At 43.8% G+C, this 121,896-nt stretch overlaps 2 protein-coding genes, 1 long non-coding RNA gene and 1 pseudogene across 37 annotated transcripts in view; 1 reads left to right on the top strand and 3 right to left on the bottom strand.

The window, feature by feature from the left end:
- Positions 1-1,945: 1,945 nt before the first annotated feature.
- On the bottom strand, positions 1,946-74,507 carry ANKRD30A (ankyrin repeat domain 30A). Of its 2 annotated transcripts, XM_084766520.1 has the most exons (34): positions 74,066-74,507; positions 69,811-69,925; positions 69,479-69,652; positions 66,500-66,606; positions 63,921-63,982; positions 62,178-62,211; positions 59,101-59,173; positions 57,599-57,659; positions 57,339-57,490; positions 56,787-56,916; positions 56,457-56,518; positions 54,132-54,225; positions 49,759-49,857; positions 49,175-49,203; positions 49,019-49,091; positions 44,967-45,037; positions 43,104-43,258; positions 38,048-38,215; positions 35,526-35,559; positions 35,106-35,247; positions 33,408-33,621; positions 27,029-27,212; positions 26,218-26,355; positions 24,191-25,147; positions 23,131-23,283; positions 19,154-19,224; positions 18,741-18,834; positions 16,949-17,061; positions 13,908-14,037; positions 8,448-8,738; positions 7,661-7,875; positions 6,231-6,459; positions 5,713-5,758; positions 1,946-3,595 (listed from the first exon to the last, which is right to left on the bottom strand). In XM_084766520.1, the coding sequence occupies exons 1-34, from the start codon at positions 74,308-74,310 to the stop codon at positions 3,462-3,464; spliced, it is 5,049 nt and encodes a 1,682-aa protein (XP_084622646.1). In that variant the 5' UTR covers positions 74,311-74,507; the 3' UTR covers positions 1,946-3,461. The 2 variants fall into 2 exon arrangements, with proteins under 2 accessions (XP_084622646.1, XP_084622647.1); XM_084766521.1 differs by lacking the exon at positions 49,759-49,857.
- LOC311588747 (U4/U6.U5 small nuclear ribonucleoprotein 27 kDa protein-like) lies at positions 27,224-32,920 on the bottom strand (annotated as a pseudogene). The gene is made up of 2 exons: positions 32,862-32,920; positions 27,224-32,110 (listed from the first exon to the last, which is right to left on the bottom strand). The product of its transcript is annotated as a U4/U6.U5 small nuclear ribonucleoprotein 27 kDa protein-like (transcript).
- Positions 74,508-98,777: 24,270 nt separating the features above from the next.
- Positions 98,778-121,896, bottom strand: part of CACNA1C (calcium voltage-gated channel subunit alpha1 C) — a 557,751-nt gene continuing 534,632 nt past the window's right edge. For all 31 annotated transcript variants that reach the window (XM_084766402.1, XM_084766399.1, XM_084766397.1 and 28 more), the window contains 9 exons: positions 119,508-119,609; positions 117,692-117,819; positions 117,090-117,224; positions 115,297-115,649; positions 112,516-112,641; positions 109,996-110,102; positions 109,205-109,308; positions 107,172-107,507; positions 98,778-105,602 (listed from right to left, as the gene is read on the bottom strand). In XM_084766402.1, the coding sequence (XP_084622528.1) occupies positions 105,300-105,602; positions 107,172-107,507; positions 109,205-109,308; positions 109,996-110,102; positions 112,516-112,641; positions 115,297-115,649; positions 117,090-117,224; positions 117,692-117,819; positions 119,508-119,609 (1,694 nt within the window). In that variant the 3' untranslated portion in view covers positions 98,778-105,299. The remainder of the gene's footprint in view (positions 105,603-107,171; positions 107,508-109,204; positions 109,309-109,995; positions 110,103-112,515; positions 112,642-115,296; positions 115,650-117,089; positions 117,225-117,691; positions 117,820-119,507; positions 119,610-121,896) is intronic.
- On the top strand, positions 105,354-112,685 carry LOC311588603. Of its 3 annotated transcripts, none has more exons than XR_014776272.1 (5): positions 105,354-105,433; positions 106,420-106,522; positions 107,974-108,144; positions 109,280-109,448; positions 112,582-112,685. It is a non-coding gene; the product is annotated as an uncharacterized lncRNA (long non-coding RNA). The 3 variants fall into 3 exon arrangements; XR_014776273.1 differs by lacking the exon at positions 105,354-105,433 and adding an exon at positions 105,611-106,070; XR_014776274.1 differs by lacking the exon at positions 105,354-105,433 and adding an exon at positions 105,611-106,224.

Here is a 121,896-nt window from a genome sequence, read left to right as displayed (position 1 = left end):
ACATTTAAAATACTTGGAATTTCATCATATATATATATATATATGAGAAAAAAAGATAAATGCTGGTGTGTATATACGGAAAAGGGACATTTATTCCTGTTGTTGCTGGGAGTGCAAACTGCTAGTAGCCACTATGGAAATATCACTGAGTGTGGAGGTTGCTCAAAAAGTTGGAATACATGACATAGATTTAGCATTTGGAGACAACATGCAAAGGCCTCAATATCTTATTACAGAGATAATTGCTTATCCTTTTCCATTGCTGCTCCATTGATAGCCAGGATATGGTAAAAGCCTAGATGTTCATCAATGGATAACGAAACTGTGGCATATCTACACAATAGAATGTTACTCAGTTGTTAAAATGGAATTATGAAATCTGAAGGCTAAAGGATAAAGTTAAAAACAATCATTTTGAGAGAGGCAACTCCGACACTGAGAGACAAAAGTTGTGTTGTTTTTTTTCCTCTTCATTAGTAAATGTTAGCTTTGAATCTTCTGATATGTGTGTCCCATTTGAAATAGCCATAGAGGTTAAGAATTTAGTAAGGGGCCATTTGTGGGGAGGGACCTTCAAGGACTAAGAGCTAGAACGCAGTGTTAGAAGGGAGTAATAGAAAAGAAGGTGTTACATTAGGATGGGAGAAGAGAGTAGAGGCTGGAATACGGGGAGGGATAACACACTAAGGCCACATGGGAGCCCACTGCTGTAGGTGCTACCTAAAACAATGCTAGCAAATACTTTGTCTAGGACAAGGAAGGGTTATCTCTTTTTGAACTGTTGTCCAATGGGTCATGTAGGCCTTCAACCACTACAGGCTACTGCCAATTCTCTTTTGTCTGTCCTCCAGAACTGGACACTAAGACACTGTTGCTGAAGACACCATGTATTTGAAGCACTGACATTAAGGAAATCAAGTTGGTATTCACCCCTAATGACTACCTTTCAAGGTGCCAGAAATTGCCATGTACACTACAAGAAAAGTAACTACAATAAAGACTGGCCTGGCAAGATATGCTCACAGTGCAATATAACCAATCGCTTTCTGCTTAGATCTAAGGCCCACTTCATGTGACGGAACCCCATACCTGGAGCTATTCAAGAGCCAAGAACCTGCACTAGATGGGTCATGGGCCCTAGGGAAGACCCAATCTCTCAACCTTCACCGGAGAAGCTTCCTTCTGTGGTAGACAGCGATTAACACAGAAACCCTCAACTGGTCAGTGTGAGGTAATATTGGACTGTGGAGTGCTAAACCTAAGTGGGGCACTGATCTTCAGGGGGCAGAAAGACTAAGAGCCAGAGACGGTGAACACCACCAGGGAAGGTTTCCCCAACACAACAGGGCACTTGTGCCAGCACACTGCACGACCTTCATAATTACAAGCTCAAGCCAGACAAAATTCCCAGCATAGAAAGAAGGTGGGCACACAACCCATTTTGAATTCTCTGACTATAAGAAGAACACATTGAGATAATTTAAAATCGAAAAAAAAGTTTGGAGATTAGATATTGAACTTCCTGACTCATTATTCTGCTACAGGGACAAAATGACAACTCCTTGTTTTTATGTATGCATGTAGGAATAAATATGTGTCATGCCTGCAACTCATAAGGGAAAAGGTTTTTATATTCCTTTATTTGCATTTATTTTGAAACAGAAAGAGAAGAGGAAGAAAAATAAAAACAAATGTTTACATTTAGGGAATGAATGGTAATAAGCAAGATTTTTTGTACTATCCTTAAAATTTTTCTATAGTGGTCCAATTATCAAAATAGGACATTTACAAGCTCCCGAACACATGTATATAGGAATAATACTAAATGAACTCAGGAGAATGGGTGTGTGACACACACACACACACACACACACACACACACACACACACACGTTGAAGGGGAGAGAGAAAAGGGTAGAAATAATGTAAATACAGCACACGTGTATGAAATTATCAAGATTTAATATATTAAATTATAAAAATATTCTGTTATCAACAAATTATCTCATTAAATAAAACAAAGAACCATTAATCCACATGAATACTGGTAAAGGAATATGTTGTAAGTTTGATAAGAAACAGATATTTACAGTCACAATTTACCTCCCCATAAAACAACTATTCCAAAACAAAAGTAAATATATAGAGGAAAACCACAGTGGATAATTATTCTAGTGATCAATATCAACATAATAATAGAAAACAATCTGAATTATAAATCACATAATAGGATAGTATGAGAAAAATCATTTCTGTAATACTCTTGCCAAAAAACCCCTGCTGATTTAATCAATGAAACAAAAAACTCAGGGACATATGACATGAATTCTTCCCTGGAGATTTAAGGCCACGAGAAACAAGGAGAGACTGAGCAATGCTCCAAACTGGATGAGTCGAAGAAATGTTAAGTAACTGGACTCCAACAGTTTGAATAGGACCAGTTTCTGTTAAAGGATGCTGTAGGTAAGTGGCCAAACTGGAAAGGAATCTGAGGAGTTAATACCAGCATCTATTGGCGTCAGCCTTTTGATTGCAAAGGTGACACTACAGCTACGTAGGACACTGTTAAATACTAAAATAGTTGAGGATGATGGCAGATGGCAGCAAGGCTCTCTCAAATGGCTCAGAGTAAGGGGGCAGCAGAAGTCTTTGAACTTTTGTCTAATATTAACACTTAAAACAAAAACAAAAACCAAAGACGAATAAGCAAATGAATAAACAGAACAGGCAAAAAGCTTTAGGAAATTGTGCTCTTCTGCAGGATCAAGAACTACAGATCAGTGCTTAAAACTAAAATTAAGTTTATGGTGATGCTATGGCTATAATACACTAAAACACTAACAACAGCTACAGCAGCAGCATACTGAAGTAATGTCTGGCTAAATCTTTTGGCCCATATATAATGATAAAAATAGAAAAGCGTAAGTACAAATATGATATCTCATCCCACCAAATTATTCATGAGAACTTGGTTGTTTAAACAACTGGCTTTTGGGTGTTCTCTTATGTAAATCCTGGTCATACTGATTTAATAATACTTGCAAAATCTGCTTAAAATCACACACAAAAAAATCCCAGGTAAATATATTAGTTTTCTAATACATATGGCAAAACATTTTTATCACTTATGTTTTCATGTCATACATTTAACAGGAAACAATTAAAAATATAAATACAATGTTACATTTTAGATCATATATGTAAATGTATATTATTTGTACAAATAGTATAATTTTCTTTTTCTGTGTTAGACATGTAGCCCTGGCTGTCCCTGAACATGAAGATCTACCTGCTTCTGCTTCCCAAGTGTTGGTGTCAAAGACGTGTCACACGCAGCCCACTGAGACATTTAAGATACACAGAGTGCACGCCCCTTTATCTTCTCTGGCCCTCTTCTGCCTCGGTCCTTTTCCCAAACAGTCCCACGTCTACTCTCATAACTTCTCCTTTCCCTTTTTAATTCAGCAGATCATGTATTTTTTCTTTAAAATGTCTATATATTCTTGTGATGCTTCTGAGAGGAGATCTTGATCTGGTTTAGTAGCATATCCAAGGGGAGAAACTTGGCAGAACCCAGATTCCAGTTCAGCAGCAGCTGGAAAGAAAGGGTTACACATCTCAAAGACTTCACAGTTAACCAAGCACAAGTCAGGAGAGATGAAACTCCTGCATGGCAATGCGTATGTGCAGCTGCGGGCCCAGCTGTAACTAAAGGTAACTTACTGAACGGCAATGTGTATGTGCAGCTGTGGGCCCAGCTGTAACTAAATGTAACCTACTGAACGGCAATGCGTATGTGCAGCTGTGGTGCACAGCTGTAACTAAATGTAACTTACTGAACGGCAATGCCTATGTGCAGCTGCGGGCCCAGCTGTAACTAAATGTAACCTACTGAATGGCAATGTGTATGTGCAGCTGTGGTGCATAGCTATAACTAAATGTAACTTGCTCACAGGTTGCATACAATTGCCATTGTGAATATCAAAGTGCTATATATTCAACAATTACGTGCAAGCCATTATAACAAGCACAGGAATGACAAGACGAGATGGTACACTCCCAACAATCATGTGCAGGGTACATCACAGAGCCATAGTACTGAAAACAGCACGGTACCAGGACACCAATAGGCATGTGGGCCAGTGCAGCATATGGCCACTGGAACCAAGTCGTAAGGCCACATATTTATAGGTGCCTGATATATGACAAGACTCCAAAAATTATGCACTGGAGGAAAGAAAACACCTTTAACAAATGGTGCTGGGAAATGTCCACACGTGGAACACAGTTAGACTCTTCTCTATGATCCTGCACAACATCAAGTCCAAATGGGTAAAAGACTTCAATGAAAAACCTGAAACTGCCGTAAGAAACACAGGCTGTATCCCACAAAACACACACAGCCAGGAAGGGACTTGCTGTCAGAGGAGGCCTCATAAAGCTGGAAGGCTTCCATACAGCGAAGGAACCAACCAAATGAGGAGAAAACCTACAGACTGGGAGAGAATCTCAGTAGGCAGCTGAGAGTGGATTAATATTCAGAATATATGCATACTCAAGAATCAAGAAAACCAATAACCCAATTAAAATGGGTTATGGATCTAAGCCCAGCTCTTAAAAAAGGAACTAAAACCCAGAAAAGTATAAAAGGAGCACAGGTTGGAGTGGGGAGGGTGTGAGGAAGGAGGATGCAGGTCATATGAAGGAGGAAATGGCATGTTGGGGAGGGTCCTCAGCTGGGAGAAGGAAGAACACAATACTGAAGGAGAGGGACAAACACCAAGGGTGTCTGATATAGCCTCAAGGAACCATATTATTCTATGTGTACCAAAGTATTGGGTATGTGTGTGTGTGCATTTGTGTGTGCATGTGTGTGTGTGTGTGTGTGTGTGTGTGTGCATGTGTGCATGTGTGCGTGTGTGCATGTGTGTATGTGTGTGTAAAATCTTGAAGGAAGTGATGTCACTTAGCTGACAATGCTCCTCACAAGAACCATAGAATGACAGTAACAGACATGAAAAACCTTTTGAATGGTGTGTGTGTGTGTCTGTGTGTGTGTGTATGCGCGTGCCTGTGCAAGTGACCCTGAGATGTATAAGAAAGAAGGAGGAGCAAGCCAGGAGGATCAAGTCAGTAGGCAGCCTTCCTCCATGGCTTCTGCTTTGGCCTCCAGCTCCGGATTCCTGACTCGATCTCCCTTGGTGATGGACGTGTAGGAGGAAATAAATCCTCTCCTCCCAAGCTGCTTTTTGTCATGGTGTTTATCACAGGAACAGAAAGCCCACCTAAGACAACCCTATGCTGAGATGGAGAGCTACAGGCAGCCAGTGGCTGCTGAGAGAGGGGCAGCGGTCTTTTCCAAGAATGAGACCTCACTCCTGAGTGGCTAGTCCTAAGCACATGAAAACAAGGGCAACACTAACTGGGCCTACAGGCTGCGTATATGAGAGGAGGCCATGGATGTGAGGGGTGGGGAGGGAGGAGGCACAGGTGGGAATGATGCTAATACAGTGTACCTATACAGGACATTCTCAAGTGAAAGAAACATTTGCCAAATTAAACTCTGAAAAAACTTCACACCTTTAATTTTGTGTAAGACAATGGTTAATGTAAAATCTATTCATCAAACAAGAAAAAAGATGTCATTTAATATTTATAATTTACTTCGGAAATTAGCCAATCTAAACTTAAATCATAAATTTTGACACATACCTTCTTTAAGTTCTCTATTTATACTTTTTTCCAACTCCTGATGCATCTGAAATGAGTTGAATCATGTTTAAGAAAGCTGAATGTTTTTAACTTAGAAATTAATGTTATGCAATGTTACATATTTATTTATTTAATAAACAGTATCTGTACCAGATTCTTTCAAATTATAAATATATACATGTAGGCATTTAGATGTCAGCCATTCTCTTGTCATAGGATGCTACAGGAAAACTGTCATTAGAAGATGTGCCATAACATCTCAAGCCATATTTATTTTTCAAAACATAACCTAAGCACAGCTTTTAAAGAAATGTGCTGGTTTAACACATTACTGACCCAAGTAACAGTGAGCACCCACTGAAATGACAGCTCAGAACTTTAATGATTTTTCTCCATTAGCATTAATTACTATGACATTAGTATGCACAGGCCAACAAAACGACTCAGTGTCATGCGTCAAGTGAAAAGTGAGATTTTTATTAGAAATTTGAAACCCAAAAGAAGAAAAAGATACTGACCTTGGTCAGGTAGATTTCTACTCTTTTATTTGATGGCTGTGGGCTTGAGGTAGGAATCACTATGTTTTCTCTTGGAAGAAAAGTTCTGTTGAATACCAAACTATTATGAAGACTTCCAATGCAAGGACACTCTACAACAGGCCTTGCACTGAGAGTGCTCAGGAGAGATCTGTTCTGCTGTTCCTCCAGGAGGAGCTTGGTGCTGGCCTCCTCCAGCCTCTCATTAGTCCTGTGAAGACCACAAAAGGCAAACACTTAGTGTCTGCAGAGTCCCACTAAGTCCCGAGTCACTGCTGTTTAAGAAGCTGCCATGTGAATACATGGACTTTGCAACTCAACAGTGACTTAGCCTGGAGAACCTGTCAGAACTGCTATTAGCAGGGTTAGAATTATTCTTAAAAGTGCAGGTATTTCTACAGGGAATCTTTTGTTGCGGAGGGGGGAGCGGGGGGTTGAGACAGAGTTTCTCTGTGTAGCCCTGACTATCCTGGAACTTACTTTGCTGGCCATGCTGGCCTCAAACTCAGAGTTCATCCTGCCTCTGCCTCCCTAGAGCTAGGATTAAAAGAGCATGCCACCAGCACTGCCCACTCCAGCTTCTAGTGGGAATCTTAGCTAACGAGAACTTCCATCAGGGTAGGAGGGAGAGACATGGGTGTTGAGATGTACAGTTTAACCATTAACCATGTTGCCTTACAGAAGGGCTCTGCTCCCCAGCTTCCTGAGATGTCATCAGAAACACCTGCATTAAGTGCTAACTGGGAGATGTTTCCCGAAAGCATGTACAATTAACGAGTTTCATTCCCTGAAGCGATGTAAGTAGAATTTTCCATCATAGGGAGTTCTAAACATCCGCTCCCTCTACTCAGGATAAATTAAGAGGCTGACCTCAAGGAATAACTCAGAGCCACAGCCGGGATCATTAGCTGTGCTGAGGTTTCCATCTGACTTTAAAGTTTCCCTGTATTGCATGTGCATCGCATCTTTACACGGAAAACCTCTCGGTTGTAATTTGTTTATAGGGACCTCTAATAGAAATACTGAAGATGACAATCAAAGAAGATTAAAATACCAAATGCAGACAGTGCCCAGAGGATAATGTCAGCAGTACCTGACCCTTGTAGCTGAGATAACATTTTTCCAAAACAAAACAAAACATGATCAGACCTGTTTGTAGTTCTATTTAAGGGAAAGTGGATAAGCATTTTCATAACAATATAGTTATCTGAACTATAAAGCTAACAGACCATATTAACTAAGACAAAAAAGAATACAAACTATCCCACACTAACAGTCTGAGGGTCAGTCACAACATTATTCCCACACTTCTGCTGTCTGTTTAGCATTCACAGCCTCCTAGTCTCCCTGGAAACGATGCTGCAGAGAAATAGCAGTGAGTTTATTTCCTGAGATTCAATGTTAGGACTTACTTGTTCAGTTTACTTGACAATGATTTTCTAACTCTGAATTCTTCTTGGTAGAGTTGCTTATATTTTTCTAGTTCTATTTTATCAAGGTCTTCCTGAGTTTTCATTTTGGAGAGCTGGGATTCCAGGTCTTCGATCCTGAGCTCCAGCTGACTTCTCACTGAAGCGTTACTGCTCTCTCTCAACTGCTCCAAGTTTTCCTGAGATGCTGCCTGTGCCTACAGCAAATCGAGAGGAGACACTGTAGACGTAATTATAGCCCGGATCATAATTATTCATTTGTTCTGAATCAAGTATGTGAAGACTGATGCTGATGCTGGGATTTCGGATGTGAATTATAGAGCCTGAATCTTCTCCATCTTCTGCTGTTTATTTAGTCCTGGGAATCTACGCCAGCGCCTGGTGCACGCTAACTGAAGGTGTCCCCCCTGCAGCGTCCCCCCAACTCTGAATGCCTTTTATGCTAGCACACAAAAAACAGCTAACTCAGCTCAATATTTCAAGCTTGAACTAGATGACTAAAGAAAACTCAAGAGCTTGGTAGACTTTATATGCCAATGCTTTTTCTTCTGGCAATCGTATTTTAGGCAAACTAACTTTAAAAGTCATATGATTCTCTAATGAGAGATCAACGGAGCCATAATAATGAAGACCACTTGAACCCAGGAATAAACACGTCCTCTTCTCTCTAAAACTTTAGGAAACAACCTAGAGGAAACAGGCCACGCGCACAGCCGGAGCATCACTTGCAGTGAGATGAACTGCAGTGCACACAGACACAGAAGCTAACCTGCAAGAAGAGGTTGACCTGTTTCAGCTTCTCCACCAAGTCCTGCCTCGCGTGTTCCTCGGCCTCCCGCCTGTAGCGCTGCACCTCGCTGTGCTCCACCATGTTCGTTTCCATGTGACTTCTCAGCCTCACCACCTCCTGTTCCAACTTCTTTTTACTCTTCTCTAGTTTCCCACACTTCCTCTGTATAGTTTTCATCAGCAGTAATTCCTGCTGAAGAAACTGATTTTTTTTACCCAGATGTAGACATTTTGAAGATGCGGTTTCCAGCTTTGATGTGAGATCATCAATCTGCAGGAATAAAATATTACAGTTTGGTGATGAAGAAGGCTGAGAACAGTGCAGGATAAAAACCGATCAGAAATTGTACCTGAGCTCAGTTGCAATTCAGTATAACCTGCAATCACTCCGCCTCCCGCCGTTCCTCCCCTGCCTCTGTTTCTCTCTCTCTGAGACAGGCTTTCTCTGTGGAGCTCTAGCTGTCCTGGAAACTCACTCTGTAGACCAGGCTGTGCTCAAACTCAAGAGATCCGCCTGCTTCTGCCTCCTGAGTGCTGGGATTAACGGTGTGTGCCATCACACCCGGCTCATGATGAGGTTTCTAGTTACTCCAGGAAATTAAAGTCAAAAGGAGCAACTCTGAGTCATTTTGGAAAACCTGCACGGTGGCACACTCCTTTAATCCAGCATTCACTCAGGAGGCAGAGGTAGGCAATCTCTGAGTTCAAGGCCAGCCTAGGATAAGCGGGGCTATGTAGGGAAATCCTGTCTCAAAAAAAAAAATTAACCAAATAAATTTCTGTAACTATTTTCTTCATCTTCATGCTTCACAATTTCTAGAGAAGTTTTAGGGATACTGGTGACGTCAAGCGTCCTGCAGGCGCTATTTGACAAAGTTCCAGAGCTTGGATGAACTGGGCTGAGATTTCAACGCCCTTGGGGGAAATTTGCTACACAACTTTTGCTTGTTTAATATTTGCACTCCTTGCTGTTAAAGGCTCCTCACTGAAGGCTAAAGCTGGGATAATGTAACAGTTCTTATAAAGCTTGGTATTAATAAAGATGAAACTAATGGCGGTTCCCTGGGAGAGTCAGCCACACAGAACACTGAGTCTTCCATAGACCCCATTACTTAGAGAGACACATTTAGACTCCTCATAAGCGGTACTAGTGAGCCTAAGACACACGATCTGAGACAAAGATTAAAGAGGAAAGACTTAGGGACAGTCTAGGAGCTGACAACGTTCATGTTTTCTTCCTGTGCATGTCCGGCCTCAGAAACACAGGAGTATAACAGGGAGAGGTTTTGATTGTACAACTAATGACAAACCTTGGCACCTTCCTGAAGGCAAAGCAGGCAGTCTTAGGAGTCTTGATGTAATACAGATAGGGATCGTACTGAAACAAGGGCTCATGACAAAGACACAGAGGAAAAAATTTGGCTCAGTGAACTGCCTGGCTTTCTGAGCAGACTTGTCAGATCAGGGCTTTTCAGATATTGTAATAAAACAAAGAACAGTCTGCCTTTGCTTAAGCAACATTTGTGTGCTGCTAGAAAGGCTGCACAGTATTTTAAGAATCAAAGGAAAGGATGGTGGTCTTGTATCAAATATAAAGGAAGAATTAAACCAGGGACTGAGTGATTGGGCTTCCGTAGAAAGATAAGCTTGGTATAAGAAGTAGTAGGAAATACCTTCTGATCTATTAATTCTGTGTCAAACTTAAACAGAGTCAAGCTCAAAAAGTCCTCCTGAGTAGCATTTCTGTAATGGCAAGGCTTTGTGACACCAATCTTAAGGAGAAACACACCGAGTTAAATGAAAACTGATTTTATCATAATGTTAATTTTTGTTCTTACAAAATTTGTTGTTTTCTTGCTTTATTTTTTTAGTATGCTATGTAACTACAGAAGAATTTAGGAAAAATGTACCTTAAGAAGGTTTGTAATCAATATTAAAGTTCTTGAGAAAATGATTCTGTGAGAGACACGGGTTGTCAGAATAGGTTAAGACATAACGAGATGTGCTTCCTGTCTGTCATCTCTCGTAAAAACGAAACACCCCCTTCAGGCCTGTCCTCACCCGGGGCTGGACCCCGGTAGAATATACTGAGCTGTTCAGGCACTGGCAACTTCAGAGACTCCTGGTGAGGAGCAGTGACATATTGCAGTATAAACTTACTGACATGGACCACTCTTTTGTGGAACAAAAATGCAACACATACTAAACAAAAATTAGGTAGGCTTTCAGTGGAATTATTTACTTTAGTCACAACCCAGGCATTATTTAGGGAATCCACCTGTAGGTGGTACAGTTGACTCCCCTCACAAAGTTCCAAAGGCCAGCTTCAACTGGCAGCTGTGAGAACGACCTACCCTTAGTACTGGTCCCCAGCTTTCCGATATCCAGATGATGCCAAATAGCGGAGAAATGAACAGACTTAATGCGCCTTATCTAAACCAGACTATGAACCAAATATATGTTGGTGTAAGACACTAAATGTTGAAGTGGCTTATTATATTTCATTAAGTGGAATAGATAACAACACTAAATATCTTTTTTATACCCTTAAAGATTTGGGGATCCTTTAGATAAAGTATTAAGGAGAAGCAGAAGGGATGGAAAGGCTAGAAGGGATTGTTAAGGGAGCAGGTGCTCCTTATAGAGACTGACAAGGAGGGCTTCTGGAACCTGGACAACTACTGCTTTACAGCAAGTGATGAAACTGACAACACACACACACACACACACACACACACACACACACACACACACACACACACACACGCTATTTAACAAAGAAAAACTGAGATTGCTGAGTTCAAATGTCTTTTTCGCAATTACAGACTTTCTACCTGTCAAACTGCCAAGTGATGTTAAAATAAACTTCTGAGGTAAGAAATCCAGAGACTTGTTTAGAACACGTGGTCTAAATGAAGCCACGGCCATGGCTGTAAAACCATTAGTCAGGACTTTGGAATGATGTGCGGCAGAGCCTCAGGTTCCTTTACATGCACTGAGGGCACTGTCTCAGAAAAGCGCACCTCAAAGGCCTGCCAAAGTGGTTCTTCTAATGACAGGACTCCCAGCAGAATACACAGGAGCCTCAGAGCTCTCAGGAGAAACGCAGAAGCACAGTTTGCAAGTGTAGACAAAGACCAGGACAGTAAACTGAAAAGTGGCCCCTGGACCTTGAACAATCAATCTAAGAAGAGGACACAGCTGAAAACACAGGCTGTTTCATACAAAAAGAACAGCAAAGAGCCTGGCAGGTACAGCAGAGACAGAGAATTCTCTCATGTGCAGGACTCATTCCTAAAGAAGCAGCAGCAGCAGCAGCAGCAGCAGCAGCAGCAGCAGCAGCGCCCCCATCTTCCCTTCCTTTGGACAGGAGAGGGTTAGCTGGGGCTGTGGTACACACCTGTAGTCCCAGGGCTCAGGGACTGGAGGAGAAGGACCTTGAGTTCAAGGCTAGCCTGAGCTGCATGACAAGATCTTAAAGGAGAGAAGGAAGGAAGGGAGGAGGGAAGGAGAGAAGGAGGGAGGAGGAAGGGAGGGAGGGTGAGAAGATGGAAGGAGGGAGGGAAGGAAGGAAGGAGGGAGGGGGAGGAGGGAAGGAGAGAAGGAGAGAGGGAGGGAGGAGGGAAGGAGGGAGGGAGGAAATAAATAGAATTCAAGTCTGAACTCTACCATCAGCTCAGTTTCCAATGAGAAAAGCTGGAAGCTCATCCTTAACCTTCCTTTTAGTTGGCAAAGATCTGCAGACAATCTTAGAGATCTGACTGAATTAAATACGCTGCAGTGTATGTAAACACTCGGGGTCAGAAGATCCTGTGTCCAAGATTAGGGGCAAATGTAAGTGAAGAGAGAAGCGCTGGGAGAAAGCAGAAGTTTAGATAAAAGAGGTGAATGGACCCTTTCTTCACAAGTCTACCCTCGCATCAGCAAGGTAGAAAACGGCCACAGGCATCTTCTATGTGAAAAACAATGTTTCCAAAGGAGTGAAGTTAAAGGCCCTCTGCCATGCTGCCCTTCATTACTACCCAAGGCACAGAGTGACATGCAGCATGACTGGAAAGTTCTCCCTTGAGAACACAACTTGATTTGGTACTGGCCTAGAGACGGACATGTAGCCCCCTGCCTGGGAAGGGGAAAACTCGAAGTAAAGCCAAGGATTGCGGTGAACTGATGTCAACAAGTGCAATAAGGAACCAGGTGAAACCGTGTCTTTCTAACAAGAGTGGTGCTGGACAAGTGGAGCGTGCTATGGAAAACGAGCTCAAAGCGTAACAGCTGAACATAGTAAAACCATAAACTTCTCAGCAAAAAATAGGTTTAAGTCCTTGTGACTGGATTTGGCAAGTATTTTAGAGATGACATTAATGGAAAGAAATAGATTAAATGGACTGTATCAACATATCTGTTTGACACCCTCACAGAATCAGAAATGCAAGCTGCCAAGACAGCAGTATTTGGACATCTATAAGAGTCTGTATCTAAGATATATAAAGGATTCTTACAACAACAAAAACTTCAAAAAAATAATCCACGAGAGAGGCACTCAAACACGTTTCTCCAGAGAAGACACACATGGCTAATAATCACATGAAAACACATGTTCGATGCTACTCCAAGAAAATGCAAAGGAAAGCCATACCCAAGTGCTGCTTCATATCACTAGGTTAGAAACATTTTTTTTCCCAAGAAAAATTATGGAAAACAAGTGTTCCAAAGGCTGTGGAGAAACTGTCGGCCCAGCAGTGCTGGTTACATAGTGCAGCCACTTTGGCGAGGACACTGCAGTAGCAGCTGCTCAAGTCTAGCAGTTTCCACACAACTCTGTGGTTCCTAAGGACTCAAGGCAAAACGGATGCAAGCTATACTTGTCCACAGCAATACCTAACCAAAGTGAAGCCGTAAGTGATATAAACATAATGTACGCGCTACCATACAATAGGGCGCACTGAGCAACTAGAAAACACTGTGTACGGATGCTTGCTACAACACAGATGGACCACGAACACAGTGTTAAGTCAAAGAAGCCAGAACACATCCTTTGTGACCGCAGTGACACGGAATGTCAGAGCTGCAGGTGTAAGGACAAAGCCAATATGGTGGATCCTTAAGGCTGTGCAGGGGAGACATATAACAGATAAAATACATTATTTTAGGGTAGCAGAGATATTCTGAAGTGGAAGGCATCACACAATTCTAGGAATAGAATATGGGATATGCTAACTATAGCCCAACAAAACTGCTACCAACAAGTAAATAAAAAAAGACTTATTACTCATGATTTAGGATCATATAATAATAGATTGTAGCCTGGGTTCAAGACATAAGAATCAACAGTATGACCTTCTAATAGAAAATAATACAATTTTCATTGACATTAAGTCCATAAAACAGTATAAAAACTTCAATGCATCCAGAGACTTATATTACTTAGATGAAAAATTACCTTATTTATTAGCATATTAACTGGAACATCCATTTCAAGTTGACTGTTTTTCATATCTTGACGGAGATTAAGTTCTCTGTTTTCATGTTCACTTAACTCCTTTTTAGTCATCTTTAAGAGTTCCTTAAATCTGTACAAGTAAATGAAGAATTTAAAGAGTACATTTAATTATTGAAATAGATATTATAATTATTTAAACAGATAATAAGTCTATCATTATAAAAGGATACATTTTCTGAGCATGGTGGCATACATCTTTAATCCCAGCACTCAGGAGGCAGAAAAAGGCAGATCTCTGTGAGTTCAAGGCCAGCCTGGTCTACAGAGTGAGTTACAGGAGAGCCACAGCTACACAGAGAGACCTTGTCTTGAAAAAACAAAAACAAAAAAGATAAATTTGTAAATTATGAGCCTCTTTCATTTGTATACCTAATATCTGAAAGCACTATAATTCAGTTAAAATCTCAGATAAATAATATGAAGAAAAATGTGTGCTATGTATGGGAGGTAGAGCTGACAATGTAACCAAGTACAGAATACCTGTAACTATATCCATTTTAATATATTAACATAAAACACTTGCATGTCGGCTCTAACCCAGATATCAGTACCTAAGGAGAAGACATCTGAGCACTCTGTCGCCAGCTGGCCCTCTTCCACAAGGCCAAGCACACAGCCCTGAGGCTGTAGCAGAGAGTGAATGCTTAGCATCTGAGCCTGAAAAGTATCAAGGAGATTATCCAAAGCAGAAAGAGGGAAAGGAAAAAACAAGTCTTTGCAGTTTGAGTGGAGGGGGAACAAAACAAAACTTAGGAAAGGAAAACTTAGAGAGGAAAATAGTGTATGAAGACTTAAAGAGAGAAGAAGAAATCTAAAAGTCTTGATAGGAATATCTGCAAAATCCAAAAGACGCAAAACCGCATACAGAGCAAAGGCTTGCTGCACATGTAGCTCAGAACACAAGGTCCTGCGGTTCACCTCTAGCACGCCCCATTCTCCCGCAGTCATGATGGGGGCTGCAAGCATTGGAAAATATTCCACTTTAAAAGACTGGTTACAGAGAGACTGAAGCAGCAAACACAGGGCCTGCACCAAATCCTCTGCATAAGTGTTACAGCTTTCAGTTTGGTATTTTTATGGGTCTCTGAATCTTGTGCCTTCTCGAGCTTGTGTCCGAGGATGTGGCAGTCTTTGGTTTATCTTACTTGTTTTTTATCTTAGCTTATGTTTTGTTGCTATCTCTTAGACACTGTTCTTTTCTAATGAAGGACAAAAAGGGAGGGGAGGCGGACAGGAACTGGAAGGTGCAGAAGGAGGGGAAACTGTTATCAGGACATATTGTATTAGAAAGGAATCTGTTCTCAATAAGGGGACGGGGAGGCGGGAGACTGGTGACAGAAATACAACTGCTCATGTCACTGTATCTAAGTCATATGTATGTGCTTGTAAGCATGAGACAGACACAGTCAGCTCTTGGTACTTGTGGGTTCCATATCTAAGAATTCAACTAACTTTGCACTGAAAATAGTGAAGAAGAAGCAAAAAGTGCATTTACACAGAGCACATACAATTCCTTTTCCTTGCTATTATTCCCTAAACATTGTAGCCTAACAATTACTTAATTAACATTTACACTATGTTTGGAGTTTTGAGTAATTTAGAGAGGAGGGACAGTACATTGGGGTTGGGAAGAGGTTAAATATACATAGACACTATTTCATTAAGGGCCCGGGAGTCTATGGATTTTGCTATCTACAGGGTGCGCGAGATTCCACTCTTCTATAGATACCACGGCAGAGACTTAGAGTTAAGCCCCGCCTCCTCACTTAGGCCAGTGGGAAACTCAAGGCAGATACAAGTTTGTCCTTTATTCTTAATCCCTTTTCAGACCCTGCAATATGGATCGCATTCTTGCTCAAATCTGCAGACATGTTAGTCATTTACCTACATCTAGTTGGTCATCGTCCTTCTGTAACACTAAAGACACAAAGATATGAGTAACAAGATATTTTAAAGATGTTCACAGTCAAGATAATCAAAAGCCGGTCAAATGCCAACTTCTACAGTATGCTGCCCCAGGCCCCTGGTGGGGGGCCTGGAAATCTCCAGCCATTACTCCAAGCTTGAGGGACCTGAATTCGTCTTCCCTTTCAGACCTGACCATGTCTCTAACTCACCTTGTGACTTCTGATTCACTGAACCAGCCCTGGATTCTAGGACCAGCGGGCATTATCTACAGACACTGTGACAGCAGTTGAACCTATTTCTGTTTACTGGCAAGAGTCTCAAAGGCCTAAGGAAATGATTGACTGGATTCTAATCTGACGACATGCATATTTCTCTCCCATCCCCCAATTCTTCTGTAAATATTCGTGATGCTCTTGTCAGTACCTGGATTGCAGGATACCATAATTTTTTCCAGTATGAGTTTACTGAACAAATCCCTGCCCTCTGTTCATGGCTTTTTACCATTTGGTCAACAGGAGTGAGGACCCTTCAGACAGATTCTGGTACCAGGACCAAGGGATGACTATATACTCTGTGTGTGTGCTTATTTAAAAAATTTTAAATAGAAGTTCAATATCATGTAAACCTTACATACACATAGGAAATGCTATGGAACAACAGTTTATCTCCATGATAAAAATCTTGTAATTAAAGAGAGAAAGAAATGTTCTATAAGGATAATTTATGATATAGTTAAAGAGAACTACAAATAGGTTTTTTAAGATATCAAAATGCCTAAATGGCGAAGGAAAAGACACTACAAATGAACGAAAAAGATCAAAAGTGGTTCAAAAACTGTGCTTAAAAGCTGATGAAGAGTTCAGTTGACATCATATGCCAAAGGTATTGTTGTTGTCTTAAAAAGCATTAAGGAGTAAATATAGTTTAGCAATCAAAAATAGTCTAGTCTTATAAGTTTTTGAAGTAAATTTTAAAAAGTAATTTGATTATGAAAATGCAGATAGAAATGAATTTGTATTTAAGTTTTAGCAAAATTAAGAACAGCTGAGAAGACTGAAATATTAAAAACTTACTCTATGAGTTCTTTTTCTAACGTATCATTTTTCTTCTGTTCTTGATCCAAAGTATATTCCAGAGATTCTTTCAACTCAGTAAGTTTCCTCAGTTTTTCTTTATCCTCTTCAGACTTTGAAAATGATTTTTAAAGAAAATAATTTTTATTTTTACTTTATTAAAAAATTATTTCTCTTGTGACTCTTTGGGGTGCTTTGTGTGTGTGTGTGTGTGCCCACGTGCACGCCCGTGTATGAGGGTGTGCCTGTGTGTGTACATGTGCATGTGCATGCATGTATCAGAGGTCTGCTTTCAGGAGTTAGTGCTCTCCTTTTACCACAGATGTTCCAGGGATCAACTTAGGCCAGGCTTGGTGGCGGGAGCTCTGATCTGTCTGGTCCATCATGCCAGCACTTAGGCTTTGTTTGTTTGTTTCTGTTTTAAGTTTTTCAGAAAGATCAACTGTCACTCCAGGTTGGCTTGGAACTGACTACGCAGCCCAAGCGGCCCTGAACTTTCAGCAATCCTCTACCTTCAGTTTCCTAAATGCGGGGACTACAGGTATAAACCTTAGTGCCTGGCTCCTTATTAACCTTTTAATTCACAGAGAAGACTTCAAAATATTGCATATTCTTAATTCTTCTTATTTCCTTAGAATGCTACAGAAAATCTTTCATCATTTTGGAATAAGCTTAATAGGTTTGAAGCACTGCTAAAAAACATGCTCAGGGGCAGCGAGGTGGCCCAGTGGGTAAAGGTGCTTGCTAGTCTGACAAATTGAGTCTGATCCCTAGAACCCATATGAGGGAAGGAGACAACCACCTCCCCTAAGGTGTTTTCTGACCTCTAAACCCACAATGTGGCTCGTGCATGTCTCTCCTTCGATCAAAGAAAATATAGAAAATGTAAGCCAGGCACAGTGCACAGGCCTTTAATTTTAGTATTTGGGAGGCAGAAGTAGATGGATCCTTTTGAGTTCAAAGTAGTCTGGTTTACACAGTGAGTTCCAGGACAGCCAGAGCTACATAGTGAGATCCTGTCTCAATAAAACAAAACAAAACAAAACAAAAAAACCCAAACCAAACCACAAAATGTAAATGTAATTTTTTTTTTTAAATTATTTTTTCAAGACAGGGTTTCTCTCTGTAGACTTGGCTGTTCTGGGCTCGCTTTATAGACCAGGCTGGCCTGGAAATCAGAGATCCACCTGCCTCTGCCTCCCTGGGTGCTGGGATTACAGGTGTGTGCCACTGTGCCTGATTTACATCATTTGTCTTCTTAACACTTTCCTTTAATATTCCTATATAGCAGGACATCTTCCAACAGTTTCATTTACTAAAGATTCCTTATCAACATATTATCATGTTAGGAAAAATATGTTTATAAAATTGGATAGTTTATATAAAATCTAGATGAAAAACTACTGTTCAGTGGTTTGTGGGCCACAGGGAAGAATAATCACCATATGTATTCTCGACTGCCTGGTAATGTGCCCTTGGGATGGACCACAGTGAGCTTTGGTGCTTACCCAGTGAGAACAACTCTGACTGCACAAGCCCACCATCGGGTAGACCGTAAACAAGATGTGGTATGTACATGCATCAGATTATTGAAATGATAGCGCTTAAATCACTGACTTAGGAATGCAGCCAACTTCTCTACAGAGAGGACGTGTGCTATGAGGATCAAGTGGTGTGAAAAGAACACAATACTGAGACTTTGTGCACATCCCACTGTGTCCCCACAGTACAACTGTAGGGGAGACTCTCCCTCCCTCTCATCATGAAAGAATCCAGAAAGAGGTCCACTTACCAAATTCACACTTGACAGGTTTTCCTGAAGTTGCTCAATTTCTTCTGATTGCTTTTTTATTGTAACTTTGAACTCAGAATTTTCAAGTTCAAGGCTAAAATTATATTTTAAAATAATTATATTTACAGCGCAATTTTTAAAATATCACATCATTTCTGAAAATTAACCGAGTCACTCCATAAAATTTTAAAGGCCGATGATTTGGTAACTATAATGTCTCTAGCTGTGCTCTGTGGATCAGGAATCACACCCAGATTCTCCTGCACAGGCTACGCCCCTAACTGCATCCCTGCTCAAAGGTCTGAGCTTCAAGAAACACACAGGTCAAACTCTGCCCTGTTTCGGAGAGACTGCTATTGTAACTGACATATATTTGCTTTACAAACACTGGACTCCCATTATTTAAACTGTACCTTTGCAGGTGTTCTTGCATCTTCTCAGCATGCTGGACAGCCTCTCTGTGTTGATCCTGAGCTTCCTGCAGCTGGAATAAAGAATAAAACAAACCTTTACTAATAAGCTATTCTAAAAGCTGCACACCTGATTCTTGTTTCCCAGGAACACAAGGTGTCCCTGATCTGCTCGCATGTGCTTCTCCGCAGTGAAGGCAAATTTAACTGAGATGTTGCAACAGGGATGTTGTGCTCTCAGACACTAAAACATTACCTACCTCTTTACAGGAGCATTTGCTGACGCCTGCCCTGTGACTGACAGCCCCGTAAGTCACAGCCCGGCTAGCGCAGCCAACATGGAGGAAAGTCGTCAACTGTATCCTACCAGACATACAAGCTGACAACCCTGGTAAAACCAAGAAGAGAGGCTTTTCCTTCCTTCCTTCCTTCCTTCCTTCCTTCCTTCCTCTTTCCTTTTTTTCTTCTGAGACAGGGCCCTGGTTGTCATAGAACTTGCTCTGTAGACCAGTCTGGCCTTAAATTCAGAGATCCATCTGCCTCTGCCTCCCAAGGACTAGGATTAAAGGTATGTGCTACCACGGCCTGGCAGGAATTTCTTTTAGTAAGCATTTATATTTCTGTATTCCAACCATCATTTTGTCAACTGTGATTTTTAAAAAACTACTTAATGCACATGTGTTATGTATCTACATACCTATAAATTACCACAGCTCTGCCATGTATGATGAACATGATATTTTAATGACAGCTGGTTGTCTTACAAAACAGTTTCAGTGGAGGCATATCCACACAGAAGCCAGAATGCCTGGGTCCAAACCCCCTCGTCAACAGTCGCTACATGTACAGATTCTAAGCAAATAAACTTTCTGTATCTTAGTTTCTTCATCTGTGAAATGGAAATAATCCGACCTATATCAATGGACTACTGAGAAGATTAATTAGGGAATATAAATAATATACTTTGAAGCATTCATGACAGTGAGTGAGATTTTTGGTGGGTGCTATAGCAACCTCTATGCAAACTCTATCAACTAATGCAACTGAATGTGGCAGGAAATGGGGAGACTGAAGTCCGTACCATATCTCTACTACTTCCTGGGACTCCCTAGCCACCAGTAGCTCTGTCCATGTGAGTACTTGTCAGCCTCTTTCTTCTCCATACTGCTGTGCTGGCAAGGAGCATGCAGTGCAGCAAACAGCGTTTCTTGGAACAAGCAGGACATGGCCTGACAACCAGAGGCCGATGATATGGGTTTCTGTTGAGAACTTAAGGTTCCTAAATGGTACATGAGGGTTTTGCAGTACAGAATATCAAAAAAGTTATAGAAAGAGCTTCGCAGTTGGTCAACTTCTACATACTTAGATATCCTAACTCTGGGTACATAATGAAAGAAGATAAACACAGTGTTTTCTCACAGTGAGGAAATAAATGTTCGATAGAATATGTTTCCTCTTCTAGATTGTGTACTTGCACTTCACATGCAATTCCTTAAAATACGCTTAGAACAAGAGCCTTACTGTAGAGGCCGTGTATATACCTCAGCTGGTACAGTGCTCGCCTGGCACACATGAATCCCTGGGTTCAAGCCTCAGCAATACATAAACCAGGCATGTTAGCATTTGTCTGTAACTGTAGCATTTGGAAGGTAAAGGCAGGAGGATCAGAAGTTCAAAGCCATCCTAGAATACATGAGACCATTTTTTTTTTAAAGTCTTATCACCGTGAGGCCTGGAAAGAAGCAACTACTGGTATGGTACAAAGTATCTAATTTTATTCTAATGATTATTAAGCAAAACATTTTCAATCTATTTGAGTATATACATACCAAACATCATTTACTCTGTAAGTAAGTTTATATCCCAATAAAATTACTTTTCATACAAATGACAACCAAAGAAGTGAAAACCAATGCAAAGTAATGGAAAAATCAGGATATTGAGAGTGAAGTCAATTGAGTTAGAGAAGTTATGGAATGCTTCATAAAAAGGCAAACTGTTTTGAATAAATGAGGAAAAATAAATAAAAACCAAGAAGACTAAAATGCTTTACGAGCCAGGCAGTGGTGGTGCACGCCTTTAATCCAAGCATGCAGGAGGCAGAGGCAGGTGGATCTCTGTGAGTTCAAGGCCAGCCTGGTCTACAAAGCCAGTCCAGTAGCGCCAAGGCTACACAGAGAAACCCTGCCTTGAAAAACAAAACAAACCTTAAAAAAGTGGCATGCGTGAAGGCTTACTGGTGGCGCCGTGGGCCGAGGTAACTAAGGTGATAAACCCCACCTCAGGGAACTGGAAGCATAATAAATGGTCAATTACCCTGTAAATGAGTCCACAGCAGTATTAACAACAGCCAGGAAGTAAAGCCACCTAACACCTGCCCACTGGTGAAGGGAGTAAAGCAACAGCATAGTACAGCAACAGCATAGTACAGCAACAGGAAGATGCGAGAACTGGCACCGCCATGCTGAGAGAACACAGCCGTTCAATATTGGGTGATATAAAATGCTCGGACACAAACAGACTGGTACATCCAGGGGAGATGGGAGGACTACGGTGACAACCGTGAGACTCACAGCTGGCTGTGCTGATGACTGCGCTGTGACGCTCAGGTCTTACTCTGAATGGGAGCTGGAGCTCTGCAGTATGTTCACTATAGCTCAATAGCACTGTTACAGTTTGCAAGCCAGTGTACCGGGATATGCTTATAAACCCAGCACTTGAGAGGAAGAGGCACCACCACGCAGGGGGATGGCTACAAACTGGAGGACAGCTTGCTTTTCGCAGTCACTTCTAGACCGCTTGAGCTATAGAGATTCTAAAACACATACACACACACAGATGGCAGAATCTAGATACTGTTTTTCATTCTGTTTTAGATAGGAATGCTATAGATGACCTGAATATTTCCAGGCAGGTATATTTCTAAATCAAAGTAATGCCTCGCTTTGGAGACAGGTTTTAAATTACCCTGAAACATTTGGTTTTTGTTTGTTTCCAGAACAAGGGATTGAGCATAAGGACTCATACATTTAGAGCAAGCAATGTGCCTGAGCATATCCTAGGCCCTCTGAAAAGTTTTTCAGGCTGGCCTCTAACTCCTGCCTCAGGCTCCCAAGTAGCTGACATTACAGGTGTGCTACCACATCTGGATAACATCTGTATTTCTGGGCAACATACACAGCCTTTATGTACAAATTATCTTGAAAATCATTAAATAAGCTTCAAAGATGCTGTATCCACTCACAAAAGTGAGGGTAAGAAGTATCCCAACTTTCTGGAACTTTCCATAGACAGCATCTCTGGTTTAACCTAATTTGCCTCAACTGTAATAGAAATATCTCTGGGGAATGATATATAGTTCTCAATTTGCCCAAGGATAAATATTTTAGAGAAAGACATATGAAAGTATAACAAAAAAAAAGAAAGTTGGGTGGTGGTGGCGCACGCCTTTAATCCCAGCACTTGGGAGGCAGAGGCAGGGGCAGGTGGATCTTTGTGAGTTCGAGGCCAGCCTGGTCTACAAAGCAAATCCAGGACAGTCAAGGCTACGCAGAGAAACCCTGTCTTGAACAACAACAACAACAAAGAAAAGAAAAAAAGAAAGAAAAGAAGGAAAGAAAAGAAAGAAAAGAAAAAAAGAAGATGGCTTTTGGGGTCTGAAGGCAACTGTGGCCAAGCCTGATGAGGTGAGTTAGATCTCTATAGGTCACATGATAGAAAGAGAGGACAGACCCCCACAAGTTGGCCTCTGACCTCCACTGGAATGAAGCAGCATGGTTGGTATATCCCCTCACAAGAATAAATATATTTTTTAAAGTCAAAGAATAAAATGGTAGAATAAAACTGGAGTTTAAGAAGTCCATTATAAAGGTAATGGCAAATCGCAATAAAGATATAAAAAAAAGCAGTGTACTGAAATCATCTGAAAACTGTAATATTGACAAGCTGTGCCCGAGCTGTTGACGTCAGTGCATGCGTACCTGACTTCTGAGCTGACCTAGTTTCTTCTTTAACTCCCGTGCCTCGTCTTCTAGACTGGTGCGGTAGCGGGAGGAAACCTCCAGGGAGGCCTCCGACATGGCCTGCTTCTTTAGGGTGTCGGCCAGCTCTTGCTGGAGTTGCCTCAGAGCTACCTGATAAGAAATGTTACTGACTTTTATAAAGCATGTTACAACACATAAGAAAACCATTTAGCTCTTCCACACGCGCTGAAGAATACCACTGCATGAAGCAGTGTGTGTCAGTGAGGCTGGTGGGGATTAAATTCTACAATGAGAAACTTTGTTATACATTTTAACTTACCCATGTTCTAAAATTTCATCTTTTAACTGACATGTAAAAACATAAAACTGTACATATTAGCAAGGCACCACATAATGCTTTGATACATGTACACATTATCTATGGTTTAGATCAAGTTAGACACAGTTATGGCTTCAAACACTGATCATTTCTTTATGGTGAAATCCTTTCTAGATGTTTGAAATATACAGTACGTTATTGTTTGGTAGCTCCGGGTTTCCTGCTCTGAACTGTAACTGAGCACCCTGTGACCATGGCCTCCCAGACGCCTCCCTCTTCTCACTCTCATCTCTGGGAACGTTGGAGCTTTTAAGAAATGAGCTTTTAAAGATTCTCTACTACAAGTACGGTCATGGGGCCTTTGTGTTTCTGGGCCTGGTCTTCCGGTCATCAGCCTTTGACAAGCACCAGAGGACTCTACCCAGCTTTGGGCAGAGCCAATGCATTTTTATATTCAGCTAGGTTCAACACTTAGTACTAACGACCAGTATTTTGAACTTCCCTTTGGGATGTTTTAAAAATATTTCCCTTTCTTGGGGTTGGAGAGGTGGCTCAGGGGTTAAGAGCACTGGCAGCTTTTCCAGAGAACCTGGGTGTGAAGCCTGGCACCCACACGGCCGTTCATGACCATCTGTAACTCCCATGCCCAGGGGTCTGGTGCCCTCAGCCGACCTCAGCAAGCACATGGCACACAGACATCCATGTATGATAAGATACACTTTTCTTCTCCGTACTTACTTCTCTTTCTGCCTTCTCATTCTCGTGCTGAGACACCCTTTCTCTCAAATGACTGCACTCACTGATCAGCTCCTTGTTTCTGTCCTCTAGTGTCAGATTCTGCCTCCGACTCTCGGCTTGGAATCTGTTCAGCGTATCATGGAACTGGTCCTGGATGCTAACTATGGTCTTGTCTTTGCTCTCAGCTTTGTTGGAGGCATCGTCTAACTGCTGCCGAAGCAGCATGTTTTCACTCTGCAGCTGAGCCAGCCTCTCCTCTATGGACTCTTGCTTCCCCATGTACTTGGTCACCTTCCCTTGCTCGTCTTGGTACATGTGCTCCATCTCTTTCATCTGGCACTGTGTCTGGCTGAGGTCTCTCTGTACACGCTTCAACACCAAAGTCTTTTCTCTGAGCGCATCTTTTGTGTGGTGAAACTCAATTTCCAGGCTATTCAATTTCCTTTCAGTTTTAGAAAGTTGCTGGGAGAGAATCTCGTTGTTATCTCTGAGGTTGGACGCATCAAAATTCATCTTGTCTTTCAAACGAAACCACTCGTCTCTTGCTCTCTGGAAAGCAGCTTCCAGGTCTCTTTTGGATGTCTGGATCTCGGCGTGGTCGCGCGCAGCCGCAGCTAGTCTGGACCGCAGTGACTCCACGTCTGTCTCCAGTCGCTCCTTATCTTGTTTCTCACTCTCCAGCTTAGAACTGAGCGCTGCGTTCTCAGTCTGAAGAGCGTTAAGCTGCGCGTTGCACTGGGACACTGTTTTTGTAAATGTCTCTTCATTGAGCCTGATCATCCTCTGAAGCTTGTCATTCTTTTCATCTGCAGTCCTAATGTCCGCAAGGTACTGCTTTTCCTTCTCCTGGTTATGGTTCTTTATTGTGTCCATTTCCAGTTTTAACATGGCAACTTCATCCTGCAGCCTCTGATTTTTATGCAATAGGTCTTTTTCCTTTTCGTGACTAACAGAAACCTAAGTAAGGAAAGAGACGTTCAGCTAGCACTCCATGGAATGACACGGCACAGTTTCTTATGGAATATGGGAACGGCATGTGCAATTCTACAATCTAAGAGCTGAAATACATATATGCAACTGGAAAAAAAATCTAATTTTTGAGCATTTAGAGGTACAGATGTCCAAAAGTTTGTAAATGTAATTAAAGAACAATTGAGAGAAAAGAAATTGAGAGAAATACTTTCTAAGAAACAGCACTGGAAAAGCCTTTCTCTGAGTTACAAATGCCTAAGGCACAAAGTCCAAGATTACTAAATTTGTTCATATTTCACATTAGGAGAAAGCTTAGTGCAAGTGAGGACTAGAGTACAGTTCCCAGCATCCATGTAAGGGCTGGAGCATATGGCAGCCCACTGCAATCCTGGCACTTGGGAAGCAGAGATGGGAGAACTCTGGGGCAAGCTGACTAAGGGAACTAGCCAGGTAGGTTCAGAGAGAGTCCCTGCATCAATACCTGAAGTGGAGTAGCCAAAAAGACACCGTCAGCCCCCCCCCCTCTCTATATATATGCACACACAATGCTCCCAAGCAGATAAGAACATACACACACCACACACATTCATAAAAAGTTATGTTTACACTTTAATATCTAATGTAAATAGTTGGCCCATAATAAGAGCCTTAGTTCTTTCATTGGGACAGAAGAAATTTCCCAAAGTTCTTTTAATTCTTTTTTTCCAGAAAGTTTTTCTAACATTTTTTGTAGTCTGCCATAGGAACTACATTTATTGATAAATGTTAAAAAAAAAAAAAAGCACTATGCAAATAAGCATGTTTGTGCACATGAGTAACCCAGTCGCCACCATCCTGAAAGGAGATTAAAACTGTAACAAGACGCAGGATGCCCCAGGCCCCTACCCTGCGGCTAGTCTCCTGCACCAAAGCGTGCTTTCTTTTGCCTCCTACTCCTGCAACAGGTATATTATGTGCACACATACGGGTCAAAATTTTTCTACATCTTCTAAGATGACTATGGCTGGTTCTGAAGTATGTAAATAGACACATCTTTTGAAAACTAAAGAAAATACCTCCGAAGTCATTCTCTTCTGTGCCGCTTCTATCTCCTTTTGTTTGCAGAGGTGATGTGCAAGAATTCCATCTTGCCGCAGTCTGGCACTCTGTTCCCGGGACAGCTGCCGCTGGACCTCATCTCGTTCCTCTAAAACCTAGAGAACAGTCCCGAAGCCCTCAGTCTCATATGCTTGTGCCTGCTGCGGACAGGGTACCCCACCGCTTATTTAAGACGGAAACATTAAAAGCAAACTGGAAACAGCCGATGAGGACGTGAGGAGCTCTAGCCCACATACGACACTCAAACCTGTGCTGCACATTATAGCTAAATGGCTTAAAAAGCAAAACCGCTTCTTACAGGTGGGAAAGGCACTGTAAACTACAGTTTGTTATAAACATTTATAACTAGTTTTAACAGTTTCAAAGTCAATTAGCCTGTATTTTTAAAAGAGGGCTAAACTAACTTTATTTTCCAGATCAAATTTTTCTTCTTTTACTTCACTCAGAAAGGCTTTGTGAGACTCACCTGTTTTCAAGAGTCACAATAAATAATTTCAGCTACCCATGTTAAAATTTATTGTTAGCACGAGGTGCCATCAGTCAACAATGGACAGTATGTATCCTGGCAGCCCCACACAATAGCATCAACTAGGGATGAGGCCGCTGTCTGACTTGCTCAGGGCGTTTGCATAATAATAAAACTGACAGGTATCTTCATTAATGGATCATGGAGATATGTGCGTATAAATATGCACATATAATTAAAATGGCATTAAAAGTACAACAAATAAAGTAGCAATAAAAAATTTTCCCCAGAGGTTAATGTACCTGGTTCAGATGATTTCTTACTGTCTTCAACTCCACATCCAGGGTTCTGAGAGAGACTTCAAGCTGCTGCTTTGCTTCCACCTCACTCTGATACTGCTCATCTTTCCTTCTAAGCTGCTCCAGAGTTTTCTCAGAGAGCTGATCTGCACTTCTCCTCTTCTCTTCCTCTTGTTTCAGTGCAAACCTGAAGTTAAATGTGTTTATCTCGAAATTAACTTCTTAATAAAAGAAGTTACATACAGCTTGTGACCTGGACCTCAGGATGGTGATGTACTACCTAATAAAATCTCTCTGTTGTTAAATAATTTTTCCTTTTCATGACTTATGAGTTTAATTTCTCACTTTAATACCTTCTAAAGCCCATATGCTTTTGATGATAATAAGGATGAATAAAAATTTTAATTAGCAAGTCTCTAGAAGTTTGGTAAATATTGAAAAGGAATTCATTCAGTAAAATTACAAGTTGAAAAGGATATTTTGTAGGGATAGAGACACTGGGGAGAGAGATAGAGAAGTGTTAGAGTCCTGGCTCATCTTCCAGAGGACCCCAGTTCAGTTTTGAGCATCCATATGGTGGCTCACAACCATCTACAGCAACAGTTCTAGGAGATTTGATGCCCCTCTCTGGCCTCTGTGGGCACTGCACACATGCAGTGCATAGACATACATGTGAACAAAACTCTCATACTCATAAATAAATTTAAGCAGAATTTAAAAAAGGAAATTATATTTGTACACAGTTTTATTTACTCTCTAATCAAAATAGACAACTTAAAAGTTAGCTAACCACTTAAAAGATATTAGTTACAAAGTTTACACCATGCATCAGGAGTAGAATTTTATCTTTATGAAACATTTCAGGCCTCCTAAAGCACTTGCAGTTTAAGATGGCACCTTCCAATGATCTGTGTAACACATACATCAAAGCTTTAGCCAAGTTAACAGAAAGAGAAAAAAAAAACCCAAATTAATAAATTTAGAGACAAAATGGATACTTTACAACAGACACCAAAGAAATCCTGAGAGTCATAAGGATATATTTGCAAAATCTTTATTGCATCAATTGGAAAGTAAAAAAAGAAATGGATGAATTTCATAATGTATGTGATATACCAAAGTTAAAACAAAAAGAGATTTTAAAATGTAAACAGATCCACTGTATGCAATGAGAGTGAAACAGCAATAAAACTCAGGTCCAGATGAATCCACTGCAGAACTCTACAACAGCTTAAAAAACGAAAACTGACACTCCTCCACCAATTCCATAAAACAGAAAAGGAAAGATGCTTCTAAATTCTTTTTATAAGGCTAGCACTATACTGATACCTAAATCAGGTAAAGAAACAACAACAAAAAAGAAAACGTATACATCAATCTATCTGATGAATACAGATGCAAAATTCTCCTTAAGATAGGCAAATCAAATAAAAATCATATAAAAAAAGATCACCCCCCCACTAGTAAGTTGGCTTCATCCCAGAGATTTAGGGATGGTTCAACATATGCAAATCAGTAAGTGCAGCCCACCACAGGCTCATCTCTTTACCTGCAGAACTGGCCTTTGAAAAGGCTCTGACATCCTTTCATAATAAAAGTCCTGGGAATCTAGCAATAGAGAGGATATCATTACTCAGCATAAAAAGGCAATGCACACCAGGCCCACAACTAGCATGCCAAACAGAGAGAGAGAGCTGCAGCTTTTCCGCTAAAATAAGGAAGAAGGCAAAGATGTCCATCTTCCACACGGACACAATACAGAGCTTGAAGTCTCAGCTAAAACAACTAACTATGGAGGAAGATGGGGAAAGAATGGCAAAGGAAGAATTTACAGCTAACGTTCTCAACATAAGACTCTAAACACTGCACCAAGAAGCTCCTACAACTTATAAACATGTTCATCAAAGTAGCAAGATGCAAAATTAATACACAGAACCCAGCCCCTTTCTTATACAACAATGACAAACATGCCAAGAAAGAAGTCAGGGAAACAGTCCCATCCACAATAGTCTAAACAAAAACTCAGCCTAAATCTCACCACAAAAGCAGTGGATTTGCATAACGAAGACCTTGAAGGACAAAACTCAAAAGATACCAGACAGTGGAAAGACCACCTCTGCACAGGAATCGGTGGATTAATACTGGAAAATGGCCATCCTACCAGACACATCTAAAGACTCATTACAGCCTCTCCACGTTCCAGTGCAATTCACAGAAACTGAAAACACCTTACCACCCATGTGTTTTCATATCCCCTCAATGCACTCAATACTAAAAACAATCCTGGAGGTAGCACCTTTCTCGCTTTCAAGCCACACTACCCCGCAGTAGGCAGAGACACTGAACAGTGGCATAGAAACGAGGACCCAGAGACAAAGCCCATACTCCTACAAGCACATAACTCTTTACAGAAATGTCAAAAAGTCACAGTGGAGAAATAACTGCATCGTCAACAAATGCTGGGGGGGGGGGGTCCAAATTGGATACCTACATGTAAAAAACCACTAGATCCTTCTCACCCTACCCAAAACTCAATTCCAAATGGTTCAAGAACCTTAACACAAATCTGGACCTGACACTTGAATTAAATGGAGTAGAAAATAAGGAGTATGTGTTCTCTGATCTGGGAAGTAAGTGGGCATTCTGTAGTGGATCTTGAGGCCAGCAGAACTGGGTTTTGAAGGCCCAAGTGGTTGTGGGCTCTTGGCCAGTGGGAGGGTGTTCCATGTAGGTGCTGAGTGAGACAGCAGGGTCATGATGGCTGGGGTAGCAGATGTGGGGAGTTGGCGGAGGCTCCGGGAGGACTCGGGTGTGCAGTGGTTTGATTCCAGTGGGCAGGGCTGTCTCTCATCTTGGAGGGTGATCAGCACACATCATGGTGACAGAATTAAGTAAGGTATGAGGTACCTTAAGCAAGATGCCAGGGATGAGGGCTCTTAAGCAAGATGCTAGGGGGAAACCATTTTCTGTGGCGGGAAAAGATGCTCCTCACAGGTCTTCAGACGGTAAAATTAGAACAGCAGACAAAGAGGAGGTAAGGGCTTTGCATCTGGAGAAGCAGGCACTCAGGCTCGGATGGCAGAGATGGGGTGCTGAAGAGCAGGACAAGAGGGGACTCTGTGTGTAAGCACGAGCTGCACAGGAGTCCTGGGATGGCCAGCTCTGCGTGCCAGAGGGCACAGCTGGCCATCTTCCTGCAGAGTGAGCAGGACGTACAGGTAGATCTTTAGATGATAGAGATAGAATGCCCAGGCATGGAAGGTTGGGGGCCAATCTACAAAATAAACGGTAAAGTCTGCAAAGTAAGTGGTAGGAACCTAAGAACTAGTGGGTTTGGAAAACAAAAGTTAGGAGATGGTGAAAACTGAAAAGCACATTAGGACTCTTCCGTCTGTAACTCCAGGACTGTGACTGGAGTCCTGGGAGATGCGGCTGGGATGCCCCCGAGGGGAGAGCAGGCCTTACTGGCAGCTGAATAAGGCAGGGGTCCTTGGAAGTCAGCAGGGCTGGGAGGAAGGTGGCCCTTCCTGGCAGCACATATGGACGAGTCCTGGAAGGGCGCAGGAGTTTGAGATAGGCCAAGAGAGGATAAAAGAGTCCCCTTAATGGTAATGTGTGTGGCATAGGTCCTGGGGTGGCAGTGGGGCTGTGATACCCAGAGAGGAGGAAGGAAGGCTCCTTCTGGAAACATATGGAGGGGGTTCTGGGAAGGCTGAGTGGTTGGGGTGGCACCTTGTGTGGCAGGAGGGGGTACCTGGGAAGGTGACAGGGGCTTAGGGGGGCTGTGAGAGAAGCGAAGGCCCTTATTAGCAATTTGTGTAGCAGTGTCTTGGGGAGATTACAAGGGTCTGGAGTAGTCACGGGAGGAGGAGGGCAGGATCTGAACGTCACTGTGCTAGTTGCTGGTCCTGGGAAGGCAGCAGGGTTGGGGTAGCTGAAGGACAAGCTCAGCATGACAACCCTATTCCTGATACACATCTTGAGCAAGGAAGCTATATATGATAGTCAACATATAAAAGCCAGCAGGTGTCTACAGACCAGTAACAAACTTCCTGAGAAAGAAACCGGCGGAAAACTCCTACTCGCAACAGCTCAAAAATAAGATGAAACAGCACAATGCAATTTAGGAATAAAAGTAGTCTAAAGGAGAAAGGCATCTACAGTGAAGATGCTAGAAAGTAGAAAGAACGTGCCCCCCCCCCATGCTCATAGACTGACATACTTAATTCAGTAAAAACTACCAAACTACCAATTAAACAGTCCTCATGACACACAGTGATACATTCTTTCTCCTTGTCTCTCTCTGTAATTTCTACATAAGTATTATATAGAAATCATGATGTTGTGTAGTGAGCTTGTGTCCACATTATATACTGAGGAATTTTTCTTTTTTGTTTTCGGGTAGAAATACTGTTTTATTAGGGAAAAGTATCTAAGTTACCTTCCATTTTAAAGCATATCTAGCAAGTACCTGAGAGGAAAGCACACCCAGGTTCTAAGGAACAAGGACAGACAAACAGGCTGGCAGCCACCCCAGGGACCCCAGGGACCCTAGGGACGTGGCCTTAAAGTGTTTACCTTCCTCCTGAGGAAAGTAGGTAAACTGGGTGTCATAAATACGACTTTCTTACTTTGTACAAAGGAAGAACCAAGATCCTGTTTTGCTGTGTATTAAATACAAAATATAAAATACTTTCTGACTCAGATGAGGGGGAAAATCCTCCTTCCAACACCTCAAGTCTCATGCAATAAAATCCAGCGGTCTGTTGAATGCACCTCTTTGATTCGTGTACTGCCTGTATGCACTTCCTCTTCTGGGACACGTTTATGGCACAGGCATTTGCAGAGCCATCTACCTTCTTGCCTTTTGTGGAGTCAAAAGAGGCAAATCCCATTAACTTCATCATTTCTATTTCTTCCTCTGTTTTACCCTCCAAATCTTCCTCAGTAATCTGACATTCTTTGCTCTTTATTTCTTTAGTTTCTTTCTTTTCCTCTTCTCTCTTTCGGTCGAGAGCGCAGGAGGTGTAGGGATGGGGGTAGGGGGGTGCAGGGGGTGGGGGAAGGGGTGGGGGAGACGTGGATCTATGTCATCTTGGAGACCTGAAGTGTGTGGGGATCTTGAGCAGCTCCTTCTGCGATCTCTCTCTGGGTTCCTGGACCTTTCTTGGAGCCTTCTTTCTCCATCCCAGGATGTGGACCAGGACCACCTGGTCCTTCGCGGGGAGCAGCTTCGGCTTTTTCTGCCTGCCCTGGAAACAACTCCACCTTGTTTTCGTTTTTCGAGATAGGGTCTCTCTGTGTTAGCCTTGGCTGTCCTGGGCTCACTTTGTAGTTCAGGCCAGCCTTGAACTCACAGCGATCTGCCTGCCTCTGCCTCCCGAGCGCTGGGATTAAAGGCGTGTGCCACCACGCCCGGCTACTGAGGAATTTTTTTAAAGTAAAAAATTACATAGAAAACAACTTACACCAGTATTCTAATATAAAAAAAATTTTAAAGTTATTTGATCAGTAAATACTGAGGTTTCCTATAGATGCTTTATATAGTCATTAAAACAATGATTTGGAAGAACATCTGTTCACATTTTAGAATAACTCACAGTTAAATTCACTATATTATTTACAACAAATTAACATTTCAGAAGACTAACATTTTCTCTCTTGCAAAACACCATGACAAAAGTCAACAAAGACCAAAACTCAAGTACGTCTCTGCAGTGTAATCAGTGGAAACACGCCTTTCAAGCTCAGCTATCATGGTGGGAAATGGCCCAGCACCTGCTCTAAGCCCAACTACTAGAGTTGGGTCTCTGGCATCCACAGGGTGGAAGGATACCGACTCTCCCAAGTTAGCACCTCCACATGCGTGCCAAAGCATGTGCTCGATACGAGCATGTTCATGTATATAAAAAGGAGACCGACTCTCCCAAGTTAGCACCTCCACATGCGTGCCAAAGCATGTGCTTGACACGAGCATGCTCATATATATATAAAAAGGAGACCGACTCTCCTAAGTTAGCACCTCCACATGCATGCCAAAGCATGTGCTCGATACGAGCATGTTCATATATATAAAAAGGAGACCGACTCTCCTAAGTTAGCACCTCCACATGCATGCCAAAGCATGTGCTCGATACGAGCATGTTCATATATATAAAAAGGAGACCGACTCTCCCAAGTTAGCACTTCCACATGCGTGCCAAAGCATGTGCTTGATACGAGCATGCTCATATATATAAAAAGGAGACCGACTCTCCCAAGTTAGCACCTCCACATGCATGCCAAAGCATGTGCTCGATACAAGCATGCTCACATACATATATATAAAAGTGATGCGTCAGAACACTAGAAATGATAAACGTAGCAAACCCAGGTAGCATACCTCAAGGTGGAGAGCTCCTGTCCCCACTCCACCTTTTCATGCTCCAGCTGTGACTTGACGTCTTTTGTTTCTGATACTTCCTTCTGTAATCCCTTAAACTTATTTTCCATTCTTTTAAGTTTTCCTCTAAGTAGTTCACAGTGGCTTTTTTTAAATTCTATAACTCTTTTATATGAATAAACTGCATCCCGGATCTTCAATAAACTAACAATGTCTGAATTGGAGAAAATGAGAGACAAAATGAGTGTGCACATTAAAAGAGACTGGGATGTTTATGCTCACTCACTTACACACTGCAGAAAGACATACTAAGGCTTACACTGTGGAACACACGACACTAAGGTCCGCAAACAGCACACCAAGAATAGGACATCTGAAAAGACTAGATGAAATCTCCCTCATTGCTCCCACAGGACCAAGAAGAGTATCTGTTTTGCTTAGTGCTGGACAAACACAATTTACACGATAACGGACACAGATCAGAAAGGAGTTCATCAAAGACATAGCATAGGAAAATAAATACATGGAAAATGCTTGGCATTAGCTAGCAGTGCACATTAAGACCATCATGATTTGCACAATATACTCCTATTAGAATACGTGAGATTTAAAATATTGATAAGCAGTGTTATGAAGACAGAGACAGTGGATCTCTCCTATCCCCTGGACAGGAAAACAGAGCAGGGACATGCTGGGGTACAATCTGTCGGGTCTTAATAAGGAGTGTGGAGAAATAAAGACGGTTCTGTGATAGGTTTGTTAACTGTCTTGATTATGGTGATTACATGTGTTTAATACATATGTTGAAATGAACCAAACTGCCCTTTATATATCAACATGCCTGGCTGAAGCTGTGTAAAACAAAACATTCTACTGTAGGAACAAACTTTGAAGACAACTGGGACACAGAAAATGCAGGAGGAAGCAAAGGATTGAGCAACTTAACCTTGTGGCAAAGGGTTAATACAATCAGATCTGTATCTTTACAGCTACATAATTACAGTGAAAAAAGAGACCATGTTTGCAGGAGGCTGGTTAGCAGGGGCAACAGTTTTCTAGTTTTACAGTATTCTAGCAGAGAGCAGGTCTGTCAGGGTTACTACTGTTCTGATGAAGCGCCTGACCAAAGCAATCTGGGGAGGATAGGGTTTATGCAGCTATCCTTCCACATCACTGCTCATCAGAGAAGCAAGTCAGACAGGAAGGAAACCGGGAGAAACCCGGAGGAAGGAGCTGGTGCAAAGTCCACCGGCAGCCCAGAGGAGGTGCTACCCAATGCGATGGGCCCTCCCCAGCACACACAATTAAGGAGATGTCCTACAGGCCCGCCTACAGCAGGATCTTTTGGAGACACACGCTCAACTGATGCTCCCTTCTCTCTGCTGTCTCTAGCTTGTGTCAAGTTGTCCTAAAACTAGCCAGCACACTAGGTAACCCCAGCCAGTGACAGTAAGGCACAGAAGAAAAGCAAGATGAACAAAAAGACGTAGTGTCAGTCCCATTAAGAAAAGTCCAGCAAGAACGACCTCAGTGCTTCGGCTGACGGTGTATAATAAGCAGCTTACATACTATTTTAAGAGAAAGTGTATTTCTGACATGGACTGTCCTGTCACCCGTCAGTGTTCTGGGTCAACGCTAACCTAAGCGTGCACATGTTACCATACATAGAGACTCCTCTTATGTACACAGTGACCATACCTTTACACTCCATTCTGAGATGCTCGATTTCACACACAATGCTCTCATAATCGGGGCACTGTACCTCACAGTCCTCAGAGGCGGTTTCAGAGGACTCAGTTAGGTCATCAGGGTCGACCACAGAAGACATTTGTTTAGTGACCTATAAAATAAACACTATTTGAAGCTGTTTCTCTAGTATTTACATGATACAGGAAATAATGTTTTATACAAGCAGAAAGTACTTTCTAGAAGAACTCACTGTGGTTAGAAGAATGTCTTTATCAATGGCTACCGTTTCTTTCATTTTAAAGGTAAATGTCTTTCTATAACAAGATCCTCTTTTTTCACTTTATCTTTTATATCTTAAAACTCATTTTTATAATACTACTTCATAATATATTTTAAAACAAAGCCATGTTTTTATTATTTTTACATTACCTTGTTATTCTTATTAGATGTTTTCTTTATGGGCCTAAAATAAAAAACAAATCCATAAAAATCTTTTAAGACAAATATTATGTAAAATACAAAGAATATCTATGATTATTGCTTTTTTCTTTTTTTTACAAAACCTCTACATTTGAAATTGATTTCTCTTACTATTCAAGATTACGAGATATTTAAAATATAATAATTTTCTATTAGGGATTTTAGATATAAACAGAAAGTAAGAGATTAAAAATAATTATCATAATTAGGAATTAAAACATATATATATATATATTTTTATTTAGAGGAAGATTTCCTCTTGCCTCGATCACCAGCACTGGGGTCTCAAGTGTGTGCCGCCAAGGCCCACCAAGGGCTGCTGGCAATCCAATACAGAGCTTTCTGTGCTCTATGCAGGCATTCTACCAACTGAGTCACATCCTCAGGCCAGAAAGAATTAAAATTAGATCCAAGAAAAAGGAAAACACTTTACTTGCTTTATTTGACAGAAATACCATTAAGAAGTTTTTTACGGGGGCTGGAGAGATGGCTCAGAGCTTAAGGGCACTGACTGCTCTTCCAGAGGTCCTGAGTTCAATTCCCAGCAACCACATGGTGGCTTACAACCATCTATAATGTGATCTGATGCCCTCTTCTGGCCTGCAGATGTACATGCAGACAAAGCACTGTATATATAATAATAAATAAATCTTTAAAAAAAAGTTTTTCACATTTCTTTTGAGAGAGACAGAGACAGAGACAGAGACAGAGGCAGAGAGAGAACACGTGTGTGTTACAGTGGAAGAGAGGAGGTCAGAGAACAGCATGTATGAGCTGCCCTTTCCTTGGCTGTGTGTTCTGGGACATCAAACTCAGGTCCTCAGGCTTGGTGGCAACATACTGCTGGCTGCCATTAGCTGCTGTTACTGTCATTTGCAATAAAAAAATAAGTTTTGTGGGCACTACAACCTATCTGGAAAGTGCATTAGAAGTCCTTGGAAACCATTTTGTTTTTGAGATGAGGGCTTGGTAAGCCTAGAATTCGTTAGTGTGGTCCAGGCTGGCCTTGAACTCATGATGATCTCCTGCTTCAGTCTTCCAAGAGTTGAATTACAAGCATAAAATACATCTGGACTGGAAACATTCCACCTCTAATGGTGACAGGACTTTGCCTTTTCTGGGCATATAATTACTATGCAGTACCGTAAGCACTGTCCTAAACTTGTAGTAGTCCTCACAGTTCTATGAAACAGGTTAAGATGTAGCAGGCATTTTACAAAGAAGTGAGGCAAAGACAAGCCAGGTAATTTGCCCTAGACCCCACAGCTCATCAGTGGCAGACCTGGCATATCCAAGAGCATGCGCCACAGTGTGAAAACAATCCTGTCTGTCTCCAAGTGTTTTTCAGTGACACAGAAGCAAATGAATTCACATTAATATTCTACTTATAATTATCAATTTCTGAATCTTGCAGATATTTCCTAAATAAATAGACTTTACATCTCTAGAATTTTGGAAAACTGCTTTGTATGAACTGATCTATTCTAAGGAAACAGGCATCACTAATCTACTCAGTTGTTTAAGTCATACATCCAGCAAACAATGAGCACATGCTACACATAGCATCTGCTACAAGGAATTGTTTTTATATATTTTTATTTAACTAAATTTTAAATGTTTATAATAGCTTAACTTTTAGGACACGATTTTCATGTTTAATTCATATTTAGATATTCCATTTCTCAACCTACTCAGAATGAACAGTCAGTGAGCTTAACACCAAAAAATTTAAGTAAAAGGGGCTGAGAAATGGCTCAGTGGCTAGGAGCACTTACTGCTCTTCAAGAGAACGTGGGTTCAGCTCCCAGCACCAACACTGCTGCTCACAACCACCGATAACCCCAGTTCCAGGGAATCCCACACCTTTCCATCTTTGCAGGTGTGCACATGGTACACAGGCATACATGCAGGCAAACACCTGTACAGGTAAGATTTTAAAAGTGAATCTTTTTTTGTTTGTTTTTGTGTTTTGAGACAGGGTTTCTCTGTGTAACCCTGGGTGTTCTGGAACTCTCTCTGTAGACCAGCCTGCCTCAATCAGCGATCCTACTGCTTCTGCCTGTTGAGTACTGGGATTGAAGGCTCATGCTACCACACCTGGCTTGAAAGTGTCAAGTTTTAATAAGTTAGGCATACAAACCAGATCACACTGAGTGAGCATACACGTCTCTGCTGGATCTTTCCTGACATTACGCAAATATATTCTAAACGCCTCTTTTAAAAGAGGTTCCTAAATTACACATTTTCTTCAGTTACTGCCTACTTTTCTGTTATCATTCCCAGCATAAAATCTGAGGAGTGTCTCACTTCCTTGGAGACTGCACTTGCTGACGTCCCTTGCTGCCTTCCCTCTTCAGCAACATTGACACAGGTGGGCTCTCTGTCTAGAGACTACCACATTCTGCTTTACTTCCACAGTTAGGCAGTCACAGCCAACGTTTCTTCACAGGGAACAAAGAATTCGTGTTTACCTTGGTTCACTTTGGTCTGTGTCACTTAAATTGGAACCATCCTGCATCTGTAGCGGCGCGCTGGTTGGCGAGCTGGCTTTCTCAATCATCGGCACCATAACAGTTTCTTTGGATACCCATTTTTCATTTTCCTTCTTCTTCGCTTCCTTCATAAGGCAGGCAGGACCACTATTTCAAAACAATCCATTAAAAAAAAAAGCCAGTTTTTAAAAATTCTAATGACAAATAATTAAAGTAATTTTGATGAAATTCTGACTTTTCCTACACTAATTTACTGAGAACAAAACATAAGTTAATTAAACAATAGCTAAATATATGCTCAGTAAATAAATACATATACACAGTGGCACGTGTGATGTATCTGAGTGATATATGAGAAGTTTTAACTGAGCATAGGGGAAGTTTTTCAGAAGAGGTAACGTCACAAGAGCTCACTGGGAAAGCAAAGCAGAAACCATTTTGCTTACAGGACAGAATATAAACACAAAAGAATAAGTGCTTTGTAGGTACATAAAGGTGTAAAACAGGCAAACAGCAAAAGGTTACTGTGAACTAAATGCGAACACCACTGTCAAAGGGTGACGCTCTGTGCTGACAGTGACTGTGAGACAGGGGTACCACGGGGAGCTCTGTGCTTCATTTTTAGTTTTGTTTTTAAATGTTGTGCATGTGCATAAACACAAGTAAACAAACAAGTGAATCAATAAAATAAACATGTTGAATGTTGAATGTGTCGACAGGCAACTAAGATTACTTTTTATAGAACAGACACATATCGGGTACCCCTCACCTTGCTGCTAGCCAGGTCTGCTCTTCCCACCCCTCAGGCATGTGTTCCCCCACCCCACCCCCGCCCCCCATGCAGGAACAGCCTCCCCTGCAGCCCACCCCACGGCAGGCCCACTGGGACCCTCCAGGACTTCCCTTTGGTATACTGCCAGGTAGGGGCTGCTTATCCTGCCCGTAACTGCCCCCCTCTTTTGTGACCTCCCTCACTGCCCACTAGGCTCTCGCCTTCCCGTTCTCCATAGACAGCCCAATCACCACCCCCAGCCACAGGCTGGCATTGTTCCATCGCGCCCTTTACGATCCCGGTTCCTCTGGGATTTCGTAAGTGTTGCCAGACCCTGCGGCTCCTCTGAGGTTTTTCTACCCCACCCCTCAAACTCAGCTTGCTCCTTCCCACCTCTAAGTGTTCTCAGATAGGCCTTGCCCCTCCCAACTCCATGGCCGCCTGACTATACACCCAGCTCCCTGAGACCTCCTCCCCACATGCCCAGTGGCCACAGTTTATTCAAGGAAGAGGCGGCACACCTGAGAGCCACAGCAGAAGAAAGACCAGCAAGGGGTGATGCCGGATAAAGCCTGCTCATGAAAACAGTAGCGACTCTCAAACCACCAATACAATCCCACAAAACAAACCGCTGTCGACTGTCTGACATCCCAGCCCTCTCCAGACGGCTGTACACACTGCACTGAAAGAAGGGTGTGCCGAGCAGAGGAAAGAGACACAGATTACTTCAGGTGCATAAGTCCAGCACAGAAATAAACATAAAAACTCATTCACATGCTCCCCAAATTACTAGTTCCACAGCAAAGAACACCAATGAGAGTTGGGTGAATTTGTGCATGAGTCATTGGGATTTTTATATGTAATGGTTTTGGTTCCAGATAGTGTCTCTGGAAATCATCTAGACAAAAGCCTCAAAAGAATGGTTATAACTGTATTCAAACAACTCAGAGGGTTATGAATATACCTCAAGGGGGCCGGGAGGGGAGTGAGACGAGACCAGAAGAAAAACAGACGGTGTGGTGGCTTGAGCAGGAATGGCCCCCACAGACTCATGTGTTTGAATGCTTGTTCTGTAGGGAGTGGCACTATTAGGGTGTGGCCCTGTTGGAGAGAGTGTGTGACTGTGGGGGCGGGCATTGAGGTCTCCTATGCTCAAGCTATGTCCAGTGTAACACAGCCTCCTGCTGCCTGCAGATCAAGATGCAGAACTCTCAGCTCCTTCTCCAGCACCATGTCTGCCTGCACGCTGCCATACTTCCCGTCATGATGACAATGGACTAAAGCTCTGAACTGTAAGCCAGCCCCAGTGAAATGTTTTCCTTTCTAAGAGTCGCTGAGGTCATGGTGTCTCTTCACACAATACAACAGTAACTAAGACAGATATTAATCAAAGATATGAAGATGGAATGAAGTAAGGAGAAAGAATTGCTGGAGAGAAGCCAAACTGAGGAGGTGCTGGAAGGGAAAAGCTCAGTAATCAAGAAAAGCCTCGTGGAAAGGCTTGCCAACAGAAGGGTCCAGTGGAGGACAGCCAGGAGTGGAGACAAAGTAGGGGAATTCCATTACTCAGTAAAGGTCAACAAGGAAAACAGTAACAGAACACAATGCACGCCCTTTGGGACACCATGGAAGAACTAACCTTCAAATTATGGGCATCTGTAGAAGAAAGACAGTATTATCACAGTGAAGGTATAAGAGAAAACTTCCCAAATCTAGAGAAAGAGATGTCCATCCAAGTACAAGAAGCTCACAGAACTTATGAAACAGGATGGAACACACTGCAGTCAAAATGTTACAGATACAGAAAAAAGCAAGCCATAGAAAGGTCACATCACATATAAAGGCATGCCCATCAGAGTAGCCCGGTTACCTGACACAGCACGTCTAACGCTAGAAGGAACTGGAAAGATATAACCCCCGTCTGGAGATGGCAACTCTACCCAGCAAATCCATCGATTACAACTGAAGGATAAAGAAAACCTTTCTGTGATAAAAAGAAAATTTTAAAGATGTCTAACCACCAAGCCAGCTCTACGTAGGAAACCAGAATCAATGCCTCTGCCTGAGGAGAAAGGTGAACACGCCCAAGAGATCACAGGAAATAACCAATGTCAGGAGAGTTCAGAAAACAAGTCTAAGAAAACAACAAAACCAACACCATGACAGGAGTTAGCACACATCTGTGATGGCTAATCTTGGCTGGCAACATGGCCACATCTGGAAGTAGCTGGGAAGCAAGAGGAGCTACCATAAATCTGAATCCCACCACACCTTCTGGTGGCAGCCTACATGAAAGGGCATGCAAGAAAGAAACTGCCTTTTGCCTGCTTGCCCTCACTCTCACAGAGAAGTTTGTGTGTCCTGTTGCTGCAGCCAGCATTAAATCCAACTTCCCCAGGAATCCAAAGCAGACTAGACAAGTAGCTCTCCAGGAACTCTCCAGAACGACTGGGACTGCAGAGACATCTAGCCTCAGAGACAGAACAACTACCAGAGTCCCAATGCTTCCTCAGGAGAGCCATTGCTGGACTAGCCATCTCCACAGCCTGTAAGCCTGCCTAATACATCAGCTTAACACACGCATTAGTTCTCTCAGCTCTGCACCTTTACATTGTTTGTTTGTTTGTTTTTTGCTTTGGTTTTCAAGACAGGGTTTCTCTGTGTTGCCCTGGCTGTCCTGGAACTTACTCTGTAGACCAGGCTGGCCTGGAACTCACGGTGATCTCTGCCTGCATCTGCTTCCCAAATGCTGGGATTAAAGGTGTGCGCCACCACTGCCCGGCCGGTTCTGCTCCTGTAAAAAACATCTTCCAGTGGGGCATGGTGATGCACGCCTTTAATCCCAGCACTTGGGAGGCAGAGGCAAGCAGATGGCTGTGAGTTCGAGGCCAGCCTGGTCTACAAAGTGAGACTAGGATAGTCAAGGCTACACAGAGAAATCCTGTCTCGAAAAACCAAAACCAAAACAAAACAAAAAAAATCTTCCAATAGTAACTCTTAATACCAACAGTCTCCATTCCCTAAAATGAACAGACTGGATAACAAGACAGGATCGTCTTTCTTACCACCTACAGACACCATCTTACGGAACAAGGATAAAAAAGTTTATTCCAGGTGGGTTCAGTAGCATGCCTATAATCCCAATACTTGGAAGGTAGAGGCAGGCGGATCTCTGTGAGTTCAAGGCCAGCCTGGTCTACAAAGTGAGTCCAGGACAGCCAAGGCTACACAGAGAAATACTGGAGTTAAATGATTTCAGAAGCCAAATAGACCTAATAGACCGCTGCAGAACATTCCAGAGACACAGTAAAGCGACATTCTTCTCCAAAGCTGATTACATATTAGGTTACAAAGCAAAGCTCTGTTAATATACAAATACTGAAATGATAGCCTTCATTCTATCAGACAACAATGGAATAAAGCTAGGCATCAATAACAATAAAAATACAGAAAGAACACCAGCTCATGGGAGCTAATCAACACACCACTGAATGGTGACTGGGTCAAGTAAGACAAACAGGATTTTTAAAATTCTTAAAACTGAGTGTAACTGAAAATGCAGCATGTGTTGTAACAGAATTTTCTTAAACTGGGTCATCAAACTAAATGTACTAAATACACTTCAACCATGAACTAACCAGTACACTAAAGATCTAAGGTGATTTATAAATGTGGCTATTTATTTTACACTCTATTTTTAAAATGACAACTTGATATTTTCCTTACTGAGGGACATTTGGATTATCTCCAACCTTAAGATATGATACTAAAATACATATTAAAATGCACACATGTAACATAGTTAGACGGATATGCAAAACATATCCCTAACATACATTATTATTTATGTACATTTGTAACACACTATACAAATGTCTTTAACATACGTATGCACGGGCTTGTACATCATGTTTCCCACTCCAGAAGGATCCAATCCAGGCATGGAGCCATTTGCTGTTAGGTTAGGGTGTATCTCAAACCAGGACACATACTGCTAAACTACCTGCCAAGAGTATTTACTATTTTCACTTGTTCACAGTGCACGAGAATGCCTTTACTTTTGCCAATCCTGGTTATTTTTAATAAAATATTTAATTAATATAATGGAAAAATAGGTCCTTTTATGTTTTCCTGACAACCACACAAGGCTGAATATGTTCAATTATGCACAGCATTTATTTAATAATGAATAGTAACCCAAATTAGAATTGGTTTTATAGGACAGCAGCAACTACGCAATGTTAAATATTGCCATGCTCTCACCTCTCGTGTCCTTCGCGCCCCTTCATAGGAGACTGCTGGTTACCAGCTTTTCCACTCTGTTGATTTAATCCATTACCATCACTGTCAGCGGCCCCATTGTCTAGATTTCCTGATACTTCTGCTTCATTGTTTTTGCACTTTCTTTTCTCTTCAGCCTTTGATGAAAAGTTGACAGAAAGATACCTGTTTATCAAATAAAAGACCCTTTTTGTTGGGGTGGGAGGGGGTGGGGTAGGAGGTGCTGAGGAGATGGCTCCACGGTTAAGAGGCCTGATTTGGTTCCCAGCACACATGTGGCGGCTCACACCCATCTGTAAGTCTTGCTCCAGGGGATCCGGTGTAGGCACGAGGCATGCACTTAGTGCACATCTGTACATGCAGGCCAGACATGCCCACAAGTAAAATAAAAATAAATCTTAAAAAAATAAATACCATTACTCAATGGAAAGGAAATTGTTCTTTTTAAAAAGTTCTTAGTTTTCATTGATTTTTATCACTTGACAGTGTAACTGTGGTTTAGGTTTGACACTCAAGGCCCATGCATACTGAGATAGAGGAATGATATAAAGAATTTTATTCTCAGGAGATCTTTCTGTAAGGGTATATATTTTTTAAAGAACTTTATTTTTAAGTAATCACAGCAACACATAAAGAAAAATTAGACAACGATTGAAATTTCACCAGTAAAAATGTTTTAGTTATTTCTAAATCACTGGACTATCACTAAGAAGTAGAAAACTAATTTCTGTCAGTCTAAGATAGGATGTTGTGAACCAGCAGACTTCAGGTGTCTGTTGTTAGTCTGCACTACACACTTACTAAAAACAAATTAGAGGGTTGTTGTTTTGTTTTCAGTGTTGCAAAGGCTTAGCTCATCAGACATTAAAGAGTACGTAAGTCCTTTTTCTAAAGATCCCTAAATGTAGAGGAGGCAAACTTTATTAAGTGCCGAAGTCAATAAACACCAGTTAGAAAGATGAGCAGTCATAAACTACAGCAGCGCATTTGCTTCTGCTAAGTCCAGTTCTAATACCATCTTCTAATACCATCTCCTATTGATAAAGATGGTGGATGAAAACATTTAGAGTATTTACCAGTTTCTGATGATGAAATAGTTGGAAAGCTAATGCACACACCCCAATACCACAGGCCTCGTTCCAGAGTTACTATTGAGGTTATTTTATGGGCTTGTTTCCAGAACAGTTTAAGATTATTTTGGGGGGTGCTGAGGGCTGAGTGAACGACGCATGTGTGTGAACACACCTGTGCTGCATGAATGCACACATGTGTGTGGTCCTTAGGCTAGAGGAAAATGCTGCGTCTCCTGCTCTAGTACTCTGCCTTGATTCCACTGACACAGGCCTTTCCCTGAAGCTGAAGCTTGTCATTTTGGTGCTAGCTACTGAGCTCCCAGAATCTTCTCTCTCTGCCCCTCAGTGCAGAAGTATGGCTCAGTGATTAAGAGCACAGAGACCTGAGTTTGGGTCTTAGCACTCCACTGAGGTCATAACTGCTTCTAAATCCAGCTCCAAGGGATTTAGCTCTCTTCTGGCCTCTGCAGGCACCTGCACACATATACATGTAATTTAAAATAAATCCCAGCACTCAGGAGGCAGAGGCAGGCAGATCTCTGAGTTGCAGGCCAGCCTGGTCTACAGAGGCTACAGGTCCAGGAAAGCCAAGGCTACACAGAGAAACCCTGTCTCAAAAAACCAAAATAATAATAAGGATGATGATGATGATGATGATGATGATGATGATGATGCCTGTTTTACTGCCCCTAAAAGGCTAGTGTGAATGACACATCCAGCATGTCACACTACAGCCGAGCGCATGTGAAGCAGGAACTGAGCTTTCACGTACCTTCTTCTGGCCGTCTTCACTGCCACCGAGTCTTTGCTGATCTTCTTTTGACACAATTTCTAGGTCTGGCTCTGCAGTCAAATGCACATATTCAGTTAAAATAAACATCTTTGCTAGATAAAATCTTTATAAACACAGAAAATCATAATTTGTTTTTTCATCCAAGAGTTTAAGTCAAGTTTAGTCATTAGTTACAAAGCTAAATACTTCCTACCTTAGGAAATACTCCTAGTTATCCAAAACTTCAACAAATCATTCAGAGACACTATCTGGAACCAAAACCATTACATATAAAAACCCCAATGACTCATGCACAAATTCACTCAATGTAAATACATACCAAGAGGGGCATAAAATACCAGAGACACATACACTCACAGTGCCCACAATCCCGGCTCCCAGCAGTGACTCTGGCTTCTGAAATGGCTGTTACACTTATGACCTTTATCACTGAGCACTGGATTACATCAGAAATTCTTCCACTCACGATTATTCAAGACTCAAGTCTCCTCTCTGAAGCTTTGAGCACAGCTACTTTTCTGTTGATTAACAGGTGCTGCTTTCCTCGGGCTGTCTTAGCAATCTTCCCACCACATCTTTACCATGTGAGCTGCATTTCCCCCCTTACATGTATGTTCTTTTTGCTCCTGTACTAGACAGGACAAATTTTTTTTTTTAATGTGGCAAGCCTCATCTCTTTATTAAGCTTTATATTGTGACAAAACTATCTGACAGAAACAATGTAAGGGAGGAAGGTTTGGTTTTGCCTCATGGTTGGAGGTACAGACACGTGTGGTAGGGTGGTATGGCGCCTGACTCCACCACAGCAGGAATACATGGTGGACAGGTATATTGCGTTGGAAATCAGAAGGCAGAGAAGAGGAAAAGATGTGCTGCTGCTAACACTGAATGCCTGTTCCTGCACCCAGTGACCTACTTTCTCCAACCAGGCCCCATCTCCAGAAGGTTTCCACAACCTCTCAAAACAGTGCCACCAGTTGGGAATCACTAGGTCTTCAAACATGTGTCCCAGGAAGACATTTCAATATTTAATCCATAACAACATTCACAATACAAAAACTGACTCCATGAACCTCCTAGACAGGACAATTTTTTAAAAACCACCTACATATGAAGATTTTGTTTCTTTTCCTTGAGAGCCAGTTCTTGAGTTCCTACCAAGTGCTAGGTTTTAGGGTCAAAGGCATTTAATGAAAGGTGTCGGAGGTGGCTTTTCTAAAGGTAAACCACTAGGTATGCTGCCAGCTAAAAACATCCTAATAGAGACATATATATATATATATATATATATATATATATATATATATATATATATGAGGCTTGAGAGAGGACTTGGGATAGTTTTTGCTGCACTTTGATAGGCATTCCTAGAGAGAACTGCTCCAGGGAAGGCTTCAAGGCTTTGGGCTCCAGCTGAGGCTCTGGGTCTCAGCTGCTGTTCCAGGTTCCAGCAGCAACCTTGGTTGAATAGCTGGTTTTGCTGAGGGCCTGCTGACTATGCCAGGAGAATCGTTCCTTGGAATTAATATCCTTAAGGTTTCATTATTGTATTCTTTAATATCTTTTTCCTATTGTTTGGGTCAGTCGGGTTGTAAGTGAGGTACGCTCTGTTAGTGAGTTCACAATAAAGTATAATTTAGAAAATTGAGCCAACAAAAAGGATGTTTCTTTTTTCCTTTATAAGCACAATGGCCAGACTTAAGCTTTCTTTCTTTTCTTTTTTTAAAGATTTATTTATTTATTATGTATACAGTGCTATGCCTGCATGTACATCTGCAGGCCAGAAGAGGGCATCAGATCACTTTATAGATTGTTGTGAGCCACCATGTGGTTGCTGGGACCTTTGGAAGAGCAGTCAGTGCTCTTAACCTCTGAGCCATCTCTCCAGCCCAGACTTAAGCTTTCTAAGACAAGAAATCATGTGTGTGTGTGTGTGTGTGTGTGTGTGTGTGTGTGTGTGTGTGAGATGAAACTGTAAATCCCTTAGTTATTCAGCATATATGTACTTGATATGCATCTAAGATGGGGTTTTAACTATAATCTGAAAATCCCCAGACTTCAGAATTGGTTCAAGGGTCCAAGAGATCAAATCATATGAAACAATATCTGTCATTTTCATTCTCATTTTCTTATAAGTGTACAGTGGAGTATATTAGAGATGTGACAAGTCATAAAGCAATTATTCTACTGATTAATGGGCCACAGTTCTAGTGGCTAACAGGCTATATAATTATGCATTCTTGTGCTGGAATCTTTCACATTTAATTTCTAATAGAGTAAATATTAATACATAATGCATTTAAACAAAAGCTTTATAAACTCTGTAACTTGTGATATTATAAAAGGACCCTAGGGCCAACCTTTTAGAATCACTATTTTTGAGTAACTTTGTTTTTTAACCAAACTCATTTAGGAATGATCACTTACTTTCTTCAGTTTTGAATAATATCTCTCTCTCTCTCTCTCTCTCTCTCTCTCTCTCTCTCTCTCTCTCACACACACACACACACACACACACACACACACACACACACACCACAATTGGCTAATCCAAACATTTGACTTAAGATCATCAGTATAATACCGGCAAGGTAAAATGAATTAAAGTTCAAATACTATTGATATGTTAAGAGATAAAGCTTTATTCTCAGCAAACACCAGCATTCTAGCAAGCATATTTTTCAGGAGACAGGAACCCCCTACACTGTTGAGGCCAGTCCCAACCTCCACAGTTCAAATGAACCTCTTGCCACAGCTTTCTAAGTAGCCAGGACCACAGGGGTGTGTTCAACTCTCCAGCAAACATTTTCAAAGTTTGGGAAAATAAGCCTCATGGTTAACCTTTATAAATCCCTAGAGAGGATTGGGATTCTTAACTGTAAACAACAAGGTTCTGAAATATTACAGTAGAGTTGAAGCTTACACTTAAAAATCTTTTTTATTCTTGTGAGTACACTTAAAACCAGACAGACGATGGCAAGTATGGGCCTGTGAGAAAAGAAAGAAGCTACCTCCACAGTGTCTGGTTATGGCCCTAGTCAGCTAAGAAACAAGGTGTCAAGTGCAATTAACACTTGCCTTAGACTAGTGGCTCCCAATCTGTGGGCCGTGACCCCTTTCACAGGGGTCACATATCAGATATTTACAGTATACCTGATAACAGTAGCAATGAAGTAATTTTATGGTTGGGGGTCACCATAACATAAGGAACCTTATTAAAAAGCTGTATTAAAGCATTAGGAAGTTGAGAACTACCATTTTAGAGACTTCTCTATTCTCAGCTGTAAACCTACAGATTTCTTAGGGCTCGGAACTGAAACCTCATTTACACTGAAATCTAGAACCTCTTGCATGGCCTTGGCTTTACCGTATCAGATCATAATCTCATTCAAGGGACTGATGGAGATACTGTATAATCTCATTTATCAGCATGAGAGAAAGATGAAAGAAAAACCCAAGGTTTCTAAACAACCCTTTGAGATGTAACTAGAGGCACCAAAGCGGAACATGTGGCTAATGACTGCACACTCCGGCCCTCCTGAGAAGCCCACAGCTGCACGCTGGCATGTCTTCGTTTTTCCCTGAGTGTCTCTACTAACTCCTCTGCCTAGAAGCCCCGTTACAAAGACCTTTTAGTAAACCGGCATACCCATGCTCAGGTACACTTTTGTTCATTTCTGAAGTGTCTACTCTCTACTTAAAGTAAAAACATCAATTCTGCTTCATCCTGGCTAGTCCTAAAGCTCTTTTCTAGTTCAAAGCACAAATCCAGAGTTTGACTGAGTTGAAACCCCCTCATGATTAGGGCAGCTCCTCCAGTTCCCACGGGTGACAGTGTGGAAGTGTGTTCCCACGGGTGACAGTGTGGAAGTGTGTTCCTGTTTCCTTACCACTGGCAGACACCAATGCCAACGGTGCATTGTTTATTTCAAATATTTCCAACAAACCGGGAGTAAAAAATGTTTAGGAATCAGAAGACTGAACATTTTCAATATGTAATGTACCTTCCCCTAGACTACTATACAACTTACCTGATTTGACTGTTTGTGCGTCCTTCATTCCTACTATTTTGTTCAGAACAGGATCCATCCTTTTGATGGTAGGCTGGATGGGTGTGAAAATAGTATTTAACAAATGCATATTCCATATAAAACATTGTTGAAACTCACGATGAAATAGTAATATACCTCCATGACTGGATATTTCCTGTGGGCCTCTAAAAAGCAAAAGAAAAATGTAAAATTAATTATACACAAATACAGTAAGCCAACCGTCTATGTATGCAGTAACTGTGGAGCTGAACGCTCAATGCTACGTTTGAAAGTGATCAGCTCTGCTATCCTCGCCTCAGGCCACCCACACATCAGACAGCTACTCAATAAAGAACAATAGAGTGAGTGACAAAACATGCAGTTAGGACTCAAAGTGAGGTGTTTCCAACGACTGGGATGACAATACAAATGCCGTGTATTTGCCACTGTGAACATGCAGATGAGCAGACAGAAACACGACTGTTAGTTAGAGGGACAAGTTATTGGCTGTGAAGACACATCTCAGAGGCAATGGCAAAGCACACCGGAATGGCTTATTACATTATCCTACAAGCATTTATCATGTTCTTCAATTTGTCTCATGATTTACAAGGTGGAATAATAATAGTTCAGCTGAATGTACAATCTTCTCACCAGAGAAGATTTTCTCAATTGATTTGATTGGATATACACTTGTAGAATAATAGTTAAAAAAAAATACAGGGTTTTTTTTTCCATACCCATGTGGGCTACTGGAATGCCTACGTTTCTTGACTCCTCTAGTTTAGCCATCTTAAAGTTTCTTGATCCACTCATACAAGAAGGTATATAAGGCACATCTAAGAAATAATGTACATGTTTTTAATATTAAGTGATTACCAAAAAGGAAAAAGTAAACTAGGTTGTCAGATATTAGAATCATAGATATTAAGAAATTTTTATTTCAAAATCAGTTTAATATTTACTTAAAGTAACAAGAAACAAATCATAGTGCTTTGCTTTAAAATCAGTTTGGTTTAACTATGCCAGTCTTGAGTAGATTTTCATGAAACAACTACTTCATCAGAAAATTAGCTACCTTAAAAGACAGCAAAGGTTTCCATAGTTACTTAATCTAATGTAAAGAATGTATTAATGAGACCTAGGTCTGGGTGGCTGTAGTAAACCAATTTCTAACACCATTTCCAAATCCAGTAACAGCTGAGGAGCAGCAGTGCAGCATGACTACAGACGGACTGCGTAAGCATCCCCTTCTGTCAGCTCAGGCAGCGCCGGCTCCCCTCCCTCCTCCTTTCCTCAAAATAGTTACTTTTCATTTCAAAAGTGATCTCGGGGCCCTCACAGAGCTGGCTTTCACTTTATGTTTATTCCCATAACTTCTTTCCTTTATACTCAGCACTACCTCTGAATTATAATTCCTGTTTCTCCATCCTTCTGAACTTCCTAACTGGAAGCATGCTCAGTCTGTATTTTAACTCCCAGATATTCAAAATACAATATCCACATTTCCTGTGTTTCATATACAACTTCTTGGGTTTTATTTAGAATATAATGAGAAATGTTTTCTAATTATGTAAAACCAAAATGACTAAAGGAGGGCTGAAGAGATGGTTCAGAGGTTAAGGCACTGACTACTCCTCCAGAGGTCCTGAGTTCAATCTTCAGCAACCACATAGTGGCTCACAACCACTGTGATCTGGTGCCCTCTTCTGGCCTGCAGGTGTACTTGAAGGCAGAGCATTGTATACATAATAAATAAATAAATCTTAAAAAAGAAAAAGACTAAAGGAGGTATCAGTAAGAAAAGGGGGTATGCTAGGCAGTGGTGGCGCACACCTTCAATCCCAGCACATGGGAGGCAGAGGCAGGTGGATCGCTGGGATAGTCAAGGCTACACAGAGAGACCTTGTCTTGAAAACAAAACAAAAGAAAGAAACAAAGAAAGAAACAAAGAAAGAAAGAAAGAAAGAAGGAAAGAAAGAAAAGGGCATATAACAGTTATAGATATAAAATTTATTTTGGGTAAAGAAGGTTAAAGAAAAAAATGCTTTAAATGTGAGAAGATTTCATGTGATAAAACAAGATACTGGCCAAAAGTAAATAATTTTTTGAAAAGGAAAACAGATGATAAACAACTAGAAGCTGAAGACTGTCCTTAAAACAGTTGTGAAAAGTTAGCACTCAGAAGTATGTGATGGCTAGAACAATTAAGTTGGCTATAATTAAAAGTTATTAAAAATTCCCAAGACCAGGACTGGAGAGATGGCTCAGCAGGTCAGAGCACTGGCTGCTCTTCCAGAGGACCTGGGTTCAATTGCGGGGACCGACATGACAGCTCACAACTGTCTCTAACTCCAGTTCCAGGAGATCCGACACTCTCACACAGACATTTAGACCCATCTTTTTTAAAATTAGAACTAGTCAACACATATGATGTTAGGTCTCTGGATTCAAACTGGCCATAAGAAAAGACAAAATAATAAATAATTTCAAAACTTCAAACAAAACATTTTACAGAGTACAAATGACTATGGGTACAAGTGAAGAGAAGCCAGTGTAGCTCGTCAAAGGGTGGGGGTGGGGGTTGTTGTTGTTATTATTATTATTTAAAAGGTGGTATTATTATTATTATTATTATTATTATTATTATTATTATTATTATTATTATTATTATTATTATAAAAAATGCCTATTTCCTTTACCCCCAGCCTTTACTATTTTAGTCTATACTCTGTTTTTGATTTCTTTAACTTTAGGGATAATATTCTTCATATATCATATGGGTGTGTTTTTTAAGATATAGAGGGAAAATTAATAAAGAAATCAAACACAGATCAGAATGGCTAGCCGACCTGGTATGATGCAGGGTTTCTATGGCTCTACCCGCTAATCTCCTGAAGAGGCTTCCCTGATACTCAGCCTCACCTTTATCAGATCCTAGGAGCGAGTCTTCCCAGGACCACAGCACAGAAAAGCATAACTGACTTTTGAATGTAGAAAATGAGATGCTTGGCCAACTGAGACAACTGTGAACTAATATTCTCAGAAGAAAAAAAAGCTACATTTGTGACAAAGACTCTGGTAGCTGAAAGAGAACTGTGATTGTAGGGAGGTGGAAAGCTACTCCGAACCAAGTTATCTTGTGTTAGCTTCGGCACTCTTAATAGCCATCCAAGTCTCACCTCAGGATCTGACCCTGGTCTTCGGTCAACACAGGAAAGTATGAATTGAAGTTTATAGGGGGAAAAGCCACACCTATGTTAAACATTCTGCAAGGCTGATGAAAAGCTCAGTGACTACAGAGAGCCGGAATGATGTAGGTCCATCCAGAGCCGCATCATTTTGAGCTACCTCTAGCGCCAAACAGCCAGCTGTTTATTGTCCGTCTCTGTATTCAGCCCGCCATCCCTGTGATTAACAAGGATGCTCCCTTTGGAACATGTAGACTTCTCAGCTCTCACCAGCTCCAAGGCTAAGAACCTTGTTAGACATCATCTGATGCCTGGAGCAGAGACTTCACTGCTTCTCTGTGACCCAGTCCTCTAATGTCCACACACATTTATTATGATGGGGGGGGGGTTCCGTGTGTGTGTGTGTGTGTGTGTGTGTGTGTGTGTGTGTGTGTGTGTGTGTGAGATGGGGGGCGTTCTTGGTGGTTTTTTGAGACAGCATCTCTCACTGGCCTTGTACTAGTCAGGGAGGCTAGGCTGGTCAGTGACTCCTAGTGATGGCTGTCTTTGCCTCCCAGTCCTGGATTACAAGTAAATGCCACCTGGTTTTGTTTTTTCCTTTTGGGTGGGTAATTTCATTAATTTGGGTGGGTTCCAGGGAAATTAAATGCAGGTCTTCACCCTTGAACAGCAAACACAGAAACAGAGCCAGCTTCCACCATGTATTTTAAAAGCATGTTAATTTATTATTGTTTTGTTCTGTTGGCATAAAAACTCCATAAAACTGTTCCTACACTAGAACATGAATACATCATCAATAGTCCTACTTGGCTCCAGAATAATGCTCTACCTCTTTGGAGGTGAAGGTTGTATTTTGTTTTGAGCCAGCAATTGATTCGTTAAAGTTAGAGAAAGTTCTCCGTAATGAGGCTAACTCAAATTCCTATTGCTCAATGCACTTTAGAAACAAACCTCAGGTTCCTGTCATCACTGAGAAAGGGCAGAGCCCATCCTCCTGTTGGATTTTTTGTCAGGACATGTCTTTCCTGAGCTCTCTCACTCTTCTTTCTATTGTTTTGGACTATGGGAAATTTCTCTGTGAAACAGCAACATTTTAAAGGACAAGGAGTATATATATATATATGTTTGCATGTACCTAGGGCTACAGTGTAACAGTTCACACAGCTCATGCGTTACTCTCAGCCCCCAGCTGGCGGCGCTGTTTCTGAAGGTTGTAAAGGCTTAAGGAGGTGGAGCTTTGCTAGAGGGTTTTAATAACTTCTTCCGGCCCATTCTCTACTTCCTAACTTCAGACACTATGATACCAGCTATCTGCACTCTTCCACCATGCCACTGTAGCCTTTCAGAAGCTGTAAATCCACATAATCCCTAAGCTGTCTCATGTCAGTCATTTGGTCAGGTGACAAGAAAGCAACTAATCCGCGGTGCATGTTTGTCTATGGGAAACGGCAACAGCTCTGCACAGGAAGGCCCTCTGACTCAGGTCTTCTCAACAGCCAGAAAGGAGTGAGGGGACTCTGCGCCTCCCGCCTTTGGTACTAAAGCTTCCTTCCTCTCTTTCCCGTGTCTCTGCTGCGCTCTCCTAATCTATAGAATCTGCACTTTCCCAACCAGCACGCTACGCTCTTCCTGCCCTTCACCTGTCTTCTGCACCCTCCGTCATTCTAATCTTTAGGGCCCTTTCCCCCAAGCTTCAGACAGCTTCAAATGAACAAATACAGTGTCCTGTGGCTGTCAGGAACTCCCAGTTCTCGGCTGCGGAACCCTGTAATTCACGCACAACTTAGCACTGCTTACTTCTCCTCACTACAAGCTTAGTACTTGTCCTCAGCTGAAACCATACTACATTCTACACAGACGTTTGTCATATATTCCAAATGGACATCTGTCAAACGACTTTTTAAAAAGAGACCGGTTCTTACCTTCTATTTGTCCAAGTACTCTATTTCCTCCTGTCTGATCTGCAGCCCCAGATAAGTGACCCAGACCTTTCAGTGAAACACTCTCAGAGACACTCTGTGGAAGCAGATATCACGATGAGTCACATAAGGATCTAGTAGCTTTCTAAGATGATATTTCAATTTCCTATTTAGACACTGCTAGAAAAATAAGACAAACACGCACTGAAAAAAACAAAACATGTCAATAAGGAAGAGCCATGCTCTCTAGATCAAGCCCATCTGTGTTTATGGACTGTGAAGGCAAGCATGGAAGGCCAGAGGGAGGCATTCATGAAAAAGAGTATTTACTTCCATGCTTCAGCAAGCCACTAAGCTCAGACACTCAGCGCTGCTTCCCAGTCTTCATGCAGTGGAAGAGGACAACTGAAACACAGGCGTCTTAAGAAATTCCTGTGCTCACTTGCTTTAATACAGCATGAAACATTTAAGCTATGCCCAATGACAGAACTTTACAGTCAGAATAGGAAACCTGGCATGTATATAAGAAACTTCAGAGTGTCACACTGATTACACAGAACACTGTACAAGTTACTATATTTAATAAGCTAAGGCTTAGAAAAATCAAGTCTTTGGTGTAAATTTTTTACTGCTGGCAAAAATGGTTGAATAAAATGATAAAGAAACCCCTTTCTGTTTGTATAAATAAAAGCCCACAAAGATCAAATGTAGAATGTGATCCCTTCCAATCAAAAAAAGAACTTACAAAATATGCAATCAGTTTTGGCAAGAAAGGATGTAAAATGTTTAAGTGTTTAAAATGTGCTAAGGAATTACTTTGCATATAGTATATTATACACACACACACACACACACACACATATATATATATAAATGATATTCAATCTTGTGTTTCTGAATCATCTCAGGACATTTAGACTCTGCAAAATGATGAACAAATGTTGACACGCTGTTCTTTGGAATGTTCTCGACTCTCACGGGCTGGCTGCTGCTTCTGCTCTTTAGGTGGAGTTTAAATGCCATTCTCAGAAAGAAACCTAATAACGCCACCTCTGCTTCGTCTGACATCCACACTCCCTCCTGCTTCCTCAGCTGAAGCAGCCAGACTGACTTACAGTAAGATGTTTGGTCCCCTCTTCTAGCAGTGCACTAGCGCTGAGCCCTCATTTGTAACAGTCGCTATCTAGCTGCCTCAGACAGCGTTTAGGATCCCACTGAATCACTACAATCTTCTGGGTTGTCTCCATTGATGCTTCACTGAGACTTACCACATCCAACCTGAGAAAGCTGTCTGCCCCTTCCACCTTCCCACTCTTTGCTTGACACTACTTCTCTGCCCTCAAGTATGAAACTGCTCCTCAGTGTTCATTTCATTTTGAAGAAATGCTGCTCCATATTTGTAGACCCATTTTGTACCTCACAACATGTTTTTATCTCCTCACCAAACATGTACATCACATATCTTCATGGGACAACAAAGTCACTGATGTTCATACAGGTTAATTTCCTCCCAAATTCTGTAAGTATTAAATCCCAGGACCAAGCATGAGCATGTCTTTTGCCTGTATGCACAGCTGCTACACTTACAAGCCGTCCCCAACTCTGCCTGTGGTACTGTCATTAAAACAAATAATCATTATGGATGAATGGATCCTACACGGGTCACTTGTGAAAATGATTTACATCTTTGAAGAATAAATTAAGTTAAAACAAATTTAAATAAAACTGCTACAGCTCCACAAAGTTACATCATTCTTTTCTTCTAATATTTCCCTCGCAGGGTTATGCTTCACAATCCATAGAGAATGACGCTTCCAAGTCTCACTTGATATCTTCTCAGGCTTCAGGAGTAAAAAATTACAGTTTGCCAGGCAGTGGTGGTGCACGCCTTTAATCCCAGCACTTGGGAGGCAGAGGCAGGAGGATCTCTGTGAGTTTGAGGCCAGCCTGGTCTACTGAGAGAGTTCCAGGACAGCCAAGGCTACACAGAGAAACCCTGTCTCAAAAATCTAAAAACCAAAACTAACCGAACAAAAGGTACTGTTCATACTTTCCCTTGAATCCCATCAGAATTGCACACACCCATATCTATCACAGAATCTTCTGGGTCACAGGTTGAAATGACTTTTTAATTATTACTTAAAACTTAACCCAAAGTGGTTCCTCTGACTTCTACATCTTTAGAAGAATCATACAAATTAACAAATTATGCTAAGAGCAGCCCTTGATATATAACTATTATTTACAGGGTGAAAATGTGAGGAAACAGTCCCTCAAAGGCACATGCAGCTGAGAAAGTAAGTAATTCCATTTATGCTCTGTCCATACCTCAGAGTCCCACGGTGAGTCTTCATCTTCGTCTTCTCCTAATCCTAACGCAGACATCATTTCTGTAAAATGCAGTCACAAATACATTAACAAGAATGCGTATTACTGGATTTTTAAATGCCTGCATGTTTATCTACATTCACAAAATTACAAAAAACACAGTGGCAAAAAGGTGTTTTGGTAGGTTTCAACAGTTTCAGAAGAATTGACAGCAGTGAGAAAGAGTAACAAATTATTTAGAAGAAACAGATTCTGTTTTTGGATCTAGACCTTCATCTTCCAGAGCAGTATTAAAGCATGGAAAATGTTTGCTAGTATTCACTAACTCACCACTTTTATTATTTTTGTGCCAACCATCAGCACAGGTTAAATTGTTGTGATTTTGTTGCTCTTGTGAAACACTTTCAATAATATCAGTACCATTTTCGTCTCTTCCAATTGCTGCCTCAGCTGCTCCTTCCTAGGGGAGGGAAAACACCAGCTTCAGTGTTTCAGCGCAGTTTGAAGGGTGCTAGTTACTGCCTAGGATCACAGTCGGTAAGATAAGGTCAATGCCTCAGTCTGAGATGGACAGAGAACCTGGAGCGCAGACCTGGAAAGGCATTCACATGGGGCTGGAAAGACAGCGGGTAAGGGAGGGCACTTGCTGTTTTCAGAGGACACAGCTGTAATTCTCAGCACCCAAAGGGCAGCTCAGAACCATATGTATGTAATTCTAGTTCAGATGCATCTGATGCCTCTGGCCTACATGCACACATACATGCATACGGCAGAAATTGAACATGACCCAATATTTACATGAGAGAAAGGGCCTCTCTTCCTGGGTTGGGGGACCTAATCAAAATGGATTTTTTAGTTTTAAAGATAAGAGAATCTACATACCACTGGGTCAGGTGACCGACAGGATGGAGAGGGGGTCTGGACTTTGGCTGATGTTCCAGGTTGGATTTCAACTGCATCTTCATTTTCACTACTGGAATTACTATTGTCAAACAGGATTCGATTTCCTACTTGCTCAAAGCCACATTTTGTTTCTATTACCAAAAGCAAAACAAAACAAGACAAAAACAAAACCACAAAAATACTTACTTACTTTTAAACCAATGAGCAGCATAAGATTAGGCCATCTTTAAATGACTTACGGTTTTTCCTGGACTGCTGAGCAGCTGTCCACAGCTCTGTTAAGTTAATTTTGGGGACATTCTAGAAAAAAAAAATTGAAAATAACAAATAACAATAAAGTAAACATACTACTTGTTTTTACTATCTTATCTAATACAGTATGGCTCTGAGTCCTTCAGCCAGATTCAAATATTAAGCCCACCATTTACTAATCCACATATGTCCATTGCATGAGGCTATGTGATAGGACTATCATCAAATTTTTACTCTCCGTATACCTAGATACCTAATTATTATACAAATTTTATAATATCCTTTAGTGTATTATTTAAATGAAATAACCTAGAACAAAAATTTATCCACAATTTAGAATACTTCTGAAAACACTAGCATTTAAAGAAATTTAAAACACTTTGGACATTTCACCATGATCCGTAGTTACATGAATTGCTTCTAAAAGAGAAGCTGTGAGGGCTTATTTTCTGCAGCTCACAGGCTGAAATTGCAAACAGTGTAAGTTATTCTACCCTGCGGGCCAAAAAGCAAAATGCCAATTATTACATACACTTAGCTCTTTCTAAGAAAGAGAAGGGAAAAAGAATATATCTTATGGAGAAGAAAAAAAAAAAGACAAAGCCACACACAGGGACTGAAGAGGAAGGTGTGACTAAATATGCCAACAGTAGAGAAAAAAGCACCAATAGAAGACACTGAAGACATGTAATGTGTAGCTGAAGGAAAAGGGAAGGGAGGGATAGAAAGAGTGAAGGGGGGAGGGAAAATATTGAATGAGTTTAAACGAAGAAGAAAGGAGAAAAACCTGTCCTAATTAGGGCTATTACTGCTATGCTCAAACACCATGACCAAAGAGACTTGGGGAGGAACGGGTTTATTTGGCTTACACTTCCATGTTGCTGTTCATCACTGAAGAAAGTCAGGACAGAAACTCAAACAGGGCAGGAACCTGCCGGCTGGAGCTGATGCCGAGGCCGTGGAGAGGTGCTGCCTATGGGCTTCCTCAGCCTGCTTTCCTATAGAACCCAGGACCACCAGGCCAGGGATGGAACCAACCAGTGGGCCCCTCCCCCTCCCCCACCACTCACTAATCAAGAAAATGCTCTACAGCTGGGTCTTATGGCAGTGTTTTATTAGTTGAGGTTTCTTCCTTTCAGATGACTCTAGCTTGTGTCAAGTTGACATAAAACTAGCCAGCACAGTATTTAAGCCTAAGATTTATAACATATGAGAGCCTCAACTCATAATACACCCCTAGTAACGATCTGTAGCTACATTTTGAAGACAATCCACCTTCCCAGCCTCTCCCTCCCCAAGGAACAATCAGTCTTTGATAGTCACCAAAGAAAGGAAAAAAAAAGTAATTCAGTTAGTCATTGACTTACGAAATGTTTTTGTCTGATCAATATTTCACGTAAGAAACAATGATAGACACCACTAAATTTTAAAAACATTCAGCAAAATAAATTCAAAGCAAAACCATTATTTTCACAAAACTGCATTTTACCTTGTTATCAAAATTATAGTCATCTTCATCTGATGTGGGCCAGGAGTCAGCGGGATCGGGTGTGTCTGAAGACCTTAGAGCAACAACCAACAAAAACTGTAAGCCCTAAGTGTATAACAGAAATCTCGGACAGATCAGCTACCAACATATAAATGTTCTTGGTTGATATGACGAAAGTCTGACCTCTTCTCAAAAAGCTTTCAGCTGCCTCTTTCTGCCTCTACCTCTCCTTCTCTGAAATGCTCACGACTCATTCTTTGTTGCATATTAAACTGTAAAAGTCACTATACTGTTGGAGCCAATGAAGGATTTGGTCTCAAAAACTGCCGGTACTAACGGCGGTGCTGAAATCTCATGGACATCTGATATCACTTTTGTCTCCGGAGTGAAGAGCATCTGACAACTTAAAGCACAGGACAAGCCGTCTGCTCTTCTCTGTCTATCCTGCCCTGAGAGCAGGGGACTCAGGAATGGCAGCCTCGGTACTCAGCCTGTAAATGACCTAGTAAGACCCTACGAGCCAGGTCTGGCAGCACATGCCTACAATCACAAAGTGGCTAAGAGGGCCACAAGTGGAAGGTCTGTCTGGTTTACACAGAGTGCCGCAGGCCAGGGAGGGCTATGTAGTGAGACCTAGGGCCCTATAGCTTCCAGGATACAACTAAAACAGCATAGGGAATACCATGAAATAGTTAGGAATTTGAAAATTAAATGTAAGTATACTTAAGTACAAACTATTGCTATTGGCAATACATTTTCTAGAGATTAAAAACTATAAAAATTTAATTATTTTCCCTAAATAGGTCATGTCTTATATGAATACACATATAAACTACCAATCTCTTGAAAGCCATCATAGGCGCCCTGACCCTGTACCTTTAACTTCCCTATGAACCGCATAGACATCTTCAGTCCTATAGGACTCCATTCCCAGGTCCCTATTCTACAGGGCTCAACAGCAATTTCTTTTCTTTTCTTTTTGGGTGGGGGGGTTGAGTCAGGGTTTCTCTGTAAAGCCTTGGCTGTCCTGGACTCACTTTGTAGACCAGGCTGGCTTCGAACTCACAGCAATCTGCCTGTCTCTGCCTCTCAAGTACTGGGATTAAGGGCGTGTGCCACCACGCCCAGCTCCTCAATGGCAATTTCAACCTTAACACTTCACCTTATAAAGGCACGGATACTGAGACAGGGATGGGAAGCAGCAACTCTGTATCCTGTGAACGACGGCTCCATCCTCTGCCACCCACCGGAAGAAGCTCAAGGCTGACTAGGCTTCTGGCTAGCCCTACTGTTGCCCACCTACAGGGACATCAATGATCTGGGAAGAGGCACAGACGAGGGGACACCTGACATGCCACAGACATGCGCACATCCAGGTTGCTGGTACTTGAGGGGCTCTACACTACCTTCTGTGAATTGGGGGGCAGATGTGGAGCCACATTCCTGTCTGCTAAAGGACTACCCAGCAGAAACCTCCTAAGTTTCCTTAATATCCTGAAATTCTAGTTTTTTTTTTTACTTTGTCTAAAGAGTATCAGGAATACTTAGTTGACAAAAAAAAGTTATTTTATTTGAAAACCAGAAATTTAAAAGTGGTTAAAGAAATGAAAATTGAAGTGGGATGTGATGCAGCGATTAAAGTATTCACTATCAAGTGTAATGAGCAGACCTGGGTTCCCCGGACACCCACATCAATGCTGGAGGGCGCGCAGCCCACCTGCAAGTCCAGCCTTAGGAGGTGGAAGCAGCATCTGCAGAGCAAGCCAGCTTGCAGGACCAGACATGGGCCAGATGTGTGGGTTTAGTTCAGAGCCCCTGCCTCACTGAACACCGCTGAGGAACAACCAACGCCTCCCATCAACCTAAAGCCATCCAGATATATCCCACGCCTAAACCCACGCTTGCTCGCACGCGCTCTGCCTCTCCCCTGCCTCTCTCTTGTTTGCTCACTTTGTCTCTCTAGGAAATCTGTAAGTTGGAAAACCAATTTAAAACATCCTATAGGACAGAGGACTGACAGCGTGCCTGTCTAGCATGCAGAGCCCTGGGTCCAACCCCAGTACGGCACAAACCCGGGCATGGTGGTTCATGCCTGTAAGCCCAGCACTAGGCAGATGGAGGCAGGAAGATCAGAAGTTGAAGGACAGCCTTGACTACGTGACAAGTTTGAGGCCACCCTAGACTATATGAGACCCCATTTCAAACAAAATAATATAAAAAGCCCTGTGAATGGATCCAAATATAATATAAGGTAGTCTGCATACTATTCCTCCTTCTGGTCAAACACTTGGATCTGCCTGGTTTGGGGGTCTGTGCTCCTACAGCCATAGCCGGGTCAGATCTGCCCTAAGATCTCTGATGGCTGATACTGTCGAAATGATCAGTGCAAACTCTGGGACTCTGACTGCTTTTCAAGAAGACTTTCAATCAAAGTTAACACGACTGAGCTGACTTTCTAAATTGACCTGACCTTGATTTTGATCCCAGTGCAGGCCCCTGTCAATCTTTGCAGAGAGCCGCAGACCGGATTCGGGGATTGCAGAAATGGCTCAGAAGTCCAGAGCACGGGATCCTCTTCCAAAGGCCCCGGATTTGGTTTCTGTCACCCACATGGGCAGCTCACAGCCACCGGTAACTCTAGGTCCAAGGAATCTGATCCCCTCTTCTGGTCTCCATGGGCACCAAGTACACACGTGGGGCACAGACCTCCATATAGACAAAATACCCATAAACAAAATAATATATATTTTTAAATTAATCATAAGTATGCCTTAAAAAAAAAGACTGACAGTCAAATCAGGCACCAATTAATTATGGGATCACAGGCTAATTAGTTAACCTTTCTGAGTGATGGCTGCCTAATCAGTAGGAAGGAAAGCAGGTAGGTAGGTAGGCAGGTTTATACTAGCAGATGCTTTGCAAAGCTCTTATGGCCACTGTAAGAAATAACAAACGTTAGTCATACGACACAATACAGTTGTCTACCTCAGAGCAGAACACTAACGAATCCTCGTCTTTTTCCACTGTTCTCTAAGCAGCTAACAGCTGTTTTAACCATGTTATCCATTCCTACCCACCTGGTTAAAGAGCCATCTTCAGAACCGTTATCCACTGTTGAAGTGAAATACAAAGTGCACGTTAAGTCAACAACAGAACAACGTAAGACAGTAAGAGGTTATTGCTGCTGCTAATGGTTTGTCTTTGGTACCACACCTAGTGGCCATCCTAGAAAAAATACCAATACTACTAACTGATATGTAACGAGCCCATCAAGAATGCTTGTCTCCCCTTCCTTGTGTTCATCAAAACCAGGAAAGAATAGAATTTATAAAAATCTGCTGCCTAGCTGGGCGTGGTGGCACACGCCTTTAATCCCAGCACTCAGGGTGGCTGCCGAGGGGGGGGAGTTGGGAAGAGAGAAACAGGTGGTGCCCAGAGAATATTTAGAGCAGTGAAATATTCCGGTTAGGACACTACAGTAAATACAAATCATATATGGCCTAAAGCCACATAATGTACAAAAGAGTGAAGTGTCGTGTAAGCTAGACACACTGGAGTAACAGTGATATGTCAAGTGTAGGGTTAATAATTTTACTTTTTTGTTTGTTTATTTATTTGTTTGATTTTGGTTTTTCGAGACAGGGTTTCTCTGTGTACCCTTGGCTGTCCTGGAACCCGCTTTGTAGACCAGGCTGGCCTGAAACTCAAGAGATCCACCTGCCTCTGCTGAGATTAGAGGCATGTGCCGCCACCAACCGGCGGGATTAGCAGTTTTGACAAATGTATCCACTACTCAGGTAGAGGGTAATGACGACAGGGTAATGACAATGTAAGAGGCTGTGCATGTTTGGGAGTCACAGGCACATGGGACTGTTCCTTCCTGGTAATTTCACTGTGAACCTAAAATTTCCCTAAATGCTAAAGTTATTAGGAGGTAGGGCCTATGCCCCACGATAGAACATCTGCCTAGCATGCATGAGGCCCCAGGTTCCATTCCCAGCACACACACACACACACACACAGAGAGAGAGAGAGAGAGAGAGAGAGAGAGAGAGAGAGAGAGAGAGAGAGACAGACAGACAGAAGAAGAAGAAGAAGAAGAAGAAGAAGAAGAAGAAGAAGAAGAAGAAGAAGAAGACATAATAGTAATTGAAAAAAATATTTAGTAAGCCTACTACTAAAAGGCTAAAGAAGGCCAGGCATGGTGGCGCACACTTTTAATGCCTGCACTTGGGAGGCAGAGGCAGGCTATTTGCTGTGAGTTCGAGGCCAGCCTGTTCTACAAAGTGAGGCTAGGACAGCCAAGGCTACACAGAGAAACCCTGTCTCGAAAAACCGAAGGGGAGAAAAAGGCTAAAGGAACAATATGGAATTCTCTCCTAAACTCTGAAAATACACAGAACAATTCTAATTCTATACCCAGAGAAGAAACTGATAAATTACCTACTTGTAGTTGCAATACTTTATTAGTAATTCAAACAACTAAATATAATCAATTTACTGTAAAATCCATTCTTATGCTAAATGTAATTTGCTGTAATGTGGACGGAGGAAAAATAAAATATAATAACTGAAAAAATCATTTTCCTAATGGATTTCAGGATTAAATTAAATGATCCCCCTCCCAGAATACTGTTTCAGACTGTAAATTTCCTTTAATTAATTTAAGTAATCCTCACTTCTAGACTGAGAAATAAAAGAGTACAAATGCCACTTACATAATGATTTGTGTTTTCTATTACTCTTCGGGTATAGAAACTTTCTTGCCCTTACACGGTTTCCCAGGGAAGGCCCAGAAAGTGCTTCATGAGGAATCTTACCTGGATTGCTATTTTCAGAATTTTTTAGTCTCTTCCCATCATATTCAAATAATTGTCTGTTGCTATGTTTAAAAAAAAAAAAAAGACAAGAATTACTATTTTTTTCTGATAAATAAAAAAAATTACTAAATATATCACTTAATTCATAACAGGATTACAGACAAAATCAGAGCTAATATGAGGATCATATCCCACTGATTTAAACGTGCATGTCTTCACGCTCTCGAGTGTGTGTTTAATGAAGGAAAAACGCAGTTGAGAGGGTGATGAACTGGAAGAGCTGGACAGGATGGGAAGTGTCGTCAGCGCGGAGCCCGGGCACTGCAGGCAACGCTTCACTCTAGGACAGCCCGTTTCTCTTAGGCTGAATGTCTGCGTTCAAATATTAAGGTTTGAGTATTTCGGTTACAAGGTCCTGTGGAGATCCACGGAGGAGATATAAACACATGCTAAGCGAGGCGGGAGTTCCAAGCAGAATGTACAGGAGTGTGTTCACAGGCTCTAACAGTGCTGCGGCAGTCACTAAACACTGAGGCTTACCTTGACATCAGCACTTGGATTCTCTGTGGCTACTTGAGCCAACTCAGCTACATAGTAATGTGAGACTGAATGTATTGGTAAACGCCTCATCGAACTAGGTGATTGCCACTGTGACTGAACTAACCAATCACACCAAAGTCCGAAAACAAAGACTAACACTTGGCTTGAGCACTACCACTTGTCTCTCTAATCCAACTCTGAACCAATAGTGCTTTCCTTAAATGACACTTCACTTCTACACTTATCTCTAACTGCTGTGGAAGCCAAAGTGCTTTATGTGGTTGGTCATGAGGACCTGGGTCTTGACGGAGTCATTGACTTAGAGATATCTGCTGAAAAGCTTCCTTATTGATCCACATTTTAAATACTTTGAAAAGCTAAGGCAGATCCCGGGAGCTGGCTCCTGGTTTATCACTCTCTCTCCACAGTACTCCTTTAAAACAGGCTCTTCACCAAACCAGAAGTGCTTTTTGCTGCTTTGCCAAACCTTTCGGCTAGGCAGGCTGGCCAGCAAGCCCCTAGCCTCTGCCTGTCTCTGCCCCCTCAGGATTCCAGACACCACAGCCTCGCCTGGCTATTTACACAGGCTAGAGTCTAAGATGGCCCCCCTGCACAGCAAGCACTCGCACCCACTGAGCCATCTCCTCAATCCCAGAGTACTTACCCTCTTTTTCACAGGAAGCCAGGCATTAAGTTTGGTAATATGTGAATTTAAAACTGTCTGTTGGGGCTGGAGAGATGGCTCAGTGGTTAAGAGTACCACTTGCTCTTCCAAAGGTCCTGAGTTCAATTCCCAGCAACCACATGGTGGTTCACAACCACCTGTAATGTGATCTGATGCCCTCTTCTGGCCTATAGGTGTACATGCAGGCAGAATATTGTATATATAATAATAAATAAATATTTTTAAAAAACTGTCTCTTGTCCCATTACTATCCACCAATGGCTTATTTTCACTAAAGAAAAAGGTTATTGGGCTGGAGAGATGACACAGAGGTTAAGGGCACTGACTGCCCCTCCAGAGGTCTGGAGTTCAATTCCCAGCAACCACACAGTGGCTCACAACCATCTATAATGTGATCTGATGCCCTCTTCTGGCCTACAGGCATATGTGCAAGCAGAGCACTGTATACATAACAATAAATAAATAAATCTTTTTTCAAAAGATTGTTTAAAAAAAAAGAAAAGAAAAATAAAATCTATTTAAGGTTATCCTTTCCCCTCTGCTCAAGCTACTTTTAAAAATGCATTAGATTATCAGACACAAAACAGGAAAAATTGAAGGGCATTTAATAATGACTTGGCACATTAACTCAACATTCTTCCCAAAAGTAATTTAAAACAAAAGAGTGGGCAGACAGGATGATGTGCAACTTCTACTTACACTCAATACACTCTGCTAAAAGGAAACATATATAAGCAAGGTTTAATATGTTACAAAAAAAATCAAGAATTCAGTGTTGAGTAAAAAAGCAAACTAAATGTTTATAGAACTAATAAGAAATTGTCATAGCTAATATGAGATCATAGTCCAGGTTACAAATATTATGCATTAGTAAAAAGGAATATGAACCCAGCTACAGGTTGTACCGCCCAGTCTGAAAAACCACTCATCTGCCTAACGAATGCAGGTGCTGATGCTTTTCAACATATCTCAACAATTAGGTTAATCTTCTTTTTACTTTGTATTTTGGAGTGGTTTTTCACATTCTCTAACACCAGGTTTTGCTTGTTTGTTTAGTGTGTGTGGTGTATAGTGTATGTGTACATGTGCAGGTGTGCACACACGCAGAGGCCAGAGGAGGACGTTAGGTGTCTTCCTGTCACACTCCACTTTTTGTCTTGTGACAAGGTCTCTCACTGAATCTAAAATTCCCCAATGCACTTGGCAAACAAGCTCTTGGGTCTGGCTTCTCCCCGCTTCCCGTCACCTGGGTTACAGGCCCTCGTAGCCATGCTTGGCTTTCACATGAGTGTTAGGGATCTGAACTCACAGCAAGCACTCTGACCCACAAAGTCTGATGAACAAACTACCATACCTTCCAAACTGCTCAACTGCGTGAATACTTGCTTTCTTCTTTACTAAAAATTCCACAATATGCTGTTTATTTTCCTTTACAGCAAGTAACATAGGTGTGAGGTCATCCTGTAAGACATCAGAAGCAATTGACAATTCACAAATTACTGACTTCGCAACTGAACTACACTTTGGGATTATGTGAGTGCAATCAACCCAGACAAGCATCTCTTGAAGGCAGGCGATGCTAACTTTTGTTTCAGTAGGTCTAACAGAACTAAAATTGTTAAGTCTTAATTGAATTACTGAACAAAATTACCATCTTCAAAGAAGCTTCTTAATGTAAACACCCAAAGGCACTGACTTTTCTAGAAGTGCCGTTCCCCAGCAGAGGCCACGATCACACCCATTTAATAAACTGTCGTCCCTAGTAGAAAGGAAATCTCCAACTCTATGCAATCTTTACTTGAAAATACTGTTTTGTGGCAAACATTAAATGAAGGAGTAAGTTTTGGGGGAAACAGGTTCAACTGCTTTATACAACTGTGGGAGTTCCCTCTGGGCTATATGAATGTGCTGCTTCTCCTCCATTTATAGTGCCAGAACACCATGACCTAGAGTCAGACACTCCTGTTTCAAGTGAGTCACTAAGGAAACGGGCACTGAATTAAAAGGCACAGGCACCCTGGACAGTTGTTGTTTCTTGTTAAATGGTCTGTGGGTTTTCTCTTATACTATGAAGAAATGCTGTTTCTGTTGGAAAGCGCAAGAGGAAGAAGGTTATTCTTGCTAATGAAGATGCTGGACGCCTGTTTACATCTATTGTTTTTCATTTGTTTTTAGTCTGGCATCATTTTAGCTGAGACTCAGGTGTTCTAGGTTTTCTTTTTTTAAGGTCAGGCAAAACATAAGTCATCAATACAAATGAGATGCTTAAAATCCAGTGGGACAGACAAAGGTGCTGAGACAAACACTAATGGCAAGGATAATCCAGTCAATGAAATTATAATAACACAAATCTAAAAAAAAAGAAGCATCCAAAAACAAGAGGCAGCAAGGACACGATGAGAGAAGACCCGCCCCATAACAAATAATAGTCAAGATGCCAAAACACAAAGAAAACGAACAATATACAAAGTTGTACGGTAAAACCACCAACTGACTCATGAGTAATCTTACAGCCAGGAGAGCTGTATTCATTAGCAGGAACAACATATTTCAAGCCCTGAAAGTAAGTAACCGCCAATTCCTCGGCTCTACCCAGCAAAGCTATCCCTTACGACTGACTGAGAAGTTAAGAATGCTTCATGACTGCACACACTAAGGCGATTCACGTCAAGCAAGCCACCACTGCAAAACACCCTTACAGGAGGCTGGCGAGATGACTCAGTGGGTAAAACAAGTACTTGCGGTGCTAGCCTGATAACCGATCCCACAGTGAAGAGAAAGTGGAATTCCAAATGTTATGAAAGGCACAGAGGAGAGCTTTCAGGTCCAAAACAATAGAACAGCAAACCCATAAAATTAAGAGAGGATAAGTAAAAGACTGAACAGAAAAGCTAACAAAATTACAGTGGACCTACATACAAAGGTCAGATCGTGATACCGTAACAGTGGCTGTCTTCAACAGCCTACTCTCGTCTTTAGAAATGAAAATTCGAGAAAGAAACAACAAAGTTAAACTATGCCACAGATCAAATGCACTTAAGTGATCCCCACAGAATATTTCCTACAACAGATACAGAATATGCATTCTTCTCCGCAGCCCATGCAAGCTTCTCTAAAACATACCACATTCTTGGCCACAAATCAAGTATAACATATAAAAAAGAACCAAAAGAATTTCTTGTATTACCATAGTAAAATAAAACTAGAAATAAAAAGCAAAGAAAGTACACAGATATCTGGAGATTGGAAAAACCAGGGAGAAATTTTTAAGTTCCTAGAATCAAGTGAAAAAGAAGGCATGGCTCACCTTTGGGATACACTGAAGGAGGTTCTAAGAGGAACATTTATAGCTTTAAGTGCTTATGTTAAAAAAAAAAATCAGAGCTCTCAGATAAATAACCCAATGATGCACTTGACAGTCTTAGAAAAACAAGAACTATCTAAACGCAGAAGCAGCAAAGACAAGGAATCCGAGCTGTGGGTCCCTGGAACAGGAGCGGTGGATGGCTGGGAACCACCATGTGGGTGCTGGGAACCGAACTCCGGTCCTTTGTAAGGCAACAAGTGCTCTTAACCACCGAGCCATCTCTTCAGCCCCTGAAACATCTGATTTTTCTAAAAGGGTGAAAAGGAAAAAAAAAATGTAAATGCACTTGGGTGGAGGCAAGGAAAGAGATGGGTCAGCAGGTTAAAGGTCCTTACTGTTAAGCCTGTCAACCCAAATTTAACTCTGAGACCCATACGGTAGGAGAAGCAACTCCCTAAAGTTGTCCCCTGATCTCCACGTGACCCCTGTGGCACAAACACATCTCCTGCCCATACAAATACACAAACAATTGTAATAAAAAGAAAATAAGGCAATGGTTTAATCAGTGAGTTTCTGATACTGATGTATGGTTTATTTTTTTTTTATCACAGTGAAGGTATCTTTAAGAGGTAATTATATTCAAACTTAAGAGCCTACCAACGGATTAAAACCTTGATAAGATCCAGAGTCCTCACAATCTGAGCATTTCTACAAATATTCTTACAAAAATACAAAGAAGTGTGTCTTCTCTCTTTTTTTTTTTCTTTCTTTCTTTTTTTTTTCCCCAAGACTAGGTCTCTCTGTGTTAGCCTTGGCTGTCCTGAACTCACTTTGTAGACCAGGCTGGCCTCAAACTCACAGCCATCCGCCTGCCTCTGCCTCCCGAGTGCTGGGATTAAAGGCCTGCGCCACCACACCCGGCAGAAAGTATGTCTTCTCAATCCAACCAAGGTGACAAGGATGACCGACACAACATGTCACTGTTAAATGTGCTTTGGTTACTTTGGGGAGAGAGGTGTTCTATACCTTGTTTTTGGCCTCTATGTTCGCACCGTGTGCCAGCAGTTTGGCTGCTATGGATGTGTTCTCACCGAGGACAGCATAGTGCAGGGCGGTGTTGCCATTGCTGCCCATCACATTTGGGTCGGCCCCGTGCTCCAGCAGGACGCCCACACACTCTTCCTCCTGGCACTGTACAGCCTGTTGCCACGGCATCAAGAAACAGAGCATCAGTTCAGGAATTCAAAATCAACACATTTTAGATTTTCCTTATTATTGTATTTAAACGAAATCACTTCCTTTTTGCCCCAAGTATTTAAATCAAATGCATCTCAGTTTGAATTGCTGGTTGCTGGTACCTTGATGAGGGCTGTGCTGTTCTCGCTGTCACGGGCGTCTATCTCACATTTTCTCTCTACTAAGAGAGTCACCACTTCCGGGTGGCCATAAGCACAGGCAAGGTGTAGAGCAGTCCTGTGAAAATGAGATCACTTTTCAGTAAACTTAAAACTATATTTCATATGATAAAAACACTGAACAGGATGTAACGTCTCTTCTTTCAAAACAAATGTTTTTCTTCTGGCAAGAGTACATTTTTGAAAATACAACCGTGTGTGTGTGTGTGTGTGTGTGTGTGTGTGTGTGTCTGCAGATGGAGCCCTGAGACTCACGGCAAGCAATTACTGAACTACATTCCTAGCCTAGTGCAGCCAATTTGCAAAGAAATATAGCCTTTGGATTTAGCTTGACTTGGGTATCAACACTACTTTAAGCCTGTTGTTTATTAGTCATCACTTAGCGTTTCTCTGGACTAAGGCATTTGCCACAAAAGCTACCTGAGTAACCTCTATAAACCCCATGTTAAAAGGAGAACTGAGCCAGGCGTGGTAGCATATGCCTTTAATCCCAGCACTTGAGAGGCACAGGCTGGCAGATCTCTGTGAGTTTGAGGCCAGCCTGGTCTACAGAGCAAGTCCAAGACTACAAGAGAAACCCTGCCTTGAAAAACCAAAAAAGGAAGAGGAGAAAAAGGAGGAAGAGGAGGAAGAAGAAGAAACTGACTCTAGAAACTTGTCATCTGACCTCCATACACATAGCATAGCATGTGTGTGTGTACACACACGCGCGCACACACACACACACACACACACACACACGCACACACACGCGCACACACACACACCCCATAATAATAACAAATTAAATAAAACTTCAAAATAGTAGTCATCTCATGGGATGCCACTGTGATGCTTAAATGAGAGTCTGTACAAAGTATTTAAAATGCTTTCAACTCACCGGGCATGGTGGCACACGCCTTTAATCCCAGCAGAGGCAGAGGCAGGCGGATAGCTGTGAGTTCGAGGCCAGCCTGGTCTACAAAGCGAGTCTAGGACAGCCAAAGCTATACAGAGAAACCCTGTGTCGAAAAACAAAACAAAACAAAACAAAACAAAATGCTTTCAACTCAAGTAGTATAATCACAGTTATAACTGTTTCTATTATTTTATAAACACTAAATATAATCTTATTGGTTGGCTTAAAAAGCAACTATTTGTCTAAAGCAAAATACATCTTGCTGATAAAGCTGTACAAACTAAGGGATGGGAGCACACATACTAAAAAAGTAAAAGTCTCCCCATCCACCCCCCCACACACATATATCCACCACACACCACACACACACACACACACACACACAACAACACAAATCAACATAAAAATCAGTAACATTTGGTTGCCCCAGAGGTAGAAGGTAAGTCCCTATTTCTGAAGACATCACGCACTTCACACACAGGGCCCAGAGGCCTCTGAGCTCGAACTGACCTGAAGACCTCCTCCCTGATGACTATCTTTCATGGCCCCAGAAGGCACAGTGCAAGCTTCCAAAGGGAAGCAACCAGCAGTGCTACCCAGCTATGATGCTGTGAACCCCAACAAGGGCCAGGTAACGCACACCTTGATGGTAACCAACAGCCCACTAACTGAACTTAAGGCCTAGACAACAGGAGGGAAAGCATGCCTGGAACTGGAAACCTAGTCATGGAGCCTGGGGGAGACCCCACAACCACCACTTTACTAAGCCAGCACAATCCCCGCATGCATACTAAATATCTGTCTTTACACCCACAGATGAGCGCAGTCCTCACTCTTCAGGGAGATTTACTTCTCTTTGCAACAGAAAACCACAACCAATCATGCAGAGTGTGGAGCACAACAGTGGACACATCTCCAAAAAAAAAAAAAAAAAAAAAATACCATTGCACCTAACGCTCAGGGATCATTGCACAAGAGGTGTGTCAAGAGTTTAAGACTCTTGCCTAAGCCAAAGGAACAGGGAGTTTGCTGTGAGATCGTGTCCCCTAGAAATGCCAGAAGCTACACCCATAAAGTCTCACCAACACAACTGGCCAAAGTGAACCGGACAAGGCCACCACCAATGGACGTGCCAAAGTGGACGTGGAAACGCCATGAGGTCTCAGCCCTACACAAAGAACTACAGGCAAACAAGGAAAGCTGGGAGTGGGAAGAGGGGGGTCTTCCCCAAGGATGATCACACTGTTACCCAGTACCAAACGGTCAGCCCTGAAAACACGGATCTGACATTATACAGACTGAACAGGCTATACTTAGAAATACATATGCAAATATGCATGTAACAATTAGTGGGGGGAAACGGCCATGGGTTTGAAATAGAACAAGAAGGGTATGTGGGAGTGCTTGGAGTGAAGAAAGGGAGGAGGAAATGATATTCAACCATCCTCCTAAATCATTCTTTACCCTATGTCATCACATTTTATAATATATTATGGCCAAAACAGAGCAAACTCTATTTGTGTATATGTATAATCAAACTGACCTCTCTTGACTTGATGTACCATCTTTCTGTATTAATCCATATCACCTTCAGTGGTCTTATATTCCATCTTATGGATGCACTGCAGTTTATTTATAAAAATCATTCCTGGTCTCCTTAATACACTGCTTTTTTTCTTTTCTTTTCTTTTTCTTTTCTTTTCTTTTTTTTTTTTTTTTAAGTTTCTCAAGACAGGGTTTCTCTGTGTAGCCTTGGCTGCCCTGGAACTTAACCTGTAGACCAGGCTGGCCTTGAACTCATAGAGATAGGCCTGCCTCTGCCTCCCAGGTGCTGGGAGTAAAGGCATGTGCCACCATCACTCACTTACACTGTCTCATTATTTCCTAACCCTACTTTAGAGATAGAAACCTGTTTAAAGTGTGGTAGACTATTTACTTCAGCTTCAGCAACAACAACACTTTTCTCACCCTCAGTGTCCCTAAAAGGTGGCGTTTCACTTTCTCTTCAGCTACTTTCTGCTCCTACTACAGACACGAAATATTTTTTCTAATGTCCATAGATTACTTGTGAATCTACAAAAAGAAACAACAAACACTTTATGAATTAAATTAAGAGTTCGGGAATGGATCCAGCTCAGCCCCAGAGGGCTTGCCTAGTGTATGCAAGGCTGTGTGTTTCATCCTCAGCAACAATATATAAATGGCTAAATTGAAAAAAAAAAATCGAATTCAGAGTTCAAGTTTTTCCTCATTGACTTAAAAGAATTCTCTATAAGATGAAGATGGTTTTCATGTGATGTTCATATATATGTACTGTGAATAATTTGCAAGTATACAGTCACTTTATCCTCAGATTCTGTTTGGTTGGGTCTTAAGAATGCTTCATTTTAGGGCTTTTAAACTGCCAAGCAGGTGGCACAGGCCTGTAATCCCAACACTCGGGAGGCAGAGGCAGGTGAATCTCTGTGAATTCGAGGCCAGCCTGGTCTACAAAGTGAGTCCAGGACAGCCAAGGGTACACAGAGAATCTGTCTTGAAAAAAAAATCAAAACCAACCAAACAAACAAAAACAAAACAAAACCCTCTCAAAGGTAGGATATATACTGAGCATATACCACAAACCTGCATTTCAGTCACCAACGCACACACACAGATACATACTCAGGCAGACACAGACACACAGTGGTTTTGCAGTAATTCTCAGTCTTGTTTTGTTTTGGTACTTTTTCTCATTATGTTTTTAAAAATTATGTTCTATCAGGAATTTACTTTAGTGATATAAAAATGTGGCTAGTTGTCTCCAAACAACTTAGCAAGCATTTCATTCATAAATATCATCTTTCCTACTAATAGGGGTGTTAGCAAAATCAATTTCCAAATTCTTACATAAATTTGGGTAAATCTCGCTTTTCTATTCTGCTCTACTCACCACTATGTCTCTTTGGGTGCTAGTAAATGACTGATCTGTGAAAACTACTAGTAAGTTTTGGTACTTTAGAAAGGTTTCTTTTGATGTTGTTGTTTTGGATTTTTCTAGTGTCTCACAAACTCAAAAGCAGCATGAGAAAGTCAAAACTGTTAAAACGCGGATATTCTTCTTTGGTTTATGTAAAACTGATAGAGGGTTTTATGTTGCTGTCTTTGCTGCTCATACAGATCCTGGCTCTAGACCCCACCAAGGTTTAGGCATTCATGAGCAAGCTTCCTTGGTGAACGCGGGACTCTGGCCTTGACCTTCTGTCCCCAAGCCAGGCACGCCCACTCAGCAGACACGTCCCGCCCGAGGGCCCTATTTATTACCTGTGCTTCTTGTCTCTATCGTCCACGCCACTTTTCCCAAGAATAAGGATGTGCTGCACTTTGGCTACATCACCCATGCTTGCAGCCTTGTGGATCTTGCCCATATCCTTGTCGTGAATGTGGTACCTGGGCATGTGGGAGCCACTGGCACTCTCACGCCCAAAGCCGACGCAGTTGCTCCGCGGGCGGGCGGAGGGGCCTAAGGGCGACGGGCCCTTACTCCTGAAGCCAAATATCTTCTTCATGGCAGAGGGTACGCCCCTCACAGGCACCTTCTCCTCCGCGTGACGTCGGCTAGCTTCCACAACGCTGCCCTAGCACTAACTGAAAAGCCAGCCTAGTCTCACAGAACCCCGACGGGAAGGACGCAGCATGGCTCCGAAGGTTTTTAAAGCGCTGTAATCGCCAAGCAAAGCTGCAAACTAGCAACCCGCGCCTTCTAGTCCCCGCGCATGCTCACACAGGACCGGAGGCGAACGGTGCCCAGCGCGCCTGCGCACGACTAGGCTCCGCCCTCCCTCTGCTGTTCAGAGGTCGTAGCTCTGCAAACCGGTTCTCTACCCTGGGGCTTTAGGCAGAAGTCGGCAGTAAGTTTTGCAAACACTGACTATTCTTTCCTAAACACTTGAAGTTGCTCAGACTACATTGAGTTGTTTGTGCACACTCATCCTTGGGTCAGAGGAAGGCTTTGGCCTCGTCCAGCCGGAACCAGCGCTCCAATAATACGGGCTTCGTGGGCACTTGCAGACAGGCATAGAACATTCTAGAGCAGCCAGAGGCTCGCTTCCCTGCTTAGCGTTGGCTTTGTATTTTGGTGGCGTTGGGGAGCAAACCTATTGGCCTCTAGGCAAGCAACTCCTTGAACTCGACCTGGACCATAATTCAAGTGCACTAAAACTACAGACAGCACGGATGCGATTGTGGCATGGAAGATGAAGGGAAGAGGTTTTGTCAAGCCAGTCCGTTAAGTAGTTTTGACATTAGTGAAATTATCGGTTGTGTTTCGTAGCCTAAAGAGTCAGTTTATGAGTTATACAAATTGATGGAAGGTAAGATTAAGTTGTCTGTATTTGGGGCCTGAGTGAAACAATGTGACCATAAATTTTGGGTTTGGGGCTTGGGAAAAACTAATCCTTAGCAAAGTATACAGTTTTCCCTGTGAAAGTATCCGCTTTCATGTTTTAAATTGTTAATACATTTTGTCTGCCTAAAAAACAGAATTCACCCCCACAAGGAATAAGGTACTATTTATTCTGGGGCCAAATGGTCCCAGGAACACAGATTTCTGTTACCTCAAATTCTATTCCATGTTCCAATTTTTTGTTGTAAAGATTTATTATTTATCCAATGTTTTGCCTGCATGTATGCCTGCATGCCAGAAGAGGCAGATTGTGAACCACCAAGTGGTTGCTGGGAATTGAACTCAGGACCTTTGGAAGAGCAGGCAGTGCTCTTAACCTCTAAGCCATCTCTCCAGCCCCCATGTTGCAAGTTTAAGTATATAAACAACAAATCAAATACATTGGTGGATACATCAGATAAGCAGGTGTTTTGTTAACACTTTTCAGATAGCACTTGATGACTTTCTTACCTTTTTGATTGATGGAAGCTAGGAGTCCTACTGAACATTCCAAAGATTTTACCTAATTGTCATTAAAAAGCTAGGTCACATGCACTGAACAAGACGGCTCAATATAATTTGCTTCTGGACTTGGCAGCATTCAAAACTTTCCACCCCTGTGGTTCTGATCAGTCAGTCACGGTCACGGCTTCTTGTCAGGAATTCTACTGCTGCATAGTGCGGATCTATTTTACATGCTGTACTCAGTTTGTAATGATTTAACTATTGTGGATTTCCTTTTTATTTTTTATTTTTGGTAATAAAAATTGAAATAATTGAAATAAGTTCTATTATTATCTTTTATCTTTTTTTCCTGTGTGCATGTGCACGCGTGTGCCAGAGAGGAGAGAGGGAGAGTGAGTGACAGGTCTCACTCTAGCCTGAGCGGGCCTTGAGCCTTACTGATTCCCCTGCTTCTGCCTTGGAGTGTCGGTGCTATGCGTGTAAACCACTGCTCCTGCCCTCTGTCACTCTGTCGCTCTCACATGTCTCTGGGCTTTGTTCTGGACCTTTTACTACCAGCTGGTTGTCCTCTGCATTTTTGACCAGTTGTGCATCTCTGCTGCAGAAGAAGCTTCTTTGAGGAGGGGTGAGAGTTACTTCAACTCCTCTCTGGGTATCAGGATAAGTAATTAGCATGCAGGTAGAGGGGGGCTGGAGATGTGGCTCAGCCAATAAAGGCGCGGCCTGCTTTTCCAGAGGACCTTGTTTCAGTTCCCAGCACCTACTAGCATTGGTCTGTTAATACCAGTTCCCAGGGGGATCTGATGCCCTCTTCTGCCTTTCATGGGCTCTGCAAACATGCAGTGCATAGACATGCAAGCAGACAAGACATTCATACACATGAAATACAAATCTCAAGTGTTAAATTAACTTTAAGTTCGAAACAGTACTGGTTTAGGAAAGTGGCAACCGTAGGCAATAGGATGCCCAGCCCCGGCTGATACATCCACAGCAAACCCCTACACCTAAGTGTCGGAGAACACCATAAAGCCGGTACAGTGATGCTCAGGACAAGAGGACCAGCAGACCGCCACTAGGCTAGTGTCTCTGGATGTGAGAGGGAGGCTGCACCCAGGAAGGCTCATCAGGGAGGCCAGGCGCGGTGTAAGCATCTGAGTGGAACTGTGTCCCTGTTCTTCTTCCCTCTCAGAGTGAGAAGGTATGCAACTTTTTTTTTTAAACAGGAGCCCATAGTTAATAGGCTTTGGATTTTTATAGAGATCTTGGACATTTAAGTGTTGACAGTTTTAAAGACCATGGGACTTTTAAAAATTGGAGTGTGTTTTATATTGTAGTGTTAGATCTTAGCAACAGTCAATGAAAGGGACTAGCTTCAAGTGATGTGCTCATGTCAAGGTTGACAAGGGATCGAATGTCCTAGTTTTGGCCACGTGACACCAACCTAGAAGTAGGTAAGGTAGGGAAATCTCAATCGAGAAATTACTTCTATCGGACTGAACTGTGGGCAAGTCTGTGGGGGCATTTTCTTGCTTGTTGGTTGATGTGGGAGGGCCCAGCCCAACACATGTGGTACCACTCCTGGACAGATGCTGCTGAGTTCTAGAAAAAAGTAGGCTGAAGCTGGGCACGGTGGCACAGGCCTTTAATCCCAGCACTTGGGAGGCAGAGGCAGGCAGATCGCTGTGAGTTCAAGGCCAGCCTGTTCTACAAAGGATAGCCAAGGCTACACAGAGAAACCTTGTCTCGAAAAACAAAAACAAAACAAACAAAAAAGTAGACAAGGTCATGAGTTTGAAAGAGAGTGAGGGGAATATGTGAGGAATTGGAGGGAAGGAGATGAGGTAAAAATGGCGTAATACAGTATAGTACAGTATGAAAAATCCCCCAAACTGATTTAAAATTACAGAGTAGTTTGCTGTTCATTAAATGTGCATTGAAACACAATCATCACTTTTTTGTTATTATTAGATAGGGTTCCCTACCCAACACCGGCCTGCTAACTAGCTGTGTAACTGAGAGTGACCTTGAGAATCACCTTGAACTTGTGACCCTGCTCCTCCCTTCACCTCCCCAGTACTAGGACTACAGGCATGCATTGCCACACCCAGTTTATGCTATGTTGGGGAAAGAACTAAGCACTCTACAGCTCAGCCACATACATAGGCCCCAAAACATAATTTTTTTCAGGCCATCAAGTCTATCCAGAAGCAGTGTATTTTTCTATTTGTTGATACCTTGATTTGTGTTTTTATACTTATATTTCTTCTAGTTATTATAGGGGTTTTTTGCCATTGTTAATGGAGCTCCTCATTTTTATTAAATTTATTTATTTTGTGGACTCAGATCATTAGGCTTAGCAGCAAGTGCCTTTACCCACTGAGCCATCTCTGCAGCCCTTAATTGCTTTTTCTGATACATTTCCCTAATGTAAATAATGCTATTAATTTTTCCAATTTTTCCTTTTATCTGTATCCCATTGTAAATTAAGAATTTTGGTGGCACCGTGGCTGCTGTGTGCAGTGGTGTAGGGAGGAAGAGCGGAACTGGCGCGGTTACAGTTCTGTGGAGAAGATGCTGTTCACAGTATAAACAGGCAGCCGGCAATGAGAACCTGTCAATCCTAATGGAAAACCCCTGCAAGGAGCCTCTTAAGGAGTGTGCCTTGTGTAAGAAACGTGTAGATTATAAGAATGTACAGCTCTTATCCCCGTTTATTTTTCCATTTACTGGATGCATTTACGGAAGACACATAACAGGTCTTTGTGGAAAGAAACAGAAAGAAGTAACAAAAGCCATTAAGAGAGCTCAGAAAATGGGGCTTATGCCAGTTACATACAAGGATCCTGCCTATCTCAAAGACCCTAGAGTTTGTAACATCAGATACTGGGAATAAATTTTGTAAAGTTACTGTCAATAAACCTAAGTGGTTACGTTTAAAAAAAAAAAAAGAATTTTGGTGGCAATTCTAATAGTGGTCTTGGATTTTTTAACTGAACAGTTGTATAATTAAGAGTAACAGTTTTACAAATTCTTCAACTATATATCCTATTAATGTCCTTTCTTAATAAACTTAAATACTATTTAAAGAAAGTATATTTACTTAATTTTATATGTTGATTAAAATAGTTGTCAAGCTTTTCTTTCCTGATTTTAAATGAAATATTATTTATTTGATCGACATTTAAAAGTGACGTCTGTTTTTTAGATATGATATTTGTAATGTTGTGTCTTAGTTAGGGTTTCTGTTGCTATGACGAAATACTATGACCAAATACAACTTGGGAGGAAAGGGTTTATTCAACTTACAAGTCCATTTGGGGTCCATTGTCTGGGAAAGCTATAGTGGGGACTCAAGGCAGGAACCCAGAGGCAGGAACTGAAGCAGAGGTGGCAAAGCATCGAGGCTCACTGGCTTGGTCCTCATGGCTGGCTCTGCCTGCTTTGTTTGTTTGTTTTTGTTTTTTGAGACAAGGTTTCTCTGGGTAGCCTTGGCTGTTCTGGAACTCACTCTGTAGACCAGGCTGACCTCGAACGCACAGTGATCTGCCTACCTCTGCCTCCCAAGTGCTGGGATTAAAGGCGTGCACCACCATGCTTGACTTCAGCCTGATTTTTTCTAGAACTCAGGAGCATCTGTCCAGGAGTGGTACCACACGTTTTGGGCTGGGCCCTCCCACATCAACCAACAAGCAAGAAAATGCCCCCACAGACTTGCCCTCAGTCCAGTCCGATGGAAGTAATTTCTCAATTGAGATTTCCCTACCTTACCTACTTCTAGGTTGGTGTCACGTGGCCAAAACTAAGACATTCAATCCCTTGTCAACCTTGACATGAACACATCACTTGAAGCTAGTCCCTTTTATTTACTGTTGCTAAGATCTAACATTACAACATAAAACACACCCCGATTTTTAAAAGTCCCATGGTCTTTAAAACTGTCAACACTTAAATGTCCAAGATCTCTATAAAAACCCAAAGGCTCTTAACTATGGGCTCCTATAAAAAAAAAAAAGTTGCATACCTTCTCATTCAAAGAGGGAAGAATAGGGACACATTTATAGTCAGATGCTTAAGGCAACAGAAAGCAAACTAGAGTGTCGCCTCTGACAGCATCTCCTCCGCTGCCCTGTAACTTGCTTTTAAATATAATTTGTCTACTCAAATCTGGCTCTAGTTATTTTCATTTGCATTAAATGTCATTGAAATGTAGTCTTTTCTCTTAGACCTTAAATCAATAGCTGCATCCTCTTGTAATTGTTTTCAATAAATGTCTTCCTTATTTGTAGTTATTTTCTTTCTCCTTGCTAATATTAAATTTTACTTGATGCTTTTTCCTTTATTAATATTCAGAGTAATTTATTTCATTTTGTTTTCAGTCAGTTTTCATATTTTTCTCACAGATTTTCCTATGTTAATAATTTAATTTTTTTATGTGTATGGATGTTTTGCCTCCATGTATTTCTGTGCACCACATGTGTCCCTGGTGCCGGCAGAGACCAAAAAAGAAGGTTGGATTCCCCTAGAATTGGAGTTACGGGTGGTTATGAGTGACACATGCCTTTAATCCCAGTGCTTGGGAGGCAGAGGCAGGCGGTTCACTGTGAGTTCAAGGCCAGCCTGGTCTACAAAGTGAGTCTAGGACAGTCAGGACTACATAGAGAAATCCTGTATCAGAAAAAAAAAAATCAAGTTTTGAGGTTCTATCTCCTGCACAGCTGGGTATTCTGTGAGGGGAGAGGGCTGTCTAAATTTACTGGGGTTACAGCTTTAGATTTATGCTTGTAATGTAATGCCCAAGTTGTAAAAAAGCCCCAAAGACCACTAGGAATCAGTCGGACGCAGACCACACAGGTTCTCGTTTATTAATCAAGCTCAGAGCCTGGGGCGCCAGCTCCCTTGTAAGGAGGGAAGATGGCGGCCCTTTGTGCTAGGGGAACAGGGTTTTTAAAGGAAAAAACTGTAGGGTGGGGGTGGTTTCCAAGCTATTTCTAAGCTTTGCTGTTCCATGATAGGTCAGAAGAATACAGAAATGTTGCCCTTTAAGCTGATTGGCTGGGGGACCAAGGCTGAGAGGGGGACTAGGGCCAGACCCCAGGGGGTAAATTTTCATTTGTTCTGGTCACTGTGACCTGTAGCTCCGATTGGTTGGCCCTGGTGTAAGCTCCTAGGAACCGTTGCTAGCCATATGTTTGTGGCTCTCCCTCCCTATGCCTATTTTTCAGGAGCTTGGAGTTTCTTGCTGGTCCCAGGGCTGCATGGCTCCCAGAACTCATGCAGATAAAAGACAACACTCTTATCTCTGATCCCTGTGCTCTACTGAGGCATTTCCTTTGCTAAAAGGTGGAAGGTTTATCTGCTTTTCTTTTAAAAAACCACATTTTTTTTTTTAGTTTTTCAAAAATTAAATATTAAAACTCTTAGAATTTCTAAGGTAAGAACTTACATTTGTGAAAAACAGAATAGGCCATGATGACAAGTTTAGAAAAAAATTCTTTCTACCCAATTTGTAAGAATGAATTTTATAGAGGACTGTATAATTAGCTATGTGCATGCATATCATAAAGCTCTCGCCAAGTATTTTAAAATTCTTTTTTGTTTGTTTGTTTTCCAAGACAGGGTTTCTCTGTGTAACAGCCCTGGCTATCCTAGAACTTTCTTTGTAGACCAGGCTGGCCTTGAGCTCACAGAGATCTGCCTGCCTCTGCTTCCCTGAGTTCTGGTATTACAGGTGTGCACCACCCCACCTAGCTTTTTAAAAAATCTTTTGATAAACAGTCATCAGCATTTATTTCTGACAGTGAGTTTCTAAGAAAAAGATAGTATATGAGGAAACTGGTTATTTATAGTGCCTTAACCCCAGTAGTTGGCTAAGCCTCCATCAGATTCAGTTTTAATATGTGGGGCTCTCCTGCACCCCTAGTAGTTTCACAAGTGTTGACACTAAGAAAGCAGCCACAGAGTCCTAAGAGCTTTGGGTGTTCCTTTATGCGTGTGCTTTTAAGTGTCTGGGGTCCTTCCTCCACGTGCCTCGAAAACTCTGGCACCTTATCCACACTGAGTGAAAGGCTACTGAGCCCAAATGCCAGGCATAGTCAGATGCATATTTTACGCCCTGGCATCTCTAGTTAGCACTCCATATAAACGAGCTTCTGTGAGAGAGTGATATCTCCCACTCTCATCGGTCTCCCTCCTTTGGAGTCATACCCACAGTCCTTATGTTTCTGTCAATACTGATTTTAAGAAGTTTTGCAATTATTTTACTGATTAAATGTATCTTCCTCAGCCATACTGTACCCCTGAGTTTTTGAAGTACACTGAGGTTTGATGCAAGCTCCAGGTTAGGCAATGGAAAGTAATTATTGGGGGGTGGGTTCCTAGACTTCTGACCCAGAAATTATCACAGCATTTTCCAGGGAAGGGAGGAGGTTTCCCAATCCCAAGTATTAGGATTTCATTAGTTCCCAAGTAAAACCCTGTCCTGCACAGTGACTTTGTGTTTGCTTTTCAACAAGAGTGGCCTGGTGTGGTGGCCCGAAGTGAGATTGTATTCGGGCTGCCATGGTTCTCATACTGTAAGCGCTCTGATTCTCATGCTGTAAACTCGAGTGTTTCTTTTTATTTCTTGAAGTGCTCCACTGCACTCAGGAAATTCAATTAGATGCTGCAGGCTTGTTGCAGCACCATTACCATAGCAACCAAGCAGCCCTCAGGATCCCCAGGAAATTGCTCCAGTTAGCACTTTATCAAAACCAGGTACAGGTGGTGATTTAATCACTTAGAGTGCAATGCATGTCATGCCAACATGTCATTTCCCGTGGCAAGAAAGAACCTCAGCAGCGTTCTCAAACCTGAACATGAGACACATGGATGCTCCTAACTCACATTGCTGAGAGTCAGCTCCACAGATAGACTGCTGACTCTGTGTCAGGGACCAATATGGAAACAGAAAGCACACTAGAAATTTGAATACTTATTTTTTGTTTTTGTTTTGGTTTTTTTTTTTTCAAGACAGGGGTTCTCTGTGTAGCCTTGGCTGTCCTGGATTCACTTCGTAGACCAGGCTGGCCTTGAACTCACAAAGATCCACCTGCCTCTGCCTCCGGAGTGCTGGGATTAAAGGCATGGGTTACCACACCCAGTTTGTACACATTTTTTAAATATAAAGAATTGTAACTTTCGAAGGTCTTAACTATCAAATCAGAAGTAGTAAATGCAGATTTCATCTCTTGCCTCTGAGGCAGAGTGACTTGAGATGGAAACGGAGTTGTGCAGGGCCCTTCACACAGTCTGCCAGGGGTAAAGGGTCCTATATTGAAGGATGGCCCAGACCTGGGTGAGAGAGAGATGCTGAAAAACACTACCGGCTGCAACTAGGCAGTGGGAGCCACTGGGCTGGGCATAACTGGGACCCCAACATTGTGGGAACCACACAAATGCAAGGCTTTCTCAGAGGTCCTGATGAAAGGCTGAAGAACAGTTTAGTTCTGTGTCCTTGTCCAGGAATGAATTTGGCAAGGCCAGGCTAGGGCCAGAACCAGGGCCGCCTCCTAGGAGTCAAGGTTGTAGTTTCTGGGGACCTGACTCTTTCTCCGCTGGGCTGTGGTGATCAATCTGTAGGAAGCTGTGACTGGGGTATCCCATGTTCTCTTTGCCAACATTGTCTGACTGTTAGCTCTTTGCTGACCTTGGCTGTTTTCCCCTGCAAATAGCACATATGAGGCTGTAATTCTTAATAAACTTGTTTGGCATTCATAAGCCTGTGCAAAACTTCCCGGTCCGAGCTATTGTTTTTGTCTTCTTTATTTCTCATCCCCCGTCCTCTCACTCAATGCTCACCATTCAGGACTCTTAGGCCCTGCTGGCTCAGGTCAGGACACCAGGGCCCTCTCCCAAGCTAAAATGGAAGTCACAGTGCCCTGCAGTTGCCCTTCATTGACTTCCATTGACAACACTGTCACCGACAACAAGCTGGCTGACAGGGAAGACATGTCCACGGGGTCAAGCTCTAGCATCGTGAAGCAAGGTAAAATGGTACCCTTGGAGCTGAGAGGAGAAACTCATCGATAAATGGAGTGAGCGAGTAAATGTGGCGTGTAGCCGGAGGCAGGTGGGGCAGGGAGCGTGAAAAGAGCATCAGCTCACACAAAGGTGGGACACACTCAACTGTAACCCGAGGGCGAAGGGAAAGGCGTGATGAGGTCCGAGTTATCCAGAAAAGACAGCCTGTAAGCCGTGGGACTACATGACTTCGTGGGGCAAAAGTGGAGTCAAGGGGGGGCGTCTAACTGCCAAACTCTTGTTAACCTACTGCCCACCTTCCTCAGGCTGGGTTCTTTGGGGCCCAAAAGTTTCAGTTGGCCTGGGGTCACGAAGGAGCTATGCATTCTTTACCCTCAAGAGTTCTGCTGGAGTGAGGTGGTGCACGCCTTTGATCCCCAGAACCTGGGAGGCAGATCTGCGTGAGCCGGAGGCCAGCCTGATCTGTGGAACTTGCCCCAGGGCTTCATTTTGAGATCTTGCCTCAAAAGAAAGCAAGAAAGAAAAGAAAAGGAAAAAAGTTCTACCTTGAGATAACATGTTATATGGTCACCCTAGGTATAGCACACACCCTGATAATAGTATGTCCTCTCTTTCTTGAAAACTTCAAGAGTACGAGGCAGAATGCCTGTGGGTGACACCATGTCATACCATGTCACAACCATGTTTGAATAGTGTTGACGTACAAGGAGTGTATTAAAATCCTTTCTGAACTCCTAATACCTGCAAATCTTCTTTTCTTCTACATCATATTGTTAAGTCCCTACACATTAGTGCAATTTCTGCACTGGAGGTGACATTCCTTTGACAGAAGTGCAGGGGAAAAGGCCAGGGAAACAACACCCTGCCCCTGACTTGACCCCAGGCCCAAGCCCAGGACGTTATCCTTGGCTTAACCAGAGCTCCCAAGACTTGGAAATCCCTGGCCCTGTGACTCAAGAGTAAAATGGCCAAATGGTACTTCCTGCCATATACTTTGTCACTAGCTCACTGTGTACGCTCCAAAAAACCTTATAAAAGCCTTCCCCTCTGTCCAGCCCTCTGCTATCTCTGTTCCAGGTCAGAGCCGTTTTGTATCTCTCCTTAATAAATCTCTTGTGTGGGGTTTGTTGTATGGTGTGACTTTGTGGTAGTCCTTGGCTCCTGATTGCCAACATGCCCTTGTGCTGGGAAAACCTTTACAATAGGTGCCCTGGAGGGCAAGACCGGAATCACATTGACAATTGCCCTATCCTGAAGACCATGAAGCCCTTTGAGAAGTTTGTTGGAGGCGGGTCTTGTGCAGCGTGTTTTCAGGTGCTGGTTTCAGTGCCCTGAGATCTGGTTACCACTCTGCCACAGGCATTGTTATGATGAGCCATCTTCTGTACCCATGTGATGTAAGAACTGTTCCCCAATTATCCCTCATTGGCTAAATAAAGTCACCTATACAGCTGGGCAGGGCAGAAAGGAGGTAGAGGTGGTGAAGATTTGAGGGCTTGGAGGACAGAGAGGATCATGGGAAGAGGGAGACAGGTAGAGGAGAAAGAAGGAAACAGAGCTGCCATGGGCTAGTGTGGAGAGAAGCACGTGGCCGGATCGGCGTGGATGAAGGAAAGCAGCCCAGACGAGAAGCATGCGCAGTGTGTATGGAATATGGATGGGAAGTACCCCAGATACAAATGACTAGAGCGACTGGCACAGGATGTGGGACTGGGAAATAAAGGGAAGCTAGGGAGCTTAATATCTGCTCTGCCCCAGATGAAATAGGCTTATGTAAAATACAATAGGTGTCCGTGTCTTTTATTGACTGTGATAGCAGGTTAGATAATACCTCCTGCTGCAATAATGACAGGATTTAAACATTTTTAGCTATTTATATTTACTGCAACAGAAGTTCCTTCATTTTCCCCGCAAGATGGTCCAGATGGCAGCTACATGCAGAAGGTGGTACCATCCATCTTTGAATTCTCTCAGACTAGAGGCCAGATCACCTGCGTTTGCTGACTTTTTTTTCACTGATTTCATAGCCAAATGATAATTTCAAGATAGGTGAAACACTAGCCTGTCCCATGATATGTGACCGTCTTTCCCAGCTACTATCCAGTCTCCTATACCTTTTTTTGTTTGGTTGGTTTTGGTTTGGGTTTTTTGTTGTTGTTGTTTTGTTTTGTTTTTATTTTTTGCTTGTTGTTATTTGTTTTGGTTTTTCAAGACAGGGTTTCTCTGTGTAGTCTTGACTGTCCTGGACTTGCTTTGTAGTCCATCCAGGCTGGCCTTGAACTCACAGTGATCCACCTGCCTCTGCCTCCTGAGTGCTGGGATTAAAGGGGTGCACCATCACTTCTTCCTTTCTCAGTCTCTCTCCCAAGTGTTGACAAGTTTTGCCCCATTGTTCATTGAGTTCCTCCCTCGAGTTTTTATTTCCATTTTACTTGCAGACCCTTTGTTATTCTACAGAGTGACAGAATGTTGTTTTCTGTCCTACTGACCTCTGCATTTTATCATGAATTAAAGTTCAGTGTTTGTGTTTCCCAGGATTTTCTAGTGGATCTCTGAGTTCAAGGCCAACCTGGTCTACAAAGTAAGTCCAGCACAGCCAGGGTTACACCGAGAAACCCTGTTTTGAAACAACAACAAAAGATTTTCTGGAAAAGAACTACCTGCATGTTCAGGGGTGCAGAGATGGCTCAGAGGGTTAAGAGCACTGGCTGCTCTTCCAAAGGTCCTGAGTTCAATTCCCAACAACCACATGGTGCCTCATAACCACCCCTAATGAGATCTGCTGCCCTCTTCTGGTGAGGCAGAATACTATATAATAAATAAATAAATAATTTAAAAAATGGATGTTCATGGGCCCCAACTGATAAGAAGTAGATTTGGGTACCTAAGTATGGAGGAACCAGAAGTGGTATGGTTTTGTTATTGTTTTCGTTTTAAATAGAATCTCACTCTGTAACCCACTAAATTCTTCTGTCTCAGTTTCCTGAGTGCTAGAATTTCAGGCATCCACCACCATACTTGGTTCCTGTTGTGTAGCTATTTACTAGTAGATTGAAATGTTCCATCTTGTAAAGAAGCTCAAAAAAAAAAAAAAAAAACAGGAAAGAAAAGAACTCAACATAGCTTCAGGAAGTTCCTGAAACCGACAAGATTCGCTAGTCCCTTCCCTCCTCACATGTATAAAACAGAAAAGGTCCTCTGTTTTGGGCTGGGCGTGGTGGCGCACACGTTTAATCCCAGCACTCGGGAGGCAGAGGCAGGCGGATCACTGTGAGTTCAAGGCCAGCCTGATCTACAAAGTGAGTCCAGGACAGCCAAGGCTACACAGAGAAACCCTATCTCGAAAAACCAAAAACCAAAACCAAAACAAAAAAACTCCAAAAGAACCAGCAGCAGCAGCAACAACAACAACAACCACCACCACCCAGAAATCTCAGACAACCCTAGCCACGTGGAAGAAGCAGAAAGCAAGCAAGCAACCTGAAAAAAAGCAGAGATCAGATCCGCTGAGCTGCCTAGAACGAAGACTAGCTGAGCTGCCTTGAAGAGGCACAGACGAGTGCGGACACCTGGAACAAACGCTCTCTAACCCTCTTGAGAAACCTGCAGGCTGTGCGTGTGCTCCAGGTTCCCAGCGTTTGTGAGCTGTCACCTGTGCTGGGATGGGCTTTGGCCATTCGGTTGTCTTAGAGTCATGTCTGCTCCTGTATATAAAAGGACAGACCAACCTTGCCCCTCCCTCTCTTACTTTTACTTTCCCTCTTCCTCTGACTCTGTCTCTCTCTCCCCGACGCCCCCCCCCCAAGGCCAACTCCCTCTCCCCACCTCTCCCCCCTAACTTTTCTTTTCTCCTCATGCTCATTTAATAAACCTCATATAATCTAATATATCTGACATCTGGCATCTTATTATATGGCATCTTCTTGTCATTTTCTTTTATTAATTATTAAATTGGTGCCAAAGCTGGGGTATGAAATCCAAAGGGCCATATTCCTCTAAGTACTTTTTGCTACCCTCCCACTTCCTGCTGCCTGCCCTGAGCCACCTGTGAGGAAGCCTTCCCAACCAGCTTTCAAGACTTCCGGCCTTCAGACCGCGATCCTAAGCTGAGGTCAATTTCTCCTCTCTCCTGGCACCCAACACGGAGCATACCGCCTCGCCTCCCACCCCCTACACACAATGGCGCTGTTCGTGGTGAATCCCAGTGTGGACCAGTAGACTGCCAGACCATTTATTATTGGTAAGCAAATGCCCACCGCAGTGTGTGGCCAACTGTGGGTGGGAGCGACTTTGGGCTGGCCACGCTCTGCCGGCTGCGCGTGTACATAGGTGATTCCTCCAGCCACAGTGGCTGGAGCCCCCTGCGGTATTCCTCATTTTTAATTATCGGAAAAAACGAGGAATGTTAGAATTCGCTTCAGTCTGCCTACCTGTGATGTCGTTGCTACCGGCCATGGGGGCATGGCCCTGCCCCGTACATAAAAGGACAGACCTACCTCGTCCCTGCCTCTCTTTTACTTTCTTCCTCTGTCTCTGTCTCTGTCTGTCTCTCTCTGGGGTGCCCCTCCCCCCTTTCCTTCTCTCCCCTTGGTCACTTAATAAACCTCATATAATCTAATATCATATCTGACACCAGGTATCTTATTATCTGGTATCTTCTTGTCATTTTCTTTTATTAATTATAAAGGGCAGTTTTACCAGGGCATTATTAGAGAACTCAGGTGAAGACCGAATGAGCCAGAGAATGAGAAGGAGCCAGAAGATTAGAGCAGATTGCCGGAGTTAGGTCGAGGCCAAGCAGAGCAATTCAGGAGCCGAGAGAGAAGCCAGATTGACTACATCTGGGTGAGGAGTTTGAGCCAGAGCAGCTGAGTTGAACCAGCCAGCATAGTTCACCAAGACAAGGGGGAGCTCATTAAGCAGTAAGTCTCAGAGGCTGAAGATGTGCTAGGCCTAGGTTAGATTGTGCGGAGGCGAGAAGCTTCCAGAACTAGGTAGGCCTCGGTTAGCAGATAGAAGCAGTAAGCCTCCCAGACAACAACCGAAGCAGGCAAAAGAAAAGTTCCTTTTATACGTCTCTTCAGGAAAAGTCTGTTGCACAACAGTTTGGAAGCCGTGTTTTAATGAAGAATCACAGGCTGCTAGACCAGGTGCTTCAGGAGCCAGGTTATGCTCAATGAAGGAGACACATATGCTCCGACTGCTCGTGTCAGCTGTGGGAGGAGCTGGCTTATTGGGTATCCGCAGCACACAGATGATCACATACGACTGTATTAGCAGTGTTTTCTGACTCCAGCCTCACGCTATATGGTGTGTCAGTGGGTTTCACCAAAGCAACTCGGCTTAGCAGTCAACCTAGCTGATGGGATTACATAGGATACTGATAATGCAGCTTCTCAAAAGAGTGGAGTCTTGCTTTTGTCTCCTTCCTGAGGGATTCCATGGGAAATTACATGCATGCAGTTGTGGCCAATTATAAATATGAGTACCATTTTAGTATGATATTGTGTCTAATAATATACAATAGAAGCCACACGGTGGTGGTGCACACCTTTAATCCCAGCACTCGGGAGGCAGAGGCAGGCAGATCTCTGGGAGTTCGAGGCCAACCTGGTCTACAAAGTGAGTCCAGGACAGCCAAGGCTGCACAGAGAAACCCTGTCTCGAAAAACCAAACCAAACAAACAATACACACACACACACACACACACACACACACACACACACACACACACACAAGTTTTTTGTTTTGGTTTCTTGAGACAGGGTTTCTTTGTGTAGCCTTGGCTGTCCTAAACTCACTTTGTAGACCAGGTTGGCCTTGAACTCACAGCCATCCACCTGCCTCTGCCTCGTCCCGAGTGCTGGGATTAAAAGCATGCACCACCACGCCGGCACAATAGAGTTTTGTGAAGGTTGGATTGGAGCTTACCTGTGGCTCACAGTCTTCTGCTTTGCCACTCCTCACAGCCTTGGTTCTTGAGTACATGTGCCTGTGCGGAGGACAGCATGGAGACACTGCTGAGCTCATTCACCGTAGGACCATGATAAGGAAACCATATGACAAAAGCAGGGGAAACAAAACGTAGGGTAGGAATACGTATCTGGAGAGATGCTTGTTTCACCTCACTGTATGGGGGGGTGGGGTGGAGAAACATTATGAAAGAGTTTTGTATGCTGTACACATCCACTGACTTGAGGAACTCTGCTAGATAAGGTTGAGGTCCGACATCTCCAGATATCCATTTGCGCTCCGTCTATGATGGCGGACTCCCTTTTCTCAGCATAGTTTTCACTCTGCCTGATCCAGCAACCTCAGATTTTGTAAGGGGCATCACACAGGCCTCAGGGAAGATCACAGACTCAGCCCTTTCCCGCTAAGAAAACCTGTTTAGCAAACACCACCCTATGCTAAGGAGACCCGTAGCCTCCAGCAAATGACTTTTAATCTTACCTAGGGGTTAGTCCCTCACCCATAGGATAATTGAGTACTGTGTTTTTCTTCTTGTGATAGGACCCCATGCCACTGCATGTAAATAAGGTACTGTACCACTGTGTGTAGATTAAGTATCTTGGTACCTCTAGCTGGAGCAAATCAGATGCATTCACCCTCAAACCCCTCCCCACTGTCCAAGGTTTATAAATAAAGGCTGGCTGGTGTGCTCTCTCTCTGGTGCTCACCATTCCTCCACTATGACTGTCTGACACCTCATTTATTCTAGGGGAGAACTGCCTCTGTTGGATACCTAGTGGTCAGACATTGATGGTGGAACTGCCTCGGCATCTACTGGAGCCTCCTCCGTTGCCTCCTCTAGCTTGGAGCTGATGGTAAGTGAAGCACCTGCCCAGGCCTGCATCTCACTGGACCTGCCTGCTGGCTGGTTTTAGCTGATTCCCTGCTTCCTCTGCACAGCTAGACAAAGGGCTGTAACACTTTGGGTATCAGCAGGGACTTGTGGAGCTCCGGAGCCTCCACTGCCTTCTGATATCGGCACTCTCATTCTAAAAGAGCTAAGTTATAACCTTCCATGGAAAACTCATTTCCCACCTCCCCCAGTGAGTCCTGGAAGCTGGCCTTCTACCCAGGCCACTGGCCTCTTCCTGAGTGCTCTAAGCTGCCCCTAAGCAAGAAATGGGACCTTAGGACCTTTGATCTCAAGGTCTGCCCGGTCTAGTCCGGAAGCAAGCAGCACCTGGACCAGCCCACCAGACGGACATGGATGGAATCCTGGACCGACCCACTGGGTGCTGAACGACACTGTTTGCTACAGAGAGATTCATCCCACTAGCAACTGTGAACTAATCTAGTAGGGAGCACTCCTGCCAGTCAGGTCAGTAACCACATCTTGTTGGGGGATATGGGGAGAAACGGGCACAAGTGGAGGCCATGCAGGAGCAGGCGGCTGAGGGCTGGACTTGATATACATGTCTAATATTGTTCTACAGCAGAAGAGAGGTCCTACACACAAGGTGGGTGACCCTTACTTTGGTGACACACTTCCACAGTTACACACTTAACTTGTGCCATGGATTTTACTTCTCTCCTTACTCCCACTCAGGGGAGCACACACAACAAAATACAACAGAGTAACTTCACAGACTCGACTCTAGTCCATCAAAGATGCAACTTAAAAAACTTGAGTATTTGAATGATTATGGGCAGCGTGCAACTACTTACAACTGATGGGGATCATGTAGACTGGGCCTGGTGAGCTTAACCTCTACTGGGCCTGTTGCAGAGGCAAGCAGCGAATTTAGACAAAGTCAGTTCCCCTTTCCTTTCTTCAGCCCTCGAACTCCATATTACTGAGACCAGGTCCTGGCAGTGGGGAATTTTGGGAAGGCTTTGGAGGAGAGAGAGACATTGCCTGATACCTGCAATTCCCAAAATTGTCTCCATCCTCAACGGGGAGAATGGATGGTTTCTTCCATTTTTATAATAATATTCAAATTATTTCCTATATATTTCTTGGACTGTGGAAAAATATCCACAGCATCAAATTGACCACTGTAACAGTCTTTAGGCAGTTCAATAGTGTTAGCACACTCATGGTCTTAAACAACTGTCACCACAGTCTTGTCTAGAAACCCCACATCTCACAAAACCAATCCTTTATACTTGTCAAACAGAAATTGTCTCCTTGCCTTCCCCTTCAGCTCCTACAGCCATCGTCTTCTGTCTCTGCTCTTTAGGAACATGAAGTAGGCACGTAAGAGGACCCAACCAGGCTGTCCCAGGGTGGCTTATTTCACTTAGCCTCGTATCCTCAGGGCTCCTCTGTTCTGCAGCCTGTGTCAGAATGCTCTTTCTTTCTAAGGCCAGATAGTGGGCTGCTTTACGCAGGCTCTGGATTTTCTGCTTCTGTTCCTCGGTTGATGGGCACGTACGTTGCTTCCTTGTTTTAGCTATTACGAACAACTGCAAATCTGCTTTTAATTGTTTGGAAGTGTCCAGAAATAGTCAGTTGGTCACACAACAATTCTGTATTTGATTGCTTGAGAGACTGTCATTTTCCACGGCAGTTGCAGCATTTCGCGGTCTCTTCAATAGCACACATGCGCCATTTTTTCTGTATCCCAGTCAGCACTTTGCCCCTGTGCCTTCCTTCTATTCCTCCTTCATTGTGTCCTTCTAGCCATCCTAATGGGGGGCTTTGGGTCATCTTTTCAAAAATGATTAGCTATTTTGATTATCTTCCTTTGTGCTTATTAGAAACATACACATTTGAAAAAATTTACACAAGTTCCTTGCCAACTTTCTATGATTTTTATCAGTTATTTGAGTTTTGGTTGTTGAATGTTAGCTTTCTGTGGTCTGAATCACTTATTGACTGATTGATCTTTTTTTAAAAAAAAATTGTTTGTTTCTTTGTTTTTGAGAAAGTGTTTCTTTGTGTCACCCTGGAACTTGCTTTGTAGACCAGGCTAGCCTCAAATTCACAGAGTTCTACCTACCTTTGCCTCCTGAATGCTAGATTAGAGGCATGTGCCACCACTACCTGGCTTATTAATCACTTATCAAATATATGATTTACAAATATTTTCTTCCACTCTCTAGGCTTCCTCTTAAATGTTTCTGTAGACAGAAACATGTATCCCTATGTGGCCTCAAGCTTGGAATCCTGCTAATCCAGCCTTCTGAATGCTAGAATTACAGACATGAGCTCCCGCACTTAGCAAGGCACATTTGTTTTAAGATTTCTTGAAGTCCAATTATTAGCCTATTTTTAATTTTGTTATCTGTTCCTTTGGTGTCACATCAAAAGGAATCATTGCCTAATCTGGTGTCATAATTATGTTTTCTTATATTTACTTCTAAAATATTTTGTAATTTTAGCTCTTACATTTATGCTCTTGATTCAGTTTTTGTATGGTGTATTCGATAAGGATATAACTTCATGATTTTACACATGGACACCTGATTTTCTAACCTATCAGTTGAAGACACTGACCTTTCCTGCAATGAATGGTCTTCAGTCCTCATCAAAAAATGAGGGATTGTCTCTGGGATCCCTAAACTACCCATTGGTCCATGTGTCTGAGCTTTATTATTCTACAGCCTTACTGCTTTCTAGATTTTAAAATAAGCAAGCATAAGGCTCCAGCTTTGCTCTTATTTTTCAAGATGGTTTTGAATATTTGGATCTCTTTGTGGTTTTCTATGAATTTTAGAGTGGATTTTCTATGTTGGCAAAAAACATGATTGAGAGTTTATGACTGCTTCGAGTAGTTTTGACATCTTATCTATGAATATGTAACATGTTTCCTCTTCTTATGCCTTTTCATGTGAAAATACTTTGTGATTTCTCTTGTATAGTTTTTTTTTTTTAACCTCCTTGGTTAAATTGATTCCTAAGTGTTTCAATCTTTTTGACATTACTATCATAAATAGAACTGTTTTCAGAATTTCATTTCTCCATTGATCATTGTTAGTGTCTAGAAACATAAGCAGTGCAGGGAGGGATTCCAGCACCTGCCTGGTGTGTATAAATCGTGGGTTCTCTACTTCCAACACCACGAAAACAAAGAAATGCAACTGAGTTTTGTGTGTTCTTTGTTTTCTGTTATTTTGCTAAACTTGTTTAATAGTCTAGATTTCCTGTGTGTGTGGAATCTTTCAGGTTTTCTACATGGGTGAAAATAGATGACTTTATGTCACTTTCCTACTCAGTGCCTTGTATTTGTTTTTTGCCCACTGGCTCTCCCTAGAGCTTCCAGTACTGTTTTGAATACACGGGGCAGAAATGGGCATCCCTGACCTGATCCAGATCTTAGAGGGAACGTGTTCATCTTTCACCACGGAGTTTCTGATGTTCACTCTGGGCCTTTTGTTATACCAAGGTGGCTCCTTTATTTTAATAACATAGTATTTTAATTCATTCTTTGAAATTTTGACACGTGCATATCATGCATTTTGATCAGATTTACCCCAATTCTTCCTTGTAATTCTTTCCAGTTTATTTAGTTGAAGGTTTTAAAAGTTCACTTATGTCCTGAGAAAAACCTAGTTTAGCTTCATTTATTATCTCTTCCTTCCTTGCTCTTTCATTTTTTTTTTAGACAGGGTCTCACTATGTAGCTCTGGCTGTCCTCAAACTTACTATGTAGAGCAGTCTGGCCTTGAACCCACAGAGATCTGCCGGGTTTTGCCTCCTGAGTGCTGGGGTTAGAGGTGTGGGCCACCATGCCCAGCTTAAAAATTCAAAGTTAGTATACATAGCATTTTAAAACAAAATTTGTTTCTGTTGGTTCGCCCCTTCCATATTCTTCCTCAGTCCCTCAGCCTCTCTTCCTCACGCATCCCCAGTGCCCTCCTTTCTGCTTTCGTGTCTTATATTCCATTGCACACTCTCTTCAAGACCTTTTTTTTTTCCCTCTTGCGTGTTTTCCTCACTAGTTCCGTAGCATATGCCTGCACTCACACCCCTCACACCCCTGGGTAGCAGACACCATATGGGCAGGGACCTACACAGAAGGAACATGGGTTTATGTCTGTTTGTTTGTTTGTTGTCTTTTCAAGTAATTAATACAAGACTTTCCAGATCCATCCGTTTCATTGAGATCTTTATACTTTTCTTTTTGTTTACAAGTGAATAAAATTCCAGTGTGTGTGTGTGTGTGTGTGTGTGTGTGTGTTGTGCACAAGCCGTTTTCATTATCATTTCATCTATTGATAGGCATTTAGAGTAATTTCATTTCCTCTTATATCATGAGTAGTGCAACAATAAAGATGGATGTGCAAGTATCTGTGTGGTAGAATGGACTCGTTTCAGTATATGCCCAGGAGTGGTATAGCTGGGCCATAATGAAGTCTATCTTTACTTCTTTAAGAAACCCCCATAATTGAGCCAGACGTGGTGGCGCACGCCTTTAATCCCAGCACTCTCTGTGTTAGCCTTGGTTGCCCTGGACTTGATTTGTAGACCAGGCTGGCCTTGAACTCACATCGATCTGTCTGCCTCTGCCTCCCAAGTGCTGGGATTAAATGCGTGCACCACTACCATCCATGTCCGGCTCATTTTTTTGAGTGTATTATTTGTTTTCTTTTTAACAGATCCAGATTTTGTGAAAGGGTCCAACTTCATGTTTTTGTAAGTGGATATCCAGTTTTCCTGGCACAATTTCTTTCTTTCTTTCTTTCTTTCTTTCTTTCTTTCTTTCTTTCTTTCTTTCTTCCTTCCTTCCTTCCTCTCTCTCTCTCTCTCTCTCTCTCTCTCTCTCTCTCTCTCTCTCTCTCTCTCTCTCTCTCTCTCCCCCTCTCTCTTTCTGGTTTTCTGGTTTTTCAAGACAGGGTTTCTCTGTGGAACATCCCTGGCTGTCCCGGACTCACTTTGTAGACCAGGCTGGCCTCGAACTCACAGATATACACCTGCCTCTACCTGCCTAGCCTTTGGGAAGAATATCATTATAATTTTAAAGACAATTTCACAGTATTTACAAACCACTTTTGGTAGTATAGTTATTTTCACAGTATAAAGTCTGACGATTTGGGAGACTTTTCTATTTTCAATATCTAGTATCTTCTTTAATTTCTCCTCTCAGTGTCTTCAAGTTTTCATCTTACAGGGATTTACATGTCAGCCGCGAGGATTATTCCTCAGTATTTTACTTTGCCAGAGGATGTTGGAATGGAATGGTTTTCTCTCTTTTTGCAGGGTGTGGGTGTGGGTGTGGGAGTAGGGGGCGGCTCTCTGAGTAGCCCTGGCAGCCCTGGAACTCACTTTGTAGATCAGGCTTGCCTCCTCCTCCTAGTGCTGGGATCAAAGGCCTGTACCACAATGCCTTGTGGTTGGGACAGTTTTTAATACGTCTTTGGTATATGTGAATGCTACTGAATATTGTGTGTTAGTGTTGTATTCTGCAAATGTACTGACACTATAAAGTCTAGAAGATTTCTGGTGGCATCTGTAAGGTCTTTTAACTATACAATCACGTCGTTTGCAAATAAGGAGACTTCAACTCCTTCCTTTCCAAATTTTGGCCTTTTTATATCTTTTGTCTTCTTGCTTGGCCTAACACTCCATGAACTATACTAAATCTGTGTGCAGAGAGTGAACGCCCTTGCTCTCAGCTTTCCCATCTTACTATAATGGTCATAGACTGGTCATATAGAGACTTGATTTTTTTCAGGTATGTTCTGCCTATTCTTAATCTCTCCAAGACCTTTATCATGCAGACACATTGAACTGTCACAAGCTTACTCTGCATTTATTGAGATAATCATGTGATTTCTTCTGTAAGACTGGATCCTTAAGTCTTAAGCTTTTTTAAAAAAAAGATTTATTTATTATTATGTATGCAGTGCTCTTCCTGCATGTACACCTGCAGGCCAGAAGAGGGCATTAGATCACATTATAGATGGTTGTGAGCCACCATGTGTTTGCTGGGAATTGAACTTAGGACCTCTGAAGGAGCAATCACTGTCCTTAACCTCTGAGCCATCTCACCAGCTCCCAAGTCTTAAACTTTTTAAGAGACTCTGGTAAGACAGTGTACAGTTGACCTGCTTCTAAAACAAAACAGAAACTCAAACTGTTCTGCCAATCCTTATCTTTGAATTGGAAATTTTAATTTACTTAATTTTAAAATAATTATTCTGTTAATCTGCTGTTCATTTTTCTATGTCATATAGCACCCTCTGTGTGTGTATCCGTGCCCGCACATTCACATGCAACATGCACTAGTGAGCACGGATGCACTATGCATGAGTATGCAGAGGTCAAAGGTTGAAGTTAGGAGTCTTCATCTATTGCTCTTCACTTTAATTTTTTTGTTAGGGGAGTTGGGGCAGGTGGGTTTCAAGACAGGGTTTCTCTGTGTAACCTTGACTTTCCTGGAACTCTCTCTGTAGACCAGGTTGGCCTTGAACTCAGAGATCTACCTGCCTTTGCCTCCCAAGTGCTGGGATTAAAGGCGTGCACCACCATCACGGCCAGGCTTCGAATTTTCTTTTCTTTTTGGTACTTTGCTTTTTGAAACAGGTTCTCTCACTGACTCCATGGCTGATCCACTGATTAGACTGGCTGATCTTGTCTCTAGTTACTGCCCTAGGGTTACAAACTTGCCATTCCATTTGTGTACCATTTTCTTGACTCCTTTTACATTTTTCCTTAGTATTGAGATCATCAAAATCGATCTCTGGAAGGAGAGACCTGGCTCCTGAAAGTTGTCATTTTCAAGAGAGTGATCTTTGTTTAATAGTTTTTCCAGGTCTTATTCAGAGATGGTCTGCTGATTTTTTTCTTTTGAATGAGTCATAATTGCCTGTTTCTGGTATGTTTTGTGATTTATTTGTGGGTAAATCAAATGTCTCCTCCCCTACATTTTTTATGGTTTGCTCTTTGCTCTTTCTTTGTGGAGTTTGGTTTGCTTGGTGGGTTTTTCCTCCTGTTGTGTTTTTTGTTTTGTTTTGTTTTTTGACTCAAGGTCTCCCTGTAGCTCAGGCTGGCTGGGAATTGACTATGTAGGCCAGGCTAGCCTCAAACTGATAGTCACCCTAGTGCCTCAGCCTCCTTGAGTGCTGGGATTATAGTATAAGCCAGTAAGAGGGTTAAAAACTCCATGCTCAGAATCAGTTTTGATGGGCGTGATGTATAAGATTAGGCTTCCTTGCATCTTTTCTGAGGCTAATCTTTCCCTGGAGATGGTCCGTCACCTTCTAATGTTCTCCATCTATATAGTTGCTTTCAGATGCATTAGTCTTTAATGTCTAGTTGCCAAAAGGAGAGAAAAAAATGGGAAGAATATGGAAAGGGTCTTTAAATATAGGAAGGCACTTCAATTGGATGGAGAAGAAGCTTTCAAATAGTGACTTCCTGCATTTGTGTTTGCACTTTTGTGACTAGAAGCAGCAAGCTCTGCTGAGTCCAGAGCTTTGACGCTTGAGAAGATTTGCTTTTCCATCTGCTGTGGGCCCCACAGGCTCCATGCCAGCTGGCTTGGGTGAAAGTTCAGTTGCTGTGCTGTGCTGGGCATGTGGCTGCTGCTGGGCTAAAAGCTGACCTTGCCAAAGTTTAGATGAATTGGTTGGTGAGGCATTCAAGGCCTCAACAGAACCCAGAGCTCCGGAGGAGTTACAAGGAGCCAGAGTCCAGGAGGGCAGCCACTCACTAGGCAGGAGACAGGTTCCCCTGCAGCAATTCTGTTTTACATGGGGATTGTTCTGGAAGCTTTGTCTGAGCCAGTTTAAGTCATGGTAACCAGAGAACCTTGCATTTGATAGCTTGCACATCCTCCCTTATCTCCCAGTGCCTTCCCTACTCTACCCTTCCCACTTTATCCAAAATCAGTTATTTAAGGGACAGTGCATAGCTTTTCTGGGCTGACCCCTTCATTTCTCTTATTCTGCCTCCTTATTTGCCTTTGGCCATTTTTTGTTGACCTTTTCATAGATGGAAGAAGCAAGCACACATGGAGGACAATTGTGGCCAGGGAGTTAGGGATTAGGGTGCAGTCACACCCCCTATTTGCCCCTCCCCCACCCCACCCCCCACTTTGAAGAACCAGTGCGAGTGAAATATTGAGGGTTGAATCTATTTCTGTGATCTGTAGGGAATAGGAGAAAAGGACAGGTATGGAAGAGGGGCTGATACGGATTAAACCAAGATCGACATTGTTAAGAAATTTATTTGCAATTCTTTTTTGCGTTTTTGTCTGTTTTTTAAATAACATCATTCCTTAGATAAAAATGCAATCTTACAGGAATATACAGTAGCGTCTCGCACAGAGATGGACCCTGAAGCTCTCCTTGAAGGTTTTCCCTTCTGGATTCCCTGGCCTTGCTCAAGGGGGAGAAGGCGCAGCAGGCAGGGCCTTTGACAACAGGACTAGTTGATGATTACAAACTGTACAACAATATTTACAACAGTCAGACTGTGGTGTCGTGGAGCCTGGAGGGGGGGCAGGTGTGGGATGTGCAGGTGTACGTGAGTGGCACAGAAGCCTGTTTCATCTTTCCATGCCTCTCTGGGGACAGGCGTGGCATATGACACAGGTTTTCTTGGGGACATGAAAGTGGATTATGTAGAGACGTGGGGAGTGTGTGTGTGTGGGGGGGGGGGCGGCTTTATGTGAACCCTTTACATGGAGGGAAGTTTTCCTTAGTAACACTGGCAGGTTAAAGGAGAGTTGCAGTATTATGAGAGTAGCAGAGATTGCAGCGCTCGCTCCTGGGAATCTGCCGCGCTATTTCTCAGTGACTTTCTTTTCCCACGGGTTGGTCTTAACCACCGCCATCACAGACATGTGTTAAACCCAGTCGTTTCTCTGTCATCCATGCATTGTTCAGGGCAGTGGGCAAGCAGGGTGGGACACATGAGTACATGGTCTGGTAGCAAGGCCGAGAGATGGAGTCTGAGGGACAGGATGCCGTTGTGAGTGTGTGTTGTGTCAAGAACAGGAAGGTGCCCAATAGCTCGCAGGGCACCCTGCCGCCTCTTATGGGGCCCTCTGCTTGTAAATCATCTGTCCTCCATCCCCAAGGGTTGCCCCCTGCTTTTCTCTTTGGTGTAGTTCTCCATGCTGGGAAGGCCTAGGAGGCAGAAACTATCTCAAAACAAAAGCTAAAGCGCTTGCCTAGCCTGCGTAAGGCCCCTGGTTCAACCCCCAGTAGCTTCACATTGCTCCCCCAAAAAAGAGAAAGAAAAAAGAAACAACCCTCCAATTCCCTATATTCCCTTCTTTCCCAGATTGTCTCTGTAATTACCCTGCTTAGTGGTATATGAGGGGATTTTAGGTGGCAAATTTGCAACCGTTGCCTCATTTCTGCGGGAGTATGTGGTGCGTCACCTTTTTACCATCAAGTCATTTAGATTCTGGGAAGTTGGGGTACACAGGAGTTCCCACGGGGATGAGGGGTTTACACCTCTAAAGAGGTGAGCATCTGAGACAGTTTGGGTCTGGCCAGATGACATTCACATTTTCATTGCATTTTACCTGGCCTTATCTTCCTTATTGCTAGCGGAGACCTAAGAGAAAGGTAACAGAAAAGTCTCAATTCACACTTTGCTCACAGTACTGAATTGATTTTCAATGCTTGATAGCTCCAGCTATGTTCTCCAACTCCCTTTCAGAGATAGGTGAACATGTTTTCCTAATGTACCAAGATGACCAGGGTCTTTAACATATTCTATGTGGATCAAACTTCTTAAGGTGGGTGGAGGAAAAGGGAGGTGTGGTGGTAGCATTTCCTCCTCGTAGATGAAGAATACTGGCACCATTTCTACCCATGGAAATTGTTCTAGCTTTTTCCATGTGTCCCCCTTTAAGGATGCCCAGGGCCTTCCCATTATAATAGGATTTCGTCTATGAATGCACTGGGCCATGTTCATAGCTGTTCTGGGATACACAGCCACAGGATGAGCAGGCTAAACATGCCTACCACAGTCCTCCCCTTCTGTAGATAAAACCACTATGTGGCCATCACCCCTAGCACTGTGCCTTCTCTCTCTCTCTCTCTCTCTCTCTCTCTGTGTGTGTGTGTGTGTATGTGTGTGTGCGCGCGCGCACGTGTGATTCAATTGCCTGCCTCATAAAGTGACAATATGGAATACAAAACACTGTAAGAATATGCAAAGGGTTCCCTCACCTCACTGTTCCCTTCAATGGGCTTGTAGAGGATGAAGAGGAGAGGGAGAGGAGGAGGAGGAGGAGGAGGAGGAGGAGGAGGAGGAAGAAGAATGGTGAAATGCTTAAGGAGGGACGGCGACTGTTACTGATGTCATAGGTAGGGTGCTTTCCCCCTCCCAGCCTTCCAGGGTCTCTTTCCCCATGGCAGCTACTGCAGACCATGGACCCAAGCTCCCCCAACTACTTTGCATTGGCCAATTCTTTGGCAGATGCCGTGGTGGGCTTCACACTGTTGGGTAAGGACCTCATCTCTCTAGCTAGGTTGATTTGTACGCCTGGGGTAGGAATTTATTTTTCATAACTTCCAAGCAGATTATAGAGCCATCAATCTTTGCCAAGGCTGCCGAGGGTGACTAGACAGGAGCTGTTTTCCGTAGGATGACATGGCACAGAGGGGGTAAAGAGTGCCCTTCCTTCACCCCTACGCTTCTCTCTCTGTGCTGACACCTGCTTCAGAGCCAGGGCTTTGCAGGGGAACTGAATCAGCCAGGATGCTTAACAGCAAGCTCCAACTTCCCTGGACTCTGTGTAGCTCTTCTGAAATCCAGACACCCCTTCCCAGTTCCTTGCTCAATTTCTTCTAGCTCCTGAATCCTCAAGGACACTTCAGCATCTTAAGGTCCCAGGATGGAGGGGCTATCCTCCTCCTTGGAGACATTGGAAAAGTGTCATGATAAGGCTAAGAACCCCCATCACCAGTTTTTATTCCTTGCTTGACCTGGATCCTTGCTCTCTTGGTCTGCCTTTAAGAGCAACAGGGCTGGGTCACCTGGCCTCTGTACAGCAGCCACTTTCCTTCTACTGACTTCAAGAGTTCCAGAAATGTGCTGACTTGGGCAAAGGGAGGGCTGCCTACTGTGTTCAGCTGGGCTTGTCTGGAGCTCTGGATGGCTGAGCACAGTGAGAAAGGAACACAGATCTCTTCATACAGGTACCCAGATTTAGAACCAAGGCGCAGGAGGGTAAAAAAGACAGCTGGGGCTTGGATCCCACTCAGGTTAAGAAGCCGGGAACTACAACTGCTAGATAAAACATCCATGAGTCAAACAAGGCCTGAGAAAAGTCTCTCTCTCTTAACCTGAAGATATGAAGAACCAAGGACAGGCAGAAAGGAACTTCCACACATGAAAAGATTGGGAACGAAAGAGACAGAGCTAGTCATTGGACGAGTGAAAGCACGTGACCTACACTCCTTCATGTCCCTTTGGTCCCCAGCTGTGGGTTAACTCCTCAGCCATTCAGGGACTGTCAGGATTGCAGAAGGTTTGAGAATTATGTTCAAAACAGTCATGGGGCAGGGGGGCGGGCATGGTGGCGCACACCTTTAATTCCAGCACTTGGGAGGCAGAGACAGGTGGATCACTGTGAGTTCGAGGCCAGCCTGGTCTACAAAGCAAGTCTAGGACAGCCAAGGCTACAGAGAGAGAGACCCTGTCTCAGAAAACCAAAACCAAAAAACAGTCACCGAGAAAACTCCATGGTGGAAGGAGAGTAGCCAGTCTGGTGTGGATGGTCACGGCTTTCCTGCCCATTGTCACTCATGATTCTGTTCTTGCAGGGGGCAGTGTGTGAGTGAAAAGCTACTCTGTTCTTCTTGGCCATGAAGGGGAAGGCAGCCAGTGGGTATGACTGGTGAAAGGGGCATGAACTGGAGGAACCACACTGGGCAGAGTCGTGGGAGGAATGCAGGAACTTAGCCTGTAGCTTATGTCACAGGTCAGTGGAATCTGGCAATGCAGATCCCAGCTTCCAAAGGAGAACAGAGGGCAGCGTGAGGAGACTAGGTGTGCAGAGATGCACACCTGCAGGTGGGATCAATCAGAACACCATATTTTCCTAGGGGTATGCAAGAACTAGACAGTCAATCTTCATGACTCCCTCTCCATCACTAAAGTCTCATCAACACAGCCGCAGAACTTTGCAGAAACAAGACAAAGGACAGGACACCATCTAATCCTTATCTCTAGAAGCTCCTATGGGTGCTACAAACGATGCATAAAGCCTGGGTCAACAGCACATGAAAATCCAAGGAAAAATACTGTTGCTAGACTGGTTAACCTGCAAACACTGGGTACCACTCCCTGCATTTTCATGAAACAGCCGACAAAAGCAGGTTCATCTTCACAGAAGAACATCCTTGCTGGGGTTTCTGGCAGATTCTTACATCATGTCCAGAGGAGGCTTAAAGGACACTGGGACTAGAAGATACTCCATAGGAAAATTCTGGGTGAGTGGTTGAGTCTTATTTTCCCCAAAGTCCTTCCTTTCGAACCATTGTTATTAAGACACAACTGCAGGACCTGGCACTAATTTTAAGAGTTGCTGACGGCAGACCCAGAGGAGCCTGAATGAAAGCCCCACACATCTGTGCCCTTCAGCCCTGTGAGGTCCTAGTGCTCCTGCCCTGGTCAAGATCCCCTGGTTCTTCAGAGCTTCTTGCTTTGGAAGAAGGAAAGGAGACTACTTTCTATAAGGACTACAGTTCCACTTAGTCACCCGTCTCCAGCCCCAACTATGGCTGTCGGTGTTTGGGTAAATCATGCGTCAAAGGTGAATCTGTCCCACTCCTGGCCCAGGCTGATCATCCACCTCACCCTCTCAGTTGAGATGTGCTTGGGAAGGCCAGCCACCTCTCCCACAGGATGCTGGAGCATCTTGGACAAATATCCACAGAGAATAGCAGAAGGCAGCACGTGAAGACCTGGATGAAACATGTCCTTATCTCACAAAGCAACATGTGGCATGGACAGTTTTACCACTGGGTTTTGGAAGGATTGAAGGATAAGAAAACAAAAACAAGATAAGCAAAATGGTACCTCCCAGACCTGCTTGTGAGGAGCAGAGTGGGGACTTACACTGGGGACACCTTTGTTCACTTTGCAAATTAAAGGAAAACCATCTCTTCCCCCAACCACATATATAGAAAAAGCACTTACGAGCTCAGAGGGAAAGCTTGTCACACTCCAAATACAAAATGATTTACTTTACATGCAGCAAAATATACAAGAAGTGAATCTTAAAACAAACTTAAGTCATTATATTTGCTTGGCACAATTGCAATTCAGTTTTAAAAAAATATTTGAAAAATACTGAAACTGACCTGAATTCAAGTATAACAGTTTCTTCAACAGAAACATTATCAATGCAATAAAACATTACACAGAATATATCGAAGCAAAAATGTCTTCTTGAGTTTTTCCCTTAAATTTCGTGGTTTTTTTTTTAAAATAGACTTTTAATGCTGACACAACTCACAATCGTATTTTAAAATGGATATTATTGCATTGCTTTTGCATATCTCGTGGGACAGAAAATGCAGTTACCGATTCTCGTTTCAGAAGCAGAAGCAGAGACAGTGATTTGTTTTTTGCTTTCGAACAGCCCCAGATTCAAAACTCCCTGCAGTCAAACCCGAATGGGGATCTATGAACTTTTGTGTGGAGGTGGGGGGAGCGGGGCACACATACACATAGATGACCCACTATGGACACACGTGTGACACAAAGATGCCCATACGCCCTCTCTTCTGAACCTATCCATATACCCGGCATAGGAAGTAACCCAACTCAACCGCCCAGGCACACAACACCTCATCTAATTAATTGTCCGTTAACCTGCAGATTGTAATGATCAACCACACCAGAAAGAAGAAAAGAAAGTTGCGCTTAAGGAAACTGTAACAAGGTACTGGGCATACACAGAGCAGACAAAACCTCCCTGTCCTGATATTGAACGCTCGCTCCATGGGTGGTGGTGGTGGTGGAGGAACCGCACCATTTAAGAATACAATAAAACCAAATCCGACTCAAATATGCAAATGTGGAAACAGGAAATGAGGCCGCGCAGTTGTAAACGCTCTTCTTCCCCTCTCCCCGTGGGAAAGCACAACAAATAATGATAAAGAAACCAAATCCCGAAAAACCGCAACATGCTGACAAGAACCATCAAAGCATGAAATTGAGAGGACTCCGCCGCAGCCTGCGCCCCCTGGCCTGGCTAGCTGAGGGCCTGTGGTGTGGGCTGCACTGGCTCCCGCCACACTGCCTACATCTCGGCTCCTGCAGGGAAGGATCCCTGATGGGACCAGACCTGCACTGCTGGAAACCTTGCAACCGCCTCCCCGGGCCCCTACTCGGGGCGCTGGCCCATCCTACCATAGATCCCTGGGGCCCTGTTCCACAGAGATGGCCAGGCTCAGACAGAACATGTGCAAATGACTGTTTATACAAGCAAGGGGAAAACACCCTTTTGCTTTAGGGGGTGGGGTCCTTTGGGCGGTGCTGCCGCGGGAAGGTGCTGGAGCCCTGCACCCCGGCCTTGGCCTTCTCCCCTGAAAAGCCGACTCCGCACACCGCCCAGCTCTGAGGCTTGTCCCGACAGCAGTGAATGAAGACGCTGTTCCGGTTACCTCCAGGTCACGAGAACAGTGAGGCACTTCTGAAACGAACCCATTAGGAACATTGAAACGAATAAAAAACACCCGCGTCTCGCCAGCCCCGAGGACTACAGGTTGCTGACGTAGGCCCTGCTGTCCGGGAGCGCCTCCTCGCTCCTGCCTCGCCCCAGGGCATATGCGCAGCTCTCGTCCTCTGGGACCACAGCCCTGTCCTGCCCGGGGTCCCTGCAGTTCACAAAAGGTAAGAGGGTGCCATTGGGGCTCTGTTGGGCGCCCCCACTGAGGATGTTGTCCGCAGCATTCTCCATCTCCTCTATTGTCAGGTCGCAGGCGTCAGCCAGCTCCTGGGTGGTGACCTCGATGAACTTGGGATCTTGAGCAAACTGTCCCAGTCCTTCAGAAATCAATACCTGAAAAGGAGGGGCGGGAAGAAGACAGAAAGGGGGCGTGGTCACTGGAGTTCCAAGCTCCCTGAAGATGAAGGGGCGGGCGGGTATTTGGGCATCTGCGAAAGCAGAACGAACATCTGAGTGCATATACCTGTGCGTGTGGGTGTGGGTGTGTATAGACATGCATATGTGAATGTGTACATAAGTGTGCATGTGTCTGTATTTGGGTGCTGAGAGAGACAAAAAAGTAGAGATGGAGTAGTGTGCCAAAGGAAGTGGGCATGCGCAGATCAGAGGGGAGGGGTTTAGGGTTAGGCTGGAGTATTCAACACTATCACCAGATCAGGAGAAATCTGCAGAGGGGCTTCGGGCTCTGTTCCACTTTTGCACCGGCAGATCTTAGTCTGCCCCTCCGCCCGCCTCCCACTTCCCCCTTTTCTTCTTTTTGGTCCCTAAGACATCTTTCATGCTGCCCTTCACTTTCCTTTGGTGAGTGTTAACCACTCTTCCCTGGCTAGCTGGCCGCCTTTCCAGGGCGCCTTGTGCAGGGTGAGGGCTGCAGACGGCCATCGTGTGTCCACCCTTCCTGCCAGCCGCTGTTGTGACCAGTTATGGGAAGGTTATTACGTCTCTAAGCCAAGGGGTAGGCGGGATCCGTGTGGCCGCCTTTTCGCCCCACTCTGTCCTCCTCCTCTGCCCGCATCGCTCTCTCTTTACCTTGCTTGCTTATTCTACGGTCACCCCTGCCTGTTCCCCGCACAGCGTGCTTACTTATCTGTTTGTCTTCACCACTGTGAGAGCTGACACCCATTTCGCGGATGTCTCCCTCCCCCTACAGCCCCTGCACCTCCTAAGAGAATTCTGAGGTGAATAAAGGACAACCAGGCTCAAGCGAAGCGTTGGCAAGGCCCAGAGGCTACTTGACTGAACTCCACTCTCAGGTCTGTCTGAGCGCAGCACTGACGGGGCTCTGCTCGACACTGACTCCCTTACAGGCCTCGCCTTGGCCCGAGCTCTGCCTTCTGTCCACTGGCTCTCCTCAGAGATGGATTCTAAGGATCTCGCCGTCCTCCTTTGGGTTTGTTTCAGTTTGTCAAAGGCCCATAAAACGTGGTGTAGTGTCAGGGTAGATGTTCCTCAGGGGCAGAGGACTGTGGCACTAAAATCTCTCTAAAAGTGGAAACAGACCCTCAGGAGGGATAAAAGGGCCACCTTGGATTCGGCCACTGATGCATCAAAAATCTCTGGAAGCCCTGAAAATGCCTGTGCCCATTGGCGAGCTTCCAGAGCCCTGGGGTGTTCTCCTGAGCTGTCAGAGTTGAGCACAGTGAACCCCGGCTTTCTGTGTAGGAACAAGCCCCAGCAAAAGTGAACACTGGGAGGCAGTGGAGCTTTTTCTTAGGGTTCACTGGCTCCCGCTTCCTCTCTCTGCATCACACCCAAAGGCCACTGTCTGGTATGGTCCTGGTTGTGATTTTCTGCAAGCCAGGCCCTCCTTCAGCATTTCTCTAGTTTACACACTTGACACCCAATCTACTCTTGCTTTCAGCCCCTTCCTCGCCCCGCCCCCAGAAGCTTGAATTCACATACCGCTTCCACCAGGCTGCTGGCGCTGCCATGGAACTGTCTCCCTGGAGCTCCAGCTTGGCTGGGCACGGTGAGGGACACGGGCCGGGCTCTCCGGGCCATGCTGCTGCCCCCACTACAGGCCGTGGTCTCCTCCGACCAGGAGCTACAGTGGATGGACGGGAAGCTGCTGTTGAGTTTCTCGCTGGACTCCGCCCCCTCCAGCCGCAGGGTGGGGATGGGCTGTAGGGGCCGGCCCCGGCTGCCTGGAGTGACAGGGGGTGTGGGGCATGGCCTGGGGAATGTGGTAGGAGAATGGCTTCTCTGCAGGAGCGGGCTCAAGCCTGCCACTGCCAATGCCTGTGGACATAAGAAACAGCAGTTACTAGGAGGCTACAGCGCCCGCCTCCTGCCTTCCGAGCAACTTTGAGGCTGTTATTTTCTAGTGAGTTCTGCTTAGAATTCTCAGTCAGTATTCTGTCTACCTCACTGAGAACTAGTTTAGCGTTCAATGATATCCAGATTTTTTTTAAACTGAGCACTTCCTTTTGACACGATGTCATTTTCCTCTAGCTTACAACTGAGTACAATCTAGACCATGCCATGTTTACACTGGCTCTGCCATCCGCAGTATTTGCAGTCTGTTCCCATCAGGACAGAGAGGGCGATGATGATGTGTGGTCCACAGAGCCAGAATTCGCCAGTGCCCTCTCTGTGCACTGACCTAGAGGCCCCAGGTGAAGTCATGCGAAGGAAGCCTTTTGAGGCACAGTGTCCGTCATAAAGACCCAGGCAAACCGAGGAGTCGTTATTTTTACTTTTACAGTGGAACAGGCCCATTGAGAAACACCCTGTCATTCTCAGCGAAGCGTGTGTTGAACTCCTCTTAGACTGCATCCTGATCAAACAACTTCCACCTCTGCCTTCTGTCCCCAAATGCTCCCGAGAATCCTCAGAGTGGGCCTGCATTCCCACTGTCAGCGTGACTCTCTCCGCAGTAAGTACTGCTCAGACAATGGTGGGAATGTCCATCTCTGGGAGACAGAGAGGATGGGTGGGATGTGGCAGAAAGATACACAGGGAACCCTAGGTTCCTACCGATGCGCATGAGGACAGATGGGCAAACCAACTTGGAGAAAATAGCACACACAGTGCCCCCAATCCCGCTTTTCTTCCCCCTCCCCAGCTCCTGAGGGCCCTCAGCTTCTGGGGACCTGGAAATCTAAGGGAAGCATAAAGCTATGTTAAGTATGCTGGAAAGTTGATGACAACAATCCCTGTTTAGACAGTGCTTTGGCTTTGAGCTGAGGAGGTATCAGTTTAACAAATATGTATGCGTGCATGCATTTGCACAGATTCACACACACACACACTGAAAACACAGCCCCCAAAGGGAGTTTGTAATTTAAAAGGTAAACTGGGGAGCTCAGGTGAGACCCCTAATATGCTGGCCATAACTTGAAGTTTCTATTTGTTCTCAAATACTGAGGGTGAGTGTGATTGATGCTGGTGTTTTCACTGTCTCAGCCAGGATGTGCCATGCTAGGATGGATGGATTTTATATATTGAGTCTCCTGGGTCTTTTCTCCTTGGAGACCATTGCCTACTTTTTCTTTCCCCAGCACTTCCGGCTCTCAATCATGTTAGGTGCTGCCTTTATTTCGGCACTACAGTGGATAGACAGACTGCCCTAAGTTCAGGGTCCAGGTCCTGTCAAACCCTAGGTATACTATATCCGCTCCAGTGTGGCGCATATAGCACAAGGTGGTACACGGGGTGGGGGGGGGGAGGAATGAGGGGAAGGGCTGTCTGCACTGTACGGAGAATGCTCATGAGCCCCGAAGCTTCCAGTCAGAATCTCTAAAGGAATCCTCACCAGGGCTTCACAGGGGCCTGGTTTTCAGCAGTACGGATTGTACAGGCACTGAGGCTCAGAGGTCAGAGCAGGGAAGACAGAAGCGGATCTGGGGAACTGCCACCCGCATCCCAGGGAGGCGTGGCTTGTGGCCCCGCCCACAGGAGGCGTGGCCTGTGGTCCTATCCACAGCTGTCCATACCTGATGATGAACCAGGTGCAAGGGCAAGGCTGTCTTCTGAGAGATATCTCCCCCTTGATCCTTTTGTCGCTTTAGACATTCCAGATGGAAGGAGGCCCTTCGACCTGCAAAAGTAGCCGGAGACCCGGAATCAGGGCATGGGTGATGACACTGACCTGCGACAGCTCTGCTAGGGTTTGGATTCCCAATGTCTACGAAGGGCAACGTATTTAAGGCGTAGTCCCCAGTTTGGTACAATTGAAAGGTTAGTTGACTGTTTAAAAGGTGAAGCCTCATGGGAGGTTTTCTACCATGGGGATGTATGTTTCTTTGAAAGAGATTGTGGGACACTGGTCTCTTTTCCTCCTTTATAATCCAGGCCAGGAGGCAAAGGACACATTTCCCATCACAATATGCCACCTTGCCACAGGCCCAAACATAGTGAGCTGAGCTTCCAACACTGTGAGCTCAGACTAGTTTTTCTTGTTTTTAAGCTGACCATCTCAGAGGTTTTATTACAGTGACAGAGAGTTGACTAAAAGAGGCTCACTTTATGGTGAGGTACTATGAGCCCCAAGCTCTTTTTTTTATGCCTCAACTTATCTCTGAGGCATCTGAGTAGCTGATGTCTATGTCCCATTCCGACAAACTGTCTTTGGAGGGCTATCTTGTCACTTTGGATGCCTATCAGGCCATCACTAGAGGTTGCCTAAGCGAGGCCCAAACAGTTTCTCAGTTGTCACTTGGTGCCGGACTGTTGCCATCTTAGAGGTGACTATTGTCCACATCTGCAGAGCAAGGTGTGAGTTTACCTAGAGAGGCAGAGCGAAGGAAACTCCTCTTTGGAGACTGCTCGACTGCCCTCTTGTCCTCCTCTGGACATGTCAGCTGTCGGTTTTCATCATCTTGGTAGGAGAGTCTGGAACAGAGAACCCTTAGTGCTTGTTCCCCAAGGCTCAGAGGTGCCACCCATCAGGACAGCTGCTGTCCTCAGAAAGACGTTCCCATTTTCCTTAGTGAAGGCAATGCCCATCTGTGTGCCCACATCATAGGTGTGGGGAGCAGGGAGCAGGGTATGCTAAGAAATCTGTGTCTGCTCTCAGGCATCATAGTTGTTTCGTAGGCCTGCTTGTTGGGGCGGGGGGAGGGTCACAGCTCTTGATACATATCCTGTGTGGGAGCTTTGCAGTTGATTTTGTTGTTTGCATTTTCCCCCCCTGGGCTGAAGGTTGGAATTCAAAGCCTCATGCATGCTAGGGCAAGGGCTCTTCCACTGAGCTCCTATCCTGGCCCTAAGCCTTCCTTGCATTTCTGATTTCAGCCAATGGAGGCTCTCTTGGGTATAAAGAATATTAGGAAAAGAATTGTCAGTCCATATAACATCTCTTAGAAGCACCTTAGATGCCTGTTTTTACATAGGTCTATGCTCTTCACTATGGCCATTCTCAGTGCGACCACAACATCCCCTACCCCTCCAATTCTCTCCTGCCTGGCTATCTCTTTGCTTTCAAAAGCACACAAGCCACTGCCTGTAGTGGTCATGAAACCATCCAGTCAGCGGATAGCAGGGCAGTGGCAGACCTAGGGCATCTAGCTGATGACTTCCCAACTTTTTGATGGTGCATCACAGTGAGAAATATATATACTCCCCCGTATCAGACACATAGCTATCCACATGAGATGCTCCCCTAAGTGAATGCACCACTCTCTGATTCTTTCTGTGCTATGGTATTATTTTCTCACAGACCATTGGCTATCACCCACTGAAGTAACTTCGTGAGTCTGCACTGGTCAGTCTTCAGTTTGAGAAGCACAGATGTTCACAGCCCTCAGTGATGTAGATTAGCTCATAGACCATGCTACGACTGATACTCTTTGGTTAAGTTCATTTTTCGGGGGGTGATTTCTTGCAGAACCTAGGATGGAGCCCAGGAGCATGAGCAAGCCAGGACCCCTGAGCTACATTTGCAGAACTCTTTACATCTTGAAGGCTGACACTGTACAGTCTGTTTCTTTTGAGTCACCCCTGCAACCAAGCATAGTGATTCCAAGATGTATATATCTGCAGGGGCGTTTGGGACGTGAGAATCTTACATCCTTACGCTGCCCAGCCTTGCTTCCATCCCACTAGATAAGCCCTCCTCATTACGTTTTCTTCTTCCTTGGTTGTCCCCTCTCCTGCAGACAGGCTTGACTTGGCTTGGCACATAACTCCAGCTACCCTGCCGCCGGACTTGCTCTGTGTGTCTGTGCCCCTTGGCACTGCTACCACTTTGTGGGTAGCTGGTTAGAAAGGTCCACATTTTCTCCCTCTTCTGTGATCTCTTAGCTTCCTAACCAGTTAGTAAAATCTCCCAGACTCAAAGCTGCCTTATTTGGAGTCAGGCAAGTATACAATAAGAACAAGAATCTCTCTATCTTGGCTTTTTTTTTCTTTCTTTCTTTCTTCTTTTAAACTTTAAGGGCCCAGGCAGTTGGTGTACACCAAAGCACTTCCAAGCAAGTAAAGAGTATCTGCAATAGTCATAAACATTTTACAAGGAGCCCAGAGAGACACATGCTTAAATACACACTTCATAAATGATATTTACTCTTGCAGTAGCTGATACATTCAACACCTTCTGTTATTTGTTTCAATTATTATTAATTTAACTACAGAATTATGAGGCACTGTGTGACCATTTGGCTTATGTGGATGACATGTAATGTCTAAGTCTAGTTGGCTATGTCCATTTCTTTAAACAGTCAAGTTCACTGGGTGATAACCTAATAGCACGGTATTCATCTGGTGCACTGTGACAGCTCAACATGCATGTGTTGTATGTAATGAACGCTGCCATCTTTTTGTATTACTTTGTGTTTGGCACCTTTGAGGTTCTCCTTACTAGTTATTCATAAAATGTGTGCTGATTAAACTCTTCAGAGTACCCGTTTTTCTCAACAGGCGGACATTACAGCCACCCAATGGATATAGATGGATGAGAGAGGTATCTCCAAGAGGACTGAATTAGCATCCTTGGGTGTGCCAACTGTGCCTCTTCAGGGCAGCCTTAAAAGGAGGTGTTCCATAACAAGTTTATTTAAGCATCAGTATACATGTATACTGACTTGCCCTAGGAAATACACCTATGATTTTTGAGCATAGCCCCAAAGTGTAAGAAGCGCATTTAAAAGGTTTCTTGGAAGTGTTCTGTAGTGAGGCAACCCAGTGAGGGAGTCCTGGGTAAGTGTTACTGATGTGCCATTGTCTGGCTTAGAGGGGGGATCTCAGCACTGTCCCCAAGTCCCCACCCTCTCCCACACCGAGGGTTGGCCTGGGCGAGAAGGCTTACATATCTGTGGAGAGCAAGCTGGGCTCACTGCAGTACTCAGCGTCTTCACTCATCCTCACTCTGCAGGTCTCATCTGGACACATCTCCTGACTCACCGTGGCCCTCTGGCTCTCTTGGGAGTGGCACCTGCAGCACAGCATCCAAGGATGGGGGAACGTGTCAGAATCTGCCATCCCTCCTGCCTCTTCCTCAACAAGTAAGAAGACGTCAGGCACACACAGAGACACAGCCCCACAGCTTCTGGTGAAGTCACAGAGCCATAGGTGGCACAAGCTGTGTCAAGGCTTTCTGTGTGGGAGATTCAAGAAGGTCTAAATTCTGCCCCCGGGCTCACTTACTCTTTGGCCTGCCCTGTGCCTCAGCTTTCTCATCTATAACACTAGAGTAGCACGTTTCCTGTGTGACTCAGGGGCTTAGTCAGCGAAGTGACTGTCACACAAGCATGCGGGCTGAGTCCAATCCCTAGTACCCACGAGGGGAAGCTGGGAACAGCTAGCTAAGTTGGGGAGCACCAGGTTCGGTGAGAGATCCTGCCTCAGTGGAAGACATCTGACCTCAATCTCTGGCCCCTTCTGCACACAAGCACACGAGCACATATACACCCCTACACAAACTTAAACATGCAAAAAGACAGATGTGGGGAAGGCTTGGTTTTGAAGTGTAGTCCTGGACTGTGCAGCCAATACAAGGTACCACAGGCTAGCTGCGAACAGCAGAGCCATTAGGTGGCCGCTTGACCCAACTGACAAGTCCCTGAAATCATACTCACTACACCTTTGTTCTGACCCCGAAGTGAAGGCACAGAGAAGGAACTTCACACAGAGGGCTTGTCTAAGCAGGCGGAATAAACCTGTGTCTGTGCTGAGCCTGGGTGCTTCCTGAGTGAAAGAACCTGCCACATCTGCTGCACCTTTGAGTAGAAGGCAGCCTCCTGTCCATCTGGTCATTTGTTCCCAAGCTCTGGTCAAGTGCTCTTCCTCAGCCTGTCTATGTGTGGCTCACTACTTCCCTGCAGCTCTGCTCTCAGGGAGCTGGCATGTCAGGGCCTACAGGAACCCACTGCTGCTGTTTTACGACATACATATTCTGTACCCATAAATCAGTGCTCCCCTCAGTCTTGGTCAGAGATGCTACTTTTTTTTTTGCTGTAAGCAGCAGAGACTCATGTGGTCAAAGTGCTGAGAATAATTTACTCTCAAGTGCTCAGTCCTAAACAAGACATCTGCTCGAGGAGCATTTGGGAAGAGGAGGCAGTAGGCTGGAGGGTCGGAGGACTACCATGAAAACACTGTTTGCCACAGTCTTACAAGACAGAGTGGGCTTGGGAGGCTCCACCCCTCCATGAGGCGCCATTGGCTCAGGGAAGAGGATGAGGGGTCATCTTTAGGGGTGTAACCTTCCACCCACTCTTATCCACGCACCCTAACTAACCTCAGTGGGGCCACATGAGTGGCATGAAGGTAGGAAGAAAGTAGTGGGACTTGAAGGAGATAAGAGAGGGTAATGGCATGAACATGACGAGAATACATATGTGTATGGAACTGCAAAGAAAAAATTAGCCGGGAGTGGTGGTGCAGGCCTGTAATCCTAGCACTCCGGAGGCAGAGGCAGGCAGATTGCTGTGAGTTCGAGGCCAGCCTGGTCTTCAAAGCAAGTCTAGGACAGCTAAGGCTACACAGAGAAACCCTGTCTTGAAAACATAAAAAGAAAATAAGATAAAAGTTTAAAAAAAGAAGGTGAGAGGTTTTCAGAAGGCAAAGAAGGGAAAAGCTAGTAGTAGGACTGAATCTCCAAGGTGGTGGGACAGTCCTAGTGTCTGCAGAAAAGGATGGTGGCTCCTAGGCTGAGCCAGCTGTCAGAGCAGCACACAGTCTGGGGCCCTGTGTGTCGAGTCCTGGGTCAGCTAGCACTGCTGTGGGGAGGTTCAAGCAGCAAGTGTCCCCGAGTATACAGTAGGCAGGATGGATGTAGCAACATGTCTGGAATCAGCTATTCAAAAGCATGGGACTTGGAAATGGGACCGCATGAAAACCAGCCAACAAGAATGTTGTTCTGTGAATAGCAGATCAGGCCGCTTGGGACTCAGAGAAGATGCGGGAGAGTCTTGATTATATTCTGGTCCAGAGGGCATGAAAAAGGACAGTTTCACCGAGAACCCATGGGCTGGGAATCTGTGCAGCCTGCTAGGGCTGGAAGGGCAGCTAGTTAGTGGTGACGTAACGAGATGTGAGGGGTGTCTTCTCCCACCCTGGCTCGGGAATGAAGCAGATGGAAAGAGGACCTGCAGAGGCCCCGTCCGTGCTTCCTTAAGGGCGAGAGCAGTGATAGCGCCCACCACACCTGCATTTCTTAGTGGTGTGTCCTACAGCACAAGACAGTAGAGAAAAGGGGTGAGCCAGGTGGAGGAAAACACGGAAGGCCCTAGGAACCATTCTGCACCACTGCCCAGTCTCAACTGGACGAAAGGCCGGGCTTAGGCATGTGGGAAGGGCAAAGGGCTGGTTTTATCGTACAGGCCCAAGTCACATATTCTTGGAGGGCCACAGGTCAACATGCTGAGGAGAGAGGAGAGAGGAAAGGACATCTGAGAGACAGAAAAGTGCTGTCTTCACTGTGATTGCCATGTGTGAGCAGGAGCTACTGTGGGTGGCTAGCTGCCTCTGCCCTCTACTTCAGGGTGGTAGCCAACACTGGAGCTTGAAGACTGAGCAGACGGTTGAGGCCTAAGTCCTCTGGGTAGGGTGTGTGAGCCCCCCTGCCCAGGCCCACCCTCCTGCTTACCTCTTAGAGCTGAGCTTCCACGCTGCCTCGTGTACCCGGACAGCAGGGGACAAGGGAGGCCCATGGCCCTCCACGGTGCTGACCGTGCTAGAGTAGCCAGTGGGATGGGGGAAGCGGCCCAAGGCAGTGTTGTTGGCATTGTTGATGTTGGCATTGGAGCCCGTGGATGAGTAGCTGCTGGGGGTGAAAGTGGAGTCTACCAGTTTCTCATGGGACGGCGACTCGGTGTCACCTTGGTTGTTTCCCGTCTTGTTGATATGCAGTGGGCGCTGGGTGGTGAAGGTCTGAGGGAAGTTGCCCCTGCTGTCGCTTGGATAGTAGCTGACATGGTTGCCAAACAGGCCTCCAGCCCTCTGTAGACAAGACAGAGGGGTAGGTGCAGAAGCCTTCTCCATCATCCATCTCCCCTCACCCCTGTCACTGCCTCCCCTCCCCCCCCCGCCTTGTATGACAGTGCTTAAGAAGTGCAGCTCACAGGAAGCCAGCCTGCCCTCTGGAGAGACACACACTCTGGACACATGGCAGCGGGAGGGACTCAGATGCTCAAGGTCCCACAATCTCCCTATAGCGTCAGGAATTCCCTCATGTGCCTGCGCATGCAGGAAGTTGCTGGTCAAGAAGCCTCCTTGGAAGTCTGTTCCCAAAGGAGCATCGGAGACTGGGGCTGGGTTTCAAGGACAGGATGAGGCGGCTGTCCTCCATAGAAGCCAGCTGCTCAGCTTGGGGAGCTCTCTGTGGGCGCTGAGGGCTGGGGAGGAGAGTGGAAGATGGGGACGGATTGTTTTAGTGGGACTACAGCCGGCTCTTGGCACCAGGAGCTGTATTGGTCAAAACTGAAACTAAGAGCGAGGAGCCTACTGTGTCACTTTTGCATCCCTTATGTCACGGCTTCCTTCCCTGTAGGGGATTCTTTGAGATTTAAGATCAGGAACTGGAGTTTTTCTCCAATATTCCTTCTTTGCCCTAGAGCAAAGGGTTGGAGGGGGGGTAGTAGTGGTTTGCAAGGTTTGTCTAACCCTTGCTGTCTGTAGGTCTTTGGGTCCTGGGGACAAGGCTTGGCTTCTAGTGTCTTGTAGTGTCAGATGTTCTGCATCTGAGGATGGGGACTGGCAGGAAGTAGAAATGAGGGAACAAGATGGGAGACTGTGATCATACGGCACAGTGGTGCGTGATTTTTTTCCCCCCCACTGTGTTAATATTACTCCAGGAAAAGAGGAGGAGGCCTGGAGCATACCACTGTGACCTGGATATCACATGCTTCATCTTAATAGGCCAACTATTGTTTGTCTAGCTGCCACATGAGAACGCACACCTAATGTGGCCACTAATCTGATCTTTTTTTTTTCCTCCAAGAGAAGCCAGGAGTTAGTTTGTATTTTTACTTAGATATGCCAGATATTCAAATATTGGTGAATAAAACAGGTTTGTAGATGAGACGTGGCCCAGGCATCCTTACTCCTCAAATCTGATGGAGAAGGTCCAATGGGGGACGTTTCAGATGAGATGTGGCCCAGGAGTTCCTACTCTACACCTTCTGATGAGAAACTTCTCCAGGAAGTCTTCTTTAGGGAAACGAACAGGTTCCTCCTGTTCCTGAGGGCTGGCCATGGTTTGAGCTACTGTGTCCTAGGAAGATGGCATGGCATAGAGTCCGCTTGGGAAGGAGACGGGGAATCGGGAGAAAGCTGACTAGAAAGAGTGTGGCACTCCTCAGAGAGATCGGGCAAAACACCAGGTGAGCACACCATCGCTCCCAACTGAACGTGGGGAAGAATACTAGTCATGGCACTTACCCTGAAGATGTCATCTTCGGAGGCAGCAGACACAGCCTCCTTCATAGCCTTGTCCAGCTCCTCCTCAGCAGTCAGATCCCCAGAGATGGCCCGCCGGATCTCAGGCCCAATGTCATGCAATGTGCGTAAGCCAGCCTGGAACCCAGAAGGACGTGTGAGGACCCAGGTCCTTTGTTATTCCTCCCCAAGCCCCTGCCTCTCTGCCTCACTGCCAGGCTGCTGGAGATGGGGCTTCCATGGATGCCAGCCTCCCCGCCCCCCGCCCTGCCCCCGCCATCCCCCTAGAATCATCTAGGAGGAATGAAGGTATATTGCAGGATCAGGAAGAGCCAGCGGCTGTCTCGGGAGCAGAGGGGCTAAGAGGACTGGGGTCTGGGAAAGGCAGCAGGACGGCTAAGGGAAGCATATGGGCAAGAATGGGAGAGGGGCAGGGCACATCAGCTTCTCATCGCAGCAGTGCTCCCACATCGCAGCAGTGCTCCCAGGTGTTCTGGTGATGGGACCTAGCTTCTAGGATCCCTAGCGAGACTTGGACCCCGGCTGTGGTCAGGGGGAGGTGACCAGGACCTTTTGAGCATGGGCACCTCCCTCCAGCCTCTCACCTGCAGGGACAGTGCGTTCCTCTGCGAGGGTTTGCCCACCAGCCCTTGCTCTTTTCGCTTCTTGAATTTTCGGAAATACTCTTGGATCAGGAAGGTGGCGTAGAACTTGCCTACTGTGACCTCGTCATCTAGGGCACATGGAGAGGAGAAAAAGATGTGATTCCATTAGATCTCATTGTTTTTTTTTTTTCAGCATCTAAAACTTCTTTTGCATATTAGTTTTAATTTTTTAGTTCAAAAGAAAGCATGTAAAAAGGCATATGATGAAGTCAGCACACCCCTGTCTGCTTGCTCACCACCTCTTAGTTGCTCACCACATTATTTGTTTCTTGAGTACTTTTCCAGAAATAAGCACAAATGTCCTTATCTCCTTTTTAATTAAGATAAGATCTCCCTATCCTGTTCAGGTGACCTCCAATTCCTGGGATCGAGTGACCCATTCTGTCCTGCATAGCTGGGACCAGAAGCACTTGCTCCTGCCTGAACTTGGCTGTTTGCTTTTCTTCATTTTTCCCTTGCAGAAAAAGTAGGATATTGTCAAGGTTACTTCCCAAGTTACTTTCCCCCTCCTGAATGGCTGTTACGAAGTCTTGTTTGATTGCCCTTACCATCAAATGACAGGTCTCCTAACAAAATTCCAGTGGGGTGAGAGGGGCTGGTGGCAGGAGGTTGGTCATTTCCCTCCCAACCAGCGAGACGGACTTGACATGTGTCCTTGCTGGGTTGGGCACACAAGACCCTACATGACACAGTCTTGATCTTAGGGGTGAGCCCAATGGTGGGGAAGCTGGAAGTCCCCAGGGGATGTTACATGCTGAGCAAGTGGCCCCTTCATCTTGTCTCCTGTTCTGTCTGAGAGGGACAGATGGTTGGGCTGAGCCTCAGCACCTGCAAAGGCCTTCCTGATCCTCACAGTCAACTCTACAGAAAGAAGTCCTAGGCTTTCCATGGGTCAGGGTCTCCGTTCTACATGGAAGGGAAAACCCTGGAGATGCCCGATGAGGAATGAGGGAAATTGGGAATGAACTTGGAGTCCTTGGTGTCCTCAGGCCTGAGCTGGATACCTTACGTCTACACTGAACTCAGTGGGAAACCTGCATAGCTCCTAAGAACAGCAGTGCTTGGAGTGTGAGCCTCAGAGAGAGATGCTGCAGGCAGTAAACAAAATGATGCAGCAAAGCAGTAGGTGGCACCTGGCGACTCCCAACCCACTGTGTACTCTCTTTAGGAAGTGGGTCTCAAACAGGAAGTATCGCCTCCTGTTAGGCAGGTTCTCTGTAGGCAGGCTACCTACGATTTTGACTTGGGATCATTGTTGGGATGGTCTGAAGCACTTGCTATAAAAAGGGCTGTGGCTCGGCAGGCATGAGGATGCTACTGTAGAGAGAGAAATGAGCTCTTAAAAAGATGTGGTGAATCTCAGGCAACCTCCCTTCCAGGGCTGTACAGCAACTCTAGAGCAGCCAGCCCAGTGGCCTATGGGTAAATATATATCCACAAATCAGAGTTCCTATGAAAGTTCTGCCAAGCCCATACATAAGCATGGAAGGGCTTGCCAGTTCCCAAGTGTAAGTGTGGGGTTACAGCAGATTTCTAACCCGATAGTTTGCATCCAAGCTTGTGTAGGGTATCATAACCCAGGAGGGCCTCTGGGCCCACAGAAGGGTTCAGAACAGAGGACCCAGAAGCACAGTAGACTCAAGCAGGGAAGTCCCAAGGGCTGTGGCTAATGATGGCACAGGAGGAGGACTGGAAGGCGGATATACCCTGCAGGCTCTGCAAACAGCCCTGGTCCCGAAATGCAGGGAGCACTTACCACCTGCAGGGGGCACCACCTGGTCCAACAGCTTCATGCTGGTCCTCTTCCAGATCTTCTTGATGATGGCCCGCAGCTCCTCATTGGCTTGTTCTAGGTTCCCTGATAGAAGGAAGCGCACATTGAAAACAGCCTCTGGGAATGTACTGGGAAGCCGTGAATGGTGGCCTGAGCCCCACAAGTCACCTTGATTCATCACAACTGTTCCCCTTGTTGTTAAGTCTCCCCAATCTTCCTGTTTCCTAGTTCCTTCCACTTCCTGTTCCCTCTCTCTTTACTTCTTTTCGCTCCTTGTGACTTCCCTCTCTTGTCCTGTCCAATGCTGTTCTCCTTCCTTTCTTACCTCATTGCAAACCAGCCCAAAGTCGCCACCCCCAACCCCCGCCCCCAGGCTGCTCTTCCTCAAGGTTAGTGCTGAAGAGCCTGGTGGTCTCCACAGACACTCACATCCCAGCTCTGATACTATTTGCCCTGCAGGACAGCATCAAGGCTGATCCTGACAGTGACATTTCATAATGACCTCCTTGTGCTGATGCAGGAAATGGAGACATTATAAGGGAAGCAGGGTCCACTGCTCCCACAAAAATCCACAACTAGTGCCATCAGAGCAAGAAGAATAGACCAGAGGCACACAGGCTAGGTCACACTGTGAAGAGGGCAGGAGAGGGATGGAGGCAGGTACTTGGGACCACCTGAAGCCAGAGGCACAGACCTGGTCTCCCCCAGGGTCTCCAGAATGAACCAGCCTGCCAATGCCTTACTTTGGGCGATCGCTTTCTTAAACTGTGAGAGGAACCAAGTCCGTGATCATTTAGTCAGACCTAAGGGACAAATGTGCCTTCCAAGGGATCCTTCACATTTTTTTTTAGGCTTTTATTTCTGTAACAACCCATGTAACTGTGGAACTTCCCCAATTATTGTTTCATAGCACATACGTTTATTTTACTGTTCAGTTTTCAGTGCTGGGGTCTGAACCTTAGGTCCTGTGCACGCTAGGCACCTGTTCTGCCACTGAGCTATACTCCAAGCCTTAATTTAAATATCATCTCCTTTCAGTGTTCCAATAGAAAATCTTGTTCAGCTTCATATGTGGCTTGAGGTAAGTAAGGGTTCTGGTTCCTCAAGGTGCACGCTACTTTCTTTCTAGTCACTTCCTCTTACAAATGCCAGCAGGGGGAGTGAAGACTGACCTGTTTTATCCTTACAAGTATCTTCTCTGCGTATGGTATTGACTCCAGTCTTATGTAGCAAGTTCACAGAAAGCCTGTTTTGGCTGAAGCTCAGCTTTGTGTCCTGGGGTATTACGTGCCCTTGGTGGCTATCCCCAGGAGCCTTTATGTTTAAACGGTTTTCTTTAATTCTTAATTAACTGGCTGGCTTCTCTCCTAACAATGGTTGTCTGTGATGGAGTAGCTGGCATCCCCTCAGCGTCTTCCTCAGGCACTGGTGTCATTTCATTGAGATCTGGTTCCCCGTGCAGTACATCTTCACATCACTAAATCTTGGCTTCTATGCACAGATGCTTTTTATTCCTTCCTGGAGCCAAAACCTACATTATTAATTTACATGAAGCTTTAAGTTTTACAACACATCCCTTCTAATAGTCACTCTGTCTTTTCTCTCTGGAAAGGGAAACCCTTCCCTCAGAACAGAAAGGAAATAGTATTCACTGTAGAAAACGTGGAAAGATCAGATCTGACCTGCCTTCAGACATCTGAACACATACTATACATCAGTGATATTTGATATTAATATTTTAGCAGATGTCCTAGTTCTGTGATATACACACACGCGTTAAGCATGTATCAAATTCTGTCATCAGCAACAGGCCTCTTTTTTTTTTTTTAAACTTTATTTATTGTATAAGAGTGCTTTATCTGCCAAAGAGGGCATCAGTTCACATTATGGATGGTTGTGAGCCACCTTGTGGTTGCTGGGAATTGAACTCAAGAGCGGGAGGCCCTCTTAACCTCTGAGCCATCTCTCCAGCCCCCAGGCCTCTTTAAATCTACCTCAGACTGAAGTTTTGCACTAACTGCCTTTTCTTTTTCCTTTTTTTCCCCTTTTGTTATCCTTTTGGTTTACCAGGAGAATTTGACCCATTTTTCATTTTGTAAAGGTTGAATCTTGTAGGATTGCTTCTTGGCTCCCTCATGTCTGTTACTCTCTGGAAGAGCACAACTAAAGAAGGCCTCTCTCTGGGTGACCTGGCAAAGTAAATGCCAGGGGCCACTGCCTTCCATTTTCTCACAATATGGAAACCGAAGTGAGACAGTAAGGAGTTACACAATGCTGTGCCCTTCCACTGCACCAGGGACACTGGTTGGAAGCCAGGGGCTCTCAGGTGGCCCCAGTGGCGCCAAACTCCTGTTCATACACGAGGCATCTA

The sequence above is a fragment of the Acomys minous genome (assembly GCF_964271855.1).
Source record: "Acomys minous genome assembly, chromosome: 17".
In the NCBI taxonomy this organism is placed as follows: Eukaryota; Metazoa; Chordata; class Mammalia; order Rodentia; family Muridae; genus Acomys; species Acomys minous.
This window is presented reverse-complemented; position numbering and strand designations above follow the sequence as displayed.

What these genes read in the sequence shown, in the direction of transcription:
- ANKRD30A (XM_084766520.1), bottom strand. Translation starts at nt 74,310, where the DNA reads ATGAAGAAGATATTTGGCTTCAGGAGTAAGGGCCCGTCGCCCTTAGGC. An exon ending in GTGAAGACGGCCAGAAGAAG is followed by an intron (nt 43,259 to 44,966) that starts GTACGTGAAAGC and finishes TTTTCATCAAAG; the next exon opens with GCTGAAGAGAAAAGAAAGTG. An exon ending in TAGAAATCTACCTGACCAAG is followed by an intron (nt 5,759 to 6,230) that starts GTCAGTATCTTT and finishes AACTCATTTCAG; the next exon opens with ATGCATCAGGAGTTGGAAAA.